The following is a 144,179-nucleotide window of genomic DNA, read 5'->3' as shown; positions in this document are numbered from 1 at the left end:
GCTTATACCAAAAATAATTTATAATAATACATATAGTTGAGAGTCACATGGAAAACATTAAAACTCAGTAAACATTAATAAGGTTATATATTATAAGAATGGTACACCATTGTAAAGCAATTATACTCTAATAAAGATGTTTAAAAAAAAAGAATGGCATATTAAATTGAGACTGAAAAGGTACTTAAAATGGATAAGTTGAGCCAAAAAAAGTCTGGCAGAAACCAATATATTAGAAATAGATAGTAAAGTTAAATTTGCTCAGTGTGTCACTAAATAGAGTCGCATTCTAAATCTCTATACTAGATTTAAACATCTCTTTTCATCCTCTGGAAGTTTAACAATTAGCTGTCTACACTTTTCTGTCACTTTTTATCTCCCACTCCTCCCCAGCACCCCCCCCCCCATAAGAAAATTGTGATACTTAAAGAAGCAGGTCAGTAATGCCAAATGAAGTCATGGACTTACGGTGGGAATAGAAATGTCTGAGAAGAGGATGTCTCTGCATCTTTTACAGCTGGGATTATCAAACTTTTATTTCAGTTCCCATACAATTTCTTCAAGTGAAAACTTAGTAGTAGCCCAATAACTGAAGCACATACAACTGAAAGTTTCTCTGGTTAAAGGAACAGAGCCCCTCTTCTAGAACCTTGCCTCTCACACTTTTATATGCATATGAATCTCACCTGAGGATCTTGTTAAACTGCAATTCCCAAATCAGTAGGTCTGTGGTGGGGTACAAGATTCTGCTTTCTAACAAAGTCCAAGGTGATGCCCATGTTCTGATCCATGGACCAGACCTTGCAAAGCAGGACCCTGGGCCATCTTCACAGTATTCCAAAGATTCCCCCAAAGAATTATACTTCATGTGGCTCTAGCATTTCCACCTGTTTTCTCATAGCTCCATATCATCTCCCTCTGTGGTAGGCACAGTTAGGCCCCCACCAATGATGTGTCCTAATACTTGGAACCTGTGAATATGTTAGGTTTACATGGCAAAGGGGAATTAAGTTTGCAGATGGAATTAATGTTGTTAATCAACTGACCTTAAAATAGGAAGGTTATCCAGGTAGATCCACTGTAATTAATGTTGTTAATCAACTGACCTTAAAATAGGGAGGTTATCTAGGTAGATCCAATGTAGTTCAATGTAATCACAATGTAGTCCTTAAAGATGGAAGAGTAAATCAGAGGAAGAGAGAGATGTGAGTCTTGAAGAATTGTCATGGAGATATAGTATTGATGGCTTTGAAGATGGAGAAAGGGGGTCAGGAGCCATGGAATGTGAACAGTCTCTAGAAGTTAAAAAAAGGCAAGGAAACAGATTTTTCCCTAGAGCTTCCAAAAAGGAACATAGCCCAGCTAATACCTTGATTCTAGTCCAGTGACTGGTGTCAGACTTCTACCCTACAGAACTGTAAGATAATAAATTTGTGTTGTGTTAAGCCCCTAAATTTGTGGTTATTTGTTACAGCAGCAATAGAAAACTAATATACCTGCCTCATGACGTTTGTCACTGGATAACTAAAGAGCCAACTCTAATGGTCTAAAAAATATCATAGCTCTCTCTTTTTAAAAAAAAAAGTAGAAAATATTGGGACTTCCCTGGTGGTAAGGTGGATACGACTCTGCTCTCCCAGTGCAGGGGACCCAGGTTCAATCTCTGGTCAGGGAACTAGATCCCACATGCATGCCACAACTAAGAAGCCCACGTACCACAACTAAGGAGCCTGCCTTCCACAACTAAGACCCGGTGCAACCAAATAAATAAATAGATAAATAAATAAATAAAAGAGGATTACTGTGTATACAATGAGCAAGTGGATTAAAAGGAAAAGAAAAGGAAATATTTGAGTGACACTTTTTCCCTGAATTGCTACTTCATTTTAAGCTATGAGTTGTGTAGATGCTGCAGGGATCTCTCTATTGACGGCAGTGATTCCTGCATGTAACAATACAGTATACTTTATTGTACTAACTTAGCATCTGAATTTTTTTAAACTCAATTGTTTTGCTGGTTTTAGAACCAGATTTATTATTCAAACAAATTGCCTGGAGTCTGACTTTAAATATGACATTTCATTGTTTTTTAGTGTTCAAAAATGTGTCACCATTACTGTTTTTAAAAAAATACATGAAAACCCATAAAATGATTTCTGTCAGTATTTTTCTTCCTCATGGTATTTTAAAAGAATTTGCCACATTTATCACCAAATAAGTTTAAACATCAGCATAATAAATTTTCCATGATTCTAAATTAGTTAGAATTTTGGTTTAAAGGAACCAGTACAAGTATTGAAATTGAAAGTATCAGGAGTTAGACAGGCCTCTTACATGAACAATCTTTAATTTCCCAGAGATGAGGGGTAGGGGTGTCAGATGATGATTAGCATTTTTTAGCAATAAAGTATTTTTAATTAAGGTATGTACTTTTTTTTGACGTAATACTATTACACACTTAATAGACTACAGTATTGTGTAAATAACTTTTATATGCACTGGGAAACCAAAAAATTCATGTGACTTGGTTTACTGCAATACTCACTTTATTGCAGTGGTCTGGAACTGAACCCACAATATCTCTGAGGTATGCCTGTACATGTGTAAGGAGTCCTTGAGGTCACAAATTCTCTATAAATACATTTACTCCAATCTGACTGAATTTGAGGACATTACGTCACTGTTTTCCACCAGTTCTCTTGATCCCCAGTTTAAATATCCTGCTCCTCCTGTTAAATTACATTTAAAATTTAGCTACTGGCTAATATCTTACAATAAGCAATATTTTGACAAATGCCTGTATGTTACTGCCTCAAGCACAAATTATTAGCTAAACAAACAATTGGATCAAATACAAAAGTCGAGAAACACATCAACTAAGTATTTGCTGAGTAATCTTGCCTGTGGTTGAACAAATACGTATGCCAGCTGACATCTGTTTGATTCTGTCCTCCTAGATATAAATTGGTAGTTTTGACCTTATATTTTTCTGTTGCTATTAACTGTGATCAAAGCATCCTATGACAAATTGTACAGGGATCATTGGAAAAAAGAAAGTCTGCTGAAAACTAGTTAGATCAAATCATGGGGGGAAAAGATTTATTTATTTTAAGTAATGTTGAAAGGTTTCCGTGTTTCTGAGTTTGTTACATCCGTAGTGAAAACAGTATGTTTAACACCATACCCTGAATTTTGTTATTTTCTATTATTTAATGTTGCTTTTTTTTCTATAGGACAATACAACTGATGTTTTATCAGAAATTTACCATTAGTCTTTTTCAATCTATGACTCCACTTTTTTCTTGTTAAGTAACAAAATTTTAACTAGTTAAGTGTCATTTCCAATTTAATAATAAAAGCAACAAGAAAAACATAACCGATTCACTTAAAGATTTGGAGAGCAAATTCTCTATTCCATGAAGGGAAGGGTGGGTAAGTGGCTATGTGTAGCTCAAACTGTGAAATACCTTCTCTAGTTAAACAAATGCTTATTTATACACAGCTGCAGAAAACTGAAGCATATGAAGAAAGAATCAGAAGTACTCTCAACAAAAATTTCTTTAATTTTTGATACAGGCCAAGCTCTTCATCTTTGAGAAATAGTTTGTATAGAAAAGTGTCCTAAATTCTTCCAACAGTGCAATTCTAGCTGCTCCAAGTAATACATCTTGTCCTTGTACGTGAGAAAGTGTTTAGTAAAACCAGATGGCCAACTGTTTTCCTGTACTGAAGCACTTGAAACTGGCAAGAATATATATGAGGTCAAAAACCTTACAGATCCTAATGACATGAACAGACACATGAAAACTCTGGTTCATCAATACTTAGATGATTTCAGTTATTCTCCACCCAACTCTTATTAATTCACAGTTTGTTATCTGAAAAATATTATTCTAACACACACAGAGCTCAAATCTCCTCCATCCCCATCTTTGTGAAAGTCTATACAAGTCCTATACCATCATTTGAAGCACTAAGGAAATAATGGGGAATTAAAACTAGATTTAAACTTAGCATTTAATCAACTCACCTTTATTACTGGATATACTGAGGGTCACCCCTGAATATTCAACTCAGACGGATCCACTCATGCACCAGAACCCAGCTTGACCATAAAATCTATATGCAAAGACAAATGGATACTTTAGGCCAGTACTTCCCAAAGGAATTGCCTAGCTATCTTATTAATATAAAGATTCTGACTCAGCAGGTCTAGAACAGGCCCTGACGATATGCATTTCTAATAAGCTCCTAGGTGATACCAATGCTTCTGGACTGTGGAACATTTTGAATAACAAGTTTCAAGGGCTAGACAATATTCAGAATTCTACTACAGCCATTTCTCTCAACTTTTCCCATGATTTGTTCCCAACCTACTTATTCTCTTCTCCATGACCCACTGTCATGATGCCTCACATCAATTCCCCTTCTATTAACTATTGGTGTAGACACACAGTTTGTCTCTTTGTCCATCTGTCCAGCCTCCATGTTTCTCATCTCAATGGAGAGTATCTCTTGTAGTCTCTGATCTCTAGAATCCCTTCCTTCATTTTAACATCACCTCCAGAGCTTCTTGTCTAGATAACAAGAGTGAAGAGAAAGAATAAAAGAAGACCCTAAAGTACCAAAAGGAAGTATAAGATAGGAAAGGTGCCTTTGGGGAATCTGAAATCCATTTGAGAGTTATCAGATAATTAAACCTAAAAATCTGTTATCAGTGCAAGCTTACATGTATAAAACAAGTGATCAACCAGTGCTTAGGAGTTCAGAAAGAAGAGAAAGTAATCTCAACAGACTAAAAGTATGGGAGCTTTATCAGAAATAGGAGGGATAAACTCTACTTTAAAATTTGTATAAGGATTAGATAGGTGAAGTAGTATGGGGATAACATTCCAAGGAGAGAGAATAATGTAAGCAAAGGTGCAAGGGTCAAAAAGTTTAAATGAAGGATGTGAGGAGATCAGTGAATACACCCATCAGAGAGACAGGAAGGGTTAATATGAAGTTCCTGAATGCCAAGCTAAAAATATTAGTTCTATTCATTGGCGATGGAAGGCACTGAGGTTATAGATGGGAGTGACATGACTAGGATGATCCTACTTCCCACTTTGCCTGGGACAGTTCTAGTTTATACCACTAGGAGTAATTATAATAATTATTAATATCCTCCCTTTCATTGTTCAAAGTGATCCAGTTTGAACAATAAATTCTATAGTTGCTCTAAACATAATGAAATTAGTATTTCACTCAAATGGATTAGAACAGTGGTATGTAGCCTGTAGCCCCAAGATGTGTGGTCCACAAATGGAGGACTACACAGGGTGCTAAAAGAGCATATTTTCTTTGTGTGGTTATGCTGATTATTACAGGTGGATCAAACTTTTATGGTAGTTACACATTACATATCTTGGATTTATAAAATATAGGTAAATTAACTAAGTACCATGCCAACTTATAAATGCAGTTTATTTTATGGTTAGAACTTTTCAAATTATAAAATTCAGAATGAGAAAATTAATAAAGGGATGTGCAGAAGTAACCTCTGAATTAGAATATATTGAGAATAAATTAAGAAGACAATGGTAGTTTGGGGAATGGACATGAAAAAAAAATAAGTTAGATGTTAGATACATTTTAGATGGAGAACTAAAAGGTCTTAGAACTACCTGCCTACAAAAAGCCAGAGAGGGGAAAAGGTAAAGGATGATTTTTGAGTTTTAGACTTGGATACCTGGAAGAAATAAGAAACATAAAAGGAATTATAGAGTAAGAGAGAGGGGAGTTCAGAAGATGGCTTGATGGCATGATCTTCCATTGGACATATCCAATAGGTATTTTAATTTCTATTTTTGCCTAGGAACTGAATCCTTCCCTTTCATTTTTCATTTCTAAAAGTCATATCTATATAGTCTGTTATCTCTCACATACCTTTAGATCCAGAGAAAAGAAAACTCAATGAAATGAATCCTTCCATTTTTGTAGAAATATCAAATTCCTGGTTTATAGTCCCAGTTGCAAAGACATGGAGGTTCAAAATATTTATGTGATTAACTTGACATTGCTTTTTAAAAATTAAATAATCAACACCAGGAAAATTATGAATTTAAGGGATGGTTTACAGTATGTCACCTTAGATATCAAGACATGCCTAAATTCAATATAAGAAAGCAATTTTCATTAAAAATCGTAAATGAAGGGGGAAAATGGCTTGATTTACATATGTAAGGTTTAGTCTGTCTTCTTTTTTACCTAGATTCAGTTTACATCAGCAATATATTCCTGCTTTACTCTCTCTTCTTTCAATTCTTAAGCCAGACTTAATTGGGGTTTGTCATTGCCTGAACAGGAAGTGTATGAGGGATTGGAGGAGGCGAAATGTTGGAATAGAGCCTTAAATCTATCTTTCTATTCATTTGTCCTACACTTATGGCTCTTGTCAGTTCCCTAAGTTCAGACTGATCAGATTTCGAATCCTCCAGCCTGCTTTGCCCTGGGCCATGTGTTTCCTCCTGAGTCCGACCAGAGACCTGACATCCATATTCAAGTACACCCACGCTCTTGTTTTTCATCCTAGGTTCTAATGGCATTTCAAACTAAGTCTTTTGTACTCAGGGATGCTTCTGGGCTTCTTACCACTCAAATCGTAATGTTAAAGTAGGAAAAACTCTTGTGGAACACACACTAATTTTATAGATGAAGAAACTAAGCCCAGATAGTTTAATTAGTCAGAATCATATAGCAAATTTGTGGCAGCATTAAGACTAGGAGCCAAAAGTTATGTCTTCTAGTTCAAGGCTTTGTTTACCACAAAAGCTTTATTCCTTAGCTGTTGTCTCAGTGCTGAGACCAAGTTTAACAATAATTGTATTTTGATCTTTACCATATATATCATCCTATCATTTGTATCCTCTTACTAAGCTTCATTTACAAGATACAGGTAATTCATTTTCACCTGTAAAACTGAGATACTCCTAGGATGAAATATAATAGCTACTGAAGCAAATCACTAAAAACAAATTAAATTCAAATGACAGACTATAACGTTACCAATTTGAAAGGACATGGGGAATCTAAATGATGCTGAGTAACTATCAAAATGAAAAAGTAGATACAGCTCAAATAATTGTCACCTTAGTAATGTTCTTAGAGAACTGCTACCATCAAGGAGAAGTTTCATGAGGTTTTAAGAAGTCAGAACTTTAAGATTTCCCAGGAGCACAGGACTAATTCAATTGTAAGGTACTGATTCAGAACTGTTTCAAAAGAATAATTCCCCATTCTAAATCGCCAACACTGATGCTCTAACAAGCAGAAACTCGTTTTGTGTACAGACTTCAATTCCATTTAAAGATAAATTAAACAAGCAACAACAACACAAATGTTATAACCCAGCCCTGATCGTTGCTACCAAAAAAGAAAAAAAAAAAGGATAAAAATCATAGTAGAACTCCAGAGTCTCAAATATACATCTTGTTCCAGCAATAACCCACATGAATTTTATCCTTTCCCACTGAAAACCAAAACACTAATTTAAGTGCTTCAAAGCTAGCATGGTTTTTGTGCAAAAGACTTATTGGATGCTTGACAGGGAAATAAATCAAGAGATGGTGAAAAAATGTTTTGCACAAAAGAGTAAGGATTCAGAATCCAGGTCAATGTATTATTTTCCTCACCCTTTTCTACTTTCCATAGCAGGTCCCAGAGGAGAAGACTAGGCATAAATAATGAGATGGGAAGAATAAAAATTTGAACATCTAACCTCTCAAACCCTCAATAGAAATATATCAATAGAGAAGAAAGGTAAAAGCTGAGGCTTGCTTGGTTTCTCACTTACTCTCAGGAGTGGGTGCTCGTTTTTGCTAAAAACTCTTTTTTGTGTGCATCTTTAAATAGAGAAAATAGAAATACATGAAAATAACAAGGCTTCTTATAAAATGCCTTTATAAAATTAACAAAATCAACTTCAATCAGAAGATTTATTTTTTATTTTTATTTTTTTTTTTGCTTTGAGGAATATAGATACTATACAGACTTCTGAACTAATGAAAGGTAAGAAGATATTTCACATTTATGTCCAACATCAGAAATTACTATGTCTCTGTTGGATGTTTTCTCCATCAGTAAGTTAGAGTGGCATGGATGATCTTTTTTCTTACAGTTTTAATCATGCAAATATTCATGGTAATGGCAAAAAGCCTGGGCATAGGTCAATCCCCCTTGCTACACTTCTGAAAATCTCAGGACGATAAGTAACCCAATTCACTGAACAACTACTGTGTTCCTGTTTTGATGCTAAGGGAATTAAATACAATATTTACAGCAACCTTAGGAAGTAGATATTATTGACCTTCTGTTAAAGACTATCATGGGGCTTCCCTGGTGGCGCAGTGGTTGAGAATCTGCCTGCCAATGCAGGGGACACGGGTTCGAGCCCTGGTCTGGGAGGATCCCACATGCCGCGGAGCAACTAGGCCCGTGAGCCACAATTACTGAGCCTGCGCGTCTGGAGCCTGTGCTCCACAACAAGAGAGGCCGCAATAGTGAGAGGCCCGTGCACCACGATGAAGAGTGGCCCCCACTTGCCGCAACTAGAGAAAGCCCTCGCACAGAAACGAAGACCCAACATAGCCATAAATAAATAAATAAATAAATAAATATAAAAAAAAGACTATCATGACTCAATGTGAGCCAATGAAGGGGATGAGAATTCTAATCTAAATTTTTCTGACTCCAAAACCTATTCTCGGGACTTCCCTGGTGGTCCAGTGGTTAAGATTCTGCACTTCCATTGCAAGGGGTACGGGTTCCATCCCTGGTCGGGGAACTAAGATCCCACATGCCCCATGGTGCACGACCAAAAATAAATAAAGAAATAAATATTTTTAAAAATTAAAAAGAAATTTTCTCTCCACAGCTCTGTGCTGCCGCTAGTATCAATAAATGCAGGTGATCCACCAAATATGTGAATTAGACAATGAGTTATTGCATTCACTGTGAAGACCACATACGGTCACTTAATTGCATTTGCTGATAACTACAGAAAAACTACTTATGTAATTACTTTAACAGATAGGCTATTCGGAGAAAATACCATGATTATTTTTTTCTTAAAATATCACTGATGCACATACAACTAATAAATTCTTCTAAGTAATTTAGAAAAATCCCCACACTATTCAGTGCATCATATTTGTGAATATGCATTTAATTGCTCTCTTATTTTCCTCTACATTTCCCTACTAGAAAGAATAGTTAGTGATAAGATGATTTCACAGATGAAATTCCAAAGAACTCGTACAAAATGCAACTTCAAGTTGATTTCTATTAATAGATGTGTTTGCTCCAACCTTCAATTTTGAACAAGCATATGGGGAACAGCCAACCAGAAACCTGAATACAGCCTGTGGCTAAGGAACAATGTGTGTCTCTGTGTGACACTAACCAACACATAGAGAGAGCCAGTCATGTTGACCTCACTGAAATCAATCTGTCATCAAGTAAACTATCTGGGTAGAATGATCTATGAACTCTTGATGGCCCCTCCAAAAACCCAAGAGTTAGCTATATGCATTAGTTCCAAATATAGTCATATATTCAGTTACCAAAAACCTCAGTCATGCATGAAAATGTTAGAAAAAGCCTTCAAATCTACTTTAATCCAGAAACACGTTCTGATTTAAGGAAGAGAATGAAAGTGTTGGTTACTCCTTTATCATACAGAGAAGGCAATAATCCACATACCATTCAATGATCAAAAGCCTCTTAAAATGAGATATCCTCTCCTTTAAGACTCTAAACTTTGCTTTCCTTTAGAAAGGAGTGTTTGGTATTAAGTTCATCTTGCTCAAAGCCACATTACTGCTGAGTGAAATAACAAAACTGGATTATCTAAGCACGGCAGCCCGCTAGGCAGCACATTTCTGAGTGGTTATCACAGACCATACCTTAAGTGGCTGTTGTAAAGCCTGAGGCCAAAAGCAAAATGATTCACAAGAACTGCATGAAACAGCAAGAAATTATTCTGTTTGGCTTTCATACTGATATTGTAAAATGGAATTAATATAGACTAAAGAAGAAAAAAATCTATTAGGTGTTTTCTCCTCATGTTCACAAACTTTGGTTGGAAATGTACCACAGGATAGAAACTATGGATATAACTCTCCAGCTTAAACAGAAATTCTGTGGCTTGTATGTGGTTTCTGGCCACATACTAAGTAAATTAGCCATTGATACATTGTTAAAGCCACTCATGTGACAAGTGAGTCAAAAAGACCATGCGTGCAGTGAGGTAAAGAAGGGAAAGGTGTTTTTCATACATTCAGAAGGAAAATGTTAGCCTCAAAGAACTTTTAGAGAAGATTAATCACCAATTTTCAACAGGTAGTTTTGAGTTACCTGCTTGGGTAGCTCAAGAGAGCTACTCATGACAACTGTACCTGTTGCCAAGGAACCTCAGGCTTCCACTTGTTCTACCTGGAATTTAGTAACAACAACAACAACAAAAATTGAAAAAGCTTAGTTATAGACCAAAGAAAATATGCTAATAATAATAATAGGTACCATTTCATAAGTACATGTTATGTTTCAAGAACTTAGCATTCATTACCTCATTAAGTCACAATACCTTTATTTTAGGAAAACTCTGCCTTAGAGATGAGGAAACTAGAGTTCAGACATCAGATAGTGTCTTCAATCACTTGAATATTATCTCCATCAGGGCCAACATGGTACAATTTACTAATGTGAGTTTAGCTCCAAAAACAGTGCCGGGCACACAACAGATGTTCGATCAATAATTGTTGATGGATGGTCTGAACACTTCCAAAGTTGAAGGCACTTTCTCCTGTGCCATGCTACTTCTCCAGACACGTAGGAAGACAAGGAAAGAAAGAAAGAGAGAAGGAAGGAAGGAAGGAAGGAAGGAAGGAAGGTAGGAAGGGAGGGAGGAGGGAGGGAGGAGGGAGGGAGGGAAGGAGGGAGGAGGGAGGAGGGAGGGAGGGAGGGAGGGAGGAAGGAAGGAAGGAAGGAAGAAAGAGGGAGGGAAGGAAGGGAGGGAGGGAGGGAGGAAAAGAAAGAAAGGAGAGAGAAAGGAAGGAAGGAGGGAGGGATGGAAGAGAAAAAAGTATCATTTTCCTGGTGGGAAAAAGACTTCTATATTTTCAACTGTTTAAAATGAATGAGCAATTTTTTTTAATTGAAATGACTTACAGTATTATGTTAGTTTCAGATATACTACATAGTGATTTGACATTTGTATACATTATGAAATGATAACCACAATAAGTCTAGTAACCATCTGTCCCCATACAAAGTTATTACAATATTACTGACTGTATTCTTTAGGCTGTATGTTACATCCCCATGGTTTCTTTTTTTAACTGGAGGTTTGCACCTCTTAATCCCCTTCACCTATTTCTCCCCACCACATCCCTTCCCCTCTGGTAACCACTGGTTTGTTCTCTGCATCTATGAGTCTGATTTTGTTTTGTTTTATTTATTTGTCTTGTTTATTAGATTCCATATAAAAGAGAAATCATATGATATTTATCTCTCTCTGTCTGACTTACTTCACTTAGCATAATACTCTCTAGATCCATTCATGGTATCCCAAATGGCACGATTTCAGTTATTTATGGCTGAGTAATATTGCATAGTAGGCATATATATATATATATATTCCCCATCTTCTTTATCCATTCATCTATTGATGGACACAAGTTGCTTCCATATCTTGGCTATTATAAATAATGCTGTAATGAACATTTTTGCACATATGTCTTTTCAAATTAATGTTTTTTTTCCTTCGGATAAACACCCAGAAGTGAAAATGCCACATGATATGGCAATTCTATTTTTAATTTTTTGAGGAAACTTCATAATGGCTGCACCAATTTACAATCCTACCAGCAGTGCACGAGGGTTCCCTTTTCTCCACATCCTTGTAATGGGCAATTATTTTTATATCCCATCCCTGTCTGACTAATGAAAAACTTCATGCTTGTAAATTCAACAAGTTAGATTAAATGGATAAATTCCTTAAAAAATATAAACTACCAAAGCTCACTCAAGAAGAAACTGATAACCTGAATATCTCATTATCTATTAAAGAAACCAAAAATAACTTTCCCACAAAGAACACTAGATTTCATTGTCAGTCACTTTCTCCCCTACATCTAATCAATAACCCATGCTTATCAATTTTTCTTTAAAATTTCTTCTTGCATTAATCTCTGTCTTCTACAACTACCTGGTCAAAGCCTTTTTCAAGTTTTGCCTGAATTAGTATAATAGCTTCTAAGTTGTGACTCTGCTTTCTTTCTTTCCTGGTTAAATATATTATTTAAAGCATTTCTTTTATTCATCTGCTTAAGATAATTTTAAGATTCCCCTTTGTCCACAGATGTGGTCTCAACTCTGTTGAGAGTCAATTTTGCACAGGTCTACCACAGGTTCATCATGAGAAACAAAGCACTGACTGCCTTTTGTTTCACATTATCTTTCAAGGATGTTTATATAGAAGATAGAGATAGCATCTCTCCCTCTGGAGCAAAGGGTAGGCATGCTACTTTCTAGTATAAAATATGCAGGTGCCCTAAACTCATGAATCCTCTTCTGTAATGAAACCTACTATGTGTAAAGGTATCATCTGGCCCTCTTTGTATCACCCTATGGGACTTATGGCTCGAGGAACCAGCACCAAAAACGTTGATATTTCTATGAATAATAAGCTGCCCTTCATCTCTAACTAAGGAATCTCATGTTTTATGCCAGCATCCTTGAAGCTGTGGCAGACTAACTTCTTAGCTAGCAAATAGAGTAAAATTTCAGACCCTTCACTCTTCTTAAGAATTAGAATCATCTTGGGAGATATTTAAAAACACCATGTCCAGTCTCCATCAAATCAATTAACTCAAAATCTCTGGAAATGAGCCCGAGTTTTTGGCTTGTTTAAAGCTCCTCAAATAATTATAATATGCAGCCACATTAGAGCAACCTATAGGATAGAATTTGCATTCAAGGCCCTCTAAAATCTGACTCAAATTTGCCTTTTCAAACTTATTTTCCAAGTAGAAAACTGAACACAAATAAGAGACTAACTAAGCTGGAGAAAGAGAGACATCTTCACAAGAGAAAATTGAAATATGGAAGAAAGGATAAACAAATATGATGGGAAAAAATGAGATTCTGACAGTCTGAATAGAAACATATAAAAAGGAAAAAGAGATGTATCCAGGAATGTTTGATGTTAAAGAAGTCATTAGAAAAGGAAGAAACATCTAATGGCTACTAGAGCCCAGCAACATCTGAGAGAGGAAGAGAGAGGTAAAGTCTCAGAAAAGAAAGAAAGGAATGATTTCCCCAAGGAGGCCAGGATCCTGGAAACTATTAAGATGTGGTTTCTTAAGCTACAAATACGGATTCCATTGTAAAAGTAATTGGGGAACAAACTCTTAAGTTTAGGACAGCAATATTAAATTGTTAAAGAACATAAAAATCTGCGTATATTTGAGGGGAGAACATCGGGATTACCACAGTAAAATACTCCAAGAACTATCAGGTGAGTTTCAGAGTAATACAGTGCCCTGAAAGCACATACCAGAAATATGGGTGAAATTAGGACTGTAGGGGATGGTAAAGCAAAGAAGGGGCACATAAAAATGGAGCCAAGCAAGACCAAAGCAGATGGAGTCTGAATTCGATGTTGGTCTGATGGGAGAATAGCTCCTGGGTAAGATTATCCAACCCAAAACATATAAATTGGGCAAGATATATTTGACAAGCAAAGGTTTTGGCAGTCCTGGAATCATACTATACCACTATTAGCATCTACAAGTAATCTGGAGGAATAGGGTAGAAATAGAAAGAATAAATTAAAAGTAAAAAAGTGAATAGATCAAGCAAACCGTGTTAGAAAAGGAAAGAAAACAACTTAAGAAGCTGATTAAAAATTCAGTTGAGCTTCTCTGAAGATGTAACAGAACAGTAGAGATAAGTGAAACTAGAGACAAATATTCTACAACTACAGAAAAATATTTGGGAGAAAATAATGTTACTCAAGACATTTAAAAACTAAGTACAATGCCTTAAACAGCCGGCCCTTAGGGGTGCAGTTTTCACAGTTATCAAAAGGGTCTTCAGTTGAAAAATCTATTGAGTGATTCTCAGGTAGGTGCCAGGGGAAAACTTCCCTAGCAACAGGTTTCTGGGATCAGGCTGTTCATATTAAAAGGAAAGAACAGGTACGGGTCTGAAAATGCCTGCTGACAAGACATTGGATGACTATACCTCTGGTAAGAGTCCACACTCATTAAGCTCTGGAGTGCCAGAAGCACAAGATTCAAAAGGAAAACTGGGAGTTGAAAGAGTTTAAATACACAGAAGGTAAAGAAAAACATTTCAAATGAGACCCATGGGCCAAAGTTGCCACGATCATAACTCCTAAGCTTGGAGAAAAAATACACAGCACATGGATACGTTCCGCTCCCCAATTCTGGCCATGGGATTTTGCCAAAATTACCTCTTGCTAGGAGAGATCTCAGGCTTTTGAGTTCCCTGGTTGTAGATTTGGATTTCAAAGAACTAATCATGGACAGGAATTGCAGCAACTCTAAACAGAGAAAAATCTAACTTTCTCCTCTCAAATACTACTAGGACTTTGGCAACACTAAGTGAAGGGCCCTGGAGACAAACTTTTGCTTGGGACCACTGCTCTAGGAGATGGGAATTGGCCCACTTTCTCAATTAGGCTAGTGAGGGGTTGGTGCTCAGATGATTTTTTTGTTCTGTTAACTATTTGGACACTTTTTTGAAGACAAGGATATGAAAGACTTAACTCTTACAACTGAAGGCACTACATGTTTTTTGGTGAAAAACCCTAGCCAGAGATGCTAAAGAAAACCTGACACAACCCAGGCACCAGAGAGAGAATAAGAAATTGGGGAAGACTTGAAGTCCTTTAATTTTAATTTAACCTCAGCAATACAATTTGATTCGAGACTTTAAATCTTTGGAATCTCCCCAGAAATGTTATACATAGAAGGGATTTATATTCAAATTTAGGACATCTCTGTGTTGATAGCACTTAATTACCAGAGTATCTTAATGTTTGCATTCAACCTCACGGCAAAACCCTGCTAAGCGATTGTGGATACTATGGTCAGCCTTGGTTACAAAATGTCAATTTAATTGGTATGATGTTCTGACCTATTTCAGAGCCTTGAGTGCTAAATCTATACTGACAACCGGTGGTGGTAGAAGTTCAATAACAAGTAGGAGGGGAGTGCCCTCAAGAGGAGTGAAGCTGTCTCAAGATATTCATCTTCTCCCAAAAAAGGGGAGAGCCACAATCCTAATTGACCACAGTCTTTTTTTTTTTGGCCACGCCACTCACATGGCATGTGGGATCTTAGTTCCCCAACCAGGGATCAAACCCGGGCCCACTGCAGGGGAAGCGCAGAGTCTTAACCACTATACCACCAGGGAAGTCCCGACCATAGCCTAATGGTTAAACCCAATGGGTTAAAAACAACAAAAACAATAACTCCATGGAATGTGGCAAATAGAGAATGGGGGAAACTCAGTATTCAACTGACAAGTTTGGGAACAAGAACCAGACAAGCAGAGCTGAGATCCTTCCCCTCCTCACCTTCCTTTTAGGAATAATTTGTTTGCAGAGAGTACACATTATCCTCTATCCTTAACACAACTATAACGTTACATCTCTGCCCTGGGGGAGGAGGCCTGCCAGAGTCTAGACAGGCCTGTGGGTTGGAAAGTCTGGATATTTATGGGATTCAATATTTATGGGGTTCAGTATCTTTGCCACATACCCAAGACGAGTGTCCCAGCAGCCCTGGCAATAATACAACTAACATTTAGATTCTCCTCAGCTAGACTTCTTTGTCTATCCCAGTTGAATCAGAATTAAGAGGAAAGATTCAGGTGGATGTTATGCACTGCTCCTCTCCAAACCCCAGATCTCTCTGATTCTACAAGATGAATCAAAACCATATTGCCTCACAACAGACAGCTCTGGTACCATCTGACCCAAGTAGATATTTAAATATGACCCCTGGAACAGTATAATCACAGCAGGAGCATGGATGGGATTTAGTGATAGGTTGGTACCAGTTTGGTAAAAGGAAGGAAACTTCATAGATGATGCCAAACATTTTATTTGGGGAAACAGAAAGGAACCTGAAAAATGACGGTGCTCCTGTTAAAAGAAATGGGAAAGCAGAGCTCAGCATGATATCACTACTCTTAGCACATCCATGTGCCAGGAACTATGTTATGAGTTAGTGGTACACAGATGAAAAAGCATGAAGGAAGCTCTTTGCCAGTCACCCCATTGTCTCCTGCCTGGCAGCACCAGCAGTAGCAACAGTAGCACATAACATACAGCACAGTGTAAGATTTCTGATCCAAATCCTTTACTTGCATTCATCAAAGAACAGAAAAAGGAGATCTAAATGCATGGTCCACAAAAACACAGCAGAGTTCGTTTTTCTCCTCAATTCTCTTGCTCCCCCAAGGTTTCCAGAAACTCTCAGTCTCTAAACTCCCAATTTTTAACTCAGAGATTTTGTTGCTGCCTCTTCTTGAGCCTGGTTCTTCTCTCTTCATCTACCTTCACACCTGATGCTCCTGAAATTTTGTCTTCCTGAGGGATGTCATCTAAAATGTCCATGACTTTTCTCTGTAAGAATCAGCCCACTGACTTTATCCTTTCCATATCTGCACTTGTTCTCATCACTCAGCATCACAAACAACCTAAAATCCTTTCTGGAAATATCAGAATCCCTTTGGAAGGTGGTTGAGGGGAAGAGGCTAAGTGAGCACAGCCAGAATCCTCTTCAGGGGAAATGAGAGGGGTAGAACTGAAAACACTTATACAATTTTATCCAATCATAATTATAATAATAAACATAATTAATTAAAAGATTTACTATATGCAAGGACCTATGCTGAGCACTCTTACACGGACTATTTTGCTTGATGTACCAGTTTTTTGAGATAATGGCTGTAACTATTTCTGTTTTAGAGAGAAGGGTGATAAGGCTTAGGAGTTAAATGTTGCCCAAGGTCACAAAGCTAGAAAGAAGCAAAGCCAGAACTGGAAGCTGGGTCTGCCTGACTTGGGAACCCTTAACATTTTCATATCTTGTTTAGTCCCTGACAGCCTTGCCCTTTTCTTCCCATCACCTTCCCCCCAAATTCCAATTGTTTTCAACATTTTTCAGTGCAAAATATCAGGAATCTTAAAGTGTTTGGAACATCACACGGTATATAAAAGCATGGACATGGTGCCAGCACATTGTGTGCACTGGAGTAATAGTCACTCATTTGACTTATAATATTTGAAACAAAATCATATACCTCCATCCAGTTCTTAGCCTCCAAATCAGTTGCCGCCAATTTTCTTTCTTCTATAAAGTATATCATTTCCCACATCCCCCTACCCCTAGGTACAACATCAATCTGGAGTCCACGCTCACTGAATCTGTTGTTGGTCTCTCCTGTTGATTCTTAAGACTGCCCCTCTCATCAATCTTTTCAGGACCACTATCCTGCCTAGCCTAGACCCCCATCATTTTAGATCATGAAGCACCACAATAGCACCTTAATTGAATTCCTGTTTCTAGTTTCCCAATTACAGTAGATTTGACACACTACATATCAACTTTATACCAATCCTTCAGTTAGATCCTTTACCATTGCCTTTAGACTAAACTTCTCATTATTTTGTCACAATCTGGACCCTACATCTCAAATATAATATCCTATTGATCCCCAGATCAAAAACTCAGCTCCAAACTGCCTTTTCATAGTTCCCTGAATATATGCGTACATTTTTTTCTCCTAAGTGAAATGCAAACAACAAATAATACACAAAAATGGGTTCATCCTTACTCACAATTAGTTACACAGTACATTAGTTAAAACAATGAAATAAAATTTTAATCCAGGACATAGACAAAGACAAAATTAAAAGGTTGATAACATTCAGTGTTAATAAGGAGGTGGGAAAATAGGCACTCTAATTCACTGACAACACCAATTACTTCAGTGTTTGGAGGGCTATTTCTCTCAAAAATTTAAAAGGCATCCTTTATAACTCTAAGAACTTGTGCTATAAATTCTCTAACACAAGTAGGCAAATATAATATATGCCTATATATATATATATACACATATATATATACAAATTTACTTACTAAACATTATTGTGCTATTAAAAATACTATCTAGGAAACAACCCAAATGTCAAATAAGAAATAAGTAACAAGTTAAATAAATTATGATGCATCTACACAATGGCACACTGTACTTTGGAAATTAACAAATATATATATATATATATATGAATGATTGATCTATATGTGCTAATATGGAAATATATTTATGATATGTTGTTAAGTAAAAAGAAAAAGTTGCTGCAATAACATCAATGAATCTCAAGGGAATTATGCTGAGTTTAAAAAAAAGGCAATCTCAAAAGTTTACAAAGTATACAATTCCATTTACAGAACGTTCATGAAATAAAATTATAGAGTTGAGCAGGTTACTTATTGCCAGGGGTGAGGGACTGTGGTGTAGCTGTAACAGGATAGCACCAGGGAGCCTTGTGGTGACGGAACAGTTCTGTACTGTAATTCTGGTGGTAACTACAGGAAGCTGCATTTATGATGAAATTGCACTGAAGTATACACCCACAAACACACTCACACACAAATGGGTGCATATATAACTAGCAAAGTCGGAATAAGCTCTGCAGATTGTACCAATATCAATTTCCTGCTTTTGACACTGTACTACAGATTAAGGAAGTGTAGATGAAGGGTGCATGGCACCTCCGCATACACATATTTGCCATTTCCTGCAAATATATAATTATGTCAAAATTTTAAAAAATTTTAAATATATAGGCACTCTTTCTGTGTTCACACAAAATATCATATAATAGTGAGTGTAACAACTGTGCAAGTCTTACTAGAATGGAAGGCTGAATATAGTTAGTACACTAAGAGAGAGATCACTTTTGTATAAAGTTTAGAATTATAGAGCATGCTGACATAATCTTATGATCTCTTAATAAACCTTTTAGTAAACAAAAATAAAGAGAACAAGTTGCAAAATAGACAAATTGTTATATCTCATTCGTGTAAAATATAAGAATATTTATGTATTAAAATATCAGGGAATATCCTCAGCTTAGTCTTGATACTGGCTACCTCTAGGCAATGTTAGGAAGAGTTGGGGGCCAGCTCTTTATTGTTTTACTTTCTTTTGTATTAGCATGTATTTCATTTATAACTTAAAATTGATCAGGAAGATAATGAGTAGGAAGAAACTGAAAGAGAAAAGAAAGGGAAAGAAGGAATTTTTCTCGTCTGAACCTTTGCTCATCCCATTTCTGCAAGGCCCAACAGAGGGCCTGAGGTCTCAATAGAACTCTGAACTCCAGAGGTATTTTACTTATTGTTTACACTATGTATTTGGGATTTAGAAAAGTCTTCCTTGAAATACTAAACCCTGGGATAGCAGGGTTCTCAAGAAATGTTTATCATGGCAATACTAATACTCTATATTTGCTAAAAATGGATTGTTCACAAAATAGCTGTACCATATTGTCTACCACAAAGAGAAGAATAAAGAAGATCCTAATTTGAAAAACACAGACCTTAATTAAGTACCATAGTCTTAAACTTTTGGGTCAATTAGTCATCAGAAGAAAACAAAATGCAACCTTAAAGAATTATTCAGATTTAATAAAGAAAGATTTTAAGGGTTATTTGAATACTGCTACTTCTTTTAGAAAAACAACCTAAGTTTTAAAAATTATTAAAACTCAGATTAACACCTAAAAAGGGATTCTGTCCAGCCACACCAGTCCAGTGCTCACCAATCCACTGCCGTACCATTTCTTGCAAAAGCCTGCCCTGCACTCTTGTGGTGGCTTCTGTCCTATGCAACAAACAGAAAGAAAATTAATCCAAACTGTATAAGCCACGGCATTCAGACTTCCTGTATCTTTCATTGCTGTTAGGGAAGAGATGGGAATTACTTAATGTATATGAAGGCACAGCAGCAGTAAACACCTTTAAGAGCTAATATGAAGTACTTGAATGTAGACTATTTTGCATTTTACATTGATAGCGGTATGGTTAATGATGGTAATGATATTTGAAAATGTATGATTCACTTGAAATAACTAAAAGAAATGGATAGGATATATTAAATTTTTCTTCACTGAGGGCTAGAAATTAATTTTATAATAATACCAAGAAAAAAATTATATCTGCATTTTAGTATACTCCAAGCAGTTATTGTAATCATGCCACTATCTCAAAGATATAACAAAATGTCATCTCAATTATTAAATTATAATAGACAGATAGAGAAGATTTGGTTTTATTCAGAACCAAGATAAAATCGAGAAAGGCTTTAGGAGTTTTCTATTGATTTTCCAACAACAACAAAAAAACTGTGCTTTGTGCACCACCTAGAGGAAACATGTAAAATTTATGTTGAACATAGTTGCATTGGTTATAGAGACTGAGTGAACAATCTCACCATTAGAGTTATAAAATAGAAACTACTTTCATCTGCCTGTGGTGATTTTCAGGTAGTCCTGCTGGAATATGATTTCCAATCTTATCTAGATGAAGTAGATGTCAGTTGGAGTCTAGCATAAATACTTATAGTTGCAGTTACTAAAAATTTTTCCTTGAACATAATTTAAACTCTAATTTCCCTTCGTAAATTGGAAAGCCTACAGCTAGATTTTCTTCTAACATTAAACCAAAGTCTATCTATTTAAAATTAAATGTAACACTTGTGTTACCAACAAATAGTTTAAATAACAAGGAAAAACCTCTCTCTCTTTTATTCTCCTTACCAAAAAAAAAACAAAACAAAACTGTATTACTGACAGGGAAACTGAAATGTAGATTATAAAAACTTCCAAACCTAAATGTTTTATTACCAAAAAAGAGAAGGAAAAGTAACTGAATTTCATGACCATTTTTACCAGATATCTTTCTGGGCCTCATAGCCTCTATGTAGCAAAGTGTGTTCAATTAATAGTTACACTACCCTCTATGAGTAAACATTTTTAATATGCAACTCTGTCTTTATGGCATATATTCAATTTATTTTCCAGAAAAATTATTGATATTACTTATAAACACAATTTTTTAAAATGAGAAGAGGCTCCTTACTATGCTATATTGAAAATACTTAATCAAGGCTAAAACGCTATGCCTTCAACTCTTCTCACTTATACTCTCTCTTCCTAATTAGTCTCATTCAAAAATAAAGTCTCAGTTAATAGTTTTACATTATTGACTCCAAATTAGTATCCGTATACAGTATACAGATCTTACATCTACATATTCAAAAGCCAACTCAGTATCTCTATTTGCATATCTCAAGGACAGTTCAACTCAACCTGTTCAGAACCATTATGTTCTTTCCCCCCCAAGCCTCCTTCTCTTGCAGCTCCCCTTTGTTGAGGCTATGACACCATGAAACTTGAAAGTCATCCTTAAAAACTGCCTCTTCCTTGCTCTTCAAATCTACTCCATTGTCCAAACCACTAAATAGCTCTGAAATCTGTTCACTGCTGTCCATGTCCACTTCTGCAGCCCTAGTTCAAACAACCGACACTTCTGAATTGGGCAGCTGTCCTAATGTCCAAACTCATCTCCCTTCATCACTCTCACCCACGCTCAGTTTACCACTCGACAGCTAGGCCATTCTCATCACATTGCTCCCACCCCCGAAACCCTCTTACGATCCTTCAGTGGCTTCCCAGTGCTCCTAGGGATCAATACTCCAGTCCTGAATCTACCTAAGAAGGCTAGTTTCACTGATTTTATCTGGCCAGTACCTGCTTTACCCATCTCAGGTCACACTGCTCTTCCCCTTGTCCTCCACATTGTAGCCACCAGAATTCTTTCAGTTCCTCTAAGCGCCATTCTCTTTTCCCAGCCTGGACCTTTGTAAATAACTTTTGCTTTTTCTAGAACATGCTTCCTCTTACCCCATTTTAATCTAATCACCTCATTCTCAGCCTATTCCTCAGATCTCAATTCAAATTCACTTTCTCAGGGAAACTGCCCTCTGAGATTAGGCCAGATGCCCTCTCTTATCTGCCCCCTTTGGTGTCCTCATGAGCATAGGAAAACTCTCTGGGTTTGCTTATCATTGTATTTTCAGTGCGTAGCATAGAGTTGGCAAGCACTTAATATTTCTTGAATGAACAAATAAATACATGAATGACAAAGGCCATTTTTGTCTTCATTCCAAGAAAAAAAAATCAAGATGAAAGACAGAGTACCTATGTTTATCTCCTCTCTTTCCCAAGCCTCAATAAAAACAATATAGAGGTATAAACAAAAATGATATACATGGACAATGAGAAAGAGATCGAAAGCGTGGCACTCACCAAATGATTGCAACAAATTTGGGGAAGACCGAAAGCAGATGATGATGAACTAGTGACTGATAAATTAAGGCAAAGGAAGATGCTGTAAGTATGCACACAGAGTGAGCTGTAGAAGAAAGCTAATCTGCCCGGTGGATTCCAGATGACTGAGAACTTTGAAGTGCCAACTACAGTGGAGAGCAGAAGTGAGGCCTGGGCTAAAAATGAAGAGATTCATTGAAAGACTTCAGAGAAAACATGTTATCTCCCCCTGCACCCTCCTCTCTCAGCCAACATCTTTCTCAGAAGGTCCAATTACCTAGCATTCACCCTTATCCCAAAGCTGGGTGAAAGGAAGAAAACAAGAAGAAAGAAAGAAGAAGGAAGGAAGGGAGGAAGGAAGGAAGGAAGGAAGGAAGGAAGGAAGGAAGGAAGGAAGGAAGGAAGGAAGGCAGGGGGAGGGAGGGAGGGAGAAAAGAAGAAAGGAAGTAGTAAAAGTAGCCATTCTTCTCTATAAAAATTGAATACGGTGCTTGAGAAGAAGTAGGGCAGCTTGTGTAGGAGTTGGAACTCTGACATTTAAGAGTCCCAAATTATAATGTTCATCTCCGCACCCACACACCTTCAACAAGGCTTGTCAGGGCAGTAACGGCCTTTGACAAAAACTCACTCAGCTTTTCTATTACCTCTTTCTAAAATATAAACAAACAAGCAAGAACCACCAAATATCTGAAGAAAAAAACCTGCACTATGAATGAAAAAGATCAAAATAAGCAAAAATGACTCTAGGAAAAGCAGAGGTAATTCCTCAACAAGGAGATTTAAAAAAAAAAACTTGTATCCTCAGAAATATTCAAGAAGATACCATATCTATTGCATGTATAAAGCAAACAAAAAAACAAGAACAGGATGCTATTAAAGATTAAATATCATAAAGCAAATGTGTTACAATATATGTCAAATTAAAATATGAATACTAAAAATCTTCCAGCGTAATAGAACTAAAAGACAAGAAATAGAAAATATAAAACAAGATGCCCAACATTAGAAAGAGAGAACAGAGATCATAGAAGAGAGGTGATAATAATAATAAATACTAATAATCATCCTAGAAGAAATCTCCTACAGCTAAAGTACTTCAGTGAAAGTCTGCTCAGTGATATGTCTGGCTCAATTACTAAAAGGAAGACATTCACTGAGTCATAGCATTTTAAAACCTCAAAACAATAAACAAAGAGAATATACTTTAAAATTCTAGTGTGGAAATAAAAACAAATTCCATAAAAAGGAACAAAACACAGACTGTCATCAGAATTATCAGCAGTACCCAATGATAGAAACCAGTGGATGAATGTTTAAAATTCTGAGGGAAAATGATTTTCCACCTAGAAGTCTGTATACAGCAAAACAACCCATGAACTGTGAGGGCAGAAACAAGAAATATTTTCAGACATGTATGCAGTCGGAAAGTTCAGCTACCACGGTGCTTTCTGATGAAATTCCTTCTAGGATATATGCCAAAAAAAAAGAAGGGATAATCCAAGAAAAAGTAAAATACCAGCAAAAAGTGGCTTCTTCTCAGAAGGGCAGTAAAGATAAGCCACAGGATGACAGTGGAGCACCCGAAGAGCAAGTCATACTGGCTAATCATGAGGATGATGGAGGGCTCCAAGCAGGAGAGCTTGGCAGGAAAAAAATGTTCACAGTGTCATAGACTGCATGATGGGTAGTTTGAACAAAATATAAAATGTAGTAAAGGCAAATGATCAAGGAAAAAACAAAACCAGTTAGAAACTCTACAAGAAAGAAACAACTGTAAAAGGAAATATGAATATAATGCACTACTTGCCTCTTCAGTGAATGACATTTATATTTTACACAATCATTAATAACATGAACAGTGTCTACTGAATTTTATATGTTAAAATCAACTTATGGACAAAGTATAAAATTATCGTGGTTATAGCGTAGAATGTATGTGGTGTGAACCGTGAAAAAAGTAAAAGTTCAGTGACAAAAGGTGAAGGCGGAAGGGAAACTAGGAAAACTGAAGAACAGGGCTACTGTTTGTGTTTATAGAGAAGTGTCAAAAGATACTCTATAGTTGGAGAAACAAGAAATCAAGATAGTAAAAAATTATACTAGCTAAACTAAACTAAAGCTACTACATAGAAGACTAAATTTTTGATAAAAATATACTGAGAAGCAGGGGAATACTGGAAAGCTTGGCAAAAATGAGCTAAATCCTGATCTATCATAGCAAGAAGTCAATAAAGAATAAAACTGATAAATCTAGCAATAGATATATCAGCATATTTTAGCGATAGAGATTTACTGTGTGAGAGCTAAATTAACTTAACCACTATGCCTATCTCCTCATCTGTAAAATAAGAACAATAATAGTACATACCTCATGGTGTTTATTGTGAGTACTAAATGAGTTAATATACGTAAAATCCCTTACCATCCTTCGGTGTCTTCAGGGTATTAGTTCTGGAACCTCCTCGGATATCAAAATCATAGTCAAGATACTCAAGTCCCTAATATAAAATGATGTGATATTTGCATATAATCTACCTCATACTCATGTATACTTAAATCATCTCTAAAGTACTTATAATAACTGATACAATGTGAAGGCCATGTAAATAGTTACATGTGCATGGCAAGTTCAGGTTTTGTTTTTTGGAATTTTCTGGATTTTTGTTTCTAATATTTTTGATCTAGGGTTGATTGAATCCACAGATCGTAACATGTGGATATAGAAGGCCAACTGTACTGCTTGGTATATTGTGAGTGCCAAATACAAATGTGTGTGTGTGTGTGTTTGTGTGTGTGTATTTTATGCCTCTTGAGTAATATGGGTGGAGATGGGGAAGGGAGCCATAGGGCTCTTAATTTTCATTATTTACCCTTCTTATTATTTTATTTCTTTTAACAAGAATAAGTATTGCTCTGATAATAGGAAAAGTACTTGTTTAAAATAACTTTCAAAATCATGTCTTACCATTGATTAAGGTTAATTCCAAAGCTTAGAAAAGCCAAATTTAAATTTATATGATGAATTTTTAAGCTCTCTCGTAATAGTAGTAAACATCTCTATAAAGTCAAATTGAATTAAAGGATTAATATGAGTGCAACTAACCCAAATTCTCATCCTTCTATGATCTTCCAGGCAAATCTCCCCTTTGCTACATGCACCAATCGTTCCTTTCTTTTTCCCCTTCACTTCCTTTCATTCCCCACCCCTCCCCCTACCCCCAAACCCACCCATCCCTTTTTCTCTTTCATTGTCTTCTCTCCCTCTATACTGGTTGCCCTGCCTAAGCGTTAGGATGTTAGCGGCCTGTCTTACAGTGCTTACTTATCCCTCTTGGGGGTATTTAATACTCAGTGGATTGGTGACCATGGAAATAGTTTTCTCAGAAATTAAAACTTATATCGATAACATAACATAGTTATCGTAATACATATTAGAAATGCAATTTATTCTATATTATAATGCTGGCATCGTTTCCTAGGATCTCAGAAATGACCACACTTTTAAAATGTAAGAAAATAACCTTTTAAAAATGTTAAAATAAATATTAACCATACTCTAAGAGTATTACAAAACTCTACTGTTCTAATGAATCATTGAAATACTCAGAGAAATCATGTGCCTTTAACATCATGTAGACACTTTTTTAAAAAAAACATACCTACAAATAGAATCACTTGCTATGCATTCATGTCTTATCACTAAATGTAAAACTGATACTAACCAAGGTGAGAAAAATCTGATCCTAGGAAACAACTCTCTGAAGTACTATATTCAGTGATGTGGCTTTGCTAAGAATGAGCAATTCTAGTGCTGGGATAGTGGAACTTAGGAAATTAATCAAATTAAATACCATTTGGGGCTTCTTAAAATGAGATTCATCTTTCTTTAATAGGCATTTTTTTTCTTAAAAGTAGTCTTTTTCTGCTGTATGTATTTTTCACTGAGCGGCCAAAAATAACGCGTGGATTCACAGGTCGCAGCAGTAATGCAGCGTGAACAGCAGAGGGAGCTAGAGGCACAGGCCAACCTGGGAATGTCAGTGAGCCTAGTGTCTCACCACTACAGCTGAACCACGCTCGAACTCCTAGGAAGCATGAATATGCAAAACTCCGCACCGTGAGGGCGTACAATACGTACTGGTGGAAATAATTGAGAGATTTCTTTATTCTCAAAAATAGTATGAAAATTTCAAACTACCCTTAATGGAGCTCATTCTTGCCAAATATTATTTCTTGGGCAAATATAATTAGGAAATTATATTTTTAAAATATTTTGGAAACACCATTAGCAAATATTTCACCACCTCCGTGATCGTCATTGTGAGTATCATCAATCAGTGCAGAGTCTGGGATACTTATATGAAGACTTGATGCCCTGGGTGGGGAATTAAGCCAAAACAAATCATCTGACTCATGACTTCTACTAAGAAGGACTTGCTAGGGTGGCCCAGTTACAGATTTATTCCCACAAGTGAGGCATTTTAAAATGCTTATTCACTACTCTCTTCTCTATTGTCTCATGTTTTTCTCACTTATTTTTTTATATATTTCTTTTCCTTTGTATTTTACTTCTTTTAATTTTTCTTTCATTTCTACAACTCCTTTTCTCCAAATGACACCTATGTTTTCTATTTTTATCTTTTGTTCCAATCACATTTTATTTCAACCCCTATTTTTATTGCTCTTTAATTTCTTTTTCATAATTTATTCCTTTTTTCATTCATCCTTTTCTTCCATCTGCAAGCTTCCCCTCTTTTATAATCAGCCATTGTTTCAAAATTTTTCTTTTCCTCTTTCTCTTTTCACATTTATTGAAAAAGCTACCTCTTTTCCACTTTTGTGAAATGGGAATAACAAAATCTGCTGCTGTAATCACTGCAGTAAATCACTGATTTACTTATTTTATAAATGCTTAAGGCATGCCTACAGTATGAAAAATATGTAGTAGGCAACAGGGTTGCGGGGGGGGTAGCAATAAGGAATGAATGAAGAAAATAAAAATGAAAAAGACATTATTCATTTCCTTTGCTACTCATAATATAATAAGAAATAGACACAAATAAATATCAAGGCAGTATAATATCAGTACTATCAGGAAAATATAATACCTTTCTATGGGGATATAAGGGATTAACATGAAAACTTTCTAAGGACACAACGTCTGTGAGGAATCTTGAGGGATGGAGGGTTATCAATGAGTGTAAATGGAGAGAACAAAATGAATAATTACACGAGGTGAGAGAGGGAGAAGTTTAAGCGTGTTAAAGAATAACTGGGGGTTTTGTACGTTATTTGTCAAACAACGAGGATGGTCCGCCTGCAATATTCATAATAGGCTCTCCCTTTTGGTTAACCTCTTCCACCTTCCTGTAGACTTGGTAGGAAAGACTGAATATCACAATTACTAATCCTCACCCTTCCTTTGCCTCGTTCCCCCTTCATAAAATGGGTACTTAATTAAGTACTTAATTCATAGGGGTTTGGTGAGAATTAAGTGAGTTAATAAATGTAAAGTACTTTAATTGTTCCTGGAACATATTAAGTGCTGTAAAAGTATTTCTTACTGTTGGTGTTTTTGTTATCTTAAGAGTTAATTGAGGCCAATTCAAATAGTACTCTATACTCTTTCCATGAAGTTTTTTCTAATCTCTCCAACTCACTCTGACTTTTAATTTCACTGTACTCCTAGACACTGTTACCCAGTTAATATTTATTCTCTAATTATTTTATGTATTTTCATTTTGTGTCTTCATTGCATCATAAATTCCTTTTGGCAGGTCCCACAAAGTATTGTATGCTTGCTTGATTGGTCCATGAAACTAATATAATTGAGGGCACCTAAGAGCCACTCAAAGAAGCATCAGCTAAACTGATCAATGTATTCCATGTCTTAGGAGTGAATAAGTGACGAGTATGACGTGTAAGCCTGCACATTCATTAGTGGAAAGTGAAAATTATAAGTAAGCTCAGAAGAAACCTGAGAACTGCTCAAATAAATAAACAGTATTTCACTGTTTCAGGGTTATTTGACAGTATCAGGGAACATTTGTCAGATATTTACTTTTACATATCTATTTATCCACAATGTAATCATTATTTAATTGAATTTTCACAACCACCTCATGAGATTTTGTGAGTGAGGCTCAGAAAGGTCTACAGTCACACTGTCATTAATAATGACAGAACTGGGGTTCAAATCCATGTCTACCAAACTCCAAGTATGTGCTCTTCTATAACATCTTCCATTAATAGAAGTAAGATAAATTGGAGAAATAATTTTTTTGGATTAAACAATTATATTACATGGCAAAACAACTATGGAAATACCAATAAAGTGAGAATAAAAAATCAAAATGCATATTTCTAGAGTTATCCAAGGAAATTTAGCAAGAATTATCAAATGTCAAAAATTAACTAATATAAAAGATTAGAACTCTGTAAATTTATTGTAAAGTCTCAAATCATTACTACTGAAATTTTTTTTACAAGTGGTATGGAAAATCTTAGATATATGTTTATTGAGGGAACAAGTAATAGCAATAAAGTACCTTGATTTGTATTTCATGTTTTTAAGGGTCAACCTAAACTCTTTATTGACCCCATTAGTGGGTCATTTCTTTGATAACTTGGAGTAGGGTTAATACATTATTAAATGGAGCCTGTCTTTCTGCCAGTTCCATTTTTTTCTTTTTACGTATCAAGTATTGCTTATTCATTAAAACTTTTCTAGCTAATGACAAATATCACAGAGTAAGGTGAACTTCTTCCTTACCTGGGCCAGGACTGATGCCCAAGAAAGTGAACCCAAGGAGTAGTTGGGGTGCTGTAATGCTCACCTGAGGTATAGCTTGCTAAAACTGCCATAACAAAATATCACAAACTAGATGTCTTAAACAACAGAAGTTTATTTTCTCACTATTCTGGAGGCTAGAAGTCCAAGATCAATGTGTTGGCAGGTTTGGTTTCTTCTGAGACCTCTCACCTTGGGTTGCAGATGGTCACCTTCTCATTATGTCCTCACGTGCGCGTCCCTTGGTCTGTGTGTTGTCTGTGTCCTAACCCTCTTCTTCTTATAAGGACACAAGTCATATTGGATTAGGGCCCATCCATCTGACCTTATTAATTACTTCTTTAAGGGCCCTGCCTCCAAATAGTCACATTTTGAGGTCCTGGTAGTTAGAAGTTCAACATAGAAAGTTTTGGCAGGGGCGATGGGGGAAGACACAATCCAGCCCATAACACCTAGCATCAAGATCTGAATCATCCATCTGGTTAAAGCGAGACTTGAACTGTAGCACCCAATTACCTAACTAAGCACTAGGCAAAGCAGGAGAACCAAAACATGTTTTTGTTTGTATTTTGGGGTTTTTGTTTTGTTTTGTTTTTGCAGATTTTGATATTTTTAAAAAGCATCAAAGCAGTCATCATGGAAAAAACAGAACTTTTTTGCATTTTCTTATACTTATTATAACAGTCTTGTTAATTGGCCTCTAAGGGTCTTAGCCAGTCTGTGGCCAATCCTGGCTAAGGGCTAAGGGAGCAGCCCAGGTAAGTGCATGGGTAGCCAAGGCAGGGCTCTGACCTAACATGGGAATTAGAATGCAAATCAGAAGACTATGACTGAATTCCAGTTATAGGGTCCAGAGGAGTTAAGAGAGTTGAAAGGGAAGGCTGCCACTGTGGACCAGGAAAGCCACACACTCACTCCACGCACATCAGAGAGGAGACCTGGGATACCAGGTTTGGTTAGGATTCCTTTAGAGTCCCCGAAGGGTAAATCCTAAACAAAGTGGTGGAAAGACATCAGCTTTAAAATGAAAAAGTTCTGAATCAAGACACTAAATATGAATCATACTGTTTGTGAATCTATGAAAATGTGATCACACCTCTTTGGGTCTCAAATTCAGTAAATATCTCCATAAACACTAGTTCTTTTTCTTTACCCTTTTTGCACAGCTGAGTAGGACTGGAGGAGATAATTACCAATTATAAATTTAATGTAGTGAAAAATAAACCAGAACTAAATTGGGCCAGTAACAACATGGAATGTATCTTCAGCCACCAGTGTCACAAAGTGACATGTAATAAATCTACAGTTTCCTGACTTTGCATTAATATGTTATGGAAATATCTAAGAACAAAGATATCTCCTTTAATTTCTATCTAATAGTCAAAACTTCCCTGAACACCACATATTAGAGTATTTTCTGTTAAGCTTAAACATTTGCTTATTGCCATAGTAGCGTGGTGTTGACATTTCTGGTTGCTAGGAGCGTCATAGTGTTGGGTACATATACAATAGCATTCTGTCAACTCAAATGTGGGACCTTTTAATCAGCACGACTTTCTTTTTCTATGCTGGTACAATAATCAAATGTATAGATTTACCATACAAATTATACATGAATATCTGAACTCACTAATCCAGAGAAATAAAACATGAGTATTTAATAACTTATATTTAAGGATTTTTTTTCAGCATCTTTCAGAGTGAAAAAATAAATAAATAAAAGCCTTGAAACAAAGTGGATGCCCACCAGTAACATAATGGCTGAATATATTGTGCTGCACACACACCACGGATACCATGGAGTCATTAAAAGAAGTAAATTATAGCTATGTCAGTTGACTTGAAAGAATTTCCACCCTGTGTTGTCAAGTGAGGAAAGCAAAATGCATAAAACTATGTATCTATAGTAATGTTCATAGCAACATTATTCACAATAGCCAAAAGGTGGAAGCATTTTAAATTTGATTATGTAATTCTTGATATTTTATAACTTTAAAACATATTAATATAACCTTAATTTTAAATACTTTTACATTTATTTTAAAATACATTTTGTAAAATATATTCAAATTTGGATTTTAAATGCAATCATGCTTTGAATACAATTACATTTTAAATTATTTGATCATTACCATTAGAACACAGATTATGCAAAAATCTTGATCTTGACAAGATCAAATCTTGACAACCTAACTAATGATTTTGTTGAAATAAAGGCAAGAAAAAAAGTTTATAGAATAAACATATAATGATTTATGAATTATATATGTCTTTATTTTATTAGTCATCTAAAATACTTCCTATTCAATGGACACTAGACAAAAATAATTAAATTTGGTCTTTTGGATATTTTGCCAACTTATTGCCCTTACAAAACTATAGTTTTACACATATCTTTCAAATGTTATTATGAAGATATATTTGTCAAGGTAGGAAGATTTCTACCTTGTTTTTACAGTTTGTTAACTTGATTTGTGATGTTCAAAGGTTCTAAAATGCGTATGAGGGCCTCTAGTTTTACTTTTGACCCAGGCTACCCGAATCTCCTGAACGGGCCTGGAAAGCACTCTGAATACCGGATTTATGAGAGTCCTAAGGTTAGAGCACCTACAGAACGGCAGAGGCTACTGGCTCAAGATATCTTGTTACTCAGTTCAGTTGAGAGTGGAGAAAGCCTTCTAGTTGATGTTTCTAGTCGATACATGTATCCTGAAGTTCATTCATTTCGCCAAGGAAAAATCACTTCCACATCCATTTTCCTAATTCACAAAACTTTTGATGTTGGTTAATTTTTTTTTTAAATAAAGTTAAGATAAAGCCTTCAGAGAGTGAGTTTTGCTTAATCTTTCAAGTGCTAACACCCCTGGAGTCTGCATACCTAACTAGGGTAATTCAAATGTTAACTAACTGCCCTTAGGGTGCAAATTACACTGAACTATCACACTATATACCACTGTTTAAATAGCAGTATTTTAAAGTAAATTATAGCAAATGTAACAATCACCATATATAAGGGCTTTATAATCATGAGTTCTGCCATTAACTAGCAGTTCTTTAATATGTTCTTGCATTCAAACAATGCCCAGACTTTTCTCTGAAAGGTCAGAAGCCATTCAACTCTATCCTAACAGACCTCAGTTTGATATCTGCTGTTCAGAACCCACACTGTGAGCCCAGAGACTAGAAAGGACATCTCCCCTGCCAGCTGGTCCCTCGATGCTGCTCATAGTAATTGGCTAAACTGTAAACAGGTTAGAAGTGGTTGCCACCTCTCCCTACACACCTCGCAGATCATGGCACACACCTCTGACATTGGTACCTCCTCAATGAAGCTAATTTCTCCAGTTCGATCTTGTGTTCAAGGTTATGGGTAAATTTCTGTACACAAGCCATATAACCCACCCAACTCATTTAATCATTGAGGGGGCTCAGATCTCCACCATCAAATGATTTGAATAAAATGATCATTTAAACCCCACTATCTAGAAAGATGAAGTCCAAACACCTATCTTGGCTACCACCTCCACTTGGAGCAAAACCAGTCCCAAGGGAATGGAAACCGGACCCCTAGCACGATGCTATTCTAGTGGAAGGCTTACATCACAGGCCATGTCGCCAATCTACTACATTTTTCTAATGCTTCCAGTTCTTTTAAGTTTTCTGGCCTTGAGTTCTCTTCCTTATCACTATCTTTCAGCTTGGGTCTGGGCCTCCACTAGGATATTGGTTTGTGGGGTACATAGATTCCTTCTTTTTAACAGCTATTTGTTGGGGTGCCTGTGAAAGAGTACCTCCACCTTGCTTCCAGAAAGGCTAAGAACTGCATTAAAGTTGTAGATCTCTCATTTGTGCTAGCTGCTATACAAGTCACCTGGCTTCGCTTGATAAGTCAACGCTTCCTGTCCAACATCAGTAGCTTGAAGAGGCTGGAGTTACGGTGACGAACCATCCTGGTTTGCCTGGGGCTGAGGTAGTACCCGGGACATAGGATTCGCACTACTAAAATGGGAAATTCCTGCACAAATCTGGACCAGTTTGTTACTGTCGTTGGGTGATTGGCTGGATTTTAGCACATGTGGCATACAATGGAAGTTTCATGTACCGCAGTGCCCGCCCAAGGCTGGTACAGTGATACTAACACATTTCCTACTTAAAAAGCTCCTCCGGCCAGTCCCTTTTACATCCAAGTTGTAGCCTTAGAAAGAAAGAAGATTCTTCTTTGACCTTCTTGAAAATTTTAAGAAATTAACTTTCACAGTCTCCTAGCCCTCTACTTATTCAAAAGCCATAGGGTCTTTAAGCATTTTGCTGCTATCGCCAAAGGTTTGTTTGTTTCAAAGACAAATGACCTCAAGCCTGGGACTCTATGACATTCCATTAATGTCTGGCATTTCCAGGATTCTGATACTTATTCCACAAATAGCTCCTCAATCACATACCTTTCAGCTGAGCTATCCTTAAGCTCCCCTTCCCTTCATTTTCTTCTCCTATAAACTAAAAAGTTTGTATGGACTGAGCCCTAATAAGTTGTAAGGTGTTTCTTTATTATTAAGTAGAGTACATTTTATGCAAAAGGTATCAGAAACTAAAATTATTCATTAACAAATATTTATTGAGCTGTTGCTATATTATAGCACTGTGCTAACTGCTAAGGATACAAGAGTGAACAACGCAAGCACAATCTGCTAGGCTAGTGAGGGTTGCTGAGAAGTAAATGAGCAACTGCAACGTGGCAAATACCATGAGGGTCAAGTTCCACATGCTATGGGGGCACAGGGCAGGAACGAGTCATCCAAATTTGGGGGTCATGGAAGATTAAACGGATGGTTAGCACTCATCTGTTCACATATTCATTGCTTAATTCAATAAATATTTATTGAGAGTCTTATGTGTACCAGCACTGTGAGAGCCATTTTAGATGAGAATAAATGTAAATATGACTTAGTCTTTATGCTGAAAGTGTTTCATAGTCTAGTATGAAAAAAACACATGTAAATAAATAACAAGTAGTTATTTATTTAGTTATTAATAAGTGCTATTATAAAGGCCTCCGGGGAGAGTTTGACTGAAAGAGGTGACTTCTGTATGGAATTGTACTTGACCTTGAAGGTTAAGGAGGAACTTTCTTTTGGGATAATGGGGAAGAAGAAGGGCTCTCCACACAGAGGCAACAGCTCATGGACATATGTAGAGGTATGGAAGCACATGATCTGCAAGGTAAGTACAAGAATTGGGTGTGGCTAAGGGTTAGGTGTTTGTGGAGAGTGGTAGACAATGACTGAAACTGTAGGTGGCATCAGATCACAGAAGGTCATTTTATGCCATCTTTAAGGGGTTCAGATTTATTCTGAAAATAATGGGAAGCCGCTGAACAGTTTTAAGTCAGGAAGTGACCTTTTCAGATTTGTGTCTTGGAAAGATCTCTGTAAAGATTGTGAGCGTGGACTGAAGGAAGAAGCGGTTTATCGAATTCTCAAAACCACTCTGTGAAGTGAGTATAACAGGTATTTTTACTCACATTTTACATAGAAGAATCTAAGATTTAGAGGTGTCAGGTGATTGGCTTAAGGCCCCATAGGCCATTCCAAAATTGACGAACATCAACACTTGGTCCAGATAGGAATATAAATAGCTGGAAACCTCTATGCAGTTAGCCTTTGGCTTCAGTCTTGCTATCCTTGAAAATAATAATTACAAGCTAGTTCCGGTTGTAGTGCCGACTCGAAGTAGTTTTGCATAATAGATTAGATAGAATTGATTCAATTTGAATCAGACACTTTGAAGTTTCAAAGCACACCACAGTATGCTTTTCTATTTCCTAGGCAAAGGTCTGAGTCACTCATATTTTCTAATGTTATTCTATATCTTCTAAATCTTACATTCCCGGCTGCAAGTGAGCCATGGAAATATTCCAACTTTTCTAATTTGTAGCCAACAGGAGGCAGTTCACTTTAAGGAAATGACATTTTTATCCTCTAATATTGTAAACATTTCAAAATTGTTGACCTTGGCTCAAATATGTTTCTTCTGATATTTGTGGGATATTGTAGGTGGCAAATAATTGTGAATTAGTTTGATTTGGTTTTCTTCCCTTCTCAGTTTTATATTTAGGTGCAAACGAGCCAATAATGATTTTCTTTTCCCCCAAATGTCTCTAATCAGTACTTAAAGTTTTCAAAGAGTTTATTAATTACAATAAATATTAAAGATTAGGTTCATAGAAAAAGAAAACACAGTAGTTTAAATTATTCCTGGAAAGTCTGGATTTTGTTGAGGTGAAGGGTGAGTAGCAATAAGTCTGTAAATGTTAGCAAGGGAAAGTCAGTTTACTAATTTTTCCTATATAACAATGGTTCTCAAAGTGTGGTCCGAGGGCCAACAGTTTCTGCGTTACCTGGGAACTTGTTAGAAATACAAATTCTTAGCCTGAACCCCAGATCTACTGAGTGGAGCTGGGGAGGGGGGAGAAGCAGCAGTCTGTTTTTTCAGAAGCCCTCCTGGTGATTCTGATGCAGGTTAAAGCTTGAGGCACATTGGTATAAAGGAAGAAAGTATATGTTTCAGACTATGAAAGACATGGTTTCCATTCCAACCCCAGACATTTGATTTTAGACACATCATCTATTTCCTGGTGCCATCATCACGTTATCTGGTTAATAACCCCATAGCTGGCCTCGTGAGTATTATAAGTGATACCTGATCATCTGTTATAGTGACAGTCTTCTGCCTCCAAGTGATTTGGATACATGCTTAAGTTTGAGAACCACTGGTCTATAAGTGTAGTATATTGGAAGCAGACCAGCTACGTAATTTGAGAGGCCCAAAGCAACATGAAAATACAGGGTCCTTTGTTCAAAAACTAAGAATTTCAAGACGGTAACAGCAGAGCATTAAACCAAGTAAGGGGCCCTACTAAGCATAGGCCTACAACTACACAGGTTGAATGCCCAAAGAGGAGTTTTTGCTTGTATCTAACCACACCATTTTGTTTTGTTTTTAGATGGAAACAATACAATGCCATGAAAGTGGGCCACTTTTTCTCCTCAGACACTACCTCCTGTGCTGTCAGTCTCCACAGGTGGACGGTGCTCATTGGCCTCCCCATCTTTGCTCAGTGTTGTCTTCTTTTTAGCTAGCCAAATGCATTTGTACTTCAAGACCCAACTTAAGGTCCCCATCTTCTGAGAATTCTTCCCTTACGACCTTAACTCACTCAACTCTTTCTAAACGTTTCAGTACTAGTTATATGACAAATTTAGCTCTTTTTAAAATATTAATGATTGCTCATCATTGTGTTCCTCTTGTGTCTTAAGTCAGAGTATAAACATCTTAAGTATTGAGATGGTGTCATCATCATACAATGGAAAGAACATAGGCTTTCAAACTCAATAAAGCCTGAGTGTAAATACCCTCTCTTGTTTACTAGCTGTGATATAGGTAAATTTGCTCTTGAGTCTCAGAATCTTCATTGGAAAAATGGGAAAATAAGACCTACTGCACTGGGTTGTTGTGAGGATTAAATGATATAATATATGTAAAACCCTGGGCATATGTAAGTGCTCATCAAATATTAGTTCATTTATTGGATGTCTCCCACCACACACCTGATTTTGTTTCAGCAAACAGATCATTGCTAGACACAAAGTCAAACACAAATTTCAATAAATATATGCTTGTTGGAAATTGTATTTTTTATTGTATTAAATTACATGTACCCAGGAGGTAAACCAATCCTATGTTGAATTTCTTATAAAATGTTAATTATTATCTGACTTTTTGTACATTCTTATGTTTACATTCTGACTCATAAAAAATTTTAAATTTTGTACAATGCTTTATATTTTCAAACCTATGTTATTAATGTTATCTTAAGGGGTGAAAAGAGAGACAGTTTTATTCCCAATGAGGAGATGGGAAAGACCGGCACAGACAGATTAAGGGATAGCTCTAATTACATACACTACCAGTGTAATTAAATATCCACTAATGTGTCCTTGAAGCTGGGTCTAAACTCATATGCTGACTCCTTGTCCAATATTTTTTCCACTATGCCAAATCTGTAAAGGACATACAGGGATAATTATCTTCAGAACATACCTGTAAAGTACTTACAGGAACAATTATTTTAATTGATTAAAACAGAATAAATAATACTATTTCTTTTTATGCTGCGCACATAGTGCGCATTCCATGTCTGTTAAACAGCATGTGAACTGCCTATTACAGTTCTTGGTTCACTGTAGTACGTGTTTAGTAAAGAGTGACTTATTTAAATTCTTCTATTTGATAAACGCGTTTTATAGGAACGATTTTTTTCCTAATGAAAATTTAAGGACAAGGTTCATTATTATTAACACAGTTTCAATTTGGGGCCTAGCAAATCACGCTTGAAAGCTGTTTTTTTCCCCCCCGTGTGAACTATTACACTCCTTCCTCCTGCCTGACTGGCGCAACCCACACTTTGCCTACCAAACTTATGACTCAAAGGCCCCTGAGGACTTTCTGTAGCCTTGCAGACATAGCCCAAACATCCAAAGCTGCTTCCACGTGAAACAACCAAACACAGTCCCACAAGCAGAAGATCCGCTACAGCGAGAGCTCCTATAGACAGGGCAAATGAGAAAGCAGCGTCCCCCTTTGCTCCCACCCCTCCCCATCTGCAGCATCCAATTGCTTTCCTCTGTTGTGCGGTCGGCTCCTGGGATTGGTCGGGAACGGGACCGGCGCGGGACCAGTGAGCACAGGCCGAGCGGGGAGACTGGTCAGTCACGTGCGGCCGCCCGGTTACCCCGCCTCACTGCGCGCCTGGCGGGGCGGGGCGGGGCGAGGTGGGCGGGGCCCGGGAGCTGCTGCGCCTGCGTTGTGGGCGTTCTCGCGGAGCAGCTGCTGCCGCCGCCGCCTCCGCCTCCGCTGCCGCCTCTGCCTCCGCCTCCGCCGCTACCGCCGCGTTTGGGTGTAGAATTAGGAATTCCTGCGCCTCGTTAACAATGAAGCAGAGTTCGAACGTGCCGGCTTTCCTCAGCAAGCTGTGGACGCTTGTGGAGGAAACCCACACGAACGAGTTCATCACCTGGAGTCAGGTAAGGGTGAGGGCACGGCGGCCTCCGAACCCCCTAACTAACGTCCTCCTCTCTCGCGCTCTCCCGCGGGGTTGTCTTTCGCGGCCTGCGGCTCGACGCCCTCTGTGAGGCCCGCGGCGCGGGGGTGGCACGGGCCTCGGCGTGCAGCCTCGCGGGGGACCCTGGTATTGTTCGCGCGGGGAGCCGCGGGGGTCCCGGCCGGCGCCGCTGGCTCAGGCCGCGGTGGGGGAGGGGCGGCCCGCGCGGGGCGCCGCGGCCCGGGAGACCCCGTAACGGTCCGACCCGGGCGGCGTTCGGAACCAGCCCGGCGGAACGAGGGCGGCCGACGAGCCGAGGGAGCGAGAGCCACGTTACTGCACACTCATCCTCCGTCCTCCCGCCGGGCTCGCGGGCTGCGGCTCGCTGGGGGCACGGACAGCTCTGGCCGGGATCTTCAACGCGGGGTTTATGTGAGGCAGTCTTTACCTTCGCGACCTGATTCTCGCCCCTAAAACAGACACACAGTCCGCCTCGCATCTGAGATCTTTATGAGGACGGCAGTCAGGGAAGGAGGCAAATGTTCAAACGCAGGTTACTGCTTATCAGGAGGCTTGAAAATATTATATAGAAAATGGTACGTTATTCTTTCGCGATTCTGAGCCATTTTTATAAACGGATTTTTATGATTACTTTAATAAAAGTGCCAATAGACAGGTGTTCAGTACCATAGTGGAGAGCAAAAACGAATCACTGAATTTCACTAAACAGTTGCCGGCAGTGTGGTGTATAGATGTCTTGATTATTGGTTTGATCCCAATTCTGCCACTAAACAGGCTCCTTATCTCGTCTGACCCAAGTGTCGTCGTCCATAAGATGAATAGGTTACTTAGGTGATCCAAGATCCCCTCTAGTTCCAAATACTGATTCTAATTAGAATGATTATTACACAAACAGAGCATTTGCGTTACAATACACTTAGGCTATTGGAATCGTTTTGTGAAGGGGAGTGGAGTTCTCTTATTTTAGATGGTCATCTGTTTTGGATATTATCTTGTTTAGAGGCCTGGAAAAGAGTAAGTGAAAACTACCTGCACAGTGCCTGGCACCTGTTAAGTGCTGAGTAAATGTTATCTCCCCTCTTTCTCACTTTATTTTCTGTTCCTTTTCTGTTCTGTTTCCTATGCTAGGAACCCTCAGTTTTATTATTTTACCTTAACAGGGAGCACTATATTGAGTACGTGAAGTTTTGACTACTAGAACACCACGGTCTGCCTTATATTGCTGTCATTTGTTTATTTTCTTTATCTCCCTCTAGGACTTAATTTTCTTGAAGGTCAGTAGCATCGAGTGGATGTTGTGCATTAGGCATTTGATGAATTCTGCACAGTTGTACAAAGAAGGGGTGAAAATAAGGAAGCCAGCCACCAGTATACACTTAAAAATAAACAGATGTCTCATGCTTTTCATCAGTCATAAGGATTAAAAGTTGACAAGGATGGATCAGCACAGACTGCAGTTACTCAGCCCTGTGCATGTGTAAGACATTGGACTGAGAGTCTCCCCACTCCCAAGCTGACTTTATCACACCTATTTGTCTTGGGTGGGCCTTCTTGTTTTTATTGCCTAGAAATGGTACCTAAATATATTGGAAATTGGTTTTAGTTAAAGGGTATTCTGTCAGCATGTCTAATAAATTCTCATTAGCCAAATATTTTAATAATATTTTTATTTTATGGGCAGTATCAAATGTGTAGAGTTTCATACTAATCCATAAATGCATCATTTTATGAATTCTAAGCCAAATAAACAAACCACTTAAAAATCATTCTTATTTTTTTCCATTATTAAGTCTAAGCTTATGTTTTGGCTACTCATTTTTTAAACACATAGTGGGACAATTAAAATATAAATTCAGTGAGGACAGGGACAGTATCTGTGCCAAGGGACACAGTAGGTACTTAATAAATGTTTGATGAAGCAGTGAAATCCTTGGACTATGTAATAGAAATGGTAGGAATGATAAAAGTAGAATGATGCCTGAAAAGAATCTCAAAGATCATCTGGTTTAGTCTCATTATATAGATGAGGATTTGAAGCTTAGAAGCTTAGATTAGATTATCTATAATTACAAAACTAACATTATTGGAGGTGGGGCTCTAACATAGATTTCTGAGCTCCCAGATCATTCTTCCATCAACGGCCCTACACTTAATACAGGTCGTCGCAGTATTTAGTTTTTATACCAAAATGTTACTCCTCCACAAGTCAGTGGACAATTCTGGATTAATGTCTAGGGCTATGCTTAGTTGCCTAAGGAAGTTGTCTTACATTCCCACAGATTTTTCCGAAAACAGTGTCAACAGTGAAAGGTAAAACTTTAATTGAACAATGATGTTAGATGGAAAAACCAAAATAATTTACTCTCATCTTTTAGAAGTTGCTATTTATGATTGTTTCTGGTTTCCTTCAAACTTGTTTTGCTGGACTTCTGTTGAGGTAATTTAGCATTTATACTCTCTGAGTGAAAATCATATTAAGACCTTTTAGAAGTAGCAGATGTTTGGGAAAGGAGGCATTCTTTTATGCAATTGTTTTCACTTGTGGAAAATAATTTACTCTAGCTAGAGTATAAGGCAAGGGGAGAAAACTTACCAACTGCAGTTTGAAAAGCTTGGCTTAATATTCCTGAAGACTTACATAACTTTAGTTTTCCTTGAAATTTGTAGTATGACAGAAATGAACTAATACCCCCATTGATGTCATTAATTGTAGAAATATAATATTCTGAACAATCAAAATTATACTGTTATAGACTCAAATAATAGAAATGTCTTTAGATTCTGAGTGTCTTTAAAACATACAGTACATCCCCCGAATTCCCCACTGATATTTCTTTTTCCTTTCTTTTTTTTGCCTGTTTTTACATTTCCTATAGCTATTTTGGCTCTGGTAGGCAGTCTGTTACCAGAATCGAGGACAGGGATAGTACTGTGGAACAGCCTAAAGCTTTTTTAAATGTAACAGAGTCCTAAACAGAGGGCACAGGTTTAGCTTGGTAGCAACTGGGGAAACTTGATCTTCAGGGACAAGAAGTTGTGGAAGTTGAATGGAAGTTCTTGCCATTGATCGTAAGGAACAGCCTTTACTGTTACTGATATATGATACTCAGTGTATGTTGAAGTGAAGCAATATTAAAAAAAGAAAGAACTGGAAAGTCACTGTTTTACCAGTGTTACTGCCTTTGTCTCAGTTCTTCAGGTTGCTTGAGAATACCAAGAAGTGATTTCCACTAAAGACTTCATACCCATCTGTTCCACCTTTTTGTGCCCTATGGCAGTCTCTACTTCCCTAGCCATCTCAAGTCAGCAGAGACAAATCAGGAAACAGGAGGGAAAGGGAGCAAAACCAGAATTTGTCCAGTGTTTTCTAGCTGTTTTGGATGAATTTGAACAGTAGGTCTTTAGACTTGCCAGTGTTATGGTATTGTTTTGAATTTCCCAGCAGTACTCTCAAGTGAAAACAAGAAAGGCCACAAATGTGGCAGAATAGGGGTTAAATCCACTTTAGATGGACCTACAGAAAAGTTGACTGATTCACAGACAAGTATTTTTTATTTGTATACGTAAGAGAAAGAGCTAGAGACTCACAAGGAATGGTTGGTAAACGTTAAGAAATTATAGACTGGTTGTTTAAAAAAGAGATTGCTATTTTGGAAACTTTTAAAGTAATGGGGCTGAAGTATTAGATTATTATTAAGAGTATTTTGGACGTTTATAACCAAGAGTACCAGTTTGAGCAGAAACAATTACTATTTGGAAGCTTGCTAACATTTATGGGTTAGGCCTAAAGAGAAGCTACCATCCTTCCCACCCTACTGAGTAATAGTGGCTTTTTGTCCCTTATAAAATGCATAGGGAGAGTTCTGTGTTGCAGTGCTTAAGCTTCACAGGTTTAAACAGCAGTAAGGTAGAAATTTTGCACTCAAAGAAGTTATTTACTAATTTTGAAGTAGAGACTGAAGGAATACCATAAGCAGAGACACAGAACGATATTAGTGAGTTAGGGTTGTGTGTGTTTGAGAGAGAGAGCAATATAAATAAGAGGCATTCATCTCCTCATTTGATATATATAATCCAAGAGTTGAAATTCTAAAAATATAATTTGGTCCACTGTGATCAAAGACTCATTTATTGTCACTCACAAATAGTCGTGACTCTGTTACAACCAGACAGTGTGCTAGGTAGTAGGAATTCATTCAGTAGTTAACAAAATAGCTGCCTTCATAGATCTTACATTTTAGTGAAGGATACTGATAATTAAAAAGTAAGCAAACACAAATAATATAATTTCAGTTAGTGATAAGTAACAAAATAAAGCAGGGTAAAGAGAGAGTGCAATTAGGAGACAGAAATCACACAGTATTTTGAACAGAGAAAGTTTAATAGGATAACTATATCAGGAGAATTGGGGTAATGAAAACTCTAAAGAAGATAGGAATAGCAGTTACAAGAAGCAACCATCACTGGTAGGCCTAAGAGCGAGTGCCCAAGTAAGAGCCCTTCCCCGAAGTCTAAGACCTTGTTGGAGAGAGAATGACCATATCTCACTGAATGGCAAAGACTTCACTGATGCCACACTAGTGGGACTTACTAGAAATCCATCCTTCCGAACTTGCCGGGAAATATGCTTTCTAGGGCAGGGGTTGGCAGATTATGGCCTGTGGGCCAACCATGTGTTTTAAAAGTAAAGTTTATTTGGAATATAGCCATGCTCAGTCTACTTACATATTGTCTGTAGTTGCTTTCTTGCTACAGGGGCAGAGTTACGACCTTATGACCTGCAAGCCTAAAATATTTATTGTCTAGCCCTTTAAGAACATGTTTATTAACCTATGCTTTAGGGTACCCTAGAAAGCTATTCATAGAGAGATGTCTGGCCAGAGATACTCTGATTTGAACCCTCCCAAGGGAGAGGGAGTGTTGGGGGAAGCTGCTGGCCTTAGGGTGCTGCTGCCTTCTGTGCACTGCAAGAGCTAGGTGCTGGAGAACCTTCCTGCACAGCAGGAACCTGCCAAGGACACACTGGAACCAGGAAGGGTAATCCTTTCCTCTTGTAATATCTCTCTAGTATCTTCCATGACAAAGCTTAACACCATGCTCGAAAAGAAAGATAGTTAAGACTCAGCTCCATATTTGCAGAGCAGACATTGAAGAATGAATTTGGTGCAGTAAGTTCATAACTAGCATGTAAAATGACTGGAATCTGTTGTATTTTAGGTAGAGTGACGATGAAGCCTCTTTGGGGAGGTGATATGTGAGCAGAGATGTGAATGATTAGAAAAGATGGGTCTGGCAAAGGGTAATGGAAAATGTAAAGGCCTTGAGCATAGCATGTTCATATGATTGCAGAAGGCCTATGTGGTTGGATTATCTTTAGATAACATGAGAGTGAGGTCAGAGAGGTAGGCAGAAGCAGATGGTATAGGGCCTTAGGGCATGGTAAGGAGATTGGAAATGAGGGAACTAGTTAGAAGACTATCACAGTTTTCCACTATGGGATTGAAAATAACGTGGCTGAGACTAGGGTAATAGCAGTGGAGGTGGTGAGCAGCAGATGTAATATCTACTTTGAAGGCAAGGAATCTTAATGATAAATTTTCTGGAGTTGGAGGAGAGATAGAAAAGAATTAGAATGACTCATGTATTTGGCCTGAGCAACGGATGGATGATGGTGCCATTTGCTGAGATGCGGGAAGATTCGGAAAAGTGCAGGTGGGGATTCTGTTTGGCCATGTTAACTTTGAGATTACAAATGGATCGCTCATATTACTTCAGACATGTTTTGTTTTGCTTGCATTTCACTGACCACACTTGGTCATACGACCACACCTTATTTCAAAGGAGCTGGGGAAGTGCAGTGCTGGAAAGGAGAACAGCATGAATGACTTCTGTACTCCAAGACCTTCAAGTGGCAATGTTGAGTAGGTTATTTAGATGATGTAACACTCTGGCATTCAAGGTGGAGTTTGGAGCTTGTGAGTGGTAAAGCCATGGGACTGGATGAGATCATCCAGGGAGACAGATGAAGATAGAAGGACCTGCAAGATAGGGTATTCTAATATTTAGAGGGTATGAAGACAAGAAAAAGCCAGCAAGAGAGATTGAGAAGGAACAGTGAGAAAGGAGAAAACACAAGGGAGTGAGGTCATATAAGTTAATGGAAGAAAATGGTTCAAAAAAGAGATGATCAACCATGTCAGATGCTGTTTTGGCTTTTCTTATACACCTCTTCTGGTGTATATAAGCAAAAATTTCTCTAAGGTAGTTACACCTACATTGAAGAGTAGAATTTCTGGAAAATAAGGTAAGATATGCTCAACCTCAAGATTAAATTATTTTCCGAAGAAGTCAAATCAGCTTGTACTCCTTATAGCCATGCATGAGATTTCCCATTAGTCTCTTCAAAACTTGATATTCTCATTCTTCTGAGTTTTTACCAATCTAGTGGATATAAAATATTATCTCAGTGAGGTCTTAATTTATATTTCCCTCATAATTAATGTGTTCAAACACCTTTTCATATTTATTGGCCATTTGTGTTTCGTATTCTATGAAACGTTTGACCATTTTTCTATTGGGTGGTTTATCTTTTATTATTTGTAGGAATTACTTGTAATTCTGCATCTTTTTGGATGTATGTGTTGCCTCTGTCTTCTCCTAGTTGTGGCTTTTTTTTTTACTTTCTTTTGATGAGTATAAGTTCTTAATTTTAGTATAATTTAATATATCAGCCTTTTTTGTGGTTCATGTTCTTTGTTTCTTCAGGATGTTTTTGCTTTCCTACCCCAAGGAGAGAAAAATACTTTTCCATCTCTTTTTTTTTTTTTTCTTCTGTAAGTTTTAAAGGTTTGAATTTTATATCTAAATCTTTAATTCACTGGAATTGATTTTTGTGTGTGGTATAAGGGATCCTGTTTCATTGTTTTCCATATTTAGTTGTTTTAGCCCCTTTATTGAACAGTTTCTTCTTCCTCTAGTGATTTGTGTTGCTACCTCTGTCTTATAAGCAAAATTATACGTAGATTGTGTTTTTGTGTCTAGGTTCTCTATTCTGTTCCACTGGATAATTTATCCTTTTTCCTGTATCACATGTCTTAATTACTGTAGCTCTGTAAAGCTTTTGGGAGGGCAACCTAGTCTTCAGGAGTGCCTTGACTACTATTGGTCTTTGCTCTTCCATATATGTTTTAAAATCAAGTTCCATTAAAGAAAAAAAGCAAACCTATTAGGATTTTTTTAATTGCAATTGTACTGAAACTGTAAATCAGATTAGGGAAAATAGGTATCTTTATGATATGATATATTCATGGGAACAAGGCATTTTTCTAAATTTATTTTGTTAGTTAATAAAGTTTTATATTTTTTGCAATTAGATCTTGCACAGCTTTGTTAGATTTTAGAGATATTTTAAATGATATCCTTTAATGAAAAATAATTGCTGTTGCTCATAATTAGAAATACAAGTAACATTTGTATATTGATAATAAACCAGTGAGCTAATCATTTTACTGATTTGGATTCTCTAAGTGTACATCCATAGGTGTCTGGATATGACAGTTTTGTTCTTATTTTCAGACCCTTATACCTTCAGTTTTCTTTTTTGCAGTGGCTAAGACACCTCAGGGTGTCAGATAGAAGCAGCGATCATGGGATCCCTTTCTCTTATTTTTAAAGGAAATGTTTTAAATATTTCCCCTTTAAGTTACTAGCTGTTAAAATTGAGAATTTTTAATTTGCCTTTTTGTTATTGATGACAAAATTAATTGGGTAGCTTAGAGGGGACAGGGCATGCCGGGATGGAGAATACAGGAAAAAGTTGATTTTGGAGGAGTAGGATGATGGGTTTGAAATAGACAAGTGAGTGAGTCAAAGAACATTGTGTAAAAATGTTAAGGATTGAAAAATTCAAGTGGGAAATTTGAGATCGTCAGGGGCAGAGGTATAGTTGTGATAATCATTATACATAATAAAGTCAGTAATTAGAGAAAATGGTGTGGATGAGACTGCCTAAGGAAAGAGTATAAAAGGTATCATAATAATCAAGGATAGAAACTTAAAAAACCCACTACCTCTTGATAGCTGGAAGACAATTGAAATATGAGAGATAGGAGACCCAATGTATAGTTTCAAAGGCATAAGAGCAGAGCATTTAAGAAGGGGAGTGTCAGTAGTGCCAAATGAAATGCCACAGAGAGGTGTAGGAAGATGAGGACTGAAAAGAGGGCATTGAATTTGGCATTTGACATTTTAGAAAAAACAGTTTCAGTAGAGGCACAAAAACTGTAACCAAATTTTAGTGAGAGTAAGTAGATGGCCCTGAATTGGAGAAGGGGGCTTTAAAATATTTGTTTGTCAAATTTTTCAGTGAATGAAAAGACCGATTGGATGGGTAGATTGAGAGGAAGTAAGGTAGAGGGAAAGTCCTTTTAAGATAGAAAAAGATGTATGCATTTTTAAATTTTAATAGCTACTACCTAATAACAGTGGTTATTTTTAAACTATAAAAATTTTGCCAATCTAATAAGTGAAAATCATTATTTTGCTGTACATTTTATTATGAATGAGATCCGATCTTCTAAATTTCATATTGGGTGTTTCATCTTACTAATTTGTTAGAAAAATTTTAATTAATGCAGTTAATCGTTTGTCATAAATGTTGGATATATTTTTATGTTAGTAAGCTTTCAACTTTCTTGAATTTTTTAAAAGTCTGTTGCCAGTTAAGTTTAAGTTCAGGCACAAGTAATAGAAATCCAGACAACAATGGCTTAAACAAAATAGAGATGTACTGTATTTTTCTCTTACATCTGAATATACTGAGTCACCTTCTCAACCTTTCAGCCATACTTAGTTCCTCTACTTCAGTGATTACTGGAGCTCTAGTCGTTGGCTCCAGGTTCTGAGCAGGAATATGAGATGTAGGGGTTTGACACTTTGAGTCTTTTCCCTTTTAGAAGCTTTTGTGGAAGCTCCGCTCAATCCAATTTGCTTATATCTTGTTTGCCAGATGTGTTATTTGGCCACCTTTGCTTCTAAGAGGGACTGAGAAATGTATTTGTAGCATCAGACAAAATTGTGTTGTTAGTAAGAAATTAGAGGAGCATCCATGTTGTTGCAAGTGGCAGGATCTCTTTCCTTTTTAAGGCTGAATAAAGTTTCATTGTGTATGTATGTATAAAATATATCAATATATGTATAAAGTATGTATATATCTCTCACAATTTCTTTATGCATTCTTTCTTTGTTGGACATTTAGGTTGTTTCTATGTCTTGGTTATTGTGAATAATGCTGCAGTGAACATGGGAGCACAGATATCTCTTAGAGATACTGATTTCATTTCCTTTGGGTATATACCCAGAAGGGGGCTGCTGGATCATATGGTAGTTCTATTTTTAACTTTTTGAGGAACCTTCATACCATTTTCCATAATGACATTACCAATTTACATTCCCACCGACAGTATACAAAGGTTCCCTTTTCTCTTCATCCCTCACCAACACTTGTTGGTTCGTTTTTTTTGTTTTTTTAGGAATAGCCATCCTAAAAAGTATGAGGTGATATCTCATTGTGGTTTTGATTTGCATTTCCCTGATGATCAGTGATGTTGAGCACCTTTTCACATACTTGTTGCCCATTTGTATGTATTCTTTGGGAAAATGTCTAATCGAATTCTTTGCCCATTTTTTAATTGGGTTGCATCTTTTTGCTGTTGAGTTGTGAGAGTTCCTTATGTATTTTAGATATTAATCCTTTATCAGATATGTATTTGCAAATATTTTTATTCCATTAAGTTGTCTTTTCATTCTGTTGATTATTCTTTGCTGTGTAGAAGCTTTTTAGTTTGGTGAATTAGCTTGACTTGTAGTAGTCATTTCACTGTGCATGTGTGAATATATGTTAAATCATCATGTACACCTTAAATATATACAATTTTAGTTTTAAAAAATAAAAAAGAAAGTAGAGAAATCTGAAGGTAAGGTAGGCAGCTAGTAGTCTCCATGAATACATTTATTAATTTTTACCTGTATGACTTCTGGGGTTTTTTATGTGATGCTTTCAAAAGCTTGGTTATAAAGAGTGAGGTAGCATTGAGTTAGCATTGAGCTTTTGTTTTTTCCTTCCAAATGGAAAGTTTATTAACTAATCCTTTTCCCTCCTAATTTTTCCTCCTGATTTGAATGCTGCCCTTACTTATTACCTATTAAATTCTCTAATAGATTTGCTGCTGCTTCTGTTCTCTCTAGTCTGTCCATTCAGCTATTTGAGTATCCCTTCTTTAGTACCAAGCTCTTGTAGACACTATAATTCTGTTGTCTGTGTAAGGTAGGGTTAACACCTCTCTCTCCATTGTTTTCAGTATTTTCTTGCCTATTTGTTACATAATTTTTATGAAATGAACTTTAGTACCTAATATTTGGTTGTGTTAGCATCTATTCACCTTGTCTCCAAAAACTTTTTTTTAATTGAGAGAGAAGTCAATGTACTGGTTAACTTAATTAGACTTGACATCTTTACAACACTGTTTCTCTGTAGTTTAATATTTCCTTAAAGGTCTTGTGTATTCTTAAAATTTATTTTTAGATACTTGATATTTTTCTATTGTTGGAGTTTTTTATTCCATTTTAGTTTTAGGTTTTTGTTGTAAAATACATATATCTTAAGATTAACCATTTTAACCATTTTTACGTGTACAGTTCAGTGACCTTAAGTACATTCACTTGTTATGCAGCCGTCACTACCATCCATCTCCAGAATGTTTTTCATTTTCCCAAACTGAAACTTCATACTCATTAGACAGTAATTTCCAATCCCCTCCTCCTTAGCCCCTGGTAACCATTCTACTTTCTGTCTTTTTGAAGTTGAGTATTCTAGATACCTCATATAAGTGGAATCATACAGTATTTGTCCTCTTGTGACTAGTCTAACTTAGCATAATGTCTTTAAGTTTCATCCACATTGTAGCATGTGTTCTTTCTTTTTAAGGGTGAATAATAGTCCATTGTATGTATGTACCACATTTTGTTAATTCATTCGTCTGTCAGTGGACGTTTGGGTTGCTTCCATCTTCTGGCTATTGTGAATAATACTGCTATGAACATCGGTGTACAAATATCTTTTTGAGCCCCTGCTTTTAATTTTTTTGGATATATATGTAGAATTTTAGGATCATTTAGTCATTATGTGTTTAATTTTTTGAGGAACGACTGTACTGTTTTCCATAGCAGCTGCACTATTTTATATTCCCACCAGCAGTGCAAAAGGGTTCCAGTTTCTCCACATCCTGACCAATACTTATTTTTTGGGTTTTTGTATTTTTTTTTTAATAGCCATCTTAATGAGTGAAGTGATATCTCGTTGTGGTTTTGCTTTTTATTTCCCTAATGATTAGTGATGCTAGGCATCTTATGTGTTTATTGAACATTTGTGTATCCTTTTTGGGAAGAAATATCTATTCAAGTCCTTTGCCCTTTGCTAATCAGGTGGCTCGTTTTTCGTTGTTGTTGAGTTGAAGTTTTTTTTAATGTATGTTATGGGTATTAACCCCTTATCAGATGTATGATTTGCAAATATTTTCTCCGATTTTGTGGGTTACCCTTTCACTCTCTTGATAGTGTTCTTTATGCAAAAGTTTTTAAGTTTGAGGTAGCCTCATTTGTTTGTTTTTGCTTTTGTTGCCTGTGCTTTTGGTGTTATCCAAGAAATTTTTGCCAAATCCGTTGTCATGAAGCTTTTCCCCCTTGTGTTTTCTTCTAAGACTTTTATAGTTTTAGCTGTCACGTTTAAGCCTTTGATCTGTTTTGAGTTGATTTTTGTATATGGTATAAGGTAAGGAGTCAACTTCATTCTTTTGCATGTGAGTATCCAGTTTTACCAGCATTGTTTGTTGAAAAGGCTGTTCTTTTTCCGTTGAATTGTCTTTTTTTTGGCTGAGTTGGGTCTTCGTTGCTGCGCGCGGGCTTTCTCTAGATGCGGCGAGCAGGGGCTACTCTTCGTTGCAGTGCGCGGGCTTCTCGTTGCAGAGCACGGGCTCTAGGCGTGCAGGCTTCGGTAGTTGTGGTACGCGGGCTCAGTAGTTATGGCTCGTGGGCTCTAGAGCGCAGGCTCAGTAGTTGTGGCGCGTGGGCTTAGTTGCTCCACGGCATGTGGGATCTTCTGGACCAGGGCTCAAACCCATGTCCCCTGCATTGGCAGGTGGATTCTTAACCACTGTGCCACCAGGGAAGTCCCTCCGTTGAATTGTCTTGGCATCCTTGTCAAAAATTCTTGGACTGTATATATGAGGGTTCATTCCTGGGTTCTCTATTCTGTTCCATTGATTGGTCTGTCTTTATGTCACTACCATATTATTATTATTTTTTTTTTTTTAAACATCTTTATTGAAGTATAATTGCTTTACAGTGGTGTGCTAGCTTCTGCTTTACAACAAAGTGAATCAGTTACACATATACATATGTTGCCATATCTCTTCCCTCTTGCATCTCCCTCCCTCCCACCCTCCCTATCCCACCCCTCTAGGTGGTCACAAAGCACCGAGCTGATCTCCCTGTGCTATGCGGCTGCTTCCCACTAGTTATCTATTTTACATTTGGTAGTGTATATATGTCCATGACACTCTCTCACCCTGTCACATCTCACCCCTCCCCCTCCCCATATCCTCAAGTCCATTCTCTAGTAGGTCTGTGTCTTTATTCCCATCTTGCCACTAGGTTCTTCATGACCTCTTTTTTTTTTTTTTTCCCTTAGATTCCATATATATGTGTTAGCATACTGTATTTGTTTTTCTCTTTCTGACTTATTTCACTCTGTATGACAGACTCTAACTCCATCCACCTCATTACAAACACCTCCATTTCATTTCTTTTTATGGCTGAGTAATATTCCATTGTATATATGTGCCACATCTTCTTTATCCATTCATCCGATGATGGACACCTAGGTTGCTTCCATGTCTTGGCTATTGTAAACAGAGCTGCAATGAATATTTTGGTACATGACTCTTTCTGAATTATGGTTTTCTCAGGGTATATGCCCAGTAGTGGGATTGCTGGGTCATATGGTAGTTCTATTTGTAGTTTTTTAAGGAACCTCCATACTGTTCTCCCTAGTGGCTGTATCAATTTACATTCCCACCAACAGTGCAAGAGTGTTCCCTTTTCTCCACACCCTCTCCAGCATTTATTGTTTCTAGATTTTTTGATGATGGCCTTTCTGACCGGTGTGAGATGATACCTCATTGTAGTTTTGATTTGCATTTCTCTAATGATTAATGATGTTGAGCATTCTTTCATGTGTCTGTTGGCAATCTGTATCTCTTCTTTGGAGAAATGTCTGTTTAGGTCTTCTGCCCATTTTTGGATTGGGTTGTTTGTTTTTTTGTTATTGAGCTGCATGAGCTGCTTGTAAATCTTGGAGATTAATCCTTTGTCCGTTGCTTCATTTGCAAATATTTTCTCCCATTTTGAGGGTTGTCTTTTGGTCTTGTTTATGGTTTCCTTTGCTGTGCAAAAGCTTTTAAGTTTCATTAGGTCCCATTTGTTTATTTGTGTTTTTATTTCCATTTCTCTAGGACCTGGGTCAAAAAGGATCTTGCTGTGACTTATGTCATACAGTGTTCTGCCTATGTTTTCCTCTAAGAGTTTGATAGTGTCTGGCCTTACACTTAGGTCTTTAATCCATTTTGAGTTTATTTTTGTGTATGGTGTTAGGGAGTGTTCTAATTTCATACTTTTACATGTACCTGTCCAATTTTCCCAGCACCACTTATTGAAGAGGCTGTCTTTTCTCCACTGTATATGCTTGCCTCCTTTATCAAAGATAAGGTGACCATATGTGCGTGGGCTTATCTCTGGGCTTTCTATCCTGTTCCATTGATCTATATTTCTGTTTTTGTGCCAGTACCAAACTGTCTTGATGACTGTAGCTTTGTAATATAGTCTGAAGTCAGGGAGCCTGATTCCTCCAGCTCCATTTTTCGTTCTCAAGATTGCTTTGGCTATTCGGGGTCTTTTGTGTTTCCATACAAATTGTGAAATTTTTTGTTCTAGTTCTGTGAAAAATGCCAGTGGTAGTTTGATAGGGATTGCATTGAATCTGTAGATTGCTTTGGGTAGCAGAGTCATTTTCACAATGTTGATTCTTCCAATCCAAGAACATGGTATATCTCTCCATCTATTTGTATCATCTTTAATTTCTTTCATCAGTGTCCTATAATTTTCTGCATACAGGTCTTTTGTCTCCTTAGGTAGGTTTATTCCTAGGTATTTTATTCTTTTTGTTGCAATGGTAAACGGGAGTGTTTTCTTAATTTCACTTTCAGATTTTTCATCATTAGTATACAGGAATGCAAGAGATTTCCGTGCATTAATTTTGTATCCTGCTACTTTACCAAATTCATACTACCATATTATTTTGATTATTTTAGAAGGAAATTTCAAATTGTTTATTTTTTATATGGAAATACACTAGTGACTTTTTTTAATTTTCATTTTATATTGGAGCATAGTTGATTAACCATGTGTTAGTTTCAGGTGTACAGCAAAGTGATTCAGTTATACGTGTGTCTATTCTTCTTCAATTTCTTTTCCCATCTAGGTTGTTACATAATATTGAGTATAGCTTTCTGTGCTATACAGTACGTTCTTGTTGGTTATCTGTTTTAAATATAGTAGTGTGTACATGTCAATCCCCAAATCCCAATCTATCCCTTGCCTCCCACCCTTCCCCCGGTAACCATAAATTTGTTCCCTGAGTCTGTGAGTTTGTTTCTGTTTTGAAAATAAGTTCATTTGTATCTTTTTTTTTTTTTGGATTCTGCATATAAGCAATATTGTATGATATTTGTCTGACTTACTTTACTTAGTATAGTAATCTCAGGGTCCATCCATGTTGCTGCAAATGGCGTTATTTCATTCTTTTTGATGGCTGAGTAATATTCCATTGGATTTATGTACCACATTTTCTTTAGCCATTCATCTGTCGATGGACATTTAGGTTGCTTACATGTCTTGGCTATTGTAAACAGTGCTGCAGTGAACATTGGGGTGCATGTAATCCTTTCAAACCATGTTTTCTTCTGGATATATACCCAGGAATGGGATTGCTGGATCATATTGTAGCTCTATTTTTAGTTTTTTAGGGGACCTTCATAGTTTCCCATAGTGGGTGAACCAATTTACATTCCCACCAACAGTGTAGGAGGCTTCTTTTTGCTCCACACTCTCTCCAGCATTTATTGTTTGTAGGTTTTTTGATGATCGTTGTTCTGACTGGTGTGAGGTGATATCGTCTGCCCATTTTTTGATCTAGTTGTTTGTTTTTTTGATATTGAGCCCCATGAGCTGTTTGTAAATTTTGGAGTTTGCAAATATTTTCTCCCATTCTTTGGTTTGTCTTTTTGTTTTGTCTGTGGTTTTCTTTGCTGTGCAGAGGAATTTAATTAGGTCCCATTTGTTTATTTTTGGTTTTATTTCCATTACTCTAGGAGATGGCTTGAAAAAGATATTGTTGTGATTTATGTCAAGTGTTCTGCTTATGTTTTCTCTAAGAGTTTTATAGTATCTGGGCTTACATTTAGGTCTTTAATCCATTTAGAGTTTATTTTTGTGTACGGTTTTAAAGAGTATACTGATTTCATTTTTTTTACATGTAGCTGTCCAGTTTTCCCGGCACCATTTGTTGAAGAGACTGTCTTTCCTGTATTGTATAGTCTTGTTTCCTATGTTGTAGATTAATTGACCATAGGTACATGGGTTTATTTTTGGGCTTTTCTGTCCTGTTCCATTGATCTGTATTTCTTGTTATTTTGCCAGTACCATACCATTTTGATAACTGTAGCTTTGTAGTATAGTCTGAAATCAAGGGGCCTGATTCCTCCAGCTTCATTTTTTCTTTCTCAAGATTGCTTTGGTTATTCAGGGTCTTTTGTGTCTCCACACAGATTTTAAGATTTTTTTGTTCTAGTTCTGTGAATAACGCCATTGGTAATTTGATAGGGATTGCATTGAATCTGTAGATTGTCTCGGGTAGTATAGTCATTTTGACAATATTGATTCTTCCAATTTAAGAATATGTTATAACTTTTCATCTGCGTCATCTTTGATTTCTTTCATGAATGTCTTATAGTTTTCAGAGTACAGGTCTTTTGTCTCCTTAGGTAGGTTTATTTCTATGTATTTTATTCTTTTTGTTGCAGTGGTAAATGGGATTTTTAAAAAATTTTTCTTTCTGACCTTTCGTTATTAGTGTGTTAATTAGTAGCTAGATATCTTACTGAATTCTCTTGTGGTTTTTCAGTTGATTGTACAAAGATATAATTATGTTTATTGATAAAATATGACTTTCAAATTTTATCCTATTTTTGTCTTAATTACAGTGGCTTTAAAACATTGATAAGTAATTATACTAGTTACACACTGTATTTTATTTGTTTTTGATTAGAAGAATGGCAATCTTTCTAATATTTAACTATAAAGTTTGATGCAGCTTTTGGTTTGATACATACTCCTAAACTTTTGAGATTGACATCAAAAAGTTTAATTGCAGTTTGGAGCTTAATTGAAATTTGTAACTTAATTGCAGTTTGTTTTTGCTGCTATTAACAGGAATAAAATGATGGTCTGAAGGTGTCATGGAAGGACTGCCAAATTTTGGGGTTCATATGTATCACCTAATTTCAGAGGATCTTAACTAATTGACGTTTTCAATTTTTTTCAGAATGGCCAAAGTTTTCTGGTTTTGGATGAACAAAGATTTGCAAAAGAAATTCTTCCCAAATATTTCAAGCACAATAACATGGCAAGTTTTGTGAGGCAACTAAATATGTGTAAGTATGGACAGCAGTTTAATTGGAGTACTGTCATCAGTCACTGATTAAACGATTTCCCCCATTAGGATGGTAAAGGAAAATATATTCCATAGAAGCACCATTAATTTTTAAAGTTTCTACTTTTGTCTATTTAAAATTTTATTCAAAATCTGAATTTTGAATCTTTTTCAGATGGTTTTCGTAAAGTAGTACATATTGACTCTGGAATTGTGAAGCAAGAACGAGATGGTCCTGTTGAATTTCAGCATCCTTACTTCAAACAAGGCCAGGATGACTTGTTGGAGAACATTAAAAGGAAGGTGAGCTATTGTTAACATGATTTAATTAGGGCATTAACATGTAGTATACTTGGCCAAGACATATTTCATTTGTTGAAATTAAGAAGGTACTGAAATACACAGGTTTTCTTGTTGGGACAACTTAGACTAATAAAGCTTTAATTATTTTGCCCTCTATTTTTTTTTTCCTCTGCGCTCAACTGTATGGAGGGCTCAGTCTTTAAACACTTTTTAGAGGAAAGGAAATGTTTACATTCTGACTTAGGATAAGGAGTCATCTATATTGTGATGGCTCACTCCTTATAATTTAGTTTAAAAAACATAAGTTCCTACTAGAAAGTCAGCTGTCTGGAGGGCCTTTTTCTTTAGTTCACTGCTGAATATCTAGTGCTCAGAATAAGTCCTTTGTATATAGTAGGAATTTAATAATACATTTTTGAATGGATGATATATTTTGCTGAAATAAGATATTTTGACTAAATTCACAAGGTGGGGTGGGGGGGCGGTAAAAGGGTAGTGGGCCATGAAAGAACATGGTCTTAGCGTGCAACTATTCTACATAAATTTAATTAAAAGTGGAATGCAATGATAAATAGGCTTGGGGAAATTACAGGGAATTTGACAGAAGGAAATGAAAACAAAAAAAAAGCCCTTAAGTTGCTCCTGCTCATGGAAACTTTTCCACATTAAAAATAAATAAATAAACTGATTATTCCTTATCCTCTCTTTGAGTTATGAAGTCTATTCTTTTCCTGGGCTTTTGGAACTAAATCTCACTTCCTGGACAGGCTACAAAAACGTCTTATAACAGGGAAGTTTTGAATTATAATCATGGTGTTTAGTATTTGTTTAATTTCCTACATTTACTTTTTGAAAGGTTTCATCTGCAAAACCAGAAGAAAATAAAATTCGTCAGGAAGATTTAACAAAAATTATAAGTAGTGCTCAGAAGGTTCAAATAAAACAAGAAACTATTGAGTCCAGGCTTTCTGAATTAAAAAGGTAAAGTATTATTTCCAAATATAATCCTAATATGGGGGTTGGTGTGTATGTGTGTGTTGAGGTTTGGAGGTTGGTGCTTTAAGTACCTAGATTACATTGTTGAAGCCAAGATCAAAAGCCTTTTTCTTAAGTATTGATTCCCTTTATTTTTTATTTGTAGCCATAGACTTTACCCCAATATTGTATTTTCATGATGGTGTCGAAAGAATATATAAACCTGGTCAGTCAAAACAATTTGATACACAAGTGTTACTGATGAAATAATAGATCATTAAGTTGGTGTAGGAAACTATGATTCTATTTAGGTTGACTTGCATATGTTTACACACATATGAGGACCACAAGCCATACTACAGGGACTTCTCTGGACCCAGTGGTTAAGACTTCACCTTCCAGTGCCAAGGGTGTGGGTTCGATCCCTGGTTGGGGAGCTAAGATTCCACATGCCTCGTGGCCAAAAAACATAAAAAAACAGAAGCAATATTGTAACAGATTCAATAAAGACTTTAAAATTAGTCCACATAAAAAAATCTTTAAAAAAAAAATACCACATACGTTACCTAACTTTTCTTTCATAGAAGTTTCTTAGGACATTTTCTATGTGGCCTATCTTTTAGGAAAAAGTAGGACACAAAAAATAGGGAAAAAAGGACACTAGAGACTTGTCCTACTTGATACTTACTTTACATAGACTTGGGAAAGTGATATTCAAACCTTTTATCTACAGAAAAGTGCTGTATTTTGTATTACTACAATTTTTGGCACCGTTATCCTAATGCCACAGTAACAACTTGTGTATAGAGTAGACCTATATTTCTCTTCTTAGTAAGTACTTGGAATTTTCTTACAGTAAATAGGCGCCAAGGTCTTAAGAGTAGTTATTTTATGTATTGTCTGTCCCATTTCAATTGTGGGACGTTAGTTTAGCTATTCTTAACTTCATTGAGAGTAACCTTGGACTTTGATTCCCTTTTTCAATAAGCCTTAATTTGAAGCTTGCTTGTTTTGCATGTTTTATGTAAGCACTTATGTTGGTTTACTCTATGTATCTTGTGTCTGTTGAAGTGCCCTTTGACCCAGTTCCTTGAATCTCAGGTTTAGCTTTTAAGGAGTGGGATCCCAAATTCATCCTGTAAGTCTTAGTGGTAACCATTCTCCTACTTACCTTTAGTAGGCAGATGGCAGTATCTTTATATTTCTGAGTCAGAAAAAGTACAGTAGTTATTCAGTAAGTATCAGAATCTTATTTTCTGTGCCCTCTATATTTAAATTCAGTCCCTTTTGTAATAGTTTGGATTGAGGAAGATGGCTTTTGTGTAAATTAACAAAAGAGCAAAAATTAGAGCATTTAATAGAGGAATTATCTTTCAGGCCTTCTCAAAATTATCATTGCTTCTAACATTTAATAACTGCAATTTCAATAGAAGGTGGTGAATGAAGGAAAAAAAAAACTATTACTGCTGGGCATATAATTGGTTTGTCATGTATTTAGATATGCTTTTAAAAAAACACATTTTTTAATATGCTTTAAAAAAACACATTTTTTAATATGCTTTAAAAAAACCAAACATTTATATGCTTGTGTTTGAGACAGATCTTTAGACAGTTTTAGAGTCTTATAGACTTTAGCTCGACATCAATACTTACCAAATTGTCTGTGTGATCTTGGGTAAGTCTTCTCAGTTCTCTGAGTCTGTCTTCTCATCTATAAAATAGAGATAATTCCTTTCTTGACAGATTTTAGAGAAGTTTAAGTAATACACATAAAATGTTTAGAATAGTGCCTGGCATAGCAAGTGTTGGGTAAATGTCATTTCCCCTTTAAGAATCGTTTCCTAAGCACAAGTCCTGAATTCACATGGTAGCCGTAATTGAAAAGTTAGCTTATTTTTTAAACAAGAAGTAATGAAGCAGATTGTCAGAGGAGTAAATGGCCTACTATGTATGGATGTAAGCATAAACCTTAAGTTTTTGTGCATACATTGCCATGAGTAGAAGATACTACAGTTAGGAAGGAAGGATTCTGGAGTTGTGTCAAGGTTAGTTGCCATTCTGTGTAATTGAACCAAAGTTTTCCTAGTCTCATAAAGATATATAGTAAAAACTAGTTCAAGTCTGGTATTCTTAATTAAAGATATTGAGGTCTGGCTTGTCTGACTGAATTTTTTTATTTTTATTTTTCATAAATGATAACATAGTGAGAATGAGTCCCTTTGGAAGGAGGTGTCAGAATTACGAGCAAAACATGCACAACAGCAACAAGTTATTCGAAAGGTAAGCTTTTTTCTCTGTGACTGTAATCTGCATTTGTTTAATGAGTACCATTTGTGACCCCCCCCAGAAATCTCTATTGAGTAGTCAGTGATTGATCTTAGTTTCTTATGTATTGGGCATACAGAAGTAAAACTATGAAATCAAACAAATTAAGCCAAGTGTTACATATTCTTTGTAATAAAAAAAATTTCTTATTAGCTAAATGTAGTTATTCCATACCTCCAGATAATGTTTCGTTAGCTTTTAGTAAAATATTTTTGCCTGATATAACAACTTTATTATACTTCATTCTTGGTAGTATAATCAATATACTATCAATTTCTTAACATTTTATATAAAAGACATAGCTTTACTGTGTGGGATTTTTTTTTGTTTTTTGTCTTACTATTTTTTATTCTAAAAGGCATAGATATGGTCTTGGAAGATAAATGACTAATATTTTCAAATCAGTCGATCAAATTATGTGTTCAAAAAAATGAGTTATGAGTGTATGCCACTATTAGTATGTGCAGAAAAGCAGTTAATGTAGTGTTGTAAAATAAATCCTAGATTTTAGTATATGAGCTGAAAATTACTGGGGGAACAGAAAATCTCTCTGCTGCAATTGTGTCCTTGTGATTTAATCTTCTCATATCAGCTTTCATATGTTAATAAGAGGTGAAACATAAAAGTAATTAAGGCAGCTATTTTTTGCTCATGAGTAAACTGGACTAAGTTTAAGCAACAGGTTTTATGGGGGCAGGGAGGGTGGGAGAGCTTCAGTTTGTTCCTAGTCAGAGGCCGTTAGCTAAAAATAGTGTTATGACTGAAAGGATATGGGTGTAGTGGAGCAGGCTTAGAACACAGAGATGAATGGTAGCTGTAGCCTTTGGCCCATAGTCAAAACAGATATACTGATTTTTAAAAATAAGTGTGCAAGTGAAGGTTGAATGTAGGATTCAACTTTAAGGGTTTAGTCCAAGTACATGTATTTGTAAAACTTCCATAGTTGATTCCAACTTGAAGCCCTGTTTAAGAATACCTGATTTTAAATGATAGGTGTACCTTAACCTGTGCTTTATTTTTAAAATCTGTTAATCTTTTTCAGAAAACAATGTTATTGTTAAATATCAACTCACAATACTCCATAATTTGTTGGGGTTTTTTTCTTGAAAGCAAGGATAGTTGGTAAAATACTTATTTAACATTTCAGTTTTTCATGAAAGCTAACATTCTTTCTGCTCAAATTTGAGTTTGAATCTATGTGTTTTAGTGGGGTTAGGGAGTTTACATAACGCATGATGACAGGCGATAATTTTTTCTCTATTCCTAGAATTTGTTTCTAACTCTACCATTTACTGTTTGGCCTTGGATTAATTGGAATAATATATGGGAGGTGTCTGTTATAGAACTTGTCAGCTAAAGAAGTCCAGTGATGTAAATGTTAAATGCCTCATCTTCTCCTTCAGGAAACGAACTCTACAACATAATGCCAAAGTGTCAAAAGAGACCTGAAATCCACAGCAAATTTCAGGAGAAATTTAGCCAGAGATTCATGTTCTTGTAAATTCAGCCAACTAATGTTTTAAGAATTTTCCCTAGCACTTTTTTATAAATTAACAAAAGTAATTGGACTATTTCATAGATATCTTTAAGGTTAAATGTTGTCTTTTCATCAGCTATCAGCATTTTCTTTTGAATAAGCAATTTAGTGGCTAACCTCCTTTTCATAGACTCTAATGCTGTCTAACTATTCAACTAAAATGTCTATATTTTTCTCCATGGCAAAGTTAATACTGATTGTAAGGCAAACCATTTAGTAGCCTCGTTTGGAGGAGAATGTACAATATTAAAGCTATACGATGTGTATTTTCAGTGGACAGTTCTCTATTTTAATTACGTAATTATATTTCATAAAGCTTGTACAAGGAACTCTTCTGCAGAGTCTAAATAGTCATCAGTCACTTGGCCTTTGTTCATAACATCTCAGTGATATACTGCTGCTTTTTTTTTAAAATAAATTAAAAAAATATATATTTATTTATCTTTGGCTGCCTCGGGTCTTCATTGCTGCGCGCGGGCTTTCTCTAGTTGTGGCGAGCGGGGGCCACTGTTTGTTGTGGTGCGCAGGCTTCTCATTGCAGTGGCTTCTCTTGTTGCGGAGCACGGGCTCTAGGCGCGCAGGCTTCAGTAATTGTGGCACGTGGGCTCAGTAGTTGTGGCTCGTGGGCTCCGGAGCACAGGCTCAGTAGTTGCAGCGCACCGGCTTAGTTGCTCCGCGGCATGTGGGATCTTCCCGGACCAGGGCTCAAACCCGTGTCCCCTGCATTGGCAGACGTATTCTTAATCACTGCGCCACCAGGGAAGCCCCTATACTGCTTTTAATAGTTTACTTTTTTAACTCCTTTAGGCAGTATAATTTCAAGGCATACCCTAAACCAGTGGTTCTCACATTCACATCAGTATCACCTGGAGGTCTTGCTAAACAACACATGTTGCTGGACCTCAGCCTCAGCATTTAAGATTCAGCAATTCTGGAGTGAGGCAGAGAATTTGCATGTCTAAAAAGCTCCTAGGCCAGTGCTGCTGGTCCATGGACCACACTTTAAGAAACACTATCATAAAATATGAAGGATTGTTTGCATGTCTTGATCTGTTTAATAGTCTTTTTCTAAATTTAATCAGACTTTGAAGATTAAATCAGCTTCCCGTGATTGTCAGCAGGAAGCTTTGACAGATGTTCAGTGTCTCAATAATAATTTTTCTAGAGTTAGCCAGTAAACTTTTTCTAACTTGAAAATATTAAGATCTATTCTGAGAGAGTTGGCAATTTCTTTTGCCTCTAATTGTATTACCTGGTATAAGAAAAATATCTGTCAAACATCAGTTTTCTTTTCTGCATCATAGTCTTCTTGAAAGAATTTTAAGTAAAAATAGGGATCTGTATCCAGGCATGCTTGGTACTTATCATCAAGACAAATAATTGAACTGAATATTTGATAGATAAATAGATGGATGGGTGGGTAGGAAGCTAGATATATAGATAGATACATGGGTAGATGGATGTCCTAGGTACCTCTATATCTTAGGAAGCAGCAACTTTATCACAGGTTGTTCTTCTGCCTGGATGCTGGTATATTTCTTTAAATATCATTGTAAGATGCATCCAAATTTAAAATGTTAATATGTGAGAAATTATGTGACTTAGAATAGAGGACATACAGTACCTGAATTAATTTTATAAGACTTATAATATAGACTAAAGAATTAAGAATCTATGATGGAATATTTCTTATTTATATTTTCCTTTTAGATTGTCCAGTTTATTGTTACATTGGTTCAGAATAACCAACTTGTGAGTTTAAAACGTAAAAGGTAAGATTTTATGATAATACATTTTGACCTATCTATAGACAACCAGACATGTTAGAATTTAATCATGAATGGTCTACATTTGCTGAGTATATGCGTGTTGTCCCAGATGAACAGTCCTCCCTTGTTAAATTATACTTCTAACATTTCAAGAGTGGTGGTGTTTCCTACTATTGTCATCTTGCTGTTTTTGAGAGATTAGGATAGCCTAAATGGTCGTTTTACATACATACGGTTTATAAAGAGTTCATCTTCCATTCACATTAGCAAATTATTGTAGCATTAGAAGGCCTCAGTGAGAGAAACTCTTAAAAAGAGGATGCATGCTGAAAAAAGCATAAAAAAATTTTTACTTGATATCTCATGTTTAATCCACTCACAAGGGTCTTTAAAAACCTGTACATTGGCCATGGGTTGTGATACCCATAAATGTCAGTAACTACCTTTGTCACAATTAAAACATAAGGAAAACGGTGGACAAAGGAATAGGTAGAAGGAGAAAAAGATTATCTTGTAAGGCAAAGGATTTTAGCAGAGCTTGGTTATACTTACAGCTTATGCTGTAGAATTAAGTCTACTTCCACTGAGTCTTTGTGATATTACCTGCTTTTTACTATATAAGTACCATAAAGAGTTATATAGTTCAGTCAGTAATGAAGTAGATTTGGGGAGAGTAATTTATAGTGTTTATTATAACAAAGATAACACAGAAGAATGGAGAAATAAAAGCCGTAGATACACTCATCCCCCATACCCCTCCAAAGAGGTAATCGTTTTTAAGAGTTTCTTGTGTACTGAAATTTTTTATTCATTATTAAAATGGTGTGTTTATATGTGGCTAAATTATTAGAAGCAATTTAAACTCCATGTATGTTTGCTCACTGAACTTCATGTATATCTTCTGATTTTCAGACCGCTACTTCTAAACACTAATGGAGCTCAAAAGAAGAATTTGTTTCAGCACATAGTAAAAGAACCAGCTGATAATCACCATCATAAAGTAATTTTTAAAATTCTGTTTTATATTTATTATCTCAAACTAAATTTTATTACAGCAGTATGTCATGCATTTGAAAAAGTTTAGTGAATAATCTAACTGTTCATCCTCCAGCTTTTAAAAATCATGACATTTTTTATCATTTGCTTTAGATTATTTTAAGAAATAAACTATTACAAATATAGTTGTCTCAGTTGCCTGTTCCCAAGTTCATTTTTCTCTCCCTCTCCAGTCTCCCCTGTCACCCAGAGATAAATCACTATCTTGAATTAGTATATATCATTCCCATGGCTATTTGATGTGTGAATCCATGAACAATATTTGGTATTATTTTGCATATGTCTAAGCTTTTTATAAATGATATTATTTTGTACATATCATTTTGCAGTGTGGCTTCTTTCACTTGGTCTTGCTTTTGAGATTTATTAAACATAGAGATTTAGTTGATCTTAACTACTATATGAGATTAATTGAATATTATGATAATGTAATTATGCACTTGTCCATTGGTTATTTTAAGTTTCCAACTTTTATTATAAATGTGTACAGACCTAGACTGTTTTACTGTAGCAATTTCAAAAAATATTTTTGTTTACCGTCATTTTTTCACAAGCTCTCTGGATAAATTGTCAAACTTATACCCAGTGGCAATTAGTTGAGTCCAGACTTCTTTTAATATCTGATTATCATTGTTACTTTCAAATCTTAGAATTCTAAATACTGCTTTAGATTTATTATTAAAGTATTGAGATTTTTGTTCTCAGGCAAGTCATAGTTAACCTGACATCTGGTTCCTCTTCCCACTGTTTAAATAATCAAGCATACCTGTTTTTAGGATTGAAGACTCATGTGAATGGGTGAAGATTTCTTAATTTAACTTGATTTACATCTTTTGCCTCTGTATTATCTAGAGTTGAAATTGATAGAATTTTGTATTATAATAATGACTTTAGTTTGCTTTGGAGAATTGAATGTTTTTTTATTAGTGTATCCATGGTCTGAATATAGCTGTAGCTGAATTAAGAAAAATAATAATTGCTAAAATGCCAGACTGACATTTAGCTGTGGAATAGTTGACGTGTTTATTTCCCCCTATTAAAGAAACCATTTAATGAGTAAGAAGAAAACATGGCGTCAAACAGAGTAGCTTGAGATGAAATAATCCCCATCAGCCCAGTGGCCATCTGGTTATGTTTGAGATTTCTGATGAAGTCCTAAGACTTTTTTACTCTTTGGGTATAAAAAATACTTTAAAATTTGAAGATCTTTTCATAGAAACATTCTGAGGCATGTCATCTTTAAAGTCCCTTACAGTAAAAGAAATAGTTAAGTAGCATGCAGATAATACATCTCATACCTCTGTAAATTGGTACTTCTAATACCAGTTTAGTGTATTAAGTCCCATAAGGGCAGAAAACATACCTGTTTTGCTTACCATCGTATCTCAGTGCCCAGGTAACATTTTTTAAATGGTATGTTGTTTGGTAGTCAAAATAATTTCATTTTTTTGATATATTTTCTACCTGATTTTTTAGGTGCCACACAGTAGGACTGAAGGTTTAAAGCCAAGGGAGCGGATTTCAGACGATATCATTATTTATGACGTTACTGATGATAATGCAGATGAAGAAAATATCCCAGTTATTCCAGAAACTAATGAGGATGTTATATCTGATCCCTCCAAGTAAGGAGATTGTGAAATAAAATTTTTGAAAATATTACTCTTTTTTTATCAGAGATCTAAATTTAAAACTACTTTATTCTTTGATAAACTAATATCTGACTCATATTTTAATTATTGAACTGAAAAATTAAGCCAAATTATTCAAGCACATAACCGCCCTCCCTCCAGCGAAAAGACTCCGAGCAAAAAGTCATGAGAATTAATTCTTATTTTTAAAGTTTGGAGTTAAAGACCTTTAATTGATTCTTTGTGGTCTTATATTGTATGAAGTATCAATATTTTTCATTAAACTACACACCCAAGAAAAGCCTTTTGACAGGTGGTTTGGGGAGAGAGTTTCCATGGAGAGTGACTGGATAGGGTGAATTTATTGAATTAATCTGAGAACGTAATTGGTTTTTTCTCATATTGCTGATCTAGCTGTAGCCAGTACCCTGATATTGTCATTGTTGAAGATGACAATGAAGATGAATATGCACCTGTCATTCAGAGTGGAGATCAGAGTGAACCAACCAGAGAATCCCTAAGTTCAGGCAGTGATGGCACCAGCCCTCTCATGTCTAGTGCCGTCCAGCTAAATGGCTCATCTAGTCTGACCACAGAAGATCCTGTGACCATGATGGATTCCATTTTAAATGATAACATCAATCTTTTGGGAAAGTGAGTCTCATCTGAAGGTTGTCTAAATTTATTTGCTTTCTTTGTTTACTTCACATGTTCTTTTTCTCTTTGAATGATTTTCCTTTCAGGTTATGAACCTATGTAGTCAACCTTTCTGTTCTGGTTAGTGCTGAGCTCTGCAAATGGTATTTTGAGAAAGATTTAATTATCCCAAGAGCAGTCTTGGGATTTTCTTGTCAATTCCTCAGATTTCTGTAATGATATACTTGTTCTTGAATGTCTTAAAAGTGTGTGTGATTGTGTGTATTTGTGTTTTTATCAGGACTGTGGAATAATACAATCTTTATGAAGGAACTTATTTTATAGCAAAAGAAAACTAGAAGTTAGTAGCAATAACCAGTAGTAAGAGGTTAAACATTTTATAATTTATAGTATAGAGGAAAAAGATAAATCAGACTGGGTTATTGCAGAACCTTTTTTCTTTAAATACTGAAGTTTTGTATAAAGGCTGTGGGTTCTCAATTAACCAAGTTTTTTTGAATCCTAAATACTGAATAGGATCTCTTAAGGTTAAGAATTGGTAAGGATTCAGCAGTTGCTAGGAATATTTTGCCTAGCTAGACTGCAGCGTGATTTTAAACATAAAAGCAAAGAAACCTAATATTTGATTTTTTTAAAATCTTTTTTCCTTAGGGTTGAGCTGTTGGATTATCTTGACAGTATTGATTGCAGTTTAGAGGACTTCCAAGCCATGCTGTCAGGAAGACAGTTTAGCATAGACCCAGATCTCCTGGTCGATGTAGGTACTTTGAATATTCTTTGTTGTACCGGCAGTTTGTGTGTTTATGTATAGTATTTATAAATCAATGCATCATATTCTTGAATTCTACACTGTTTTTGCAGTTTATTTTTTTAAGTGAATGGTTTTGTTTATTAGAATGAACAGATGGGTTCAGGACAGTGAAGGAGGGTGATCACTATTCATCTCTGAGCAGAAGTTCAGTTAATCCCTGTGTAACAACATATCAACTCTGTTCAACAGTACTATTAAATCCAGGTCTTGTCTGGACTTGTTGCTGTGTTACGTTTTGCTCTAGAGTAAATTGTCATTGAATAGAAATCAGTGGAAATAGTATAAATAATTAGCCAGGAAACAGCATGGAGGCACTTCCTAATACTTTGGGAATTAATGTTTTTCAGTCAAATGTATTATATGTTGTTATATTGAAAAAATTTTTGTATTGAGTCCTAAGATTCCCCTATTCCAGTCCTCACCACCACCTATATGAACTTGATTCCTATGTTGTCTGGACTTTGAATCCTTGTCTATCATTTCTGGTACTAACCTTGCTCTCTTTTCTCTTGTTCCTACCACTCCTCTCTCTCTTACCTAAAGCTTTCTATGTGGCCTGGTCTCATCCAGATGAATCTTGTTCTTTCCCCTATTTCCATTTCCTGTTGTGTTCTTTTTCTTGAAAAGTTTTGTTGTTCTTTGTTTTGTATTTTTTTCCTTAAAATACAGCTTCTCTCACATCAGAAGATTCTACAGTTTGTCAGTGTCACATGACTGTTATTTTTCCTAAATCATCAGTGCCTCACAGCAGGAATCTTCTTTGAAGATTTCCTTTCCATGTTACTCTCTTAAATGAATTCAACATCCATGTTAATGACCTATTTGGACTTGTTTAACAGTAACTTGACAGCCCTTCTTGATTCTATCAGTCTTTGTCCCCAATCTGAATCCAGAGACCTTTTAGAATATCTCTCCCTTAGATCACTAAGAAGGAAATAAAATCCTGTAATTCTGACTCTCTACAAATCCCCACAGTCTTCAAGTAGGTCATTTTAATTTAACTTTGGAACAGTTATCACATTCTTTTGTCCTCACGACCTTATCCAGCCAACACTTCCCTATTCACAGAGCATAATTCACCATGCCCTGGTACTCTCATCAGCTGTGGAATCTCATATCCTTTCTTCTTAGAGGAAGTACTTCCTTTTTAAAGCCAGTTTGTACACCTGCCCCCCGCCTCTCTGTTTTTCTCTCTCTATCTTTGATCTTTTCCAACTGCCTTCAGTGGGTACAGATCATCTCCATTTTGATGTTTTGCTCTGCTCATTTACCATTCTGCTTCTCTAATCCTTTTACTACAAAACTGTAGAAATGAGTGGCTGTATTCGTTACTTTTTTTTTTTCACTCTGTATTTCTTTTGAAACCCTGGATTGTCTTGCTTATTTACTTGAAGCCTGTGCTGTCTTGGTATATCCACTGTAAGTAGCCTGCAGCTTTTTTTTTTTTTTTTTTTTCCTTCCTCCAAATTAAGCCACTGGGCTAGTGGAAGAAGGTTTGTTTTGAATCAGACAGATTTGGGTTCCAGTTTTGGCTCATGTTACTTACTAGCTAAGTTATTAATCTTGGGAAAGTTAACCTCTCTTTCTCAGTTTCCCCATCTGTTAAATATGGCTGATGCCTGACATGAAGGGCTTTTGTAAGGATTATAAGTAATTAACACTATTACTATTTAACACTATTGATTTTCTACTATAGAACTTTTCCTGGTGATTTTAAAGGCACTGGACCTCTTTGTTCTCTTCCTATCTCCTTAACTGTTCTGTTTCCTCTAAGAGCTTTTCTTTTTCTTGCTGTCTTCTACTTGTGGATATTCCCCAAGATACCCAGTCTTTTATCCTGTTTTTGCCTACCTCTCTTCTTTTTTTTATCCTGCCTCTCTGGAGGGATTTTGGCTTGTAGGATTGCTCTCAAATGTATATCTCCAGCTCTTAATATTTTTTAAAGTAACCTTTGCTTGAATTCTAATTCCATGCCTTTGGGATCATCAGTTAGATCTTGCCTTAAATTATTTGTGTTTAACACCAAACCTTTGTTTATTTTCTAAACTAGCTCCCTTTTTAAGCTTTATTTTCTGTAGTGGTATCAGACTTCTGTTTACCCACACAGGATAGTAATCACAGTAATCTTGGTTTCTTTATCTCCTTGTTCACCAAGCCTGTGTATTTTCCAAAATAACATTCACAAACCATCCCTACTTTCTATTGGGTTGGCCAGAAAGTGCCTTCGGTTTTTAAGTAAAAATAAGACAATTTTTCATTTTCACCAAGAACTTTATTGAACAACATATATTCACCGTTTTGTTCCACTACCTTCTGCCATTTTTCATACACCTTCATAATTCCATCTTCCCAAAACTTTTTATCTTTTTGAGCAAAGAATTATTCCAGGTACCTTTTACAGTCTTCCAGGGAATTGAATATTTTTCCATTAAGAGAATTCTGTAAAGATCAAAGTAAATGGAAATCTGAAGGTACAATATCTGGTGAATATGGCTGATGAATCCAAACTTCCCAGCCAAGCTGTAACAGTTTTTGCCTGGATATCAAACAAACATGTGATCTTGCATTATCCTGATGGAAAGATTATGAATTTTCTGTTGACTAATTCCGGATGCTTTTCGTCAAGTGCTGCTTTCAGTTGGTCTAATTGGGAGCAGTACTTGTTGGAATTAATCATTTGGTTTTCCAGAAGGAGCTCATAATAGAGGACTCCCTTCCAATCCCACTATATACACAACATCACCTTTGGATGAATACAGGCCTTTGGTGTGGTTGGTGGTGGTTCATTTCACTTGCCGCACGATCTCTTCTGTTCCACATTATTGTACAGTATCCACTTTTCATTATTGTATGGCATCACAATTTGTTTTAAAAAGGAATGTTTTCATTACATTTAAGTAGAGAATCGCATGTAGAAATATGTTGGAGAAGGTTTTTTCATTTAACATATGTGGAACCCAAACTTCTAAGTGATTAATATATATATTAACATAACAAACTTCATAGTGACTTTCAGTGCTCAATTTGAATATTTTGAATATGTCAGCTATCTGCCACGTGGTATAATGTTGCTTGTTCTGATTAATGTCTCGATTTGATCGCTATCAACTTCAACTGGTCTACCCAACCGTGGAGCATGGTCCAGCGAGAAATCTCCACGAAACTTTGCAAACTGCTTTTGACACATTCAGTCAGTCACAGCACCTTCTCCATACACTGCACAAATCTTTTTGTGCGTTTCAGTTGCATTTTTACCTTTCTTGAAATAGTGAAGCATAATATGCTGAAGATGTTGCTTTTTTTCTTCCATCTTCAATATTAAAATGACTACATAAAAATTCACCAATTTTAATTTTTTTTTTAAATACACGCTGATATGACAACTGTCACAATACAGTCTAGCAAGATTGTTTCAAATGAAGTTAAAGACAACTAAGTGCTACTAGAGCCATCTTACAGAAAAACCAAACGAACTTCTGGGCCAACCCAATATTTTCACTGTTGCCTCTCTCATCTAAGACCTTCATTGTTTATTGTTTCATCCTTGAATTATGGGGTATTGTCATAAATAAAAAATCTACCCATAGGTTGCCTTGTTCTCTGAGATGGCAAAGATGGTAAGAACATGTGGGAGTCATAAGTATGCTGAGAAGCTCATGGGTTCTTGCTGCAGAGTTCAGTACAAGTGACCCAGTGTGGAATCAGTAGGAGAGACTTGACCTTAGAATTCAACCGTGTCAGCTCCTTATACATGATCTATTTTCCGACTTCAGACCATGCGTGTGCTGGGAATGCATGAAGGTATCCCTGAGTCAGTGGGTAGAGGGATTGGGGCAAAGAAGGAGTGAGGAGTTTATACTGCTGGTCCTCCTCAGATGCCACTCTCAGTAGGGACAAAATCTGGTCAGACCTCTGAGGCAAGTACAAGCTGAACTGGTAGAGATTGGCAGTGATGTATAGTTACCTACTCTTAGGAAACTGAGTCTCTTCCTCTTCATGGATCAGTAGGTGGTATGAAAGGAGGAAAAGTTAATGAAAGGAAAAGAAGAGCTGGGGATATTTTTAGGGCTACAATGAATGTGGAACTTGAAGGAGAGGAATCAGTGTTTAGAGAGGGTGGAGGAGCCTCTCTGCATTTCATTCTATCCTGCAAACCATTTGGTGTGCTCATTCTCTTAAAATGCTTTAGTCAGTATATTTCATTACTCAGGCCACTCCCAAGTCTCTTATTGCTGACAGAATGTCCTGTCCATTCACTAGCCTTGCCTTACCTTTTGAACCTTATGTATACAACTTACTATTCAACTCAGAACTTCTGCATTATTTGGACTTGTCGTCTTATTTGTAGAACTTACCTCACAAGCATTTCTTCCTCTCTGTTGTTGCTAATGCTGTAACAATGTACTCCTTCATCCTCTCCTTTCTAAGTCCTAACCATTCTCCAGGAACTACATGTCACATAGTTTTATCAAGACTTTTTGTTTCATCTGAGGGACGGGGGGTGTGTGTGTGTCTGTTTTCCTTTCTCTTAGCTCCTTAGTACTTTTGAGCCCCACCATCCATTATTATTGTAATACTGGATTGTATCTGATCATATGTTGCTATTTGATGTTGTTCTTATTTTGCCTTTTAGATTGTAAGCTCCTGGAGAGCAGGAATAGTGTCTTCATCTTGTATTCTTCATGATGTCAATTATTTCTTAGATGCTCAATAAATCCCTGTGGACTGGATGACTTTGAAGCTTATGACATAAACAAAAGTTATGTTTGTAAAGTGGCTGGGCTGAGGAGTGCAGTAAGCAGTAGGCAGTGGTCTTTGCATTCATGGCTTCCCTTGCTAGGTGAGGTGAAAAGAACCAACACGGAGTTAAGCCATTTGGTCAGAGGGCTCTACTTGAGGTGTAATTTAGGAACCACTGTCATAGAGCAGATTCTATAAATGTATCACATAATTAGCAGGTAGTCAGTGAAGGCTCTTGTCAGGGCAAGGGACTCAGCCCTGGGTGCCATTTAAGGCCAGAGGCTTTTAGGGAGGAAAAAATAAAGGAAATGAAGGAGAGGGGAGGTGGGGAAAACCACCATTTGTCTCAAGTGATTTACCTTACTACTTTATAGAATAGAAATTCTTAAAACAGCTAATGCATGGGCTAGCTTGCTCTGCTTTTGTTCGTTTTTCTTTCCGCTTTCCTGCTTTTCTCTTCCAAACTTGTTTTACTATATGGAAACTTCCTAGTGCAGGAGCTACATCTCTTCACCCAACATGGCTGTATAAAAATTTTGAACACACAGTTAATTTTTTAAAAATATTTTTTAAACTTATCATCTTTCTTGTTTGGTCTTTCAGCTTTTCACTAGTTCTGTGCAGATGAATCCCACAGATTACATCAATAATACAAAAGTAAGTTTTAATTTGTGTTGCTCAGGACCCGTAGCTGTAAGAATTTGAAAAAAGTCCTAGTAAGTAGAGAGCAGTATCACTCCCAGTTACAAAAAACATTTTGTATTCTTACCTAGTACATGTGATCAAGATAATAAAATTCTAGATGAAAAGTTAGCTTTTGGTTATGGGGTGAATCATTGCCCAGTTCTTCTGTGCCTTGTGCTATTAAGTACCAGTGTGAAATCAGCCCTCAATGTGCTGGGAGATAAACTGACTAAATTTGGCATATTCAGGTATATCACTGAAAAAAATTATTAAAATATGATTTCTTCATGTTCTGTGTCTTCATTTTACATTCTTATTCCATCTATAAATAACTTATCAGCATTTTTTATTGAAAATTTAAGGGTACCCATATTTTAAAATAAGTTCCTTCATTTTTTTTAGCATACAGTAAAAGCACAGGGATTTATACTATTTGTAGGTAAGGTGAGTTGAAACAGTGAAGTATGGATTTTGGACTTTTTTTTTAAGTAATTGTTTTATTTTCTTAAATGTATAGTACCTGCAGTTGGGATTAGCAGATGTTAACAAATTCTTTAGAACTGGTTTTTAATGAGTAATAAGAACAATGTGAAGTTGTTAGAGCAGACATTTAGAAATCATTCTGTTTCGTTGTGTAGCTTATTGTCTTGAATAGGTATATACTTCATTTATCTTGTATTTATACCAAATTGTTCTGTAATCCCTGTTTTTCGTTGAATGAAAAGGTACATCAGGTCCCCTGAAATGTGTACAAATTCTAGATTAGTGGAATCAAAATTTAATTTTTATTCGTGTTCTTTATAGTAAAAAATGAACACATATTAAATATGAGGTATTAGAGTGAGGAGGTGGAATTTTTCTGACCATTGTCATGTGTGAGGATGGCCTGACCACATTTTCTACATTTTCAAAGTTATAGCCTGGGTAACTTAAAGTTGAAGGAATTTGTGAATTTTTGAACTAGAAGGTTGATTATACATTCAGTATTTGGATGATTTATATCAGGGGTTGTCATACTTTTTCTTTGAAGACTAAATATTTTTGGTTTTGCATGAAGCCAGGTGTTCTCTTTCACAACTAGCCAACTGCAATTGTAGTGCAAAAGCAGCCGTAGACAATACATAAAAGAATGAGTATGGCTGTGCTTCTGTAAAACTTTACTTTCAGAAACAGTCAGGATGCTGAATTTGGCATTTGGACTATAGTTTGTCTAGGTTTATATTATAAGAATCTGTGGACCACGTCAGTACTGTGTTTCAGTAAATATATTATTGAATGTTAGACCTTAAGTTGAATGAACCCATATCATGCATTCATTTAGTGAATGTGCTGTACTGTTTGTTTATTGTTAGACATTGAGTTGTTCTCTATTCTTGAATCATCTCCTGTTCCCAAAAGCTTTTAGAAATAGCAGTTAAACAGCAAGTTTACATATTGCTCTATAGTACTATAGAAAAATTAAAATTGAGAGTGATTTTTTTATCATAGTTTTAGAATCTAGATTGTTTTTAAATAATTGACATATCAGCTGTCATTCCCTTGCTCATGACAGGTATTATGTGACATGTATTACAGCACTCTTTACTAATGAGTCAGGATGCCTTATACTCCTCACTATAGCAGTCTAAGTGGTCACTAATAAGCAACAATTTGTATGGGAGATGAAACCCATTTGTCATCCTGGTTCTCATATGCTTTAGAATAACAACAGTGGCATCCTTGGAAAATACCTATTTTAGGAAGTAGAAAAATACAGAAGGTATTATTTCGTTAATGTTTATTTATTGTGAATGCTAAATGAGAAATATTTTAATGTAAATTTTTGGGGAAGTTTAAGTAGTTTTTATTATGTCTTGGAGTCATTATTATCTATGAAGCCTGGAAACTTATACTGCTTACTTCTGTGATGAATATCAGAGAAATGATAGGAATTAGTATGTTTGTTACATCATATATAATTTACAAGCATGCAGATATCTGGGACTCACAGCTATTCAGGAAAAATTGTGAACCTCAGCACCTCAGTTTGAACATCGTTGAAAAGAGCACTGAAGACCTTAACATTTAAAGATTAATCCCCTTACAATCAGATGTAAGGAGAGAAGACAGTGGTTGAAAGAAGCAATTTAAATGACAGAAAAGAATTGAAAGAGCCAAAAAAGGAAATGAAGAAACACCACCTCAATTTTGAGGCTTCCAAATATAGGGATAAATAGTTTGAAGGATGTTATCCTGAGCTACTGTAAACATGTTCACTTATGCTAAATATTCTGTTTGTGAGTGAAAAGAAATGTGTAATACATTTTAAATCAAAGCTGTTTAAAATGAATTTAATTGTTTAAAGAATTATCTCTTCATTAGCAATTAGAAACTAGCCATCTTTGATTCATTACCATCTTCTACTCTTGTCAAATTCTGTCTGTTCTACTGTTGATATGCTCCCTCCTTTTTGTACTTAGTGTCATCCTAGTTCAGGTTCTTTGTTTCATCCACCTGATGACAGCAGTAGTTTTCTTAGCCAGTTTCCTTACCTCTACTCAGATCTCTTTCTCTCCCTAGTTCATCTTTCCTGATGCTCCCCTTTCCCATATATTTCAGAGAATGTACCAATATTCTTATACTGTACCAGTTTTTAATTTTTTGCTATTTTTCAGGAACATATAAAATGTGAGACAAGTATTTTTATATTATTTTTTCTCTTTTAGTCCGAGAATAAAGGATTAGAAACCAAGAGCAATGTAGTTCAGCCAGTTTCAGAAGAGGGAAGAAAATCTAAACCCAAAACAGGTAGGTATAAATGTAGTATTAGTTTTTTTAAATAAAGATTTCTATGTAGAAACTGGGGGCCAAGGAAGGTTTTGCCATGCTTAATAATTGAACACAGATTTGTATTAGTCTCAGTTCTATGCATAATGTATCAAGGTTCCAGCATATAAAGGAAATTGAATTGGTGTAGTAGTAGTTCTTAAAGATTGTCATTTTTTCCCCCCCTGTTTAACTTCAGGAGAACTGAAAGAACCCTCAGTTCTTAATTGTTGAATAAAAGTATACATTTTCTGACTTGTACATTTTTAAATTTACTGACACAAAGTGTGATATTTCTTGTTTGGCTATATAAGGGTAATGATTGCACATATGCACATCTGCTTCTGTTTTTTCCACCATATAGCTTGAACTCTATATAAGCTGGTGATAAAAGACCAGTCTTCTTATCTTTGTTATAGATAAGCAGCTTATACAGTACACTGCCTTTCCACTTCTTGCATTCCTCGATGGGAACCCTGCTTCTACTGTTGAACAGGGGAGTACAGCATCATCAGAAGTTATGTCCTCTGTAGATAAACCCATAGAAGTTGATGAGCTTCTGGACAGCAGCTTGGACCCAGAACCAACCCAAAGTAAGCTTGTTCGCCTGGAGCCATTGACTGAAGCTGAAGCTAGTGAAGCCACACTGTTTTATTTATGTGAACTTGCTCCTGCACCTCTGGATAGTGATATGCCACTTTTAGATAGCTAAATCCCCAAGAAGTGGACTCTATGTGTATATATTCATCAAAATGATGAACTATTTATTTTAAAGTATCATTTGGTACTTTTTTTTGTAAATTGCTTTGTTTCGTTTAATCAGATACTGTGGAATCAAAAGCACCTTCTGCTTTTCTCACTAACCACACACTCTTGCAAAGCTTTCAGATGTTACTCAGCTACGTAGGTACATAAGATTTGATGCGTTAAATCACAGTATTGGCATATCTTTAAGTTGGATTCAAATGGCCATTTTTCTCCAATTACAGCAAATTGGATTTGTTTTTTACATGTATGTTCATTAACCCCAGTTAAACTTTTTGTTTGTTTGTTTTACTTGTTGATGCTGTCTTGTTTGCATTGAGTGTAAGTCACTATAACTAATGGTAGAACTCCTAAAGCTTTCTCTGTTCCAGTTGCTTTTATTAAGTACTTTTCACTTGGCTTCTTTATAAAACTGGGAACATAAAGTGCCTGTATCTTGTAAAACTTCATTTGTCTCTCTTGGTTCAGAGAAGTTCATTCATGTTCAACAGGAAAGGCAACATATACTTGAGTGCTTGCTGTCTGATGCAGTTGCAGCTCCATATACATAGAAAAAGGGGATGGGATGGTGTCAACCCATCCACCTCACTGGACTAGTTTTAAGTAAAAGTTTTCTGGTTTGTTTGTGTTTTTTTGAAGCATACTATTTAGTAAAATAAATACAATGAATGTTGCGTACTAGTGTCTGTTATGTGTCTTCTTTGGAGGTGACATCCATGTGACAGTTTTTCCTTTTCATAGGAAGTAGACAGACTTAAACTGTAAACTTTATCTGTTGTCCATTATTCTTAATATGAGTCATACCAAGATCTTTGTGCCTCATCTCAGAAGATAGACTGTGTATTGCAACAAGGAAGAAATATAATGCCTCCAAATTTAAAAATTATGCTGGCTTGCTTTCTATGTTGCTAATAAAGAACTGAGAAAAGTATGCTTCCAACTGTCCCAAATTAGGTAAGAACATTATTACTGGATGCCAAGGGCCTATAATTTTTGCCCTAAGAGAAGATAAGAGAAACAGTTAAATCACTTCTTTCCTTTGGAACACTTGCTCAGAAGAATTAGAGAGACTTAATGCAAGGCCAGGGCACTATCACTTGAAGAATTGTGCCTTCAAGCAGAGGACTGAAAGCAGTGAGCTAGCATCTGAATATTTTATAGGGCTGCTTGATGAGGAATTGCGAAGATGGCCTTCCTGGTGGTTATAGTCTCTCAGTATCTTGGAACTTCTCTTACTGTGATGTAAAATTTCAAATAAAGCGTAGCACAGAGGGATAAGAAACCCTTCCTTAGCAGATCCTAAAATACTTGGCTCTGACAATGGGATCTTGGTGAACTAATTTAAGAACCCAGAACAGTTTTCTGCGTAAGCTTTAGAGGTCACTTTCTTAGAGATTGTTAAGGTGCGAAGAGCTTAGAGACTGAGGAGAAGAGAGCTTCAGAGGCTTTTTCTTTTTCGCTTCCCTTCCTCACTGGGATATGATTAAGTTTCTTCTCCTTTGGGGATAACTCGAGAAGTATTTAAAAAATAATTTTGAAAACCTTATACCTCCTAGTACTTTTTAAGGTGACATTTAAATTTTTTCATCTTAAGTATTCGGGAAGAATTCAGGATATTGTTAATACTGCCATTTTAAAAAATAGTTGTTACGTGCTTTTAAATGTATCTGAAAGAATCTAAATACCATAGTGATTTGATGTTCTTCATCATCCATTCCACTTCCTCCAAAGAATTTTATCCTACTTTTGTTATGCGTGAGTCATACATTGAAAATAATTGTTGCACTTCTCTGCAACTAAATTTGAAATTGCATCCTGTAACCTTAAGATTCTAAGCATTAAAGTTTGTCTCCGATTATAAATACACAGTTGATCAAAACAGTATAAACGTATGTGGCAGAGACTGTTAACTGATTGATTGCTGAACCATTTCCTATCATGCAGTTAGATTATTTCCACCTTTGTAAACAGGGTAGCTATGTAATTGAATTCTAATAAATCAGGAAAAGTGATGTTCAGAACTTGCAGGTCTGGTCTGTGAACATCTCCCCCATGCAGCCCTCCTCACCTTTTACCCGTCTACTAGCTTGATGCAGAGGAATATGTGGCTTCCAAGTATACACAGGAGAAGGAAGAAACCTGGCTTCCTGAATCGCCGCTTAGAGGAGAGCCACCCATCAATCCTGGATATTCATTTAGGCTTCAGGTGGGGTGGGGGGAGACAAACCTTCATTATGTTCTGCCTCTGAGTTTTGGGGGACTGATCTGTTAGAGATTTTAGTGTTCGCTAACAATATAGTCCAAATTTTGATGAACTGTTAAACATACAAAGTAAAATTTTACCAGAAATACATCTTTTTGTGGGGTGCACAGATCTCAGGGATTTTTTTCCCCCAAATGTTTTATTATCTGGGGGTAAGTTTATATCAATATAATAAGAGCATCAATTTTTTTTGTTTTTATAAAGTCCTAAGAAACTTATAATACAAAAAAGAGAATAGAAGGGATTTTGTTACAGCAGTGTCACTCAATTATTTGAAGTCCTTCAGAATTCACTAAGTATTTTAAAATTTATTAGCTGGTAATTTCATTAGATCATCCTGATTCAATTTCATTGAAAGAAAAGAAATAAAAATCACCTCAGGATTTTTTAAACCAGTGTCATTCTCTTACCAATATTTAAAATTGTCTCTACTTCTGTGTTTAGCGGTTTTATCCAAAGTGCCTTGGTATTAAGATTCAGAATGAATTAAGAGGTATTATATATCCTTTGTTTTGTCAAATGTGAAAAGTAATTGTTAAGAGGGATGATGCCTTGTCCTGAGGCATCTTTTCAGGCACATCAACTTTAGGAAAATGTACGCATGGAAATTGAAGATCTGGAAACTGATTCCTTTAAAAGTAACCTAACTTGTGTTTACAGCAGAGTCTGTGTGCTGTTTGGAAAACAAATAGCATAGTATGAATACTTTAGAGGGTACCCCTCATCTTCATCCCACCTCCAAGCTTCTTTTGCCTCAGTGGGATACAAGTAGGCCCATAGGAGAGGCTGTGACTTAGAGCTAAGTGTTCTTTTAGGGTGTGTCACTGTGTGTTTCATAGGGATGGTATATACTCAGGAACTTAAGAGGCTGAAGTGTGAGAACAAAAGGTCCACAGACTGGGAAAATGACACATGATGTACATAAAATGCTACATTTGACAATTAGAGCCTAATTGAAATATCAAGCATACATGAAATATTTTGAGAATCAGTTGCGTATTAGGCCATAAAGCAAGTCAAATTTCAGGGAATTGGTTTCAAACAGATTAACTACAATACAAAGAAGCTAGACCTTGACAATTTTGAGGCATACTGGCGTATTTTGTAATGCCCCTCAATTTGGGGTTACCTGATGTTTCTTCCCATTAGACTGGGATTATGGGTTTTGGGAAAGATCATAGAAGTGAAGTGCCACTTTCAACACATGAAAGGTAAATGCTATCAACCTGATTTTTCACTGCTGATATTAACCTTGACTTACTAGATTGAGCCCAAAGCTTCTGTAATAGCTCTTGTGCAGTCTCAAAACCAACCCAAGCAGCCCAGTCAGCCTGTGTAATTTGTACACACACACACACACATACCCTATTGGTTTGTCTCTCTGGAACAGGACAGTACTAAAAAGGGTGTAACAATGGCCAAATAGTCACAAGTTGTCTATTTAGGTCTTCTGCCCATTTTTTGATTGGGTTTTTTTTTTTAATATTAAGCTGTATGAGCTGTTTGTATATTTTGGAAATTAATCCCATGTCAGTAGCATCACTTGCAAATAGTTTCTCCCATTCTGCAGTTTGTCTTTTGTTTATGGTTTCCTTTGCTGTGCAAAAGCTTTTAAGTTTCATTAGGTCACATTCATTTACTTTTATTTCCATTACTCTAGGAGACAGGTCCAAAAAAAAAGTGCTGCAATTTATGTCAGAGTGTTTTGCCTATGTTTTCCTCTAGGAGTTTTATAGTATCCGGTCTTACATTAGGTCTTTAATCCATTTTATTTTTGTATATGGTATTAAACAATGTTCTAATTTCATTCTTTTACATGTAGCTGTCCAGTTTTCCCAGCACCACTTACTGAAGAGACTGTCTTTTCTCCATTGTATATTCTTGCCTTTGTCATAGATTGTCCACAAGTATGTGGGTTTATTTCCAGGCTTTCTATCCTGTTCCATTGATCTATGTGTTTTTTTGTCCCAGTGCCATACTGCTTTGATTACTGTAGCTTTGTAGTATAGTCTGAAATCAGGGACCGTGATTCTTCCAGCTCCAGTTTTCTTTTTCAAGATTGTTTTGGCTATTTGGGGCTTTTTGTGTTTCCAAACAAATTAAAAATTTTTTTGTTTCAGTTCTGTGAAGAATGCCATTGGCAACTTGATAGGGATTGCGTTGAATCTGTAGGTTGCTGTGGGTAGTATGGTCATTTTAATAGTGTCTTCCAAGCCAAGAACATGGTATATCTTTCCATCTGTTTGTGTTGTCTTGTTTCCCTCATCTGCATCTTAAGTTTTCAGAGTACAGGTCTTTTGCCTCCTTAGGTAGGTTTATTTCTAGGTATTTTATTCTTTTTGATGCGAAGGTAAATGGGATTGTTTCTTTAATTTCTCTTCCTGGTATTTCATTGTTATGGAATAGATCATTATTATTTTTTTTAATACTATCTATCTTAATTGTCAGAGAAAGAAGCATGAGTTGGCCACTCAGGGAAAAAATGCCTGGAGGACACAGCAAGTGTAGAATATCTATCAATCAATCAAATGAATTAAAAATATTCTCCCAACTTAACTGGTCTCCCTCCTGAAGGTTCTTTAGGAGAACACCACTTGAATTACCTTTGAGATCCACTCAGGAGTTTGTTACAGAGGACCAAAAGGGTAAATATCACCTTAAAAACAATTCAGTTTTTCAGTACAGAAAATGGTCAGTTAACCCTTAGTGTCACGTTCTTTAATACACATGAAGAAAGTAGATCTGAATATTGTACTACCTAAATTCGAACTGCTAAAGAATACACCACACACTTTCTCTGAATTCATTTATTTAAAGATAGAACAGCCATCTGAAATGAACACAATATCAACACAGGTGGGAAATTAAATTGTTATACTTCATTCACATTAATAAATATCTTAAAAGAAGCAAATGTAGATTTTAAGATTCATTAAGACACTAATGACACAAGTAACTAAGAGTTTCTTTCTACCTAAGTTAACACTGATACTGCTTGATTTTCAGGTTGAAAGATTATAATAACCTATATATTTCAATTGGATGGCAGCAAATACAAAAGCATCTTTTGAACTGTATAGTATACTGTTAAGCAGGAGTTTACTCTACAGCAGTCCATCATTCTCCTGGCCTGTGTGTAGAAGGCATGCTGGACACCAGCAACTCACATCACATACATTATCCACCACTCACAAGGTGTAAAATCTATTATGCATATATTTGAATAGTAATTATTTTTGAATGCCAGAAAGAATGCCAGTTTTGACAGACTTGGGATTTCCCAGCTTTGCCACTGATTAGCTGTGTTTAAGCCTATGCTTCAGTTTCTTCATTTTTTAAATGAGAAAACTAAATTAGACTTTGTCTACTGAAGCCTATTTTGCAGTTTCTTCCTGTTCTGTCAAAAGTTTATCAACTCTGATTTTCAAAACGAAATTTCCAAGTGATTTTCAGCCTCCTTCTAAACCATGATTATCCTTTTCAAGACCTTTGTCTAAATCCTTCAGAGTTCCTAACCACTCCACTGAACCCACTGAACACATTTTAACACATCTGCATGTGTTTATAATGACCAAAACAAAGTTCACTATGTAAGTATGGAAGGCCATCCCTACCCAGGAATCATTACAAACCAACTTGGGTATTCAATTTAGTACCCACCACCAGCAATCTTTCTTTGAAAGCTGTGTCTCAATCTCCACCAAAAGCTACACTGTTGTCAATCAAACACTCCATACCTGGGTAAGTTCCTTCTCTTCATATCAAGGGAAAAATCTGAAAAGATTTTTTAGAAAACTGGCATTTAACTGACTTGTTTATACAATTTTAGGATAGCCATGTTCTTTGCAGTATCCTGTAGGGCAAGGCATCAAATATTTCAGAAGGCAGCCATACATTTCTTTTCGTATTTTTCTAAAACAGCTTAAGTTCTAACACAATTTAAAAATTAAACTGTCAAGCAGTTTTGTTTTTATTCTTTTCACAGGTACTGAGCAAAGGATAAACCTAACAATGTCCACTTCTCCTAACTTACCACCACCAACATACTCAAAACTCTGCTTCAATCTAAAACACCTATCAATGTGCTTGGCAAGACTATAATGAATAAAATGGCAAGCGGTAAAATCTAATTCATGCCAGAACACTGGAGAAGTTACATGGGAAGCACACATATACGCAACTTTACGAAAGTTGGGAATACTGTTAATTTCAAATAAGTGATGATCAAAGTGAGACTTTCATGCCAGAATTCCCGTTCAGTCAAAATCACGATTTGTAAGAACAAGTGGTGCCACCAGTGTCCAAACATACAGCACAATGCCAATCCAACTAGAAGAGATTTTCACCCAGACAGCTGTCCACTGACTTTTCATCTCACGAGAAGGCTCATACCTAAAATTTAAGGAAAACAAAAAGGGGAGAGAGGTTGGATTATCAGTCATCAAGCCATCAGGCTTCATTACTTCAGAAATATTCCTTGTCAATAATTTGTGATAACAGATATACAGTTGCTGGACTAATTATCTGTTGCCTTGCTTTTCCACACCACTTTGATAGCTAATGTGAAGGTAAAAAAAAATCAATTTCCTTTAAAGGAGTAGAGGACATAGGCCTCTGAAATAGCTCTTTTAGATAATACTCAGAGAATCTTTATGTTTTTCTGGCTCACTAATTACGAGATAGAGAAATGGGAGTGTGACCTCTAGATAAACAAGACATTATAACATAAAGACTCAGCAATTCTGAACTGTATAAAGAATATAATCTGGGGCCTCCCTGGTGGCGCAGTGGTTGACAATCTGCCTGCCAATGCAGGGGACACGGGTTTGAGCCCTGGTCTGGGAAGATCCCACATGCCATGGAGCAACTAGGCCCGTGAGCCACAATTACTGAGCCTCCGCGTCTGAAGCCTGTGCTCCACAACAAGAGAGGCCGCGATAGTGAGGCCCATGCACCGCGATGAAGAGTGGCCCCCACTTGCCACAACTAGAGAAAGCCCTCGCACAGAAATGAAGACCCAGCACAGCCATAAATAAATAAATAAATAAATAGGAATATAATCTGTTCAGAGTGTATATGGGAACCCCCTCCACCTTCTCAGATTTAAGAAACTGGGAAGGAAATAACATCCCAAAGTTAGCTTTTATGTTGATGAAACCTACCAAAAGTATTTTTCGTCTAATCTTAACATTTACTATTAACCTGACAGCCAAAGCTGTGAATTACTGAGAACTATTTGGGTTCTTATACCTTAAGAAGCTGCAGTGTAGGAATTTTTAAATATATGTATTTTTCAATAATAAATGCTAGTAGAGGCTGCTCTCAAAGAAATAAAGCAAAGAATAATCTTTACATGTTTTGCTGGTATTCAAAGCCCTCTTACAAACTGTTAACGATATTATGCATTTAAAATTATTAAAAATAAAACTGCCCTAACCATATAGTTCAACTTGAATCTTAAATCTTTCAGTAATCCTTTGGACAAAATTGGAATTTTTTTTTTTTTAATTTAATTTATTTATTTTTGTCTGCACTGGGTGTTTGTTGCTGTGTGCATGGGCTTTCTCTAGTTGCGGTGGGGGGGGGCTACTCTTCGCTGCGGTGCACGGGCTTCTCATTGCAGTGGCTTCTCTTGTTGCAGAGCATGGGCTCTAGGCGCAGGCTCAGGAGTTGTGGCTCACGGGCTTAGTTGCTCCGTGGCATGTGGGATCTTCCCGGACCAGGGCTTGAACCCGTGTCCCCTGCATTGGCAGGCAGATTCTTAACCACTGTGTCACCAAGGAAGCCCCAAAATTAGAATTTTTAAAAACAAAATATAAACCGCTATCTTCCAACTAACAGAAAAAGATTTATTCGTTTTGAAATGATAAAAAAACAAATTAGTTTTGAAGAATTCTAAGAATCCATCTATGTTAATGTATTCGCACCTCAATTTTGAAATCTTCAAAGATTTTAATGACAAAGTTTGAACAAAACAGAAGAAAGGTATCTTTTTATTGCACTATGTTGGGAACTGGTTAGTATTAAAAAGAAAAGCAAGCATTGTGTTTGATCAACTGTCAACATGTATTTCCCTAAGCAATGTGTTAGTTTCATGAAACTTTGTTTCAGTCTCTTCAAGATTTGGAAATATTTCAATGATTGTTATTGCTGAAGCAAGGAAATAAAGCCTGCATTTCTGAAACTGATCTCACTATTCATTTAGTTGTAAATTTTGAAATATATTGGAGGATTAAAAAATACTCCATACCACATTTAACAACGGAATCACAAAAAAGCCATCAGTTTCCACATGCAAAGTTTTCACGAAATATAAGTACCTGTACCAGTTGGTAAGGGTCATCATGATATAAAGCGAAGCCAGGAAAAGCATAAAGTGAAAGAAGGAGTAACTGTAAGTGACACCATCCCTTTCATTATCTATAGCTCGGTGAACATCATCTCTATCCTCCAGTGATCCGTCACTTCTGGCTCCACCATCTTCTATTAATGTTGATTCATCACTTGTTAGAGTCAGTTTATTAACCTGACTATTGTTTGAAGTACGGATGCTGCATGGAAGACAGTTTAGAAAGAGAGAAGGAAAAAAAAGGGGAATTTAAAGATTCATATATGAATAATAGCTGAACTTTTTTAAAAAAGAAAATCCATAATTTTTCTTACCTTGAATAAAACACACACAGTAAAAAGAGGATTAGTCCAATAATTCCTTGAGCATGCCACCACTGTACAGACTGCCCCTCCTTTGGGACAGTGCTTGTTGTATTATATCCAATTATGCTCAGTAGACTTGGGTTGCATTCTGTTTCTATAATGTAAATTAAGGTCAAATTAAAATGTTAGAATAGTATAAAAATTTTTTCAGAGCACAATGTAGTTCTTTTTAACTCTTATACTCTTGCAAATTCAAAACATTTTGTTAGAAAAAGGCACAAACATAAAAAAATACTTTAAGACAACTTACATTTATTTATAGACACCTTTTTATAAAAATTTTATAGTGCTAATTTTATAGACGTGCTTGGAAAACAATTTCATTTTCAACCTCATGCAGGAGCTGAGACATTAAGCTTTTTGTTGATCAGGAAACTGGTGAAATTTAGATGACCTCTCTAAAGCATAGTAAAGCTCAAGTAGAGTCAAGAATAAAATTCAGATATTCTAAACTAAAATGCACTGGCTTTTCTATTACAAACTGTGAGATAAACTTTATAAAATGACTATTGTTATTATCAATTTGTCAAACTACATTGTTATATAGTTTATACATAAAATCAGTTACTAGAATTTTAGCAAACAGTTTGTGGAAATGAGCAAATAAGGCATAATGACCTAATGCTTATTCAGCTTCTTGACTCCCGTAAATAAAGAATTTAAATGGGGTTGGTATTCACTTAAGTGTCCCACATATGTTTTCCTCCCACAAAGCCAGATATGTCAATTGCCACCTTATCAATGAAAAATGATTTTTATCTTTAAGCCATTCATATAAGGATAATCCCTAAAGCAAATTACTATTAGTTTTTATCTAGACACCTACCTGGACAAATATAAGGAATCTTTCTCTAGTATACTAAAAAAAAAACAAAAACATTTTCTCCAACTAGTGATAAAGCACCTATGAAATTTATAAATTCAATGAAATGTAAGATTCAGAAAACATATTTTATAATTTTTCTTTATTCTGAGGAAGAGAGACCATTTTTTTCCTTTTCAAAAAATAGTACAGTTGACTCTTGAACAACAAGTAGATTAGGGGCATCAACCCCCTCACACAGTCGAAAATCTGCATATAATTTTATGGCTGGCCTCCATATCCAGCCATTCATTTCTGTAGATCGTGTAGTAATGCAGTACATATATTTGAAAAAAATCCATGGATAAGTGGACCTGTGCAGTTCAAAACTCTGTTGTTCAAGGATCAACTGTAATTATTAATTTCTAATTTGTTTCACCACAAATGACATATACGGGCTTCTACTCCCACAGAATGCAATAAAACTGGCCTATAAAAAGATTACAAAGACCAATTATATTCACTTTTAAGGTAATCACAGACAAAAAATAAGTGGAAAAAAACTATACTATTTACAGTAGAATCAACAAACATTTTAACAGCTCTTATTTCTTTCTACATATACTATCATATGCATTGTACAAATTAGGTATATTTATTATAATTTTCATATAATTTCTTATAGTTTTGCTAGTGAAAGAAGAAACTAAGTGAAAAAATATAGCAATACATTAAAGATGAAAATAGTATTATTCCCATTCTCTTCATTTCTCTGTAAGCTTAATTTTACAAAATGACCATCTTTGAAAAAAGAAAAGCTGTAGGATTCATTAAAAAGAAACAAATCCAAGCAAACAAACATACCTGGTTCATTAGTCATAGCAGACCATGTCAAATACATTGTGTAGACTGTAATTACTGAAGACTGTAACAAACCAGATCTTGGTTGTGATTCCTACAAAAAAATAAGCGAAACAGAAAAATATTGTTATCATTCAAGATTTAGAAAAACTTAAGAAATAGAAGCTTCATAAAAATTAATGAACTAATCCAAGCTTACTTGGATCTTTGGCAGTATAGACATTACAGAAGCACCAAGGCAGAGGAGCATGTTGACACTGATGAACGCTTTATTTTCTGCACAACTGGCTGGATGAGTATAGTAAACAAAAAATAGGACGATAGCAACTAAAGACAGCAGATAATTCAGAGCTGTAGCTGATAACAAAGCTGTGAAAGAAATACATTGGACAATTAGATTTTATCACTAATATTAGGAATTAGGCATATGGCTCATTTTACAAGCAATCTTATTTTATTCAAAAATATTACTTTAAGCAACTAACATTGTGTCAGCATTACACAGGCTATATAAGTAGGTAAAGATATTCTAAGCTTTATCACATTAAGAATTTTATAGTCTTTACATATAGCCCATTATAATGATGTGTTTTCAAGGACAATAACATACTAATATGATCTTCATTTATAGTAATATTTACATAGAGTTTCCAAAACACATTCAGATGTATTAGCCATTATTTTCAAAATACAGAAAAATAACTAGGAGGGGAATATTAAGGTTTTTAAAGAATGATAATCATTCAATTGTAAACAAGGGCATTAAGAAAATTATTTTGTTAATGCTAAGCCTGCAAAACAATGCTTTTCCTCATCAACTAAAATCTTAAAAAAAAAAAAAAAATATTCAAGAGTAAGTCATTATTATTTAATAAGACAACCTAAGCTTCTTCTATCACACACACACGTTTTAGTTTCTTTGCTAATGTATGCTTAATATACATGTATTTATGTCGATGTGCCTCACTGACAGGGGATCCATCAAACAAATATTTACTGAATACCTACAAAGGCCCTAGGGGTATAGTAGGGAACAAAGCAGAAACTCTTACACTAGATTTAACATTAAAAAATAAGATATTCTATATAAGTAAATTTTCCAAATGACCAAAGCTCATTTCTTTGAATACCAAACCCTTTATCTTAACCACTGAGATCAAATACCACAAACTAGTTGTATGAGAGAAAATATGAAGCTAGCAGACATGCTGGATTTAGCTTTCACTCTGATTTTAAAAAAAAAAATTGTTCTTTTTTTTAGCTGATACTCAGATCATTTCACATAAAAATCCAGATTTATGGCTTCTTTTGGAAAAATCAGAAAAATTAAGCAACACTGGGTTCACATTTCCACAAGGCAACTACTAGATGGAACTGAGCAGTAGCTATATGCATTTTAGATAAAGGCCTTTACATTCTCCAATTCATCATAGTCCCTTCTATTAGCAAAAGGATTGAAAATGCACTTAAACCTGGTTCTCCTCCCTCATTTTTGTTACCTGTTGTAAGCATGTGAATTTTGATCCCTGTTTTAGAGTATAACCACAGGACTCAAGCTCATCATTATAAATAAACATTAAATACACTACTGTAAAAATTCCCTTAGGCGTTAGTTACACATAAGGGCATTCTTTGCACTTAACGCAAAATGTTTCAGAGTTGCTTTTTTATTTTTCCTGCTTGCTGATGTTTAAGAATTGTACCACTGTTTGTTCATCTATTTCTAGCAGTCCTTGTCCCTTTAATATTTTACTTTTAACCTTCTGTAGGCTTCCCAGGAAATTAGGCTGTAAAGTACACATGCATTCAGCAATAGGCTTTGGAACTTCCATTTTAGCCATTCATGGTCTTCTGGATTATTTCCTGGTTCTTGGGTATGTTCCTAGTTGACATGCCAAAAACTCTCTCTACAAGTAAAGTTGCTGATATAATGTGGTAAGATGCTACTCACAAACTTAAGCTAAAAACCTCCTCACAGAAAATTATACCATAAAAATCGTGATTTTCCCATAGTCTACATATCTGTTCTCACTTTCAAAGTTCAACTATTTTGAAGATGTTCTGTAAGACAAAAAGCTTACCTGCGTACCAACATCTTGAGTTCCCTTCTTCCATTTTTTCAACCCATGATTCATTCCACGAATGGGCAAAATCAATGAGTAAGACTAGCTGTATGAGAATGAAGCAAAAGGCACCTGCCATGCCTACGTAAAACCATACTGAAAGAAAAAAAAAAGCAAAAAACCACAAATGAGTGACTGGTTCACTTTTCATTATTTCATTTTCACAATCAATACACAAAAGGAAAAATAAAATTTTACATAAATGCCTTGATTTTGCCAACCGGGGTGGGGGAGGAAAAGGAAAAAACAAAACAAATAGTTACAGTTCCAGGCAACAATTATTTCAATTTCCTTATAAAATATCAACATCACACAAAGAAAAAAAAAGATTTCTTACCAGTTGTAAAAGTTCCTTCTGGAATGAAGAAGGCCCCAATAATAATTGCAACTGCTGCAGCAAATTTAAAGAACCAGAATCTAAAACAAAAAGAAATAATTTTTTATTAATAAATATTAATTCAACAAGTAATTTCACATATGAAATCTTTGAAGAGCTATTCTTAAAGAATAGCTACACTTTATGTGACTACTCTATTCTTTCTGAGGATATCCTGAAAACGAGAAGTGAAGAATATCATGTAAACTATTTTAGGATAGTTTTAATTCATTACGATAAAATGAGAATATTAGTTTCATTTCACAGGTTTATTTTACATATACACCAATAGCTATTATAATTGGTGTACATGAAAGTGTAAATAAGGTACACTGTACAAATGAATAGTTTTGAAAACACATAATAAATGCCTGGAAAACAGATTTCCACTAGCTAGCCAGATGAGTTGAAAGAACCAGAGAAGACATAAAAGCTTAAGAATTCTGCCACAGAAAGGAGCAAGAAGTGAGAAGCAGGTGTTCAGAGTCAGAGAGAACCCTAGATATAACAGGATCAATAAACTTATCTGAAGACAACTAGTAGAGATTTGAGGCATCTGCTACTTCAAATGTGGAAGCAGCAATGCAAAAACTACAAGGAACATGAAGAATCAAGAAAACATTTCACCACCAAAAGATAACAATAATCCTGCAATAATTTCGCACAAAGGCATAAAATCTTGCAGTCTAGCAGATAAAGAATTCAAAACAGCTGTTTTGAGAAAACTCAATGAGCTATAAGAAAACACAAAGATAATTCAACAAAAACCAGGAAAAAAATATATGAATAAGATGAGAAATTTAATAAAGAGACAGAAATCATAAAAAAGAACCAAACATACTCTGGAGCTGAAAAATTCAACAAAAGACATGAAAAAAATACAATAGAGATCTGCAGAAGGGCAGATCAAATGGAAGACAGAAAAAGCAGACAGGAATTTTGATATAACCCAATCAGGGGTGAACAGAGAAAAAAATGAAAAAGAGGGAAGAAAGCCTCAGTAATCTATGGAATTCAAATATTAGAATGATTGGGTTCCAGAAGGAGAAGAGAGGAAGAAGAGGGCAGAAAGTTTATTTAAAGAAATAATAGCTGAGAACTTCCTAAATCTGGACATCCAAGTTCACAAAGCTAATAGATCACACTATCAGCTCAATGCAAACAAACCTTTTAAGCCATATTATATAATGAAAACTGTCAAAAATCAAAGAACATGAGAGAATCCTAAAAGCAGCCAGATGAAAAAAAGATTGTAATCTACAAAGTCATTTCCATCAGGCTCTCAGTGGATTTCTCAGTAGAAAACCGTATAGGCCAAGAGAGAGTAGAATGACTTTAAGAGACATACGCAAAGTGTTGAAAGGAAAAACATGCCAGCCAAGATTACTCTGTCCAGCAAAGTTATCCTTCAGATACGAAGGAGAAATAAAGATTTTCCCAGTCAAAATCCAAAGAATTCACCACCACTAAACCTGTCTTGTAAAAAATGGTGAAAGGAATTCTTCAAGCTGAAACGAAAAGACACTAAATTAGTGACACGAAAACATACAAAAGTATACAACACACTGGTAAATGGAAATACACAGATTTAGAAAAATCTAATTCTTTAATAGGATGGTGTGTTAACTACATAACTGTAGTATAAAGATTAAAGAGAGTATTAAAAAACAACAGCTATTATAATTGGTTAATAGATATACAATATAAAAAGAGATAAATTGTGATATCAAAAAAATAAAAGAGGAGTAAATGGGTAAAATGGGTAGGTCTTTTGTATGCAACTGAAGTTGCTATCAGCTTAAAATGGGCTGTTTTATCTATAAGATGTTTTATGTAAGCCTCATGGCAACCACAAAGCAAAAACCTAAAGTAGATTTACAGAAAATAGGGAAGCAGACCATACCACCAATTTACAAAGAAAATCACCAATTTACATAGGCGTTAACAAAGAAAAAAAATTATGGAAATATGAAACAGCCAGACAGCAATGAATAAGATGACATTAGTAAGTCCTTCATATCAGTAATTACGCTAAATGTAAATGTAATGAATTCACCAACCAAAAGGCACAGTGGCTGGATGAATTTTAAAAAAAAAACTGAAAAAGACACAAACAAATGGAAAGATAACTTGTATTTGTGGATCTGAAGAATAGTTAAAATGTCCACATTACCCAAAGCCACCTATAGATTCAAAGTACTCCCTATAAAAATTTCAATGCCACTTACAAAAAAGTAGAAAAAACAATCCTAAAATTTGTTATGTAACTACAAAAGACCCCAAATAGCCAAATCAGTCATGAGAAGGACAAAGCTGGAAATATCACACTTACTGATTTCAAACTATACTACAAAGCTACAGTAATTAAAACAGTAGTACCATAAAAGTAGACACATAGACCAATGGAATAGAATAGAGAGAGCTTAGTAATAAACCCTTCCATTTTGGATCAACGAATATTTGACAAGGGAGTCAAGAACACTCAATGGGGAAAGTAGTCTCTTCAACAGTCTTCGGAAAACTGGGTAACCACAGAAAAATGAAAATGGACTCCTTTATTACACGACTCACAAAATTAACTCAAAATGAATTAAAGACTAAAACATTTAAGACCTGATACCATAAAAGATATCAATACTAGAAAGATGCTGATACTGGGAAGAAGAAAGTAAGGAAGAAACTCCACAACATTAGTCTCGGCAATGAGTTTTTGGATGAGACAGCAAAAGTACAAGCAACAAAAGTAAAATCAAACAAGTGGGACTACATCAAACTAACAAGCTTCTGCAAAGCAAAAGGAACAATCAACAAAATGAAAAGACAACCTACAGAATAGGAGAAAATATTTGCAAACCATGTATCAAAAAGTGGTTAGTATCAAATATATATAAAGAACTCATACAACTCATTAAAAAACAAACAATCCAATTAAGAAATGGACAGAGGAACTAAATATTTTTCCAAAGAAGGCATACAAATGGCCAACAGGCATATGAAAAGGTGCTCAACATCACTAATCATCAGAGAAATGTAAATCAAAACCATTATGAGATATCACCACCTCAGACCTATTAGAATGGCTATCATGATGACAAGAAATAACAAGTGTTGGTAAGAATGTGGTGAAATGGGAACCCTTATGCACTGTTAGTGGGAATGTACACTAGTTCAGCCACTATGGAAAACAGTATGAAGGTTCCTCAAAAAAAATAAAAATGGAACTACCATACAATCCAGCAATCCCACTTCTACGTATATATCCAAAGAAAGTGGAAATAGGGTACTGAAACGATATCTGCACATCCATGTTTATTGCAGAATTATTCATAATTGGCAAGATATAAAAACAACCTTAAGTATCTGTCAACAGATGAATAAATAAACTGTAGTATATATACACAATGGAATATTATTCAGCCATAAGAAAGAAGGAAATCCTGTCATTTGCAACAACATGGGTGGACCTTGAGGGCATTATGCTAAGTGAGATAAGCCAGACAAAGAAAAACAAACATTTACGATATTACCAATATGTGGGATCTGAAAAAGAAAAATGTACTTTAAAGCTTCTAAGAGACCAGATCTTAACTGTTCTCGTCACAACTAAGAAATAATAATTACGTGATGTGATAGAAGTGTTAGCTAATACTATGATGGTAATCATATTGTAATATATAAAAGTATGAAATTAGCATTTTGTACACTTTAAACCTAACACAATGTTATATATCAATTATATCTCAATTTAAAAAAAAACATTAACAGTGACATGAGTACTTAGTGCATGCTTTGAGAAGAATGTTATCTCATGAAATGACTGTGATAGCCATCCTGTAATGCACTTTGAAAAGTGTTTAAAAACACATTTAGTAAAGATGTTTTAAGAGTGCAAAAAAAATTAAAATTAAAAAATTAAAACAACCAATGACTAAGGGAACAAAGTAAACAAAATAAAATCAACCTGGCACAGCACATCTTTTTTCATTAATATTTATATTTCACTTGTTCATTCTTCCTGTCTTTGGTAGCATGTTAATAGATAAGCGATAACAGATATTCCAAAAAAATTTTTTAATTTATGGGGGGGAAAAAACAGTGATAAAATTCAAAACATTCAAAATTGAGTGTGAGAAGTAGTGCTCTATATTAAGGGAGACTGATAAAAGGGACCCTGAAGTTTCTAAGTTGTTCAGTATAACCATTTAGAAAATCAATCACCTTGTTTCAAAGGAATAAAGTTTTTCATTTTGGCTGCACTGTACGTCTTAGGAACTGAGTTCAGTTTTATGTAGTGAGATTGGCCTACAAAAAGTTAAGAGGAGAAGGAGGAATAAGCGCCTCATTATTAGTCACAGATATGATAAATCTTCCTTTTTAGGGTGAAAATACAGTTGACCCTTGAACAATGCTGGAGTTAGGGGTGCCAACTCTCTGCATGGTTGAAAATCCATGTATAACTTATAGTCGGCCCTCTGTATCCAAGGTTCCTCATCTGTGAATTCAACCAACTAGAGATCAACATGGATTGTGTAGTACACTGTAGTATTTACTGTTGAAAAAAATCTGCGTATAAGTGGACCTGCACAGTTCAAACCTGCGTTGTTCACAAGGGTCAACTTTATTAAACATTATGCAGAGACTATATCAATAAATGACCCAAGGCTACTATTTAATATTTATATTTCCAAATTCCAACACATTCTCTAGTAGAGACAAGAGGATTTTCTTACCTTGTCATTCATGAATAAAATAATTCTGCAGATTGTTCAAGTTTATTTCACTTTAAACTTTCTTTAGACAGACTCAAAATTACTGAGAAGAGACTATCCAGACTTCATATTGAAGTTTATTAAAAACCTTACCCATTGTGTACTGCAGCTCTAGGATCACTGCTGCTCTTCACTTTGATCATTAATAGAGATAGGAGAAGGTAGAACATAGCTAAGCCAAAGCACAAACGGTATACAGCTTTATAGCCAACCAGAATATTACAAGGGACCACTCCTTTCTCATTCTCACAAAATCCAGGAATCTGAAAACCAAACAAGAATTTGTGATCTAGAATTTTTTCAAGAAAAAATGAAAATTCTGTGTAATCAAACAGTTTAAGGTTTAGAAAATTGAAGTTCACTTTACAGTTTATGCTGAAATGTAATCAAGGTAAGTCTACACATTTTCATAAGACAGAAGTGTAACTCTTTTTTTACTTTATGTGAGCACCAGATAAGCTACAAATGTCAATCCTAAAGTGGATGCTTATTTTAACTTGCAGGCTTAATTCTAAGTTTTTTTTAAAACTTGCATTCCACTGGGATATACTCAATCACATGTATAGGAGAAAAATACAATCAATAAAAGTGTAAAGAATCACAGAGTAACTAAATCAGTTTCTAAATACTAAAGAAAACAATGATGGCATTTTGAGTTTTGGTCCCTCATTCTACAAGTGTTATTCCTGATAATGGATGGATTTGGATTAACAGCAAAATGGCTGGCTGTATTTTTATTTTTTAACTTAAAATCTTAAAAAAGACTGATGACCATTTCAGAAAATCACACTGGAATCAGAGTACAAGAAAGTATTTTTAAAATATTTTTAAGTGAAATAAATGGGAGTAGATACACTATTCACATATATCAGAGTGAATTACTGCCTCTAGAAAAGTTAAAGTAAACCAATATGCCAACATACAACTGTTAATGTGTGCCTTTAAAATCAAGAACCTAAAATTATATTTAAGTTAATGCAGGTGCTACTTCCTTTTTGCTAGTTCCTGTACAGTCTATAAGCTCTTTCTTGGTCTCACTTGAACCCTACTTTCCCAACTTAGTTTAACAATTATGGCAATATGTACTTACCCATACTCACTTGCAACATGTACTCACTAGCACCCTTAATTATCCCATGCCCTTAAATGAGAGCAGCACACCACCTGGCTAATTCCCATCATTAAGTTTTAATTCAATCACCTATATTAGTCAGATTAAGTTGCTACAGTAACAACCTCCAAATATAGGTGGCTTAAACAGCAAAGATGTATTTCTTGCTCACATACATGTACATGGTTGGTTCTAAGTAGTCAACTAAAAGAATCCAGGCTGCCAGAGAAGCCACCATCTCAAATGATATACAGGTTGTGAGAGAAAAGAAAGGAGAATCTGCATTAGCAAGTAGAGGGTGATGTTTATCACTTCTACTCATAACTCACTGACCAGTACTAGAGACATGACCCTAGATATCACAAGCACTCTAGGAAATGCAATTCTCTGATGACCTTCAGAAAGCAGAGAAGCAGAAATATTGGGGGTTACAAACTAACATCTATCAACTAAACCATTCATAACAACAGTCAACTGGATCCATGACAAAAACCATATGAACGTCTTCTGCTTATACCAAGGACTTGAATAGCATTAACTGAGCATCTACATATGCCATGTGCAATGCTACTTTCAAACTGTAATAAGCTCATTTCCCAAACTTACACTATTTTTCCTTACCCCAAAGTCAACCCTAAGCAGACACCTGTGGTTTAAAATGGAGGTTATCTGACATAAACACTCTCTCAACCTCAAATTTTCTATTGTCATTCATTTTTCCTTGGAGGAAAAGTAACTTCTATATGCCTTCTCTTGATCACATTCTCTCTCACGGGTTAGATCCCTTATGACTATTTTCAAAATACAAATAATTAAATCTCCCCAGCCTAAAAACTTCTTTAATTCAGCCTCCCTCTAAGACTTATTATCTGCATTACAAAACTCCTTAAATCAGCAGTCTATTCTCATTGGATACATTTCCTCATAGCCATCTAACTCTCCCTCCCAATCCTTCTAGGCCAGCACTCTATAAATGCTTTTTCAAGACACTAGACATATACTGGCTGTCAAATCCCAAGGCTACTTCTTAATCCTCACACTCCTTTACTTTTTTCACACAGACATTATGCTGTCATTCTTAAGACTCTGTTCCTAAGGCCTACTAAACAGGTTCTTGGTTCTCTTTTTTCACTGTTCCTTCAGAAGTTCCCTTTTTTCCACCAACTCCCTTAAGAGCTTTTGTCAAAGCTCTAGCTCTCCTCACTCCAAATGGTCTTCTTCAGCATATGCTGCCATAGTTTGAATTTCATCTCTATCTCTGATTTCTTTTATGAGTTACACACCCAAATTTTTTACTTCCTGCTGGACACACACACACACACAATGTAGTGCAGTACCCACAAGCAAACATATTATATACTAGATTATATTTTCCCCATCTCTTTGCACAACCTGACTCCCTGGGGGAAAAAAAAAGTTTAATAAAACGCCTTTTCTTTCTTTTTTTTCCTGAGTTAACAGCAACAGTTTCCTCTCAGTTATCTAGGATCAGAACCTGGTTATTATTTATTATTCTATCACTGCCAATATTTAAATCCAGATTCAGTCAATTCTACATTCAGAGAATTATTTCAGGCCCTCTATGCCCTTCTTGATTACACCATTCCAACAGCTGCCATACTTAACTGCTGCCTTCTATCCTAATTCTCAGATCAATCTTCCTAAGGCGTACACACTTAGCTCAAAAAGCTTTTATCCTCATTCTGCTTCCTATTTTTCAATTTCTGCATACAAAAATTTACTGATTCTTACAATGTCCCTTTTTCCATGAGACCCACAGTGATTCTGACATTTCCCTGGTTAGAATTACTGATTTCCTCATATTAACACAACACATTTTCTGCCCTATCATCAGAGAATTTTAATAAACTGCCTTTCACTGTTTGTCTTTCCTAAATGATCATGAACTACTAAAACTGGGATTAAGTATTCTTCCTTTTTACAGTATTCTGTTTCCAATACACAAGAAGCAGTTTTATGCATATACATACTAAAGGTTCAGTTAATCATTTAAAAAAAAAAAAGAAAACTAACCTTATTTAGTTGTTCTTCCATTCCAGGTATCAACATTACACAAGCTACACACACTCCAACAAGCAAAAAAAGTGCATAGATCAACCTAGTTACAGTGGAGTTGTTTCCACTAGGACAGCATCGGCACAGCAAACATGGGGCACTGCCACACAAACATGGTATCTGGAAAAAGAACATTAAAAATCAGTATAGTTTAAAATGATACAGTGAAAATTTACATTCTATCTACTCAAAAAAGAAAGGATTGAAGTTAAAGTAATTACCAAGAAATTTGGTTCACATATATTATCTATAAACTATAAAATTTAGTAACTTCTGGGTAAAACTGAAGCAAAGTAAAGCTTGCCCTTTATATCAAGCAAAATGAGTAAACTCAGTTAAAACAAAAGGGGAAAAAAACCCAGCAGCAGCAACCAAAGTTTAGCTGAGAAAAGGAATGGAATATTCATAATTACAAGCTGATCTCCAACTCCTGCCTTTTAACCCCAGAAATCATGCTGGTGAATTCACAAAAGTCTGATATTTCTCAGATACGCCAGAGGAGGAAAAGAAGTGAATTGGTATCCTTATCTTTTCCCTCTTCTGACTTGGTGGTAGTGATAACAGTAAAATTTTCTATTAGAATCAGCTAAAACAGGATAAGTGAACAAGTGGGGCTAGCTAGCATTGTCTAACAGAACTCCACACTAAACTAGTAGTATATCCTAGGGGAATAGAATATCTCCCTCAGCAGGAGAAGCGAATACTAGTAATGGAACTTAACAATATCTCAGAAAGGCAAAATGAAAGTATCCTCAAAAGAATTGAACATAATCTAGGCTGAGCTCCACCAGACCATCAAATACCACAGGAAGGGAGTATTGTAGAAGCCAGACACACTATAGTAACCAATATAAGGTAGGATAAGAACCACTTATACTAAACTTCAGTAAGATAAAAATAAATGTCGTGGAAATAATGCAAACACACTTTAGCAAAACATAAAAATAAGCAAACATGCCCCCTCAGACAAAAAAAAAGGCATTTGAAAAACCCAATCTGAAATAAAACATAACTCAGTAAGAAGAGGAAATTCCCTAAAATTGGTACATCTGAAGCAAAAAGGAGAGCTCAAAATGAAAAGAATAGAACAAGCTGAAAAGGAGGATTGCAAGGCTGAGAAGAAATGAGAAGGGGAAAAACATGCTTTAAAAAAACAGTAATTATCATGGAACAAAACAAAAACAGCTGAAAATAAAATCTGATTGATAAAGTTTGGGATAAGTACCATAAACTCAAGCCAAGATAGAGTAACAGTGACCAGACTTACCCTACTGCCTTAATCCAAGGGAAAAAATTAATGAAACAATGGTTTTTCAGAAAACAATAGGCAATGTAGGACACTAGTTTCTGAGAGAGATGAAACAGTGTGAACTCTATGATTGGCCCAATCTTTCTGCCTGGGAAAGAGTTTCCATTGCAGGGAGGAGAATCCAGACAGAGGACAGCAGTCTACTGAATTGAGGAGACAGATTTGGGACAGAGTTGAGAGTTCAGGGAAGTGAAGGCAGCTAAAGTTCATAGGGCAGAAACAAGGAGAGGAGAAAACTACACCAAGAGTGAGCTCCAGATATCTGCAGAAGCTTCAACTTGTGTCTTCAGCAGAGCACTGATCAGTACATGCATTTGATTAAATTACTCTGTGGGGTGGGGGTGGGGGGAGTGGGGAGGGTGGTATTACCAGCCAGAGTGGAAGAACTTTATAATCCATGAGGCCTTGAGCAGAGTTATAAGGCTATTATTATTACACAGTATTGGGGGGTGGGGGGGAAATAAGCCATAAGGCTAAAGCCACTCCAGTCTCACTTAACAAAGCCTAAAAGCAAACACTGAAAAGATCAAATTCTCTTCAAATAACTCACCTATGTCTAAGAATAGGACCCAAGAATGTTTTTTAAAAATACAACACATCCAGTACCCATCAAGGTAAAATTTACAATATCTAACAGCTAATAAAAAAATTGGTAGGCATGCCAGTATGGAAAAAACAACCTACAATGAGGAGAAAAGTCAATAAATCAAAACCAACCTGAAATTACACAGATGACTTAATTCAGTTATAAATAATGGTACTGTAATGTTATTGTAATTATACTTCATTTGGTCAAATAGAGAACACAGCATGTCACGGAAAGATATGGAAGATAATTTAAAAGATCTATATCAAACTTATGGAAATGAAAAATAAGATCTCTGAACCAAAAAGTACTTGATAAGACACTGCAGAAAAGACTAATGAACTTGAAGACATCGCAAAAGAAATGATCCAAAATTAAAGAGATAAAAAAACTAAAAAAAAAATAACAGAGGATTAGTGTTGTGACACAATTTCAAACAGCCTAATAATATATGTGAAACTGGGGCTCCTGAAGGAGAGAGGAGACAGGAAAGTCCTTTTGAGGAAATAATTGCCAAAATGTTCCTAATTTAATGAAAACTATAAACTCACAGATCCAAGAAACTCAAGAAAGCCCTAGTGATACAAACATAATGAAAACTACACACCAAGTCACATCATAAACTGCTGAAAAACAATGATAAACAGAAAGATCTTAAAAGCAGGCAAAATAATAAAGGCATATTATATAAAGAGGAACAAAGAAAGGTATCGACTTCTAGTAAGAAATACTGCAAGCCAAACGTCAGTACTGAATGAAAAAAAAAACTGTAAGCACAGAAGTTTATACTCAGCAAAAATATCTTTCAAAAATTAAGGCAAAGTGAAGACATTTTTAGGCATAGAAAAAAGAATCCAAAACTAACAAATCTAAACTATCTTTCAAGAAGGAAAGTTACACCAGCAGAAATGTGGATCTACCCAAAAGAAATGAACAAAAGAAGTAGTGTGTAATTTTTCTTACATCAAAAAGGTTACTTTAAAAGATTATTTTTTTTAAAGCAAAAATAATAGCAATGTATTCTGGTGGTTATAACAAAGATGGAAGTAAAATGTGTGACAATTACAAATAGGCTGGAAGGACTTCCCTGGTGGCGCAGTGGTTAAGAATCCGCCTGCCAATGCAGGGGACACGGGTTCAAGCCCTGGTCCAGGAAGATGCCACATGCCGCGGAGCAACTAAGCCCATGGGCCACAACTACTAAGCCTGCGCTCTAGAGGCCATGAGCCTAGAGCCTGTGCTCCGCAACAAGAGAAGCCACTGCAGTGAGAAGCCCATGCACCACGACAAACAGTAGCCCCCGCTCGCCGCAACTAGAGAAAGCCCGTGCCGCAGTGAAGGCCCAATGCAGCCAAAAAATAAACAATAAAAAAAAAATTAATTTTTTAAAAAAACAAATAGGCTGGAAAAGGAGACATTCAACTATACTACTGTACACTTAAATTAGAAATAAAATGGATATCACACAAAGGTAGATTGTAATTAAGTTAAAGATAAATACTAAATACTAAAAACTAAATACACACATACCATGCTACAGCAGTATCAGACAAAGTAGACTTCAGAGTAAAGAATTTTACCAGGGATAAAGAGGGCCATTTCATAATAAAAGGGGACCTATCGATACATGGAAATATGGGATATTCAGGGAAGAAACATACAACATACAATCCTAAATATTTCTGCATCTAAAAGAGAACTTCAAAATGCATCAAGGAAAGAATTAATAAAACTAAAAGGAGTAACAAACAAATCCACATTTTATGTTCTTTCATTAATTGAAATAGAAGGAAAAAAACCCAATAAATATATAGAAAACTTGAATGACATTATTAATCAACTGTGTCTGACATTTAGGAAATACTCCATCTAATGAAAGCACAGTAAAAACTATTTTCAAAAGCAGAGAACACTTAACCAAAACAGACTATATTGTGGGCCATAAAACAAATCTCAAATCTCAATAAATATAAAATTATTCAAATCATACATGGATTCTTGATCCACAATGGAATTAAATACTGATCAATAACAGAAAGATATCTCTGGAAACTAAATAGCATAGTCTAATTAACCCACAGGCAGAAGACATCAAAGAATAAATTAAAGAGAATGAAAATAACATATCACATTTTTGGAATGCACCTAAAGCAGTGTTTAAAGGAAACCTATAGCATTAAATGGCTATATTAAATAAGAATAAATATATCAAATCACTGATCAGAGCTTCCACCTTAAGTTATTAAATGAGCAAATTGTAGCCCAAACAGGCAGAATAAAGATAAATCAATGAGGTAAAAAAACAGTAAACAAGGAAGTCCGTGAAGCTAGTTTTAGAAGAACATTACAATTTAGAAACCTATATAGTCAGACTGATCAGGATAAAAAACAGCAAGAGAGTGAACACACAAATCATCAGTGTAGGAAATGAGAAGACATTATTACAGATCTTACAAGCATCAAATGATTATGAGAGAAAACTATGAGCAATTTTATTCAATAATTCAACAGCTTAGATAAAATGGACATGCTCCATGAAAAATCCAAACTACCAGAAATCATTCAATAAGAAATATATAGGATGAATAGCCCTGTATCTATTCAAGACACTGAATTTGTAGTTACAAACCTTCGCAAGCACAAATGGCTTCACTAGTGAATTCCACTAAACATTTAAAGAATAAATCAAACCACTCTACCCAAATTCTTCCAAAAACCTGAAGAGGCAAAAAACTGATACTAAATCCAAAGATATCATAAGGAAACAACAGACCAATATATTTTATGAACATTAAAAAAAATCCCTAATATCTTGTCAAGTCAACAATATAAAAAGTATACAAAGATTTCCAGCTTCCATTTCCACAGGTAAGGAGCTTAGAAACCCCACTCCATCCTAACAACAAGGAAAAAGCCAAGCAGACTATAAAAATCAACAATTCTTCTAGGATCCATAAAGTAGGTGAGGACACAGGGTAAGTCACTGCCCCCAAGACTGAAGAGACAGACAGGTGAGTATAGGGAGTCGTGGCTTACTAGAGCCCACAAGTGGAAACTGACTTGGGAACCACTGTGCAGGAAGGATATCCTGGAGAATAACTGAAGAATTGCTGGAGCCTCATTGTGGACAAGTCTGAGAGTTAAAAATTCCAGGAAAACCCAGTTATACAAAGGCCCCACAAATTTGTGAACTTTTTCTCTAGGACTTCAACCAGGTTCTCATAGTAAACATGAGAGAAAAATTCCCCCCTGCTTCCTGCAGCAAAGGGGAAAAGGAACCATTTTGAAATATACTAGAACACTGTTCTTAACACCCGACCTCAAAAGAAACTAGTTAAATAGAGTCTAACTTGCTAGAGTATTATCAGAGGATAAATAATCTAGGGGAAGAGAAATACTCAACTCCAGCCTATTCTAGCCATCCTCCCCCATTTAAGGGGGGAGGAAAAAACTGAGAAACACTTGTGAAGTTCACAGTCCAGAGGCACAGGCTTATTAAAAGACTAAGACCTAATCAGAGAATGATGGAATGTTTCTCCTTCCCCCACACCTCACCATGACACGATCCAAAGTCTATTTATAGCAGTTCCTTTTATATGGTGCATAGTGTCTGGCTATTAGGAATAAAATTACTGGCATAACAAAAGGCAAAAAACACAATTTGAAGAGACAGAGCAAGCATCAAAACCAGCATGGCAGGTAAGTTAGACTTACCAACCAAAAATTTAAAACAACTATAATACGTTAAGGGTTCTAATGGATAAAGTAGACAGCCTACAAGAAGCAGAGATGAAAATCCTAAAAAAGAACCAAAAAGAAATGCTAGAAATAAAAAACACTAACAGAAATGAAGAATGCAGACATGGCTTAGAAAATAATTTCTGAGCTGTAGACTATCTCAATAGAAATTTCCCAAACTGAAAAACCAAGAGAGTAAAGACTGATATTCTGTTCAACAGAATATCCAAGAATTGTGAGACAACTACAAATTGTATAATATAATGGGAATACCAGAAGGAGAAGGAAAAACAAAATTTTTTTTAAATGACAGAATTTTCCCAAATTAACATCAGACATATATACCCCACCCTCCACAAAATAAACAAACCCTACACCTAGATAAATCGCTTGAAACTACAGAAAATAAAAAGTCCTGATAGAAGCCAGAGGAAAAAACATCTTACCTATAGAGAAACAAGTAACAAATTATATCCAAGTTCTCCTCAGACACCACAAACAAGAGTGAAGTGAAATATTTTAGCACTGAGAGAAAACTCACCCACCTATAGTTCTCTACTCTGCAAATTATCCTTTGAAAGAAGTAGAAATACTTTCTCAAATTAAAGCTGATGGAATTTGTTGCCAAATTGTAGACCTACTTGCAAGAAATGTTCAAAGTTCTTTAGAGATGAGGAAAATAATATAGGTCAGAAACTCTAATCTACATAAAAAAGCAAAGACCATAAAGAAAGAGTAAATGAAAGTGAAATAAAAACTCTTTTCTTAGTTGAGCTAACGTTTGCTCAAAATAACAAGAGAAACAATGTATTAAATTATGTCTGCACATATGTTATGCCTATACACATACTTCTATATACATACATATATGCGGGTATATATATACACACACATTGTTTATATATATATATATACACACACACACACAAAGTGAATGACAGTAATGTAGAAGGGAAAGGAGGAAAGAATTAGGACTATTCTGCTATTACAAGGTATTCATACTAGCCATCAAGTGGTACAGCATTATACTGAAGTGTGTATAGTGGTATACTGTTACTTGAAAGTGGATTAATTGTAAACGTACACTGCAAATCCTATGGTGCTACAGATTGAAATTCATATGTTGAAAATCTAATGCATACGATGTTAGGAGATAGGGCCTTTGGGAAGAATTAGATCAAAAGGGCAGAGACCTCATGAATGGGAGTAGTGCTCTTATAAAGGAGACCCGAGAGAGATCCTCACCCCTTCAGCCATGTGAAGACATATGAAGAAGTTCGCAGTCTGCAACCCAAAGAGGGCCTTCACCAGACAGAGAAGATAACCACGCAGGCACCCTAATCTTGGACTACCAGCCTCTAGAACTGTGAGAAACAAATTTCTGTTCTTTACATGCCACCCAGTCTGTGGTCTTTTGTTACAGCAGCCCAAATGCACTAATAAATAGGACAACAACCCAAAAATAAGTAAATAAATAAAATTTTACAGAAGTTAAAAAAAGTTTAACTGATAGAGAGAAAATGGAATCATATACAATGCTTAAACAGCCCCTCCCCCAACACACAACAGGAAAAACAAGGGCAACAAACAGAAAACATTAACGAATATGGTAAATATGAATCCAAATCTATCAATAATCACCTTGGAGATCAGAGATCTAAATTTATCAGTTAAAAAACAGAGACTGTCAGAGTGGATCAAAAAATAAGACCCAATTATGTCATCTACAAGATACCCACTTTAAATATAAACACATATACAGAATAAAAGTAAATGGATGGAGAAAAATACAACAGGCTAACACTAAATGAAAGCAGGAATAGCTATATTAGTTTCAGACAGAGCAGACTTCAAAACAACAAAAGTTATCTGGGATAAAGAAAGGCATTCCATAATGACAGGGGTCAATTCTCCAAGAAGACATAACAATTCTTAATATGTATGCACCTAACAGCAGAGCATCAAACTGTGTAACGCAAAAACTGATAAAACGGCAAGGAAAAATAGATGAATCCACTATCATAGTTAAGAGACTTCAACACCTGTCTCTCAGAAATGGACAGACTGAGTAAGCAAAAAATCAATAAGGACACACAGTTGAACTCAACAACACCAATCAAATGGATAACTGACATTTATAGACTACTCTATCCAATAACCAGAGAATACACATTCCTCTCCAAGATCACACAGAACATTCACCAAAACCACATTCTTGACAATAAAACATATTATCAAGCTTAAAACAGCAGAAACCACACACTGACTACTCTCAGACTACAATGAAATTAACTAAAAATCAACAGCAAAAAGATAACGAAAATCCCAAAATTCTTAGAGATTAAACAATACACTTTTTAAAATAAACACATAGGTCAAAGAAATCTCAAGAGAAACTTTAAAAAATGTTTGAACTAAATGAAAATAACACAATTATAGAAACTTGTGGGATACAGTGAAAGCAGTGCTTTAAGGAAAATTTATAGCATTGAATGCATTTATCAGAAAAGAAAATCTAAAATCAACCACCTAAGCTTCTATCTTAGGAAACTAGAAAAAGAAATGAGATTAAATCAAAAATAAACAGAAAAAATAAGAACTAGATCAGATATCAATGCAATTAGGAATAGAAAATAGTGAAAAATCAATGAAACCAAAAGCTGGTTCTTTGAAAGGATCAACAGAATTGATAAGCCCCCAGCAAGGCTAACTGAGAAAAAAAGAGAGAACACAAATTACTAATACCAGAAATGAAAGAGGGGATGTCACTACAGGTCCTATGGACATTAAAAGGATAATGAAAGAATACTATGAACAATTCTATGCCAACAAATTTGATAACCTTCATAAATGGACCAACTCCTTGAAAGATACAAGCTGCCAAAACTCACACAAGAAAGAGACAATTTGAACAGGCCTCTATTAAAGAAACTTAATCAATCATTAATAGCCTTCCAAAACAGAAAGCACTAGGCCCAGACAGGTTCACTGGTGAATTCTACTAAACACTTAAGGAGCAAATTATATCAATTCTCTACAATCTCAGAGAACAGGAGTAGAGGGAATACCTCCTAACTTATTCTATGAAGTCAGCATTACTCTAATAACAAAACCTGACAAACACATTACAAGAAAATAAAAGATTAACCTCTCTCATGAACATAGAGACATAAGTCTTAACAAAACATTAGCAAATCAAATCCAATAATGTATAAAAAGAATTCCACACCATGACCAAGTTATCGCAGAAATGCAAGACTGGTTCAACATTCAAAAATCAATTAATGTAATCCATCAAATCAAGAAAATAAAATAAGAAAAATTATATGATCACATTTTAGATACAGAAAATGCAGTTGACAAAACCCAACATTCATTCATGATAAAAACTCTCAAACTAGGAATAGAGGAGAACTTTCTGAACTTGGTAAAGAATATCATCAAAATACCTACAGCCAACATCATATTAATGGTGAGAAACTGGAAGTTTTCCCGTTAAAATCAGGCAAAGATGTTCCCTTTCACCACTTCTTTTCAACGTTTTACTGGAAGGTCCAGAATGTATTAAGACAAGAAAAGGAAATTAAAGGTATACATATTAGTAGAAAAAAATTAAATTGTCTTCATTCACAGATGACATTGTCATCTACGTAGAAAGTGCAAAATAATCAACAAAAAAACTCCTGGAACTAATAAGCGTTTACAGCAAGGTTGCAGAATACAAGGTTAATTTACAAGAGTCGATTGTTTTCCTATACACCAGCAATGAAAAAGTGGAATTTGAAATAACACAATAACATTTATGTTAGCATCCAAAAACACAAATTACTTAGTATAAATCTAACAAAGTATGTACAAGATCGATATCAGGAAAACTACAAAACTCTGATTAGCAAAATCAAAGAACTACAAAAATGGACAGATATTCCATGTTCATGGATTAGGAAGACTCAATATTGTTAAGATGTCAGTTCCTCAAACTTGATCTACAGACTCAATGCAATCCAAATCAAAATCCCCACAGTTTGGCAGTTTCTTACAAAACCAAACATTTCTTACCATAAAATCCAGCAATTGCATTCCTTGGTATTTAACTAAAGGAGTTGAAAACTTATGTTCACACAAAAACCTGCACATGTATGTTTATAGCAGCTTTATTTGTAAATGCCCAAACTCTGAAGCAAACGAGATGTCCTTCAGTAGGTAAATGGATAAATAAACTCTGGTACATTCAGACAATGAATATAATTCAATGGTAAAAGGAAATGAGTTATTAAACCATGAAAAGACATGGAGGAACCTTAAATAGATATTACTAACTGAAAGAAACCAATCTGAAAAAGCTACATACGTACATGTATGGTTCCACCTGTATGACATTCTGGAAAAGGCATAACTATGGAGACAGCAAACAGATCAGGAGTGGGGAGTGGGTGGAGGGATGAACAGGCAAAGCACAGAGAGGATTTTTAGGGCAGGAAAACTACTCTGTATGCTACTATAATGGTGGATACATGTCATTATACATTTGTCCAAATCCATAGAATGTCTAGCACCAAGAATGAACTCTAACGTAAACTATAGACTTTGGGTGATTATGATGTGTTGATGTATTGATAGGTTCATTAATTGTAACAAATGCACCACTCTCGTGGGGAATGTTGGCAATGGGGGAGGCTATGCACGTGTGGGGGCAGGGGATATATGGAAAATCTCTACCTCTCAATTTTTCCGTGAAACTAAAACTGCTTTAAAAAAAAATAGAAAAAGGATACAAAAGGATACATTGTGATCAGGTGGGGTTTAGCTGGGAAAAAGCAAGGCTGATTAAGCTTTTGAAAATCCATCAAATGAATTCACCACATTAACAGACTAAAGGATAACCATTTTGGTCATCTCAGTGAATGCAGAAAAATCATTTCAAAAAAAACTCAATACCCATTCATTAAAAAAAAACTAAAAAACTTACGGCAAACAAACAGAATATCCTCGAGTTGATAAAGTACATTTACCAAAAAAACAAAAAACAAAAAACCATAGCTGTCACCCATACTTCCTGGTGAAAATCTGAATGATTTCCCGTAAGATCCAAAACAAGGCCAAGAATCTCTGCTCTCACCACTTGTATTCGACTGCACACTGGAGGTCCCAGCCAATATAACAAGGCAAGAAAAAGAAAGAAAAGGTATATACTTTGGAAAGGAAGAAATAAAACTGCTTTCTTCCACACGTAATTGTCAACATGAAAAACCCCAAAGAACTTACAAGAATGTTACTAGAACTACAAGAAAGTTTAATAAGGTCACAGGACACAAGATCAGTATGGACATATCAATTATACTTCTGCGTACTAGCAACAAACAACTGGAAACTGAAATTAAACCAACAAAAAGAAATACTTAGGTATAAATCTAATAAAATATACACTAGCTTTCAAATGATGAAAATTAAAAAACACTAATGAAAGAAATCAAAGATCTAAATAAATGGCAAGATAAACTGGGCTCATGGATTGGAAGGATCCATATTAAGATATCAATTCTTTCCAAACTGATCTATGAATTCAACCCAATTCCAATCGTAATTCCAACAGGAGTTTGGTAGAAACAAACCAGCTGCTTCTAAAACTTTTATGGAAAGGCAAAAGAACTAGAGTAGCCCAAAGTATTTTGAAAAAGAACAGAGTTGGAAGACTCACACTACCTGATTTCAAGACTAACTTTAAAGCTACAGTAATTAAAATAGGGTAATTTAGGCAAAAGTTTGGACACATAAAAGGAACAGAGTTCAAAAACAGACTTAGACAAATATGGTAAAGAAGTTTTTGACAAAAGTGCCGAAGCAAATCAATATAGAAAGAACAATTACTTCTACTTTTTGAAAGACACCATTACGAGAATGAAAAGACAAGCCACAGACTTGAAGAAAATATTTGCTGGTGGGAATAAAAACTAATATGACCATCTTGGAAATCAGTTTGGCAATTTCTTATAAGTCAAATGTATATTTACCATATGATTTAGTAATCCTATTGCAAGGTATTTAGGTAAACAAAATAAGAATATAGTCACAGAAAAAGACTTTACAGGAGTGCTTACAGCTACTTAATCACCAAAATCTGGAAATGCCCCTCAACTGGTGAATAGACAGACAAGCTGTGGTACATCCAAGCAATGGAATACTATGCAACAAAAATAAGGAAAAAACTACGAATACACACCACAATATGAATGAATCTCAGATGGATTACACTAAGTAAAAGAAGCCAGACTCCAAAGGCTATATGCTGTATGATTCCATTTACATGACATTCTGGAAAGGGAGGACTCTACAAAAAACAGGGATTCTCCAGGATGGGGATGGCATAATTTTTTAAGGTGATAAATGTTCTGTAGTGGTTACACAACTACATGATCTGTCAAAACTCACAGAACCACATACTACAAAGTATGAATTTTATATAAATTATATAAATTTAAAAAATGACAAAAATTAAAATAGGAAAAATAATATGGAAGGAAAACTAAGACAATATAACATGAAAGTAACTCATGCCTTTAAAAGAGAGAATCCTCTAAATAAATAAAACAAAAAAGGACATTCAAAGATATAATACAATAACAATTTCCTTAAAGAAATAAATCTGTATTTTCAAAAGAACAATATTTTCCAGAAAAAAAAAAGTGATAAAAGACTTAAAGTCAGACATACTTGGTTAATTTCAAAGATAAGTAAAGCTCTTCAGATACCCAAGCAGAAGAAACAGGTCAATTGTGTATATGAGATGTGTTGGAAGGGAATGACTACCAGGGTGGGATAAGACAGAACACAATTCATAGAAATAACTACAAAGTCCTGAAGGAAATGGGTACACTATTATACCAGTCTACAATGTCTCTCAAGAACATACGAGGCATTTTTAAATATGAAAAACTTCAGGGATTTCATCATCCATAAATCCTTTTTGAAAAAATCTACTGGATGACCAAATTTGGTCAATTATGAGATGACATTAACATTAAAAAAAAAAAAAAAAAAAAAAAACTGGGAGAAGCCATGGTAGAAAAGAATGCTTTGAGCTTTGAATCCATTTAAGTGTAGAACTGTGGTTTTCCATCAGAATCACGAGGAGAGCATATTAAAACAGAATGCTGGGGCCCAGTAAGTCTCCTAGTGTGCTGATGCTACTGGGTCCGGGATATTTTAAGAATGACTGGTTTAGTTCTAAGATTAAACAACTGTGGGAATTATGGTTATAAGACAATACAGCCATATATAAAAAATAATACAAAGGAATTCTGGTTAAAGATGGCAAACTGAATATATGAATTACTTTAGAAACACCAATAAAATGAAAAATAAAAGGATTTTTAACAGAAAGAATAAACTTAAAAAGTAAAAAAAACCAAAACCCAGGAGAATAAACCTGGAAGGAACAAAATAATAACTGATTTAATGGGTCAAGAAAGTTGAATTATAAACCATCAAAGGAAAAAGTTAAGCAATAAAATTTGTATAGAATCCTCATATACATCAGGAATTGGTGGCACCAGGTGCCTCCATAAGTGAGGCTGAAGGTAGAGGTGAAAATAGGATGATTAGTTGAATGCCTTTTTAAAGAGCAGTTAAGACTCTTAAATTTCATTCCCTTTCTTACACTGGCCAAGTGAAGAGGATAAAGCAGGATTTCTCAACCATGGCACTACTGACATCCTGGGCCAAATAATTCTTTGTTGTTGAGGACTATCCTGTGTATTGTGAAATATTTAGCAGTATCCTACCCACCTGATGCTATTAGCACCCCTTATCCCAAGTTGTGACAATGAAAAATACCTGCAGACATTGTCAAATATTCCCTGTGGGACAGCTGAGAACTACTGCTCTAGAAACACCTCCTTAGAGAACTCTTTTTCAGAACCTCTCCTGAGAAGAAATGTTTACTTAACATTCAGCTATTCCTTTACTTTTACATTCTTTTGTTAAATTCAGAAAAAAAAATTAAATTCTTTAAAAATACATGTCCACCATGCTACCGTTCCTTAACAAGGTATTTTTGTCTGTTCATTCATCCAACTGTATATATGCATTGAGAGAGAAGAAATGTTATTGGTGGTGGGACTTTGTTGGTGACATTTACATTTTGTACTCTGCACTGCTTGACTATTCGTAACAACTATGAATCGTTCCTTCAAAATCAAGTCATTGTACTAAAAAATAAAAATCTAGCAGAGGCTGCACAAAATAAGCAGTCAGGAATCACAAGCTCCTTCTTCTCAATTACTTAACTACATTAAATATCTTGGGCAAAAAATGATAGTTACTGTATATAAAGTACAGTGATTCAAAAAATCAATGTTATTCACTAACAGCATTGTAAGATTGGCATGGGGAAAAGCACTTAAGTAGGCATAAATTGCTGGTAATGTTGTAGTTACAGGATTAGGCAGGAGGTCCACAGATGTTTATAATAATGCATAAAGTAATCATCAATCAAATAGCCATGCTCGAACCAAGGATTAAGATCAATCTAATTCTAGGCCACTTAACAACAAAAACACAAAACAAGAAAACCACAAAATGAAATAAAAAAATCAACACTCTAATCTCTATACAGTAGTGTTACATGTAATCTTTTTATACTTTTTTTCATAGTTGAGATATTTTCTACAGTTTTATAAAACAAAAAACCTTTACAAAAATTGATTAAGTCTAAAGAAACTTGAGCAAGGGAAGAATGAGGTTCATTTTAATTCTGGCTTAACTGATCTAAGTTAATGACTTACTATATACAAATAACAGGCCCACTTGATAAATGGACAAAATCTGACTTTACAAACCAAATTAAACATCCCCCAAATTAAGACAATTCTATAATAATCATTTTGTAATACATTTAAATTATTACACTAAATATGCCTCTTATAAGATACTCAATGGGTTCAAGTAGATTCTCTACTTTCTGAGCTTTGAAAGAAAGAAAAATATACCAGCTTTCCACACCGAACTACAAGAAAAAATAACATAAGACAATGACCTGGGTTGGAGTAACCTCTATGTATTATTTAACTAAAATTTAACACTTATAGTTCAAGCCATATCAAAAACTTTCTAAAAAGAGGTAAGGTATGTAAAACACTAAAAATGCTGGCTAATGTATATAATGGGGTCATCTGAGAAGTCAGACCAGCAATTGTTATAAGTGGAATTTATAAATCATGGATTAAAGAAATATGACTTGAACCCAAATATCTCGCCCCATATTACAAATATCTTTATTAACTGTAAAGTCAATTTTTGTCTATTGGGGAGCGGGGGAGTGGTTATATCAAACTCAAATTTATTTGTACCACCTGAAACAAGAAATCTTGCCACTATAATGAAGAATGGTGTCACTCTAACAACGCTATCTAATCAAAATGCAACGTGCACCTAATTAAAACTGAGATGTCAAATTACGCAAGCATCTTTATGTCAAAAAAACAGGTATTTAATACCACAGAACTGACCAGCTTTTTCAGATACATAAATTATTACTTGAGAAGCACGTAATTTTCTCATACCATTGCGGTCGAAGACCCAGTCGCAGAGTTAGGACTATTTAAAAAGGATATAACTATATCAGTATTACTGCCAAGCTGCCCTACATATCCGTCACTTATTTGTAGTCTGAGCGACAGAACAAAGAGGCCGACATGCCTCCAGGGATGACAGTGCTGCAGTCTGAGGTCGCTGGGAAGAGATGACGAGAATAAATGGGGTACTCCACAAAAGGAAGGGGCCTAAAACCTTTGTAGAAATAGCCTAGGCAGACATAAGAAAAATAGGACAAAAAGGGGCCTGGAAGAATCGGGAAAAGCTTTCACGAAAGACGGGTGGGGGAGGGAGACCACCAGCTCTCTGCTACACTTCTCCCATCGGGGTCAACTTCTCATGTCCACTGCTCCTCACGGCCACCCCGGTCAGCTCTTCGAAAGACTCAGGGCCCCGAAGCTGAGTCGGAGTGGCCAGGCGAGACAGGGAGAAAATGGGGAAGGAAGGCACTCCCCGTTGGGTGGGGTACCACGGTCCCGCCGGGCCTCACCCAGCCCAGCTCTGGTGCCTTTCTTCTGTCTCTCACGCTAGCACCCCGAAGGCCGCTAAAAACCACCTTACCCAGCTCGCCATGGAGCACAGCCCCAAGACGCTCCCCATTTCCACAGCGTCGCAGGAATGGCAGATGCCAACAAGATGGAGACAGCGCCTCTCGCCTTTTCGTGCTTATTTACTAACTACAAGCCACTTCCGGCGCAGAGCGCACCCCGCCCCTCAGCTTGCGTCACTTCCTTCGTGGCCTGGGGAGGGGGAGGGTGGAGTACTGGGGTTGCGCATGCGCGACCCTGGAACCCGAGGCTAGCTTCTTGCGCGATTACTCTTCCAATTCAACTCCCGAACGCGTCTCGTTTTTCAACTTTTGCATCTTTTTTTTTCCCACTTATGTTCTCAACTTATTTCTGAAGGCCAGTGCCTAGGCCAAGTTTTACTGGGATATTTCTACTCATTTGGGTGCTTCCAGTTCTATCACTGTTTGCGATTGAAAACGCACTTTAATTTCTTCTCCTATTAAGATGTTACAAGAAGTTTGCACATTTAAAAATTTTAAATTAGTTAGATAAGACTTAGTAATAACTCAAACATGTTATTGATTCTACTGAATGTCACGAGCTGTTGAGGAAACATTTAGACCCTGTCCATAGGTGATAATGGACATCTCCATGGAATGTATTAACTAAAAGTTCCAGTTATTTTTATAGTGATTAGTCCCTGAAGATATTCTGAGAAAAGAGATCCCTTGATACCTTTATGGATAAAATCCATATAGCACTTAATCTTAATTGATCATCTAGAGAGCTACTCAGTTGCAATTTATGATTGCAGAGCTGTGTCTTTTCCTCAGGTAGGCTTATAGTTATTTATATGAGATCGACCTCTTGTATGCAATCCAAAAATAAAGTGGTTATCTCCACTATAAAGATCATAGCTTCTACACAAGTTTGATTTATCACAATCCTTGGGAAGACATTTTAGGGACTCTACAATTATGGGAGATCAGAAGATCTACCAAATCCAGTTAAGAAGGAGTGGTGTGCAAGTAGTACAGAGTTTCAAGACAGAGGGGCAGATCCACATTTTCATCTCCGTAAGGGGATTCATCTGGATGCCTAATGGGCAATTAAATGCAAAGTGTAAGAAAGTGAAGTATCACCCAATAAACTATTAATACAAACATCTTTAAAATTTGAAATATTTTGACCTACAAAAAGGTAAAGAGAGTAACGTCATAACCATGAACTTTCCCCTGTCTTCAAGAAATAAAACATTACAAATAGAATTGCTCCTCCCCCTCCACCAAGAGATGATCATAATGAATGAATGTTAGGGACCAACTAGCAATCTTGCTACAATGTCTTCAATTTATTGACTGTTGCAAATTGCTCTTCAAAGTGGTTTTACCAATGTACACTTTCTCCAGCAGTGTATGAGAATTGCTCCACATCTTTCTCAGCACTTGGGTTTGTCACACTTTAGCTAACATGAGAGAAGTGAAATGTCTCATTATACTATCAATTTGCATTTCCCTGATAACTAGTAACATTGAGAACTTTTGTTATTGACCATTGCAACATCCTCTTCTGAATAAAGTGCCTTTTCAAGTCTTTTGCCAATTTATCAGTTGGGTTATCCATCTATACTTTATTGATTTGTAGATGGTTTTAATATGTTTTTGGATACAAATTCTTTGTTATGTGTGGAGCAATTACATCTCCCAGTCTGGACTTATTCTTTCACTTTTTTGTGGTGTCCTTTGATGACACCTTAGCGTAGTTTTAAATTTACTATAATGTAGTCAAATTTGACAGACTTGATCCTTAAGTTACATGATTTTGTTGTTTAGAACTCCTTACTAGTACCAAGATTTTAAAGATATTTTCCTCTGTATATTTTCTTCTAGTTTTAACGTTTTGCTCTTAAACACTTAGGTTTTTAATCCACTTAGAGCTGATTTTTGTGTATGGTATGAGGTAGAAATCCAAGCAATGATGTGATGGTAAACTGCCTCTCCAGGGGGGGAAAAATAGCCCTGGTATGTAGCATTTGCAGATTTCCAGTATAAATACTCCCACTGTGGCTGATTCCCATCTACCATTGTTTTAACAATACACTTGTGAAATTCTTGACTATTTATTTAGCAACTGGTCGGTTTGATCTAGCACCAACATACCACTAGGTTCACTTGTATTCTAGTTTTTCTTATCGATAACCAATTGTTCTAGTATGAATTTTAGAATAATAATCCTTTCTCTCTCATCTCATATGGCAGCAATACCATTGCTGTCATATGTCACATTTCATACACATGTGTCTGTTTCTGAACTCTATTTTATGGATTGAGTTGTCCATCTATACATAGTTTACTAACACATAGTTTTATAGTTGCGTCTCTAAATACATGGTTTTAATTATAGTTGCTTTAAAGTAAGTCTTGATATCTGGAAGGGTTTTTATACCTTACTCTTCATACTTGTTTTGGCTGTTCTTGATGCTTTTTTTATATATATATATTTTAGAGTCAAGTTGTCAAGTTTGGATAATAAATTATATAGCCTCAGTAATCATAAGAGTTTGATCATATTTTAGAGGTGTGTGATAAATTTGACTATAAGCTTCTTAGTGGCTAGAGAGTTTCTCAAAGAGACATTATTTTCATTTTAGATTAGACAGTACTTTATTATGTGAGATTATGCTTTATGAGACAGATTTGTTAGTATTATTAACCTCCACTCACTAACTGTCAGAATTATCCCCTTCTCCTAATTATTGTGATACCCACTAAGGGACAATATAACCATTAGCTGTAAACCAATAGTAAAGCAAAGAAAGAATTATTAGTTATAATTAACAGATTGTCTCCTTGCCAACTGTGAAAGAGTTAAAATGATGGCTTTTTTAGATTTGTACTCGAAGACAACCCAAAACATGTTTTCAGTACAAATCAGCAATTCAGTAGGAGCAGTTTCTCCAGGCTACTTCTTATAGTACAAGTCAAAGTCATAATGCCAAAGCACAAATCAGTAAAAGTAAGTAAATTAGGAGTTTTCAAAAATGCTAATTGCTCATTTCTCCTATGGTGTGACCTGGTTCAGGGATCAACTTTAGAAGATCTCAAGTGGGCAATTTCCAAAAATATTAGAAATGCTAATAGGTATCCACCCCCGAAAAGATTTCAAATATGTTTGGGTGGTACTGCATATTATATTCTTGTGATTGATGTTGCATGTTAACATTTGAAACATTTGACTTTTAAAAACCCTTTTTTCTTTTCCAAGAAACAGGTATTAATATCTATCATAATTAATATTCTGTGGAAGATAGTTTAAGATATGCTGATGGAGGAAAGGATGGACTGCAGAGCCTTCTGGCAATCCTCCTAAAATATCATTTTTCATAACTGAGCTTTTGATCATTAGATCAAAAGATTAGATCTTTTTGAGCATTAGACAGCTCAAGGTTATATTCTTTGGCAAGAATGTGAGCATGCTCTATGTTGCCAATTAAAGACAAGATATAAACTTCGGCATTAAAATAAATGGAATTTAAAATTAATAGTCTCAGGAAATTCAGGAGTAAGACCAAGACACAGGTCAGAATAGACATGCACAGGAGTGGGCTGAGAGAATTCTGGAATACTATAGGCAGGCTTAAGATTTTCCTCAGGAAACATTCTGGATTCATTCTCACATATGGTTGAACAAAGAATCAAAGTTCCCACGTAAAGCATGATTGTGATAATTTTAGCCTGAGAAAAATGTAAAGCAGGGTTACCAAGGTTATCCTGTTAATAGTAAATGTTTCAATAATACATTAATAAAAATCAGCTTAGACCAGTGTAATCCCCAGGATGAACTGGGCACAAAATTTACCCTAATGTAACTAAATAAGTTACTCTGAAATTTAGACTTATTGACTATCAGTCATTAGTATTGTGAGAGTATCCACCCAAATAATAATTTTGGTTTCAGAATTTACCTGTATGGCAATAAAACCATATCTTCAGTGTAAAGGAAAATACGTAATATTTTTTCTGGCAATCCATGCCTAGTTTCAAGTCATAAACAGGATCAAAACACATCTTTGCTCTATAATACTCTGGAAATTACTATCTGATCTGGAAGGAGACCGTTCGATTATCCCTAATTCTCAGATTAGATTAAAGTACAAGTTTAAGAAAAACAAAAGTAGTCAGGCTTCATATTAAATTCATATAGCATAGTCCATGACTGATTTTTTCCTCCAGAATAAGCATGAATAATGAAAGATCTTTCTAAACATTAGTTATAGATGTCTCATAGTCATGCACTACTCCTTCTTGAGTGTTTGTTATTACAGAGTAATATAGAACGGACATTCTGGACTTCATGGCATTGTACCTTTTGGAGCCTACCTCATACTTACTGCTGAGCTGCTGTAGTTCCTGCTCCCTGATAATTAACACTGTTGAAACTCTTCTTTTATGAGGTGGAGATTTTCCCTTTCTTACTATCTATGTATAGACTGGGAAGAAATTAGTTCAGTATCTCATTCAGGTGCTGGCAATTTAAGGAAGCATACGGAGTATATAGAGTTCCTGTTGTAGATTACCAATGATGACCTATGGGACAATTTCCACTGCTGCCTTGGCTGGTTGCTGCTGCCATGCTCCTCTCTATATTGTCTAGTGGTCATCCGCAGAAAATTCCTTCCCCACTAATTGTTACTGGAGATGCCTGTGCCCAGAAGCCAGCGGTCTGTAACCTTTCACCCTCTCCTGTAATTCCTCACCCATATCCATAAGGAAATGGTTTAGTATCTTGCACAACACTTTAGAAGTTCCCAGTTTAACCTAGAATTAGTGTCCCTCCATCAAGGTTAACTGAAATCAGACTTACCTTTGGTCCCAAGGTTTTCCAGCCTTTATACAAATTTCTGTATCAACTTTAAAGTTAATTTCTTAATGGACTATAGCTATGAAACATTGTGAAAATAGAACAGATTTTTAATGGAAAATAATCAGGTCATATTTTGCTGTAAATTAGGGATTTTTCTATTTAGTTCCCCTGTCCTCAGTAGACCAACACTGAAACTATTGAGGGCTAAAACACCTTGGGCCCTCGAAATAAATTCTTAAAGGATGAGTAAAATTTTGCATTTATAAGGAGAAAAAAGGCCTATAAAAAAGTATTTTATGACTAATCCTAAATGTAAACATGTTTAAATATTTCACCATATGTTCTTTAAGAATAAGCCAGAAATAGATTAGGACATAATAACCTATAGAGGTCAGTATAAACTTAGAATTGGAAGAGACCATATCCTGATTTAAGATATGCTTTTTTCAGTGATCTTGATATTTAAAATAATGGTAGTAATAATGTTAAAGGCACACTCTCCTAAACTATTAACTTAATATTAAAAATATAAATGAATAATTTTCTTTCCACACAGATTTTCTTTTTTTTGCCCAAATCTAAGCCAGTAATTCTCATGGACAATCAGGTGTTTATGCCAGTGAAGTAGATGACTACAAAAATAGAATACTTATTTCAGGCAGAACATATGTAAATTTAGGGACAAAAAGCAAATATTCACAATGTAAATAATGAAGTGGGTAGAGAATTCAAATGTTTCTAATGTTTAATGTTTTATAATCATTGATAGTGACTACTTGAAGAAATGTTAATGGCATTCTAAAACATTTTGCATCTCAAGGGCAGTTAGCTGAAATATGTTTAGTATTTACTGATCGCACATAGAAACTGATCAAGTATAATGTTACTATATTGAAGATATATTAAAATATTAAAATCAAGCATTCATTTACCCAAAAATGTTATTTATTATGCTACAGAAAAGAGCCAACTATTTCTGTTTGGATATTCATCAGATTTTTGAATTCTTATTAAATATGTTATGAAGGTAATGTCTAAATCAGTACTGTGCAATAGAAATATACGACACATCCGTAATTTAAAATTTTCTAGTAGCCGCATTAAAAAGAAAAAAAAACAGATGAAATTAATTTTAACAATACATTTAACCCAATACATCCAAAATATTATCATTTCAACATGACATTAATACAAAAATTATTAATAAGATGTTTTACATTATTTTTCATAAGTCTTCTAAATCTGGTTTGTATTATAACTTATAGCACATCTCAATTCAGATCAGCCACGTTATAAGAGTTCAATAGCTCACATATTGGACAACACATATTTAAATGCTGAGAGAAAAAATTGAGGCAGTTATCCAGGTGATCCAGTTCAAGCTAAACAAACAAGCAAAACATAGTTTTCTTTGGATAAATTATTAAGCTGTTTCAGGATAAAGTGGTTTTAAGCCTGTACATTTACTTCCGGTATCGAATCTGTTTCATCTAATTAATATTTTGTATAAAAATCAAATCCAATAGACTTGAATGAAGGGTAAATGTTAAGTTCTTATAATTATTTAGGCTATCATACTGCTATTTTTATATGTATGAAATTCACCAGATTTGATTTTCAAGCATTCCAAATAATCCATAATTCTGTTTTAACCAACTTATCATCTGAGTTTCTGTGGCCTTAGCTTTTCCCCCTCCAGAGTTAATTGTAACAATTGGGTGCTCCCAGGAAGTCCTTGACATTTTAGGCAGCCTGATTTCAAATAATTCCAGACAGTGCTTGTTGATTCTCACTCAGCTCTCCACACCTCATTCCACTACCTGTATTCCCTGTTACCCCATATAACACTATTGCAAATTCTTACATAAAGCTGATCTCTTCTTGTTCTCTTTTTGCTGAGTGATCAAGAACTTGGGGTACTCTTTTTTTCACAGTCTTTCCTTTCTTGAAGATTTGCTTTAACTTCAAAAACAGTTAGAACAAAAGTGTGGACACCCTTCCACACTTTCCCTACCAAGTTTTACTCAACCCAGTAATTAACTGGTAAGGTCCTAATTTCTTCATAAAGCATCGCAGTATTTCCTAGTACCACGGTCTTCATATATGGAACCCATTCTGCATCACCTGCAAAAATCTTATGTGTAGCTGTTGGTAGCATCCAGTTGTGTCATTTGTTCTATTGTTTTCCTCTAACTTGTTTCTGGTATAGCTTGGCCTGGCTTCCACGAGCTCTGCCATATTGCTCATAGATCTGTCTTCCTCTAGAAACAGTCCTATCTTCTTTAAAGATCTGGTGTTAGAGGAAGCTAGTGTATGAGCCAACCAGAAACCATCTTCCATTGACATCTCTCAAAGGGAATTTCCTGCCTCAATTGGCCCGTCTTATTTATATTGTATAGTAGAGTTCAGTCTTTCGGGGATCATCCAGTTTTTGAAATCCTACCAGGGGCTATTGGGCTGAGAGCAGAGCTCTCTCCATCTAGTTTCTCTGCCATGGAGAGAACATTTCCAGTACGATTAATATAAATGCACATTTCTCCTTCCCAGAAATACTCATCCAGCTATATATAAAAGGGTACTCCTTTTTCTATGGTATGCTTTCATCCAGGCATGGTTGGACAGCAATTTCAAATGGTAGTCTTTAGTAGAGAGAAAAAACATGAACAGAATTGGTTAACATAATAATACATGGGAATTATGCTTTAAGAGGTAGCTTTTACAAATGGAATCCAAAAGATGGAATTTTCCCATTGGATCTCCATACAGAAAAGCCTTGGATTGAATGGCAGTTGAGGGAAATGTTATAGAGAAATGCTTAAACCTGAAGTAAGGCTGCCAGTGCTTAAGTGCTAGTTCCACCTCAAATTAGCTGTCAATTTTCTTAATTTTCTTAATTTCAAGTCCAGTAACTTTACTAGGATATATCTTAGTATTGAACACTCTGAGTCAAGTTTCCGTGAAGTATGAGGAACCCTTTCATGAGCAAATTTAAGGTTTTTTTTTTCCAGGAAAGTTGCCTTGAATTGTATCTTTAATTATTTGCTTATTTCTATTATTTTTTATGGAAACACCAATTATTTATATATTGACTCTCTTTTGCCTATCTTTCATACATATTATCTTCTTTCGTAGCCTTTTAAATTCTTTACAGTTATCTTTGAACAACGCAGGGGTTATTCCGTGTAAAATTTATAGTTGGCCTTCCATATGTGCCATTCCTCCACATTCACGGATACAACCATCGATAGAACATGTAGTACTCTAGTATTTACTATTGAAAAATATCTGCATTTAAGTCAACCTGCACAGTTCAAACCTGTGTTGTCCAAGGGTCAACTTTATTTGTATTTTATTTTGTTCAGTTTCTTCCACTTAGTGTCTGACCTCTGCCAATTCACAATTTCTCTCTTCCTACTCTTTCCCCATCTCTTCACTAAGTTCTTATGTCTATTTTCACTTATTCAATACTTCATAGAAGTCGATTTGCTTGTTTAAGATCATGGTTATCTATTTTATTTGCTCCACCACATTGTTTTTCTCGTCCATGATCATCATCTGCCATTTGTTTTTCTTATTTCTTTTCTCATTATTCCTTATAATATCCTTATATACATCTTGTGCTCATACTATTTTAATATTTCATCTTTAAATGGTGAGTTTTGTCCTAGACTTGGTAATTAAAGGAGATTCATATGGAGAAATGTCCAGCACCATGTTCTATCTATCTCAGCAAAAAGAGAAAATTTCCTTTTGACCTTGCATATTTTGGGGGGCGGGGGTGCGGCTGTGTCATTTTTATTTCATTTCTCCTTAGCCAGTGAAATTTATCCCATTCCTTACTGCCCCACCAAAGTTTTTTTATTTCTTCTGTTTTCTCTTTTATTCTACTACCATAGATTCCTTCCTTCCTAAATGAACTTATTTTCATGATGCTTCAGTTAACCCTACCTCTGTTTTTCAAACCCAAATTAGGTCCAGAGAAGCACTGCAACGTTGTCTACTAATGGTTTTAATGATTGCAAATAAGGAATTTAGGTTTTCACCTCCAAGTGTGCTCTTTCCCATTGAGAAGTGGATTTTGCTGGTTCTATTGGGGATCTACAACCAAGGCAAACCCTCTTTGCTTCCTCCTAAATGTACTCTTATTTTATCTCCAGTAATTTATGTCAGCCTTTCCACCAATTTCATCTAGGATTTAGCTGTTCCCTGATTTTGCTAAAAATGAAATTGTGTAGTTTTGTTTTCTTTCTCCTCATTCCATTTGGATGATTTCAAGGAATAGAATAGGGAAAATGCCAACTTCCACTTCCATCCTGCGACTGGAAGCCCAGTATTATAACTTGCATTTCATTTTATGCTTCGATCACTCCATGCTACTAGGAGTTTACCCAACATTTCTTATCTTCCTGTCTTTGCTCATGTATATAATTCTACATGAAATATTCTCAGCACGATTCCCCATAAATGCTTGTATGTAGCTGGTACCGATTCATTCACTAAAACTCAGCTTAGGTGCATCTCATTTATGGAATTTCCCTGATGGCCTCCCCTTCTTTCCTTGACTAATTCCTAACATTAAGTAAGATGACTGAACTACTCTCTATGTAACCTATACATTTTTGCAAGAGTGCATTTACCTCATTGTATTGTCTGTTGTATTTTATTAACCTCCCAAACCATTCTAAGCTTCTTGAGGACAGTGAGTGTGTCTTGCGCATTTTTGTATCCTCGGGCTAGAAAAACGTTAGGGCTTTGATAGGCAATCAATAAAGTTAGTTGAATGAATAAATAAATGTATTATTTACAAAGAAAAAACTGAAAATATTGGTAACTGATATGTGATCAGTAACATCACACTCCTGAACATAAATTCAACTAGAATTTAAAGTTTTTAGAAAGTTTGACAAATAATTGTTCATAACTATAAAAAGTAGCAATTCAGCTCAGGAAATATAGATTTGTGTGAATAAGATTGCAAGAGGATCTATTTATTTCTCAGAGATCTCCATAGCAAGTCCATTTGCTGTTCAGTGGAAAAGTGATTTTTGTTGCTTCCAGTAACCCATGCTCCACCTGTGATCTGTCAGCAGGTAGTGCTATTTCTGTCTTTTGCATTCTCATCAGTAATAATTATTGCAATTGGATCTTAGCTGACAATTCTCATTCTGTAGTGTAAGAAAGAAATTCTATTATTCTTTCTGCAATCAATAAATAACTGGAAAAGTCAGCTTTTTAGTAAAATTTTAAAGGTAAGTATACTTTCATACAATCTAGAATCATATATCTTAATGTTAAGTTTAAGGGTACAGTGTTTTGCTTTTAGCCCCTTGGGAAATGTATCTCTGACATTTAGCAATATAAATCTGACATATATTTTCCTCAGTTGTGCATGAGCAAAACTGCACTGAATTTGGTTGTTTACTCTATAAACCTTTTGGAAATACAAACAAGCACCTGAAAAAGAGTATCATATGATATTTTTTTTAAAATTGTTTTTGCTTTGTTTTGAGGAAAAGGTAGTACTAAATAGACTACATACTATTCTTCATTTACTATAAAGAGTAAATATAAAAGAACACATTTTATTGTTCAACCAAATAAAAGATATAATAAAACTAGTTAAATATATGCTTATTGATAGGAATAATAAAAATTATGTTGCATGATAATTAGTTATAAATAATAGGTTCTAATATGCTTACAGTTGCCATCTTTATTTATTTATTTATTTATTTATTTAAGTTTTGGCTGCATTGGGTCTTCATTGCTGTGCGCGGGCTTCCTCTAGTTGCGGCGAGCAGGGGCTACTCTTCGTTGACGTGCGTGGGCTTCTCATTGCAGTGTCTTCTCTTGTTGCAGTTGCAGAACACAGGCTATAGGCAGGCAGGCTTCAGTAGTTGTGGCCCGCGGGCTCAGTAGTTGTAGCTCGTGGGCTCTAGAGTAGTTGTGGTGCACGGGTTTAGTTGCTCCACGGCATGTGGGATCTTCCCGGACCAGGGCTTGAACCATGTCCCCTGAATTGGCAGGTGGATTCTTAACCTCTGTGCCACCAGGGAAGCCCCAGTTGCCATCTTTATATTTATCTGTGTGTGAAAAGTAGAAGGTAAACATGTGTTTTATGTAATGTTTGACTAAGTGCATGGTGCCTAAACAGTTTACCAATATATAGAGAGAGAATATTTTTTGATATTTTACTTGTAGAAGAAGAGTGAGTTTTAAAAAAAGAAAGCAGTTAAGACTTCTGTGACATAAAATCGATACCTTTATTACACTGCTCTAATACTTCTATGTTATTTCTAAACAATTACCTGCTCTACCATCCCTCAAGTAGCCTTGATTAGATAAACCACTCTACCTTAAGCTGTTCAACTATCATTTCTGTATGGTGGTGTTTGGGGGGTCTTGGTCCATTTCTGAGAGAGATAGAGAGACAGTGGCAGATATCTCATCAAATTCCTAGGAGTGAAACAAATGGAAAACATTAGAAATGGAATACTGCCATCAAGAATAAACAAAGCCAACATGTTTATCGTGAAACTCAAGCAATCACTCAAATCTTTAGTAGTGTATGCTTACAGAATTTTCATCAAGGTACAAAATAAAATCAAAGGAAACTACGAACACTTTGGTAAAACACTTCAATAATAAAATTGCTACTAGGTTGATATCCTGCTTCATATGTATGTATTTCCTTGCTTGATCATGAGGACATTTAATGATGATTAAGGGTTCAGTCTCTCGAGCAAACTGCTTAAACAGTTTTACCTTGGTTCCCTCATTTGTGAAACACAGAAAATTCGAGTATTTACTTTATAGGGCTCTTATGATGATTAAAAGATATAATATGTCTAACATGTGTAGTGGCACAAAGTAAATGCTCAGGAAGGTGCTGTATTATTTTCCTATGGCTGCTGTAACAAATTACCACAAACTTAGTGGTGTAAAGGAACACAAATTTATTATCTTATAGTTTTGAAGGTCAGAAGTCCAAAATAGGTCTCACTGGGCTAAAATCAAGGTGTTGGTAGGACTGTGTTCTTTCTGGAAACTTTGGGGAGAATCCATTGCCTTGCCTTTTCTAACTTCTGGAGGTTGTCCACTGTCCTTGGCTTACAATCCCTCATTACTTCAACTTCTACTGTGTTGTCATATTTCTCTCTCTGACTCTCCTGCCTCTCCCTTTATTTTATAATGATTCTTGTGATTACATTGGGCCCAACTGGATAATCTAGGCTAATTTTCTATTTCCAGATTATAAACTTAATCATACCTGAAAAATCCCCTTTGCCTTGTAAGGTAACATACTCATAGGTTCTGGAAATTAGGATGTGGCCTTCTTTGTAGGGGTCATTATTCAACCTACTACAGGTACTGTGATTTTGGCAATAACAGCAGAGTTTGTCATTGTCTGGTTAATGAGTTTTTTATTCTCCTTAATCTTTATGTAATTTTTGTCTGAAAATAACTTTTAAGAAAAGATTTCAATATTATTCAGAAATAAATAACACATTTGCAAAATATATACCTGAAAATTTTAATGAAGTTTCTGGCTTGTTTTTATAAGGTCTTCTCTGGCGAAGCATACCATTATATATTTAAGTAATGTGTAGTCTTCACCATGTCCCAAACACTAGACCCAGCAGTTAATCACACAATACCTATGCAATTTACTGTATTTGCAAAATGAAAGCATGCCCTTTACATAGTAGGTATGTTTAAGTAAATGTTTGTTGAATTAATTAATGAATTACAGAGCTGGTGTGATATGAACTTGACTATTCCTTTTAGTTCTGTTTGCCTGCTTGAATGCCCCACTATAGTAAAAATTACATAAGGTCATAGATTATTTTATATGCTCTGATAGTTTTATTTTATATGTCTGATAGTACTCATCATGCATCTACATATAATATACATTCGATAAACACTTATAAATGAGTGAATTTAAGAGTGAACTTGATGGCAGGGGGAGATAAGAGAAGGTGGATTTGGATGACACTAAGTACTTACTTAGGGTCCCTTATTGCCTGCTCTTACTCTTGTAGTGAAAATATTTCTTTAGGAGATGAAAAATTTCTGATGTCTTTCAAAATTATTTTCTTGGAAAATAATCTAAGTTACCAAAATCTGGAAATCATGTTTATTTTTTCCCAGATTGATTATTATTTTCTATGAAAAAAATTGAGCAAGTACATTGATAGTCTTAAATAAATAGCTATTATTAAATCTCACAATATTAACAAATTTAGAGAAAAGCGATCTATGACATTAACTGTTGAGAAAATCTTTTAGAGTTTTCTTCCTACTTCCTATCCCATCCCCCCAAATTCCAGTAAAAGAGAAGGGCTTTAATGCTGTTGGGGAGGAAGATTTTTCTTTACCCTTTTAGGTTCTTGGGGCTGGTCTAAGAATTAAATTAACATGAGATAGATTAACCAGAGAAAAATCAAACAAAATTTTAATAACATATACCCTTGGGTGAGACCCAGAAAAACTGAGTGACTTGTCAAAATGACTAAAACCCTCACCTTAAATACTATCTTCAGCTAAAGACAAAAGAAGGTGTTGGGGGTGGTGGTTTGGGACTTCAAAGGGGAGGAAGGCAATTCACATGGAGATGGAAAATCAAAAGTTTGGTAAACAAATGTTTGCTGGGCCGCACAGAGACAATAGGACATAGAATCTCTGATCTCTAAGTCTTCCCCACAATACCTAGCCTATGTTCACTGCAGACATCTCTGGTAATAACTCTATTCTTGTAACTGACCCTCTAAATTCTTTAGGCAGTTAGGGGAAAGGTCAAAGTTTCTTCCTGAGTTTTTTGGGCCTTGATTATTTTTAGCTAGAAATAATCTGAATGCCAAAGAGATATTTGGGGGTGGCAAGTTCTGCTCCCCTACAATACAAAACAGTATTAAATTAAACTCTAGGTCACAAAGCAAATTTTCATTTTCTATTTTGTTCATCCTCAGTGATAGAAAGGGTAATGAGTGTGGTATATTATGATAAAATATCTCAACAAAACTTCACTTGTCTGATGAATGGGACATGAATGGGACCTGAAAACATTTGACCTCTTCTGTACCTAAGTGAGTAGAACAAGTGACTACCTTGGAAACAAAATTTGAGTCTATGATTTGTCTTAGAATTTAATTGAGAAAGCCAGAAATTTGAGTTGCCACAAACTGTAACATTTAGAAAGCCAGGAATGTGAGATGCCACGAATTTTAACTAAGAAAATCCTTGCAGCCTTGAAGAATTTAAAAACTTTCCCTCTTAACTTTTAGAGATATCAAGCCAATTTAAAGGTTCACAGTGTTCAAATCGTCCGCTATTTCAGAAGGTATCAGCCTTGACTTAGAAAATTGGGATTAAAGAGATGTGGAGAAGGAAGCAAGTCTTTCAGAAAGTATGGTTGCTTAATTCATGAGATGCTTTCAAGTCACTGAAGAGAGAGGAAAAAAAAAACTGAACTGAAAAAATAAAACATGATTGTGAATGTTATGTAAGTGAATAAAAAGTAAAACACTTTACCCATAGTGTGATTACAAATAATTCCATCATTATAGGTACATCTTGTTTGTCATTTGCTGTTCCCAAAACTCACAGACAATTTTTAAATTGGTATTTACTTACCAGCAAAAATATAAATTTTCTATTGCATTTACTGCCTCTTCCAAAAATGCCTGCAGCCAATGTTAATTGCAAACAGATTGATTTTTGATTCTTTAAGAGCCCTTCATTGCTTCCTCAATAATACCCTCTTCTGTAGGCACTGGTAAGGGAACGTCATAAATTCTTTTGACTTCTACAGCTTGACCTTTCTTTTTTATTTAAAGACAGAATGTAGGCTTCATAAAAAGCAGACATTATAATCCTTGAAAGATTTGTGTGGGCATTATTTATGCCAACCAAAAAATATGGTAACTTTTATATAAATAAAACCAATGTTTTGTCTGAGAAAGTAGAACAGTAAGAACAGTGAGAAATAGTAGAACTATTTCTTCTAAAAATAAAATGTTGATTCTATATATATTTATCTCTGAATTAGAATTTCAGTTTCAAATAAGAGTTTTATTCTATACAGATATTCAAATTTTATCTTGAAATTATACATTAAAACACTTGAAAGTTGGGTTAGTATATTTAAGATTAAAGAACACTGGCTTATTTTATAAGGTTATTGGTATGTCCTGGGGTAGGGGAGAAATATGTGGAGTACAAAATAGGCTGCAATTTAAAAGAGATTGTGTATATTATCTGTTTGCAGTAGTAAGGTTTAGTCCTGTCCAATACAAGGTAATGGAATATTCTACAATAGATGCACTTTAAAATATTACCATTCTGACATTGGTTTTAAATTATAATCAGATTTGTTTTTTCTTAATGCTCTATGTAGGCAGTGCTTGAATTATTAGAGGTAATTTTTTTGTCCATTAATGACTTTTTTTTTGTAACACATATTAACTTTTAAACCATGAGAACCAAATTAAGAGAGCTGACACTAATGGATGATATTCCATTTCAAAAGTAAAAGCCTGGGGCTTCCCTGGTGGTGCAGTGGTTAGGAATCCACCTGCCAATGCAGGGGACATGGGTTTGAGCCCTGGTCCGGGAAGATCCCGCATGCCATGGAGCAACTAAGCCCATGCACCACAACTACTCTAGAGCCCACGAGCTACAACTACTGAGCCCGCGGGCCACAACTACTGAAGCCCACACACCTAGAACCTGTGCTCCGCAACAAGAGAATCCACCGCAATGAGAAGCCCGCACACCACAACGAAGAGTAGCCCCCACTCGCCGCAACTAGAGAAAGCCCACGCGCAGCAACAAAGACCCAACTCAGCCAAAAATAAATAAATAAATAAATTAATTAATTATTTTTTAAAAAGTAAAAGCCAACAAGAACATCTTAGTTGATTATTTATACATATCACAAGCTAGTTCCTCGGTTTTGTATTTAATTCAGAAACACAGACATTTATTCCAGGGTAGTAAAAGTAATCATATAGCTGCTTTTCCTCTATATGACTTTTAACATTGTCATCAATCATAATAATAACAATAATAATCATATATTAATCTAAAACCTGTATTGTATGCAAACCATTATTATAAATATTTATATGTGTTAACTCATTTAATCCTCATTACAACTCCATAAGGAAAAATATTATTAATATTTCTATTTTACAGATGAGGAATCTGAAGCCTGGAGAAATCAAATGACTTGTCCAAGGCTACTCAGTCAGTAAGTGGGAGAACTTCAGGCAGCCAATTACAGGAAGAGGAATTTTATTGGTTCCTGTTGAAAGAAGGAGTCCTGAAATAAAAGGGGGGCCAAAATAAAGAGATTTTTTTCAAACAGGTTTGGTACTTTCCCTATTAGAGATTCACATCACACATTACTTTTTAGAGGCTTTGAGAAATGATGTGATAAAGCTATTAAGCCAGTGTTTCTCATATTTATATGACCTCAGGACTTTTTGTCTTCTGAAACAAAAAAAACAACCTACATCACATCCCATGGATCATGTTTGGGGAAACACTGTTAAAATATACTCTTTTAGAATGTGGTAACTAGGTGGTGTATATTTCCACTGAGAATAAAATTAGACAAAATGGGAAAACTGGATTAACCTATTACACGAGATATAAATAAGAGCTCTAAGTAAGAATTTACACACTAAAATTATTTCCCAAAGGAAAATTGGAATCTTGTTTTAAAAATAGAACAGATAGTCACCAATAAAGTCTTTATTTGAAGGGTTTGGGTTAAAATGTCACAACAAACTAACATGTCAAAGCATTATTCTCTAGGTAAAAGGCAGATGTATCAGCAATAAAAACAACATGAAATGCTCTGGAATAATTCGGAGTCTGGATAAAATCAGTAATATGTGACTGGAATATAAAAATTAGGATCCAAGGGAAGCACGCATAGCAAACAAGAAACAAGCGACAAAGGAGTGGTTAATGCGTTTCCAAGTCAAAGTTAGAAAAGAGCAGAGATGGTTAAAGACAGCTAGTTTAACGGCAGAAACGTCAAAAGCAGTGTTACTTCGATGACTGAAGTCACCTTCAGCAGAAGATGAAGTTCAGGTTTATGACCTGAAGGGTGGTGATAGAAATCCTTAGCAGATTGAAGAGTGCCTGAGGATTGAAACACTCAACTGCATCTGCTGATGTCTTCTTTGTCATGAATTAACAATGAGTGTGCTTGAATCAATTGAGAATAAGGGAGACATGATGCCCCCTTTCTGCTTCGTGGTCTTCTAGTTAGAGGGATTAGTGTTAATAAGTTTTTAATTTTTTGGAAGAATGTTTGATCACAGATAAAATCTACACTATGACTATTTTTCTTGTATATTTTACTTTTTAAAAGTGCAACATTTTAAAACTTTCTTAGTTGAAATAATTTCAAATTTACAGGAAAGATATAAAAATAATATAAAGAAAATTAACTGGTCCAGTACTATCTATAGAGCACATTCAAATTTTGCCAATTATCCTAATGTTATCTTTTATAATAGATAGATAGATAGATAGATAGATAAGAGAATCTGGTCCAGGATCCAATGAGGGATTACATGTTGCTTTCAGCTGTCATGTCTCTTTATTACCCTCCATTCTGGAACTCATCCTCAGTCTTTCTTTTTCTTTCATGACCCTTTTATTTTTTGAAGAATGCAGTCTAGTTAATCTGTAGAATGCCTTTCATGTCTGGATTTTGATTCAATTTTTCCTAGTACTAGTGATAATAACTTTTATCACTTGTTTAAAGTGATATCTGTGAAGTTTCTCCTCTGTAAAATTTCTGTTTTTCTCTTTGTAATTAATACGTATTTTGAAAGGAGTTATTTTGAGATTATGTAAATATACTGTTCTCAATAATTATTTACCCATTCATTTCAGCATCTATTGGAAGTTCTTACCTCAATATATATTTACTATCATGGTTGCCAAATTGTGATTTTCTAATTTCATCATTCTTTCTACATTCTAGTTGCCTTCTTCTAGAAGTAATAGCTTTCTTGCCCCTCTCTTATTTATGTATTCATATGATATATGTATATGTGTATACACATACATGCTTATAGAGTTCTATTGATTTAAGGGGTTGATATCATTGCTATAATTATTTATTTTGATGCTCAGTTTGCTACTTATTTGGCAAATGGGATGTTCCTCCCTCGAGGCTGGACCTTATTTTTGACATCTCCCCATCACTTTCATTTTAGCCTTTCCTTACTTTCTGGCACAAGATCTTCCAGGTTCATATTGTTCTTTCATTTCACCAAGGAGCTCTCATTCTATATGGTGGAGAATTCTATTTAGAAGCTAAGATCTGAGCAGTAGGTCTGCTCACTGCCCCTGGGATGCAATTGCTTCTAGGCTTTCCCACCAGGCAGAGAAAATATGCCTATCTATCTATCTATCTATCTATCTATCTATCTATCTATCCATCTATCTATCATCTATCTATCTTTCCATCCATCTATATTCACACATAAACATTTATATCTATTTCTACATCTACCTCTATATATTAAGTAGCATGCATTCATAGTGACAACTCCAATTACAATTCAATACCACAGGGCTGATTCTGATCTTTGGCTTTTCTGTATTTGTAACTCCTTTTTCTAATAGTGAGAAATCTGGTTCCCATTATTCTCAATTTACTTACTTGTTCATTCTTCCTGTATGTAATCAAACTACTGACCCAGCTATGTCCTGCCCACTTCAACAGCCCCAATAGTCTCCTTGGTTCTACCAGTTTCACTGGCCTTAGCTACTTCAAGGGAAAAGAAGTGAAAGGAATCAATGAATATTTTTTAAATAATGGAAGGGGGAAGAGGAAAAACCTTTCTTTTAAAAAGGGAATTTTTAAAAATCAACTCTGTCCTCTTAAAATATTACTCATCATTGAATGAGTTAGGTTTTCTTAGACTGGTCATTTGTCAGAGGTTCCTTTTGGGGGAAGAAGACAAGGTAGAGTTTTAGGCTAGCAAGTTTTCATAGTGCAAAGGCTTTCTCTTCTTCTGTCACAGAGTCATGCTGCTTCCTGCAAATATAACTTTTCTTTATGATTCTTTTTATAGCCCCACCTCTTCTTAGGAGTAAAGATATGCCAACTCAGTCTAGCTAGTCCTTGCACCAAGGATCATAAACTAGGAAAATTACTTATTGATTTCAGGATGACCCCCATTTTCAGGAAGTATATTTTTGCTGGTGCTTTTTGAGATCTATTTTCTCTGGGCCCCTGCTCTTGAGATTTCTCTCCAGGGATCCTTGTTTCCCCTGCCTCCTTCGTGATCTCAATGAATGTCATCTGCTTTGGGTAGTTTACATATAAAATGGAGTATGGAAGTTAAATATGTTTCCAAGTTCTCCAAAAAAGGTTTGGGAACTTATAAAAGCTTCTTCCTGTAGCCTCTGAATAATTCCCACAAGGAGGGGGAAACACTTTATGCAGTGATGTTCATAGTTGTCACATGTTGGGTTCCCCAAGAAGACTCTGACATGAGGTTTAACATGAGGATGTTTATTAGGTTGTGCCTTGGGATCAACACCTGCAGCAGGAAGGCGAAGGAAACAAGAATGGGCAGAGACTCAACTGCAGCCTCAGCTGACTCCATGGGGTAGCTCTGGACTTGCTCGAGTGGGGCTGAGGTGACCAGACATTTATATCCCGGCATCAATCAGTTGTCAGTATAGGGCTCTAGAAGGGGCATGGTGACAGGGAAGCCTAGGCTTCCTGCAGGGGCTGACAGCTGAAGGCTAACTGAAGACAGCACTTCCCACAGCTGAGGCAAGTCTTTCCTCGAAAATGGATCTCTTCACAGTGTCCTGGTGGATGTATTCTGAATAGGCACTCTTCTGGACTCAAGTCTTCATCTGATTTCAAAGCTGTTCATGACTCAGAAATGTAAAGAATCACTGTCTTACTGGGAATATTTATTATGTCTATACCTTGACTGTTTTTATCTAGAAAACTTTGAGCTGAAGTTAATTTCTGAAACTACTTGCTAAAGATAAGTATTCTGTTTTTACAGTTGGCAAATTTCCTTTAGTTGTATGTGAGGATTATGAGTACTGAAAACCATCTGTAATTTTATTACATTACTAAAAGTGAATATCCACCAAGTGTGCTTTGGTTACACAGGTATTTCTGAAACATTTGGAGGTTTTATTCAGAGGCTTTAAGCCATTTGTCCCAGTTCCTGAGAAAGTATTGCTTAGAACCAAGAGGGGGCAGCAGAGGGCTACCAGAGCAGTGAGCTAGAGGTAGAGGACACATCAGTGAGGATTCTGGCTTGGTCTTTTGGAGATCCAGATAAATAGATTCATCTACTTATGCTAAATACAGAAGGTGATGCTTGTATACTAGGAGAATCACCAGTTTTTCACTGGTAGTACTTATGGGATTAAAAACTCTGAAAAGAGGAAAAGAAAGTAGAATCCAGGTTTTGGGGAAGCCATGAGCTTCTTTTGGATCTATGACTTAGGGCGATTTCTGGACTCTAAATCAGCATTACCATTGAGTACCTAGGAAACAATATGGAACCAAAGACAGGCTCAGTAATTTTTCCAGAATTATATTTTGTTTCCACTAATTCCTGGACCAGAATAAGGAATTTCAGAGATATTCTTCCAAACAAAAATTTCCCCCAAAGACCAGTATTTTCTTTTATAAATCAAACTACCTTTTTATTCAGTTTCCAGTTTATCATTTTCATTGCTCTAACATTTTACGTTTTATTTTTGTTAAAGTGCTTGTTCTTTTAAATGATTTTTCCCTATTAAATAATTAAGTATGAGGTTATGCATTTGCCTCCATATAACTTTGCCATGTCTTCTACATTTTAATAGAATGAGTTCTTATTTTGAAAAATGTTCTCAATATTCTTTACTGGTAGCTTTGGTTTTCTTTTAACCGAACAATTATTTAGGACATGTTTTTTCCATTTTCCACAATGATGAGCCTTTTTGTTTAAACTGTTGTCATTAACTTACAGCTCTGTTATTGATACAATGTAGTCAGAGAATATGGCTTTTACCATTTCTACCCAGGCTTAGTTGAGGTTTTGTGTCCTAGTAGTTGATTAGTTTTTGTTTCATGCATTCTTGAAAAGGATATATTTCCTATGATATCTGTCTATCTAAACTCAACGTCATTAATGAGGTTATCCAAACTTTCTGCATTAAAAAAAAATCCTTTTGAGCTGTCAAAGTATGAGAAGTATTAAAATCCTCTATGGAAAGTTATGGAGGTAGTTCTCAATTCTTTCTGTTTCTAATAGATTTTATTATATACATACATGTATCTAATAAATGATGCTATGCGTTTTAACACATAAATGTTCATTGTTCTATAACTTTGATATTGCTAGTTCCTCATAAACAGAACCTTTTGCCTGAGGTTCTACTTTGTCTTTTTCCCTGAGATTGAGAGCTCCAAGGAGTTTTCTAAAATGTTTTTCTGCTTGATTAGTATACAAAATTCATAGGCTTGTCCTTTTTCTGAGCTTCAGGTTTATATTTTCTTTCCCTTGTCCTTCAGAATATTTTCCTAGGTCTTAAATTTCCTTAATCATCTTTACGTAAGGGGTGGTCTAGCTAGTCCAATATTTGCAGACTTGACTTTGACCTGCCTCTCTGTACATTTAGGTATATATAATTCTCTTCTTGGGTCCATGGCCAAATTGAAGGTTGTTCCCACTAATCCTGTTGTTGCAGTCATTTATGTACTGTGGCACTGCTGGGAAGAAATGAGATCTTTCTCATCTTCACCACTTACCTTATTGCTTGCTTTAAGTTTTTAACTATTTTCTTAAATTGTCCTTAAGAGTCATGAGGTATTTCTATTTTTAGTTTTTTGTAAGGAACCTCCATACTGTTCTCCATAGTGGCTGTATCAATTTACATTCCCACCAACAGTGCAAGAGTGTTCCCTTTTCTCCACACCCTCTCCAGCATTTGTTGTTTGTAGATATTCTGATGATGCCCATTCTAACTGGTGTGAGGTGATACCTCATTGTAGTTTTGATTTGCATTTCTCTAATAATTAGTGATGTTGAGCAGCTTTTCATGTGCTTCTTGGCCATCTGTATGTCTTGCTTGAAGAAATGTCTATTTAGGTCTTCTGCCCATTTTTTGATTGGGTTGTTTGTTTTTTTAAAATAGAATTACCATATGACACAGCAATCCCACTACTGGGCATATACCCAGAGGAAACCATAATTCAAAAAGACACATGCACCCCAATGTTCATTGCAGCACTATTTACAATAGCCAGGTCATGGAAGCAACCTAAATGCCCATCAACAGATGAATGGATAAAGAAGATGTGGTACATATATACAATGGAATATTACTCAGCTATAAAAAGGAACGAAATTGGTTAATTTGTAGAGATGTGGATGGATCTAGAGACTGTCATACAGAGTGAAGTAAGTCAGAAAGAGAAAAACAAATATCATATATTAACGCATATATGTGGAACCTAGAAAAATGGTACAGATGAACTGGTTTGCAGGGCAGAAATAGAGACACAGATGTAGAGAAAAAATGTATGGACACCAAGGGAGGAAATTGGTGAGGGAGGAGGAGGTGGTGGGATGAATTGGGAGACTGGGATTGACATATATACATTAATATGTATGAAATAGGTAACTAATAAGAACTTGCTGTATAAAAAAATAAATAAAATAAAATTCAAAAAAAAAGTCATGAGGTATATGCTTATGTTAATAAAGATGAAAATTTTAAAAATCTATTAGTAATTCAAAATCAATTACTAAATCCAATTTCATAGAGGCCTTGAGTTTTCTTTTCTTTCTTTCATTTTTTTTCTTTTGGCTGCACGACACAGCTTGTAGGATCTTAGTGCTCCGACCAGGGATTGAACCCAGGCCACAGCAGTGAGAGTGCCGAGTCCTAACCACTGGACCGCCAGGGAATTCCCCCCTTGAGTTTTCTTGTTTGAGAATTTGGTTTAATAATTCACACTAAATCCAAGCACCAAAAATTCAGAAACCTTGAATGTAATGCTATAGGATTAAAAAAACATTCATGTATCTTAGGAATATTGATTAAGAAAAGCCTGCTTGCTAATTAGAACTTTGTTACCTTTGTGACCTTAATCAAGCCATAGAACTTCTCTGGACTTCTATTTACCCCTTTCCAAAAATAGGGAACAGGCTAGTGGTACCATATGATACCTCCTTCCAGTAGGTATTTGGAAATATTTAGGTTTGATTAGTTGTCACAGTAACTGAAGAGTGCTACAGGGCAGGGGCCAGAATGTTAGTTATCCTTTAATTCATGGGATACTGTTGTACTATAGAGAATTGTCCTGACTAAAATGTCAATGACACATCCCTTGGGAAACATCAGCAGATGATCACTAAGCTTCTTTGATGTATTTCGGTTCCTGTGGTCCCTGAACATGTGTTGAAAAGTAATGATCAAAAAAAAAATTGCCTCTAGAAGAAATCTCATTTGTTTTTTCATATCAGGAAAATACTTAATATAGAAGATAATAATATTAATATTTTAAGTTGTTTTTCAATGTCCTAAGCTTCTTGTATGACTGATTGATAATTGCTGGTAACATTTATTGAAAATACCTACATGAAAAGCTCATTATCCACACATTAAGTTTTAAAAAAAAAAAAACTTAATAAAATTTTAGAATACATTTACCAAAAAGTCATAAAGATAGTACAGGAAGTTCACGTATAACCTGCACCCATTTTCCAAAGTTTTTTGAATACTTTCAGTGAGAGTAGTGGTGGTGATAGTGGGTAAATGGGATGGAAGAATACAACTAAGAGAATAGGACTTAGCCTTGCACCACAGAAATAAGACTACACATAACCAATCCTCTCAACTATGCTTCTACAGATAAATCAGTTTTATGATGTGTTTATTGAGACAGAGACCAGATTGGCCCATGGTAGAGAAAGCTCTTTCCTTAATAACCTATTCAGTATTGAAGTCATTGGCTCCTCAACGAGATTAGGAATAATGGAAGAAAATTCTCAACAGGCTTTGAGTTCCTAGGTAGCAGAGGCTATGTCATGTTCCTTTTTTATATTCAGTATCTAGCACATACTAGGTGCTCAATAAATATTAATAAAACTAAATTGTAATGCTGAGGAAGAGAACAGAAGATTGTCCCACTATTTCAACCTTTTTCTATAGATAAATTTTTATTTGCAGTACATTTACACAGTTAGTACAGGAAATAATTTTCTTTGAGTCTTTTCACACATTGCTAGTTATAAACCTTTACACTGTGTAGCTGAGAGTTCACACAAAACATGCTGTCTGAGATTGTCTCTAGAATTGTTCTGATTGCTACAGAGAATAGAGAACTTACCTCTTGTTGCATGCATGGAATCCTAGATATGGTTTATTTCTATAAAACAAGTAGATATTGCATTTTCTTAGATGCAGGGAAATTCATTTTGCTATATGTGCCAAATGCATTTTCTTGGTATGCTAAATATGGTAATTTCCAGGTTTTTTGGAGGTGAACTCTGCAGCTCATGAATTATGTAGATCCTGGTTTCTTTTCTCTCAAAGGTCACTCTTCAGTAATTTTTCATAGCTAACTACATATCTACCTTGAAAGAGTCAGACAAGGGTAGTGAGTCTCTGAAATTTTCATGTAGCAACCCTTATAAAGATTTAAAAGTCACAGAGGAAGTAAAAATTATGCCTCACGAGAGGCTTATATATTACTTTTAAATTTATTCAAATGCTATCATTATTATGGATAGTTGGTATTTTATGTTAATAATTTATACAAATGTTTCTATTTCTTAAAACCCAATTCCAACTGGCTTGAGGAAATAAAGAAATTTACTTTGTATTTCAGGGTGACTGAATCCAGGGATTTAAACAAGCTCTTCAGGATTTTCTTTTTCCTTCACTCATCTCTTTTATTTTTGTAGCTTAATTCTATTCCACTACCACAAGCTTCCTTCACGAAGGATACATATCATTCCATTTAGTACCCCAAAAGAGAGGACTTGTTTATTTAGGGGTATTACAGGGCAGACTGAATACCTAGCTTTTGTTCTGCCCATTCCTCTGCTACTTCCTGTGGCCAGTGCAGTGGACAACCATGGTTGTCAGGCCTTGGTCACGTAACCATCTCTTGGTTCGTGAAGGTGAGGCGCTGTTCCAGGCTAGGGTCAAGGAAGGACAATCATCCAAAGAAAGTGAGGACTCCAATACCAAACAAATTTAGGAGAGACAAAAAGAGTATGGGAAGATCAAAAAACAAAAAAAAAACAAAACTCAAAGAGGTTTCTACTATATTTAGCCAAACATATGCAACTACATTATATCAATAGTTTCTGGTAATGATAATGAGTTGATTCCAATGTCTTTAATGGCAGTTCCCAAAATATTTTCTAGAAGTTAAAACAGACAACTATCCACATTCTTTGGAAAGATGCTAACAAAGGATATATTCATAAACGGTTTTTTCAATTCTTGATTCAGTGGGCTGGGCATATATTTATTACCTTTGGTGGTAGACTGCAGTAATGAGTAATGAGTCTTCTTTCTGAGGTCAACGGTTGTCAAGTCTTTTGACCTTCATGATTATGGTTTTAATAATCTTTAATAATCTGGGTTCTTCCTTATTTTAGAATCTTTACCATCAATTAAATGCATTTTCCTTTTGATAAAATAATTCATTTTACTATAAAGTTCACGTTGTTTTAGGGAGTATGGGCCTTGACAACCTGGAATAAATATGCACTTAATGAAGCACTGCTTTTTTTACTATATAGTTCAAGTAGCATCCATGCCATTAAGGGATCAGTGCCCAGCAGCTGAGTGCAGATGCTCAAATAGCATTACCCTTCATTTAAGATTCCTTGAAAGCTGATGCCAGTCTCTCTTAATGCATTTTTTGTCTAATTTTAGCATGTTTGTTAGAGACACCTGGGTGCTCAGAGATAGGTACTTCCCATAGCTTGAAAAATGATTTAGCACATTTCCACAGGCTGTGCTGTATTTTCTGGCTTAAAATTATCATTAAAAAATTTTTCGACCGGTTATATAACATCTTTCATATTTCTCTCGTATTTTGGTATAGCCATAATTGTATATTTTATCCACTGAAGGACAAACATTTTAAAGCACATTAGTAAATAAAATGTCTTGGTTTAAAAATATATAAAGATTTGCATTGCAGACACTTTTCAGGGCATATCCTAACCTCTTTAAAATTGTGGTGGTATCTTAACACACCAGCACCTCAAGATTATATTTTTAGTTCAAGTAACATAAAACACATTTTTTGTGTGCATTTTTGAGATATAAGGAAGCATCAATGCCTTAAAATAACCAGATTAGGGTCTTCTAGAAATATTCCTTTTTTGGGGATCTGTGACTTCCCTGTCCTCTTATGTTTCTCCTACCACTTTTCTTAGTGGAGTTCTCTTTTTCTGCTCATTCTTTAAATGTTCTCAGGTTTCTTTCTTTGTCCTCTTCTCACTCTGTATCATAGATCATATATCAAACTGGTGACTCCATAGACCAAATCTGCCTACAGATAGTGAATAACAATAATAATGTTGATAGTGATAATGAAAATAATAATAATAATTTAGCCCTTGCAATATTTTGAAATAATTATATTCAATATTTTTAAATTGGGGATTACCCATTAAATATGTTTTCAGCTTTTCCTCAAAACACTGGACCATTTGGACAACCTAAGCTAGTATTTCTACCTGGCAATAGTTAGCTAGAGCTGTATGTCACCTGCCCATTTGGATAGGATATGTACTATCTCTTCCACTTCCTACTCTCTTTGCTATCCTTCACACATTGACCCTAAGCCTCAGTTATTGCTTACCTCAGTTATTGATTTTCTTATAATAGAGAAGTATTTCTTGATATCCATGTTTCTATAAAAAATTGAAAATTGAAAGACCAAGAGAGCTTTGTGTTTTAAGGAAAATTGGAAGAGTGCAAATATTAATGTGCAAATGGCAAGTCTATCCTCTTGTCCCTGAAAGATTTCATTTACTTCCATAAGATTTCAGCTACCATTTTCAATTAATGTTTCTAAATATATCTCTCCCATTCAGTTATTTTCCCTCAACTTCTGACCCATATATCCAACTGCTTGCTCAGCATCTGTGCTTGGGTGTCTCATAGACATTTCAAGCATCACATGTCTGATGTGAACACATCAACTTATTCATCAGACTTGCTCTTCCACCTGTGATCTCCCTTGTGACAGCTTGTATTATTGTTTCTAATTATTCATTCTCTTCCTCCCTGTAACAAGATTGTACATCTCCAGCCACTGCCATGTGCTGACAGTGTTTTCCTTGGGAGGAGCATACTTTCCCACACCACAGACACCGGGCTCTGCCATGGACATGTTTTGGCCAAGGAAATGTGAGCAGAAGTCACAGTACACTCACCAGAGCAGAAACTTTTATATAAACCAGAGCTGGTTTCACCAGCTCTCTTACTCTTCTTACTCTCTACATTGAGAAGATCAAACCACAGATGAAGTGTTCTCCTTCTACCTGGGTCTTGGAGTGCAAGTACAGAACAACTGAATAAAATATTTTAAGGCCTGTAGGGAAGGCCTGAAAGTCCAGAAACAATAAGAAATTATGAGTCTCTCTCCCGGTCAGTGCTAAAGTCAGCATTTGCACTGAGGGCATCTGTTGATCCCTGGAAATTTAAAGTTTTATTTTAATGGGTAGATTGTCAGGGTCAGGAACACTTGGGCTCATATGCAAAGTGAGAGATTGGAGCAAGACACAGAGGCAAATCCAGGAACCCCAAAGGGAACACGTTAAAGGGGGTGAACTATCCTAGCCAGGAGATGGTGATTATAAAGATGCTTACCTTTCTTGGCCTTTGTCCTGGATAAAAGGGAAAAAAGAAAATTCTTTCCTTGAGAAGTCTCAATAAGCCTCCTCTCTGGTTTGGGGCCAGAATTCATATGCCCCATATGCCTGGGCAAAACAGAAGCCACAAATTTATGTGAAAATGGTCCTGGGCTGGTAGTATACAAAAGTTCTTGGCATTTCAGCAGACTCAAATGTCCTATAGCAGAAAGTATAAATCTCAAAGAGCACAAACATAACTGCTTGGGGCTGAGGAGCAAACCTGTGCCTGTCTTCCTGGAGGATATAGTATAAATATAGAGCTGTTTTTTTTTTTCCCAGTCATTTGTTCTTCACATCATCCAGGCAATTCTATTCATCCTCACCTTCAGGCTTCAGACCAGCCTCTCTGGGGACTGCTTTTGATTTAACATGACCCCACAGGAGATCTCAGGATGAATCAGAGTTGGCTTTCAGTTCTCTCTCCCTCTTGCACATTCATCTTTCCTAATTCTGATCACTGATGCTCAATCACTTGGCCAAGCTCTTGCCTTCAACTTCCAACTCTCTTTGTGCCTTCTGCTAAGATCAACTCTTGGATTATGAATAAGTTCTCTTTTTCCTTTTTAATATTTAATAGGTAACTGTTCCTGTAAGCTTTGCCTGAACTCCCAATTCTGATTACTCTGATGCAGACCTCAGGCTTGGCCTCCTTCACGTTTGTACGCTGCATCCAGTTTTCCTGTGTCCCAGACCCCTCTATTAGTGGGGAGGCCAGAGGCTAGTCCAGCTGCTGTGTGTCCTATTTTGCAGCTATACTACTGTTCATTCAGACTTAGCTTGTAGCAAGAGCCAGGCTGATTGAAACTGAGGGGATATGGAAAATTTAGAATCAAATAGGACAGGACGATATCAGAAAGCAGGAGAAGAGGTTCCATCAAATGAGGCAATACTGAAACAAGTATTGAGAATGGGAGTAGCCAAGGAATGAAGTTAGGGAGAAGAGACAGGGAATAGTGGAAAGGTGAGCGATCCCTGTTGAATACTGGAGCAGGGGAAGTTCTTTCCTGATCTGTCCTTTAAGTTCCTTCAGGGACATTTGGAAGATATGCCATTTAGAGCTGGGGTGAGCAGACAGCTGATTCTAATTTCCATTCTAGCTTACTCTGTGCTGATAACCTTACTCCCACCCATGGGTCAGAAAGATAGAGGTACCCTGGTCATGTATGGATCATCTGAATGTTTATTTAGTGGATTCTGTCTTAGAATCTCAGAATTTTTAGAGATAAAAAGGTTTTTAGGAATATTCTAATAACTCAAGGATTTTGCTTTTTGTTTTTAGGGGTGACTTTTTATTGATACATGCAATAATGGTTATCCTTTTTAAAAATTATTATTTATTTATTTTTGGCTCCGTTGGGTCTTAGTTGCTGTGTGTGGGCTTTCTCTAGTTGCGGTGAGCGGGGGCTACTCTTCGTTGAGGTGCACGGGCTTCTCATTGCAGTGGCTTCTCTTGTTGCAGAGCACGAACCCTAGAGCTCACAGGCTTCAGTAGTTGTGGCAAACAGGCTTAGTTGCTCTGTGTCATGTGGGATCTTCCCGGACCAGAGATCGAATCCATGTCCCTTGCATTGGCAGGCAGATTCTTAACCACTGCGTCCCCAGTGGTTATTGATACAAGTGTACAACTCTTGGATTTTTATCAAGTGTACCCATCCTAACAACCACCTAAATCAAGTTATAGAAGATTTCCAGTACCCATGAAACTTCCCTCATGCTCAGTACCAGACATTATTCAACCCCAAAAGTAACCATTATTTTGACTTCCATTAAAGAATTTTAAAAATGTTTTTCTTTCTAGCACCTCTAGGAAATGTCTAAATAGTAGACAAATATTCACTAAGCACCTATTATGCACTAAAAAATGTGAAAATTATCTCCCAGATAATCAGTGTCTGATCTTTTCTCTTGCACAAAAAGATGGTCTAAGGCTCTAGCCTGGAAGGGAGTTTTGAGATCTGGGCCTGGATGTTGGAATGGAGCATGCCAGAAAATGCAGTGTCCATGACAGAACTTGGGTGGAGATTTCCATCCCTCTCCCAATAAAAAATAAAAAATTATCTGAATAGATCAGTAGCTTCAAAAGGATCAAGCAGAGAGTTGAATATATAACACTGAGAGCTGAATATATAATATATAACAGAGCAGAGGCTGGCATCCAGGACAGCAGGGGGTTATTGGGGTTAAGACGTGTGGATAAGAGGTAGAGGCTGGAGAGACTGCCCTGGGAGCCCACATATAGAGTCAAGGGGTTTCATCTATGGGTGATGAAGAACAGGGGTCTTCTCTTAAAGGTTAATTTCTCTTTAATGGAAGCCTCCCAATTAACAGTATAAATATGGGGTGACTTGGTGTCTGCTAGAAATGAGCTGAGGCAGTGCAGGTCTTCAGCTGCCAAAAACTGTGAATAGCTTCCTCTTCTGGAGAAGGTCGGTTTTTTGGGTGGTAAAGGTAGAAAAGCAGGGGAACAAAACTGCCAGTAATACCTGATGTACCCCAGTACCTCACACTTCAGAGCTGTGGGTAAACACAAAGTTCCCTTGGATACAATACATCCTAAAACGTATACCCTGAGATGTGGTCTTATCACTGGATCACTGGCCACACTTCTATCCTCAGAAGGATGCACAACTTTTCAAAAACACTGAGGGTGTTTGCAATAACCTTTCTGCCTCATAGCAAAAGAATTATGAATAACTTTATGTTTTAAAAGGCTCTAAATGAAATACTATGTAGCTATTTCACTGTTTACTACAGTTTGAAAATAGCATGGATACTGTTCGTGTTATCATGTCTAACTTTACAAACAAATTATGCAGACATCAGGCTTATAACTATATTAAAATGGCCACAAATAGGAAAAAAGTAAAGGGGGGTAGTATTTTTAAATATCATTTCCCGTGTTTTTAGATGAACAAGCAGTGATTCATTTGTTGGGGGTTTTTTTACCTTTACTGTGTTCTTCAAGTATTCTTTAATGGACAGATATATTTTTTTAAAGTGCCAGTAGAATAATGTATTGAGTGCTAAATATATGCAAAATCAGAGCTTAGGTACAGTAGGAATAAAAAGATGAATAAGAGAAGGGGCCTTTCTTAAAGAGTTGTATTGTAGCAGGGGAGATGAGACTTACACACAAACACAATACATAGTAGGAAGTAGCAAATGTATTAGGAGGGCTCAGAATAAGTGCTGTACAAATGCAGAGAAAGACAGGATTATGACTACTGTCTTGAGTCATTTTTTATTTACTTTTTATGCATGCAGGTTGGCTTTAGACCAGTGAATAACAAAGCTAAATCCATAAAATAGATCTCTGTGTACCTTTAGAACATTTTATTTACCATTCATACTCTAGAACCTTGTTGCTGGTAGCTTATTGAATCTTTTTCTCCCAGATTTGGAAATGTGTTTTAAAGGAAGAATAAAGGTAATTTAATTTCAACAGATCTGTTTTGACATACTCTAATTAATTGGAAACACACCTGGGAATTACAGTAACTTAAAGACAACTCTCAACTCATTTTCTGGTCTAAAAATAAATTCACAGTGAGTTTTAAATATGAAAATAACCTTTTATGAGGCTTTTATGGTGAGGACTTTAAAAGCTTCTATAATTCACACAATGGTTTATAGATGTTCAAAGGCTGAACTCTTGACTTCCCGAGCAGCTCTGAAGCATTAAAAAAAGAAATCTCTTAGCAAATATAAAATCTCATCCTACTCTTCTCATAATGGTCATCTAACATCAAGGTGGAAAACCACACATAGAGAATAATAGGACGAAAGGACATCAAATATTGGTAGTATCTGTCATTTCAATTTAGAATACAGTATTGTGATGGTTACACAGGTCACATGGAGATGCTATTCAAAGTATTTCAATAATAGGATGGCAGAATGAATACAAAATAGAGTTAAGCATTTTATTTTATTATTCATTTTTTATCCTTTATTTTAGGTTATAAAGAGAGATAAATATGGCAGGTGCACAATGACTAAATTGACAGGAAAATGGAGTTAAGTAACTAGAGTTTAAATTAAATTATTCAGAATATATCAAAAGTATAATGAACAATATTAGCATTTTGGGAACTACAAAAGAAGAGAACAATTAAGCATATTTTGATGGTGCTTTGAATTCATTCACATGGAAATTTTAAGAAGTTTACTTAAAGAGAAAGAAGAAATACTTTCTTTGGTAGCTACATATATCTGTATAGATAAATAGTTAATATCAAACTTTCAAAGGAATGTTTTGCAGGACAAAGACTTCTTCT

General features: G+C 35.6%; 2 protein-coding genes across 4 annotated transcripts; one reads left to right on the top strand and one right to left on the bottom strand.

Annotated features, from left to right (window-relative positions):
• Positions 1–38,164: 38,164 nt before the first annotated feature.
• HSF2 (heat shock transcription factor 2) lies at positions 38,165–75,940 on the top strand. 3 transcript variants are annotated; one of them, XM_061207020.1, is made up of 13 exons: positions 38,165–38,344; positions 55,097–55,205; positions 55,380–55,507; positions 56,364–56,488; positions 58,687–58,762; positions 62,055–62,116; positions 63,026–63,113; positions 64,646–64,794; positions 65,215–65,454; positions 66,109–66,214; positions 71,612–71,665; positions 74,398–74,479; positions 74,917–75,940. In XM_061207020.1, the coding sequence occupies exons 1-13, from the start codon at positions 38,252–38,254 to the stop codon at positions 75,207–75,209; spliced, it is 1,605 nt and encodes a 534-aa protein (XP_061063003.1). In that variant the 5' UTR covers positions 38,165–38,251; the 3' UTR covers positions 75,210–75,940. The 3 variants fall into 3 exon arrangements, 2 of the variants coding, with proteins under 2 accessions (XP_061063003.1, XP_061063004.1); XM_061207021.1 differs by lacking the exon at positions 71,612–71,665; XR_009702845.1 differs by lacking the exons at positions 66,109–66,214; positions 71,612–71,665 and having other exon boundaries at positions 74,917–75,002.
• Positions 75,941–80,317: 4,377 nt separating this feature from the next.
• SERINC1 (serine incorporator 1) lies at positions 80,318–112,278 on the bottom strand. The gene is made up of 10 exons (XM_061207285.1): positions 112,143–112,278; positions 96,316–96,477; positions 93,264–93,433; positions 88,363–88,442; positions 87,984–88,121; positions 86,102–86,271; positions 85,906–85,996; positions 84,189–84,333; positions 83,846–84,076; positions 80,318–81,917 (listed from the first exon to the last, which is right to left on the bottom strand). The coding sequence occupies exons 1-10, from the start codon at positions 112,179–112,181 to the stop codon at positions 81,782–81,784; spliced, it is 1,362 nt and encodes a 453-aa protein (XP_061063268.1). The 5' UTR covers positions 112,182–112,278; the 3' UTR covers positions 80,318–81,781.
• Between the last annotated feature and the right edge of the window lie 31,901 nt (positions 112,279–144,179).

The sequence above is a fragment of the Eubalaena glacialis genome, chromosome 12 (genome assembly GCF_028564815.1).
Source record: "Eubalaena glacialis isolate mEubGla1 chromosome 12, mEubGla1.1.hap2.+ XY, whole genome shotgun sequence".
Classification (NCBI taxonomy): Eukaryota; Metazoa; Chordata; class Mammalia; order Artiodactyla; family Balaenidae; genus Eubalaena; species Eubalaena glacialis.
Note: the sequence above shows the minus strand (reverse complement) of the source record. Positions and strands in the feature narration are given on the sequence as shown.

What these genes read in the sequence shown, in the direction of transcription:
- HSF2 (XM_061207020.1), top strand. Translation starts at nt 38,252, where the DNA reads ATGAAGCAGAGTTCGAACGTGCCGGCTTTCCTCAGCAAGCTGTGGACG. An exon ending in AGGCTTTCTGAATTAAAAAG is followed by an intron (nt 56,489 to 58,686) that starts GTAAAGTATTAT and finishes ATGATAACATAG; the next exon opens with TGAGAATGAGTCCCTTTGGA. An exon ending in CTGATAATCACCATCATAAA is followed by an intron (nt 63,114 to 64,645) that starts GTAATTTTTAAA and finishes CTGATTTTTTAG; the next exon opens with GTGCCACACAGTAGGACTGA.
- SERINC1 (XM_061207285.1), bottom strand. Translation starts at nt 112,181, where the DNA reads ATGGGGAGCGTCTTGGGGCTGTGCTCCATGGCGAGCTGG. An exon ending in TGGAAGAACAACTAAATAAG is followed by an intron (nt 93,434 to 96,315) that starts GTTAGTTTTCTT and finishes TTTGGTTTTCAG; the next exon opens with ATTCCTGGATTTTGTGAGAA. An exon ending in TGCTATGACTAATGAACCAG is followed by an intron (nt 84,334 to 85,905) that starts GTATGTTTGTTT and finishes TTTACATTATAG; the next exon opens with AAACAGAATGCAACCCAAGT.